A 144,179-nucleotide genomic window follows, 5' to 3' on the forward strand; every position below is an offset into this window, starting at 1 on the left:
AGCAAAAATGTAATCTTCAACTATTTTATATTCTAAAAGATATTTTATTATAGTATGACTAAGTAGTATATGGTTAAAATGTAATCTATACAATATGACCTGAGGGGACTGGAAAGGTAGCTTTGCAGTTCAGAGCACTTGCTGCTCTTACAGAGGACCCAAGCTCACCTCCCAGCACCCACACTGTGGCTTCTAATCATCTGTGACTCCAGTTCCAAGAAGTTTGATGTCCTCCTCCTTGCCTCTATTGGGTCCAGGTATGCACATATATGCAGGTAAACACTCTTTTCCATACAATAAATAAACTATGTATTTTTTTTTAAAAAAATCACTGGACATGATCTGATGCCAATTTCTGAGAGTAAGTCCTCAAGATATAAGTCTGAGGCAACCAAAGGAAATGAGTTCTAAAATACTGTCCTACCGGAGATGGGCATTTACTGGGCATTTAGTGTGTGTGTGTTGTGTGTGTTGAGTGTTGTGTGTGTGTGTTGTGTCTGTGGTGTGTGTGTGTGTGTGTGTGTGTGTGTGTGTGTATGTGTGTGTGTGTGTGTGTGTGTGTGTGTGTGTTTGGTGTGCTTAGGCTCATACCCAGGGCCTTAGTCTTCATTAGAAGAGTGCTTTGCTATGAAGGGGGGAGGGGTGACCAGCTCCAGAGGCACTGGATCTCCCCAGTGATCCAGTTACTGTAGTTGTAAGCTACCCTGTGTGGGTTCTGGTCCAATCTCTGGCTTGTCCTCTCCAAGAGCAGTGCATACTCTTAAGTGCTGAGCCATCTCTCTAGCACCCTCAGTATTTTGTCTATGTTCCATTTGACACACATCTTTTCCTTAAAAAAGTAACCAAAGACAGAAAGATCTTGTTTGCATTTTCTTTGTTCAAGGTGTTTATTGCATCTCAGAGGGCAGACATGCACTGGGTTTTTAAACCAAAATACAAAGAAAAGCCATTTTGAAATTGGTTTTAGGTAATTTTCCCCCGTTACAGTGTATGTTTATCCCCACAATAAGTTCAGATACAACCACTTTAAAGGGTACCATACATCTATTAAATAATTTGAAAAATAGGCAAATGCCTTTCCAACCCAATATGCTTTTACAAAGAGCTGCCAAGCCACTAAACAACACTGATCAACAGTGACCTTGTGTACGCATCAAAATCTTCAGCCAAGCCATCGGCACAGACAGTATGACAACAAACTAAAAATCAAAGAATCCAGTATGTACATTAAAAGATACAATTCGCTGGATTGGTTGCAATCCTATCACAAGGTACAATAGAAGTCACTTTGAGTTCAGTCGAAGGAGGGAGGAACGCTAGTTTATAGAATACACAAAGAAATACTAACTGAACAGATGTACGTAAATCCACACTGAAATAAAAAATATTTGCAGTTCTCTTTAAGTTACAGATGTCTCTTGGGGCACGTTCATAGTCACAATAAACAGCACATCTCTAATTGCATTTTTCACAGACACAATAGAAACAGGCTCCACTTTTCAGTGCCTTTGATCAAGAATGAATAAATAGGTCAATTTAGATGCAAACCCTGCAAATATAATTAAAATATATATCTTAATATAGCAGTGATAAATATGGACTTCTCATACGGTTTTTCTCACTCTTGATAAGGTAGCTTCATAAGGAGAAGTTTTATTATGGACATTAAACTTCATTTTTTTTTAAAATAAAATTTCTTAACATATACAGCGCACAAAAATAAACATTTCCCACGACAAGTTGAAGTTTCTGTGATTGGAAAAATGTACTCCACACGGAAAAAGTTTCTGTATAGTTAAGGGTGTTTTCCTCACTAGCTGATAGTATCACGTTACGCTTGGAACAGAGGTACAGAAGAGAAGAGAGTTCATGGGAGGACTTGAGCGGTCGTCCAAGTTATATATACATTGAAACCTTCGAAAACACAGACACATCTTTCCAAATGGCTCACCACATGACAGCTGCGTCATCATCCGTCCACAGGCAACGTCCAGAAAAGCACTAAAGGCATTGGAACCATTCACTCATTGTTTACGTCGTACAACACACAAAGAACCCAATACGCTATGAGCTGGAGAGTAGGGTTAACAGCTAAAGTACACATTCCTAATGTTCACAGTCACAGCTGGGCTGTGCGTTTGGGAGAGGAAGTTACGAGTCAGCACTGGGTTTGGTACTGGTGGCTCACTTTGAAACTGACGTTTCCAAACTCAGCTTAGTTTTCCTATTCAGTCACAAAAATTGCAGCTGCAAAGAAAAAAAAAAGAGAGAGAATATTTGAATCAGAAAACAGAGTGCGTGTTAAAAGACAGACACTCCCTTACAATCTTCTCTTTCTAGTGCAAAACACCTGTACATACAGAGAGTTTGAGATTTAACAAACTCACATCTACGGTTTTTAAAAACTGAGATAAACCTAAAACTCACTCGGGGAAACTTAAACAAGTCTATGTGTAGTTGCATTTTAGAATAAAAAAGATCAATAACCTTTAAAACTTTGACACTTATTAGCAATCCCAGTCTGAACCAAGAGCCAGTCCGTCTGGGTGGTGGCAGGTGGAAGGGTAATGACTGCCATTACTTTACGTGTCTCTTGATGAGCCACTCACTGTTGGACAAGCGTAGACTGGAAAAGACGGTGAGTCCTGTCAGCTGTGCCTTCTCTCCCGCCTGTCTATGTCCTTCATGTGCTGTTTCTCTTGTGAAATCCTTGCTAGGGTCAGAAGGAATCTCTCCTCCATAAAATGTTTGTCTGTCTCCCCGGGGTGTGGATCCTGGGGACAGGGACTGTCTCAGAACTCCCTCCGTGTCACTTAGCGAGGCTTCTAGCATGGGATGAGAACGACGCTTCTGAATGAGAGACCTCTCTAAGTGATCCTGAAAGAAGCCGCTGAGACATGTGACGCCTTACACACCTACCTGGTCTTGATCCAAGAGGAACAGACAGAAGGAAAAAAAAATCTCTTCACTGAGGTGTCAGGGTATTAAATGGTTTCATTTAAAACAAATTCTTACTATGAGGCCCAGGCTAGCCTTGAATTCTCAATCCTCCTACCTCAGCCTCTAATGTGCTAGAGTTAAAGTCTTGGGTCATTAGGCCTGGCTACTGTTAATAATTTTATCTAAGGAAATAATTGTAAGATAGGATTTTACACACACACACACACACACACACACACACACACACACACACACACACACACAGTCAGCATCTAACAAATGTAGGCAATGGGTGTATAGTAAAAATTGCACAGTGCTATGGTCCAAAGTTCTGACATTCTTGCTATTCTTCTGGCTGGACCTTGAAAAATCATTTCATGCTCAAGGATTAAGTTCTTTCAGTTATAAAACAGCAAAAAACTGATATGGGACGATCCTGAGTAAATACATAAAGTAGTGTTGAGCCTGTCTGTAAGCGGCTACCGACCGTGGCAGGTGCCTGGACTGAGGTAATCACTCCCTGACATCCAGTTTCCTCCCTGTGTTCACTGTCAACCATTCGGTTAATTAAATTTATGAAACATAAAACTAGGTTGCCAGAAATTTAAAATTCAGCTCGAATAAATGTGAAGGTTTAAGAATTTTAACATTTACTTTAAGGTCAAAAATATAAACAGAAGGGAGTGGTTATGTAGCCTAATGTATTTTAAAATGACTTCTATATCTAGTACTGCAAATGCTGGTATCTTACACAGTCATCAGGGATACAGTGGCATCTCCCAGGCAGCTTAGTAGCCGGGGAGACTTTTGCCTCACTGGTATGGTTTCTGTGCTTTTCAAGATAAGAACAACCGAGTTTGCTCTCCTACAGTTTTAACAAATTAAGGTTTTAAAAATGCACTGATAAGGACAGGTTTTGGCTTCAAATTTAAAACTCTAAACATTCAAATTATCTGTCTCTGTCTATCATCTAGCCATCCTCTATCAAACCATCCATCCATCCATCATCCATCCATCCATCCATCCATCCATCATCCACCCATCCGTCCACCATCCATCCATCTATCATTTATCTATAACACAGAAGTAACACATTTCACACCTGAAACAGTTAAGCATTGCACAAGCTCACTATTCCGTGCTCACAGGAAAAGCTCAATATCAGATACCTTAAATTGTTTACAAGAAATCCTTGATGTTAAGATCCGCTAATGGGTCCTTGGCTGGAGGTTTCTTGGGACTCTGAGTGGCAGGTGTAGGGCTTGGAGAAAGCTAATGGGGAAGAAGCCAGCCCCAGAGAGCAGAAATAGAAAGCACAAGAGAGACAGGTAAGCATTAGGCAGAACATATACCAAAGAAAACAAGCACACAGAAGGACAGATGGCTAAAGGTTAATATGGCTGTTTCCTTCTACTTAGTCTGGGCTGCGCTTAACTGGAGCAGACAACACTGGGAACCATGTTTGCATTTCCTGAAATTCTTTGACATCAGATTCAGCTCAGGTGACTCTGGGAGAACAGTTTAAGTTAGGAAGATGTGAGAATATAGAGTAAAAATACACACACACACACACACGCACACACACACACACACACACACGAGGAGGGGAAGTGAGAGAGAAGGGTCAGGGGAAAGAAAGAATGCAGTAATTTCTCTACTCGGAAAGCATTCTTACTTTGAATCATTAATAACATCAAACTATTGAAAGAATTGTATGACTTTTTTAACAGTAAGGGTCAATTGCAGGGGAAATTGAGACATGTTTATAGACAGTATAGGAAGACATTACTTTAAATTAATAGGTACCTAGGCTAGTGGTTCACATAGATCATTTCTCAGTAAGACACAGCTTCTGGGCAGTGCGTATATCAGATGAACAAGTTGATGCCAGCCTCATACCCTGCCCATCAGGGCTCGCAGCAAAGGCTCACAGATCTTATCTCTGTGTTTAGCCAACACTAATTATCAACTGCATAAGAAACTTCTGGGAGCCTACTTTTCAGGACTGGCAGGGGAATGCCTTTAAAAGCCTGTAGTTAGCAAGTCTGGAGGGACGGTTGACATCTCCTTCTTGAAGACAGTTCATCTCAAGATGACAGCAGTTCCTGAGATCTGGAACTGTGGGGTGTGGTGTCTGTGTGTGGGGGTTGGGAAGGAGAGCTCCCGATCCTGAATCTGTTCCTATGCCCAACCTACCAACGGACTGCAGTATCCACCCATCTCGATTCTGTCAAACTGAGGTAGAGTTTCACAGAAATGTCAGGAAAAAGCAATGTTAAAGGCTGAACGTGCTCGGCAGAAACCAAAGGCTTCATCTACATGTGAGATGACAGTATTATGACACCAACTGAAGTAACAGTGAGATAGCCCAGTCACTGGTAAAGTAAAACAGCTTTCCATGAGAACGCTGTGGATGCAGGTCTGCTTACTCTGCTGGCCATTTACGCTTTCTCTTTGATAGAGGAAAATATTAGGCAGGCACAGGGGTGCACACCTTTAATCTGAGCCCCAGGGTGCAAAGGCAGATGGATCTGTGTAGGCCAACCTGATCTATTCAGTTAAGTTCCTGGCCAGCCAGGGCCATACAGTGAGAAATCGACTAAGAAAAAAATGCTTAAATAAATAGATATTGCAGATATTTCACACTATCCCATGATTTACTATAACATTAACTATTGACTAGAACAACCTAAATAGCCATTTGGCTATTTAAAATGTCACAAGAGGGAAGCCGTTTACTAACGTCATTACAGTCAACTGTGTTTAGTTTAGTTTAGTTTGCTCAGCAAGTTGCTACTCAAGTTATAATTTTGGGTTCTCACTCTGTCCGGGCCAGTTGCTTAGGGAGAGATGTTCACTGGTTCTATGTGTGCTTCTTTATTTTACTGGACAACATAAAAGAGGAATCAAGAGGTGTAGGGGTGTGTGTGTGTGTGTGTGTGTGTGTGTGTGTGTGTGTGTGTGTGTGTAAGAGGTAGGGGGAGGGTCTCCTGCATGGCCAGTTGTAGCAGCAAATGCTTAAATGGCATGATGGCTTTTGCGTTTCTCTAAAAGCAGGTTTTCCCTTCATTCTGGATCCTGCTAGACAATCTCTAAACCCCAGCAATGTCCTGAGGGACAGGCATGACTCTGCTATTATTCATGGTTGCTTCATAAGCCACGTATACAGTTTAGTTTTTCCCCCCAACTTGACACAAGTTGGAGTGATTTGCTATCCGATTGGTGGACAAGGCTGTGGGGCATCTTCTTGATTGATTATTGATATGGGAGGGCTTAGGTCATTGTGGGTGGTGCCTTCTTGAGACAGGCAACCTTGGATTGTGTAAGAATGCAGACTGAACAAGCCAGGCATAGCAAGCCTGTAAGTGGCATCCCACCATGGTCTTTATCCTGTCTCTAGGCTCCTGCCTTGAGCTGACCTAATCCTTCATGATAGACTGTGAACTGTAAGCTGAAATAAACCCTTTCCCCCAAGCTATCCTTGGTTATGGTGCAATAGAAAGCAAACTAGGACAGCCCCGGTAGCTTACACTAACAAGGCGACTCACAGGGCCCCTTCCATGGAGTGTGGTAGACTGACTCAGAGCAGACGGAGACTGTCCGTATGGGTTATTATGTTGTTGAGTCTGTAGGCCACATAATAGCAAGCATGGCCTCCAGGATGGGGAGGGACTGGAGACTGAGTTCAACACATAGGTAGTAATCCAATCAATCATCACCGTGCAATGATAAAGGCTCACTAACGCCATACTGACACCTATGTGATCGTCTGCAGTTGGCCACACTGTCTCACACCACGAGTTTCATGCTTGGGCTTCTCCCAGATGTGCCTATCATCTCTGCTCCCCTAGCTGTATCTAATTTATATCCTTTCATAGCAATAAAGCTTCAATCATAAATTTTGTAGGTTCCTGAGTTCCGCGAGCACGTAAGCAGGAGGTCATAGGGAACCTCAGTTCTGTATACAGCTGGTCTGACGTGAGGACTCCCAAACCTGTGGCTGGAGTTTGGAAACTCTGTGCTGCTGCTTGTTAGAAGTTCTAGGTAGATCCTACAGCCTGGAGAACTGTACTTGGCTGAGCATGGTGGTGAACATTTGTAATTCCAGCAATTGGGAAGTGGATGGAGGCTAAAGGTAAGGCTAGTCTTGGCTACATAGTGAATCTGAGATTAGCCTGGGCTGTATGAAACAATCTTAAAAAACAAAACAAAACAAAAAACCAAAAACCAACCAAACAAAAAATCCCAAAAAACAAACAAAAAAAACCCCCAACTCAACCCCTAAACCTACTCCTATCACTGGGACACATGTCTCTGGAACCCCAAATGAACCGTTATAAATCAAGCAGGGGGGGAAAAAGAAAGAACTGAAGCTCATTAGTTCTCTGTCACGGTTCCCATACCACACACTGCTTCCACATCCCTTTACTCCTGAAGCAAAAGCTATGAGAGGGCCACTGGACAAGAACACCTTTTAAACAGCCACACCGAGGCAGGATAAACAGTCAGGGAAAATTACAGGATCACAAGGTAGGAAAGGAATCCTTCACCCTGGAAGTCTGATTGAAGCAAGAATTCCAGCCCAACAAACATTTGCTGTGAAGGCTAACACAGAAGTAATATTCCTTTCACATAGAGGTATTTTATGTTAAGTAGCAGCGAACCATGCTTGAGGCCTAAAGCTTGGATAGGGTTTTCCAAGAGGTATCCTGGGTAGTCTCAAACAAAACTGTTAAAACTCTGTACAATACAGATACCCCCGCCTTCTGGCATCCGTGTGATCTAGACTCTGATCTTATCAACTATAAACCTGTCAGATGCCGCCCAGAGCTACCCAGTGATCTCTCTTAATGCTCCAGAATTCCTCCAAGTTAGCGGCTACAAATCCACCCAGACAATACCCCTGGCAGTGAAACGTGACACTCTCTTAGAGAAGTCTACACCTATGCTCTGAGTGGTGTCCTTCTGAGTAGTATTTTTTTAACCCTTCTGTTAAATCTTTATTATCCACCAATTCTGCCTTATACCAGCTAGTCCAGAAATACTTTTTCAAGCTGGAAATCCCAGTCTGGCCTAAAATCCTAAAAGACTAGAACTCCTCAGGCTGCTGAGGGTAGAAGCAGGGGACTGTGGCTCTTGCCTCTGCACCTCAGACTGCCGACAGCATGTTTAGACGTAAATGCCTGATGCTGCGAACTCTGGCAACTGACCTGTGTGCCGGGCACAGCTGCAGCTCCAAAGGGTGGCCTCATCATGGGCTGTGCAAACATGACTGGCTGCTGAGGCATCATGGTCATGCCTGTCCCCGCAGGAGGCTGCAAAGGAAGGAAGCCTTAGAACAGGTCTGAGACCCATGAAGTGCAAGCCCTAACACGTATATCTTGTACACGCTCTGGACACTTTCTGAGAACCCCACGCAGGTAGAAACTGCAATTTATTAATTTTGCACTCAGGATATTGAGGCTGTCAGATGGGGGGAAAGTCTCTGAACTGTGTACAAGTCTGGCTGGCCATGTGACATCCTCATCCAATCAGGAGCTGTGTGCTCATCTTCAGTTAGAGTAATCCTTTAGGAGACAGAAGCGAATGTCCTCAAGCAGGAGGGCCCCAAAACAGGCTAAGATAGAAGCTTGGGGTGAAAAGGCCAGTCCAGAGAGGGCTGATTTTGAAAACTGAGCTAAAATACACAGTAAATATCATTCTTGAAATGATACAACGATGTACTGTAATTTGATGACAATATATTTATATACATTGTACCTGTTTCCACACTTCCTGCCTACGCTGGCTGAGGCCCAAAGCAGATGACTTCAATTGAGGTTTGCTCTACTGGATTTACCGTAGGAATGGCCGCTCGTGTGAGAATGTATAAAGATGTCAGGAATGCCAACTATGGTTTTTCGGCCCAGGTCGTCACTCACCATTCCATATCCTGCTCCAGGTTGCCCAACAGACGGGGCGCCGGCACCCGGAGGGACTGAGCTGGTTGGAGGAACAGTGCCTTGCTGTTCACATGTGTCCACAGAACCGCACGGGGCAAATTAAAAACAGAGACAACATAACATGGTTTTACAATGATAGGCTGGAGTTAAAAAAAAAGTGTGCATTTCAAGTTTGTGTATGTGGATTTACAAGGCATTCTCAAGCGTCACTCCAAAGTTTCAAAGGGCGGCAAGTGCCATAGCCCTGATCTGCGGTTCCCTTCGTGATGCTCTTCAGACTCGTGAGCTTGTGGTGTCTCAACCTCCTCCCTCTGCCCACACCACTCTCACTGGGAAAGAACTGGATGCCACTGAGCTGCCTCCTCCCATCATTCTAGCCTCTGACACAGAGCAGAGTGCTATACATTGGAGCAACAGATATTGACAGGCAGGGGTGTCCCCAAGGACTGAAAACTCCAAGTGCCTTGGGAAAAGTGGCTTACCTAAGTTTTGTTAAAAAATGGAAGACGTGGGAGTTTAAAATATAGAAATAAATATCCTTTAAACCTTATGGAAAGGGTCTAGTTTCAAGTTTGAAATTGTTGGGCTGAAAAAAAATATGGTCTTTAAAAGTTTATACAATAGAAATGATCTGTCCTAGTTAAGATTCCTATTGCTGTGGCCAACACCGTGACAAAAAGCAACTTGGGAGGAAAGTTTGCAGCCCACAGTCCACCCTGAAATGAAGTCAGGGCAGCAACTCAAGGCAGAACCCAGAGGCAGCAACTGATGAGGAGGCAATGGAGGGGCGCTGCTCACTGGCTTGTTCCTCAGGGCTTGCTCAGCCTGCTTTCTCATACCGTTCATTCAGGACCACATAGCTCAAAACGGGCACTGCTCACAGTGAGCTAGACCTTCCCATAGGAATCAGCAATCAAGAAAATTCGCCACCTTCTGGTCTGGTGAGGTTATCTCATCAACTGAAATTCTCTCTTTTACAAAAGACCACAGTTTATGTGAAGTTGGCATAAAACTAAGCACGTTACCTATCCTTTCTGATAAGAAAAAAAAGACCATCAGGAGATCAGGGCAAGAAATATGATAAAATGATATTACAATTTGCAATAGGGGATACACTGGAAAACCATTTCTGAAATTTTACAAATAAGTCAGAAACATAAATACAACTGTTAAGTAAGTATTTATGGAACCAGCAGGTATTTAAACATAGGCTGCAATCACTACTTCATGCAAAGTTAGTAGGTTTCATTGCACTTTGTATCCTGCTCATGTCGCCTCAGGGTGAACAGAGGTGCACGATGTTAATAGTCAAGCTCAGTGGAGACCTGGTTAACTGCCCGGAGACCTGGTTAACTGCCCGTACCACCCGGGGCCTCGCCGTTACGTACCGGTGGAACGCCTGCTGACCATGTGGCCGGAGTGACTTTTGGTTGCCAGTTGGCTCCACCGGTCAACTTCTTCTCCCCAGCATTCCACTGGAGATCTCCCCTAAAGGGCAAGTATGAAAAAGAAATAAAACACAAAATTCAGAGGGGAAAAAAAAAGGCACGTGGCTTTCTGAATGCTTTACTTGGGTTTAGAAGTCGTCTGTTCAAACCTGGTAGCGATAAAGAGTAGAGATTAAAACTTACAGAGGAGTTACTGTACTGTATCTAAGACATCACAAAAGCACTTGGAAGAAAACAAATGAGGCTTTTGAATTCAGTGGCAGTAGGAATTTCATGTTACAACAGAGAAATATGGCAGAAAAATCAACCAAATTCTTTATTCATAAAAAAAAACAACTCCAAATAATAGAACAACCTGGACACATAACTTATTGAATTATTTTTTGTCATTTTAATTATGTGCGTGTATATATTTCTGTGTGTGGGTATGTACATATGTGTGCAGGTGCCCAGGAGGCCAAGACGTGCCCAGGAGACCAGAGTCGTTGGAGTGTTACAGGGAATTCTGAGCTACATGACATGTGTGCTGGGATCAGAACTCAGGTCCTCTCCTAGAGCAGTCTATGCTCTTAATTGCAGAGCCATCTTTCCAGCCCCGTTTCTTTTTTGAATTTAAAATGTACAGTGATAGCTTTTTGTTGTTGTTCTTAAAGGGTCCAAGGGAGGGTTTCACTGCATCAAACCTACAGTGTGACTTATAATCAGTGTATGGCTGTAATAGTCATCCTAGTTTCCATAACAAAACAGACATCTGATAAAATGATATGTATACTGTTTATCATTCTTGTTTATCATTGACCCAGGAAAGGCATTTTAGAGTCAACTTTAGCTAAAAACACTGTGCTGAATCTCAAACTTAAAGCTATTAAAATACTCAAAACTACACAGAAGAAACCCTGTCTCAAAAAACCAGCTAACTAATCAACCAACCAAACGCTCAAACTCCATCCTAAGATATTTCCAGCTGTACCAGTGGCAACCCTAGCCTGAACTAGATTATTCTTTTTCAAAGCAGAGCAAGAATTCGAAGATTTCAATAGACTAACAACAAAAATATAAAATTAAATTAAAAAAACAACTTAACTCGTCTAGCTTAAGAATGGGAAATAACATATTCTAGGGATGTTTGATAGTCTTTCTTTAATTATTTTTTTTAGATTTATTTATTTCATGTATGTAAGTACACTGTCGCTGTCTTCAGACACACCAGAAGAGAGCACTAGATCCCCATTACAGGTGGTTGTGAGCCACCATGTGGTTGCTGGGAATTGAACTCACGACCTCTGGAAGAGCAGTCAATGCCCTTAACCATTGAGCCATCTCTCCAGCCCATTTGATAGTCTTGAATCAACACATGAACATACTGTTAAAAAAAAAGCGGATTAATTCAAAAACACTTACTTTTTTGATGTGGTACCAGAAATCCCAAGATCTACAAATGGATAAAAGAAAAAGAATTTAAATCTTTAAATTCAGCTTATATATTACAGTACTTAAGAAATCCAGGAGGCTTAGAAGAAATCCAGAGGCTTATTGTGGCCCAGCAATGACTGTATCCAGTTAGATTAAAAAAAAAAAAAAAGACCCTACTAGGAAACAGAGCTAGGATTTCTAACTTTCTTTTACTTCATGTCAGACTTCAGGATCATAGTTAATGTGGTCTGCCTCAGAAGGTTTGAGATTTCTATCTGAAAGAGCCCTGGAAACGGTTATTTCCAAACTGTCTCTAATGACAGCCAACAATGACTAATGACTAACTGGCTCTCTGTGCCTAGAGTGTTTACATGAGCACTGTTGATTATGCTAAACACCTGCTTTCTGTAATCTGAAACTTGGTCAGGTGTCAGGAGGTGTGTGCCCATATGATCAGTGGTTAGTGAAATCCCTGAGTGCTGACACCCTAAGGGGCTTCCCCGGGCTGAAACATCTCAGGCAGCCGTGCACCCTTCTCTCGCTGCTGTGGTGGTGCTCGGATCTGTGAGCTGAATTGTGTGCTGGGTTCCAGGAGCCCTGCTAGTGGACTGTGAATATAGGTGTGATCTGGGGAATGCCTGGCTTAACCATCTACCTTCACAGCACTCTGTGTATCAATTTGGCGAAGATGTATTGACTCTTATCTGAATCAGGCATCATCCTAAGCACATCAGTAAAGAGAGCCATCGAAGACCCCGACCCTGAAGCAGCCTGCACTCTTAATGGTGTGATACAAATGAGAATGGATGGTGTAAATGGTGCAGGCTGCAAGAAGTGGGGGAGGAGGCACACAATGGAAGGCCTCTGGAGAACGGGAAGCTTTCCAAAGGCTGTGCTCTCTGGGCCGAGGGAGCAGTCGGCATGAAGCCCTTGCAAAGTGTGTAGCTGGTTTGTCACATGATGAATTTAATATGTATTTCTTGCATTTTGTTTCTTAGCATTACAAAACAAGCGCTCTCTCTCTCTCTCTCTTTACATGTTTATATATATACTATATATATAAACCAAATAAGAAATCATTATAGATAATTTTGATCATTTTTTAAAGACAGTATTTCGCTGTGTTACTAGGGTTAGTCTCTTACACTGCAGGTTCAAGAAATCCTCTTGCTTCAGTCTTGCAAGTTGTTGAACCCATAGCCAGCTATCACTCCTGGCCAATCATAATTTGCCTTCAAAAGACAAAGAAGTCTCACGTCTAAAATTTTTATTTTCAATCAAATTACACAATTTAATCTCTACAGTAAACAGTTACAAGGCCAACGAAATATTTATGCTGATCACGTGAAGAGGCAAAATTGGGCAGGTGCTCCATACACACACACACACACACACACACACGCACACACATGCACACGCACACACACACACACGCACACGCATGCACATGCACACACACACACGCACGCACGAATCCCTCTGGGGCAGATGGGTACGCGATGTGAAGGCGTGGGCTGGTTGCAATGTGTAATGTGTGTGTGTGCACACACCACTTCATTACTAAGGAGCCCCATGACTGTTTCCACCGTGAGGCTTTGATCAATGGTGGTTCTAAGAGCATCTGTGTATGCTTTTGTGAGTATACCCATTCTCACTCACCCCACACACCCCGAGCAGAGCTGCCGAGGGGTGTGGTTCACTGTTACCATGCTAAGGGCCTGCCATGCTTCTTTCCACAGTAGCGTACTGTGTGCACCATGTTACACGCCCGTCAGTGGTGTTTGAAGTTAATGTCCCATACTGAAACCAATCTGCTTTCTTCATAGCCGTCCTTTCGGCTATGAATTGTTCAGTCACTGTGGCTCTAATTTGCACATACCTTGACATCTGCCAATGTTCAAGATCTTTCCACACATTTAATAGCAATCCTGAGATAATAGCTTTGTCCTGTGAAATCTCCACTCAAGTCCTTTGACAGTTTCTAAGCCGCATTATTCCTACTTGTGTTTTGGGTTTGCAGAAGTTATTTGCACAGTCTGGATAGAAGTTCTTTCTAAGGTCTGTGACTAGAAATTCACATTAGAAAGTTGTCTTTTTACTTAGATACGTTTTTTTAGACTTTTACATTTTACATGTAGTAGTGTTCTGCTTACATGTTTGTATGTGTACCACATGTGTGCCTGGTACCTGCAGAGGTCCTAAAGGAAAACGGAGCCTCTGGAACTGGAGCTATGGACGGTTTTGAGTTACCATATGCATGCTGGGAATTCTGCTCCACTGTAAGAACAGCAAGTGCTCTAAGCCATTACACCATCTATCTCTCCAGGGCCCTTTGTTGCTTATGTTTCAGGAACTGTATGTAAAGGATATTGCCTAGTTCAAGCTCACCAAGATTCACTATGAAGTTATTTTCAGAGAGTTTGATAGTTTTAGATAATATTTATTCATTTTGAGGGTTTTTTGATGCTATAATGAAGTCTAACTTTATTCCTTTTTCTGAGTCTCTCACATTATTCGAGTATAAGGTTTTGAAGGTGTTAGATCCCCTGGAGCTGAAGTTACAGTGGTTGCAAGGCACCTGATGTAGGTTCTGGTAACAAGACTAGGAAGCACCCTTAACTACTGAACCAGAACACATTTGAAGACTTTCCCTTATCGAATGCTCTTGCCCCATTGTCAACAACAGATATGAAGGCTTGGTTCCAGGATCTCACTTCTATTCTGTTGCCTGCAGTGCAGTACACGGCCATGTCAGTAACACTTCGCTCAGTTTCTGTGGGTTTAGAGAACTTTTGAAATCGGAAAACCAACTAGGCCTTCAGATTCATAGATACTTTTCAAGATTTATCAGTTATTCCTGCAGTGCATAGGTGTTGGTCACAAGTGATTGACAAAAAAGAAGGTTGTGTGCTGGAGGGACTGTCAGGACATGGGGATAGGTACAGTACACATTCGCCCAAAGCCGTCTCACAGTGACATAGTTTTTGAGAAGAAGGAGATAATTTAACAGTCTCCAGGGTGTCACAAAGGCATTTTTTTTTTAATGGATGCTCAGATCACAACGAATGCGAAATAAATGTACATGGGAAGATACAGAAAGAAGTATGAACAGATGACCTGCTAAGCTTTGATATTGCCTAATTTGCAAGACATCCACAAAGGTTAAACCCATGTGCCTTGGCAGAAAATAAAATTCAGAGTTAATTCAAGGCCAGCGTCCATAATAACTCTCCATCTCCTCAGCTCCAGCTTTAATCTCTGTACGTCCTTTGGATTCGTTAGGCAATCTCTCCCCGAGTCTGCGCTGAATGTTTCCTCTGCCTAGAAACATTCTTCCAACAGCTATGGAGCTCACTCCTTCCCTTGGGGAGGCTTCCTCCCACTTGGCGTTCATGATGTAACATAAAGCAGAATTTATTATGTTAAGTGTTTCACTGTTCCATCTCTGCCCTTTGCGAGGGTCATGAGAATAGAATTTTTATCTGTTCTATCCACTGAATTGTCTCTAGTGCTTGGAAGAATACCTCCTGATCAATAAGTACTTGTTTAAAATATGACATTCGACACTATAAATATGTTACACTTAGGATAATTCTACTTTCAGCTGGCTATGCGCTTACACAGAATGCCTTTGTAGGTTACCTATGCATGCAGTGTGTGTGCTCCTTGGGTTTTTTGTAATTTAGATTAAAAGAGACATGGGTATTCTTCAAAGACAATGACAAGTGATGACTTTCTAAAGAAAGGCCATTCTTTAATACACTTACCCGTAAGCAAAACCAGAGAGACAAATATGAAAAGGTACAAAGCAAAAATAATCCAGTTCATATATGCTTCAAGAAAATAAAACCAGACTACTTACTGCCTACTAAGCTGGCCAGAGACGAGTCAAGGTCACTTCCAAGGCCTTTGCTGGCTGACATTGCAGGACTGGGTGGGACCATTGAGACAGGGGCAGGCTGCCCGGACGGTGCCATGGTTGGCATCAGAAGATCGCCTAAACCATCAAACACTGAAAATCAAACAGATCAGGTTCAGAAGTTTTGAAACAAAGAGAGACAGAGAGAGAGAGCCACTATGCAAAGGACAGTCTTGAATGAAACCATGGAAACACATGAAAGTACATTCTTGTAAAAGAAACAACGCAACTGATATAATTTGTGACTGTGAGCACCAAAAAGGAAGTCTACTTATGTCGACTCAAAATACACGGGAATGTTAATGAGCGTGGAGAAAGATGGGGAGGAAGGCTGCATAGCTAGTGTACTAGACAGAGCACAGAGCCAGGCGCTAACCCAGCCACACCCCTTACTAGCTCTGTGCATTGGGAATCTGACACTTCCATTTTCTCAGATGTAAATGGGGACAATACCAACAATATGTGCCTTTATTATGAGGACCAAACAAAGGAATATTTTTCCATATCTTTAGTACAATGCATCCTCTGTATAGGCGCTAAATAAGTGGTAGCCATTGTGAGTCTAATTAAAAACAACCACCGAATACTTTTTATTGTAAAGGTAGTGATGTGAAGTAAACTGTAAAATCTAAGATGCTTACTCTCAATACAATTTGTAATTGACAAAAGATGTAACTCCTGAGTGTCCAATGAAATGTAAAAATAGCGTAAAAATAGTGATCTAGGAATATGTATCTGAAAGACAGTTGGTCGTATTTTAGAGGTAGTTAATTTTGATTTTTCCCTTCTTTTCATGGCAATGTTTGGGTTTGGGTCATACTTTATGGACATACTTAAATTAAAGAGGATTTTAAGGATAGGATTCAAGAGCTACCACGGGTGTGTCCCTCATCCCCAGATGACAAGTACCACTTGTTCAGTTCCTAGAATACAGACTCTTCAAAGTACAGGCTTAGAATTTCCATAAGATATCACTAATATCTTATTGGCACAGGAACTTGGAGCTTGTTACATTCTTGTAAGAGACTATGCATTATCTACCATAACCACCACTACACAGTCATTCTAAGGTGGGAGAGACAGCATTCCAGTCAGCACTGGCAACAGAAGCAACCAGATTCTCAGGCAGGGGTTCTATTTAGGGTGTTTCTGAAACACAGTTAATTGCCAAAAACTCACCAATTGAAAATTTGTAGGAAGGAGCCAGCATGAGAGGAGGAGAATGGGAGAGAAGAGAAACAGAATGACAGCCATGATGAGAGGTTAGAAGCAGAGGTAGTATTTGTGTCTCAACTTCATTAAACGGAGGGCCATGCAAGCTTCGGAGGGTGTGAGCAACAGCAGGAGCGGGGAGTGTCGGGGTGTCCACACACTCAGAGACTGGTCAAAGGCTCGCTACAGAGTGTTTGTCCTCCCTTTACATGGCTAAGTCATGTGCATGTGAGCTTGTGCAAAGTAGTGGGTGGTGTGGTGAGCTTTCTTGCTAAAATTCAAAAACAGAAAGAGAAAGGACAGGCGGTTATTCTTAGAGCTACCAAACTTGTCCTGGAAAATTTAACGAGAGCCACCAACCAGGTTTAACAATGTCTGCCTGAGAGCTTCCTACAGTCACGTTGACCTTGGGAGGTTGATGCCATTATCGGAAAGTTAAGAGCGTTTGAACAGCCAGCGCCCTCACCTGATGGGTCGAAGGAGCTGCTGCTTGAAGTCGAAGGCGTTGTTCCAAAAGCTGCCTCAAAATTGGGTTGCAGCAGGTTATTCTGAGCTGGAGTCACAGGTGTTGTAGAAGGGGCCATGAAAGAACCCCCAAATCCTGATTTAAAAGAAGGTCCCAGAAAAAAAAAATGTCAGCTGAAGGTAGGGAAAGGGCCTAAAAACAGTCAGAAAAAGCTACAGGAACTGAAGTGGGAAGGCTGCTCGAGGAGCAATCAGTGAAACCAGGAGGCGTGTTTTGCAAGCCACTTCTCAAGTGTGTTCATCCACCATGAATGAATGACAGATCCAACTTAGCCAGAATCAAGACAGCACTGATGCTCTTAAGTATGATGTATGTACACACGTTAGTGAACCTTATTATAACCTGTGGTATCGGAATCTGGAATGAGGAAATACAGAGAGCAAAGAAGGGTTAGAATTGAGATCAGTCGCTGGGCAGTGGTGAACTCCTTTAATCCCTGCAACTGGGAGGCAGAGGTAGGTAGATCTCTGTAAGTTCAAGGCCAGCCTGATCTACAGAGTGAGTTCCGGGAAGCTAAGGTTACTTGGAGGTAAGGCTACCTTCTTGAATCCCTCCCCCCAAGAAGAATTCAGATCAGTCTTCATCACACTGACACTTTGCAAGGGCAGTAATAGGTAATTACATGTTTAGCTGCACACAGGGGCTCCTAATGAAATGCAAATGGCCATCAAATCTTTAGTTTGCACGTTTTAGCCCTGTGGCACCACAAAGGGTAAGTAGGCTCTCATCCCTGTTTCCCGGTAACAGGCACCAAGGGGATATCCAGTCTGTAGTGGGTATCCCTTCCGGTCTTCTCTTTGCAGCACAGACAGGGTGGTCGATTCGAGTAGACAATGCTGAGAGTTGTCTGTGAAAGCTTTCACCAATCCCCATCATTTTTAGATTCCTTTGTAGAGCAGCCAGCGCTGTCTGGCTCTGATCTGGATGCTCCTCATCCCGGCAACAGGACCTAGCCAAGCCGACAGCTCCTAATACCACTGGTCTCTGGAAGGAATTCCACGACCCAGTGCTGCTGGCTACACTCCGTCCTCCTTGTACAGCCCTGTCCTCAGCATGTGGGGCATAGCTGTATCCTGCTCCCACCATGCCTTCATCCCGGCATACCCCACACCTAACCCCAGACACGGCTTGCTAGGTTCCGCAGCTGTGTGCCTTTTCCCCTGCCTTTTCTACTGATCCTTAACACAGTGTCTGAAACAGCAAGCTAATGTTTCCCGAGTGATGATTACTGGAAACCAATCAGATATCAAATTAAATATTTATTCTCTGAATTCTGGGGGCAGATCATGTCTCTCAAGCAATAGAAGCGGAAGTCTACGTGTTGCTTCTGTATAAAAATATACAATCTGCAAGGTGATTGGTGATCACTTAGTAAGATACTAGGTAATTTTCTATTATAAAAGGCTTTATTATTATTATTTCTTACCAGATGTTTCTTTCTTTCCTTCCTTCCTTCCTTCCTTCCTTCCTTCCTTCCTTCCTTCCTTTTTTTTGAGACAGTCTCTCATTATATAGCCCTGGATAAGCCTGGAACTCACTCTGAAGACAGGACCGACCCACTCACAGAGGTTTGCTCGCCTCTGTTTCTCGTGCTGGATTAAAGGTATGCACCACTATGCCTAGAAGTCTTCCTTATAATCAATTTGTTGCATATGCTGTTTTTCAAATTTAGCCACATCGTCAGTTCACAAAGAGCTTATAAAACGGCAGACAAACGTTAACGCTACAATTCAAAAAACCAATTTATCTTTTTTTTAAAGAAATTTCATCAAACTTTGGTCATCTTTCTAGCAGCAAGCAATAATGTTGTTCCTATAAAGCATAAGTGACAAATTTAAGACCTCATGGGTTTAGACTTTCCTTGAATATGTATACAAAATTGTATTTGCTGGAAAATGTTAGTTATTTAAAGTTATTACTCGAAGTCAGATAGGTCATGCTAGGCGATTTTAATATTTAAATAACACTGAATTAACTTTAAAACATATTTGCCACAGAAAGCATATTCTTCCCGTCAGTGACAACTAATCATGTTCTGAAGCAAATGGAATTATCATTACGTCTGGGATACAATGGCTTTGGCTTTAGGGACTGTGTGGGCTGAATTAGTGATGAGTTTTGAAACATTACACCTCAGGTTGGGAGTTTAGGCAACTGCCATCTGGCCTACTCCCTAGTTACAGGTGAGATTGGAGGTGATGGCCTTGACTTAGCTTCTTAAAACCTCACCCAGGAAGCAACAGTAAACTCCAGAATAATGATAATAGTGGTTCCAAAGTACCAGGAGTCACCTATATCACCTCTCTCATTCCATGGTAGGAAGTGACTTTGAAGAGTCACATTGTCTGGTAGATTCCACAGGAAGGGGTGTTTGTGCAGGTTCATACAGGGCTTATGGGCTGGGCACTAACGAACTTCACTGGAAGCTAAGATCACATTCAGAGGTGGATAAAGCGATCCCATTTATTAATTAGTGTTTGCACTACAAAAGTGAGTTGTGGCAGCCCCACCGGGATGGGGCACCTGAGCATGAGGCACTGTTCTAACCTCTGACCCATTTGCGTCACATGCATTTGGTCACTTTAGATCTTGTAAAACCAGCAATGTCTATCATAGGCTTACCCAAGAAATGGGGGAAAATAACTTTAAGATTTTGGGCTTTGCTATATTCAGTCATGTGTGGCCCAGGGCCATGTCTGATAGATACCACATAAACCATACATGGATTTATTCTATCTTCAGAGAAGCCCCATGAGGTTCAACAAATGAGAAAGCTTGAGGTCAGAGCCATTATCCTGGCTCCAGACTTTTCTTTAGTTTCACTAAACTAGATGCACCCCAAGCAATTAAGACTTTTGCTTAAATCAGTGCTTCTCAACCTTGGGTATGACCCTTTGGCAAACTTTTATCTCCGAAAATATTTACCTTATGATAACAGTAGCAAAATTGTGGTAATGAAATAGCAATGAAAATAACTTTATGATTGGGTCATTGCAACACGAGGAACTGTATTAAAGGGTTGCAGCACTAGGAAGGTTGAGAACCACTGGACATGGTAGAAGATGAAGATTAATGTGTGTGTCATCAACAATTTGGTGTTGCCGTTGATTATGATTTGACAAGTCTGGATCTGAATCTGAGTCAAACATAACTGGCTTCTGTACCGCAATTTAAAAGGAATTACCCGTTTCATTTAGTCTTTAGTTTTCTGCTTTTAGAATACACATGAATTTCCAGTAACATTTCCTTTTTGTTTTTAAAGTTCCTCTTAACAGTTGGCTTAGGATATTTAAAAATAATTTCAGCATTTCATGTTACCATCTACTTATTGCCTTTCACTCCATGTAAACGTGCTTTTTCAAAGAGATGGTACAGTGCCTGCCTACCCGCTAGCAAGAAAGAAGCTGTGAGTTTGGTCCCCAAGACCACACAAAAAGGAAGGCAAAGAAGAAATCTTAGTTGTATGAGGCAAGTCACCTCACTTCAATGACCAAGATTTCCTCTGGGTGGTCTGATCTGACTGTAATGTTATCCGTGTATTATCTTGTTTTAATCCTTTATAAAATAGTTTTATCATAATCACAACTAGAAAATTCTTCACAAAAGGCAACTTTTCTGTGGTTCCGAGTCTAATTTTAACCTGAGCACCATTGTGGGTGTGTATCTTTTACTAGACTTATGTGTATGTTTAAGACACTTCTTGACTACGTAGCCCTGGATGCCCTTAAGGAAAATAGGCTGGCCTCAAACTAGTTGGCGACCTCTGTGTTTCTGCTTCCTGAACACTGAAATTGCTGGTACACTCATTTATTTATTTTTTAAAGGGTCTTTATTTATTTATATAGGTGGTGGGCTTCATAGCTATGTCTCTATGCAAACAATAACACAAGTCAAAGTGAAGTGCTAAGCTCTGAAAATAGCCATAACGCCACGTCCCAATATTTGTTCTGTTTCATATGCATTAAGCAAAGATAACTGGGCAACATAAACTCAGATACCATTGTTAGCTGAATTGTAGATATGACGTTGACTTGTGGAGAGGACTGGAAACAATCACAAGATGCAATTATGTCGATATTCCATAACATTTTCAAAACTAGAAATGTGATTTCCCAGCACTGTCATAGTTAAGCAATCCTAAGAAATGCTTTCCTGCAATTAAAACAGGAAAAGGCTGGCCTCTCAAATTAAATTTTAGAAACGTTTAAAATGTGATTTAAATGTTCATATTTCAGGATATCAGGTGAAAAGTGTTGTCCGTGCTAAGAAAATCAGGTCTCCTATGACCAAATTAACTTACAGGGAATGTTTTTGATGCCAAGAAGACCGTAATATCCGTGTAAACTTGTCTGCATTGAGCATTAAGTTATTTAAGTAGGAGTTCAAGAGAAACACAAAAGTTTACACGTAATTTTTCCTACCAGAGTCACAAGAAAAGGCAGGCGAAGGAAGGGAAGAGTGGAGTCAACAACACGTGTTTAAAAATGCACAGACATTAGAACCTTTGTCCCTAGTCTCTTTTCTAGCTCACTTTAGTAAGACTTTAGACTGCACAGGCCAACTGTGTGCTTTTTTCTGTGTGTGAGACATGTCCCCAAAGTGAGCCTTTTGGGAACTTTGCAGGTGAGATCCTTCATTCTCCAGGGGTGGCATAGATCCTGCGGCATCCCTAGGACCAAACCCCTTGGCTCTGTCACGAGCTGCTGACTTTGAAGGCTTTCTTTTCCCAAGATCCCTGGCTTCTGCTCCAGGTCCTAATGTTCTAGGCTCTTTTAGGTTCTTCTCTCAGGTTCTGGCCCTGGAGGGCTCAGGGAGGCACAGTGGACTAAGAACACTAGAACAGACAGTGTGGCCTTGTGCCAGCCTCTGCTTAGCAGATTTAAACAGTGCTGTGACCGGTATGGTCTATGGCAGGCCAGCAGATATCTAAGAAAGATTTCTTAGGATGCTTCAGATGGCCCATATAATTAATTTTAACTATAACTCCAGAGCTAATGATTTATAATCAATCATCTCATTTAAAAGCCAGCGGGATCATTTTCACCAAGGAACCTGAAACTATGCTATTTCTGTGGCCTGTAAAAACCTTTCGGCAGGCTTTAAAATCTGAATTGAATGTATCGCTTTAACAAGAGATTGAGGATGTCTAGCCAAGCTGAAGCTCCTTTGGAACGTGTCTAGGCTGAGGGGAAAGCCCGGCAGTCTGGCAGGCCTTGTCTCACGTCAGCAGTGGGGGGTTGCGTGAGGTACGCACCTCATGCTACATTTTAGCTTCCAGAAGACAAAGCAACATCAAAGTGACAAGAGATGGCAAACAGGAGTACCCGACTGGATCAAGGAGCCACAGAGTGCATAAAAGAGCCCTGTGAAAGAGCTACCCCCGTTGGAGAAACTGAAGCCACCAGACAAAATCACTGATAGAAAGAAGGTAGGGGTGCCTCTACTCCCTCTTGTTCCAGGATGAAAAGATATGACCACGGGGGACTTTTCTACAGCATTAGTGGTGGGGGTTGCAGAGGGGGCACGTAGACCCCATCTTTATCTATCACAAGTCTGAGAACGCTGGCAGGCTCCCCAGCCTGCTTTAAACTGCTTTTAGGTTGTAAACGATGGCCACACTTGGTGGAAACCAGTTACTCTTTAAGGGCACATGGCTGTTGGGGTATTTAAACTGAGGGAGCCTAGATTGGGGGCTTCCAGGTGCTCAGGAGGCTCACATTAATTAACTCCACCCCAAGGAACAAAATCTATCCCCTCTAGTGACTGGGGGTACACTGGAAGCTGTTCCCGAGTTAGGCTGGGTCTAAGCCTTTGCTGGAGTCTTCCAGGTGGCCACTTTCTAAGTCTGATGCTGTCTTGACCTCATGCTTGGTTTTAACTGGGTCCTCAAGCAGTTCTTTTAAGCAGTCCCTACTGTCTCAGTAATGAGCATCGATCCTGGCCATCTGACCACCTAGTTCCTAGAAAGCGGAGAATGTCCTGTGCGTGTTTTCAGACAGAAAGAAAAGCAGCTTGTCAAAAAGTCCATGATGTATGTCACAACATTTCAATTCAATGGGAAAAATCTATAATGGTCTCTTCTACAGTGACACACATATTATAAAACCAATCACCAAATATTACAGCATAGTTTACTACAGATTCCTTCCAAAATTCATAAGCCTTCATTATATGACAGAATTGCTACACAAAGCATATTACCTTTTTGACAAATAAAAACAAACATGCTAACTGAAAGTAAGATGGGGCGTATCAACAGGGGCGGCTTAGACACATACCAGTTAAGACTAGTTTAATAAAATCTAGGACGTAATAAACCTCCTGTTACTTAATGCTGTATCCTTCAATTTTATGCCTTGAAAGGAAAATTTAAAAAGATCTTGCAATTTATGCAGCATCTATTACATATAAAACTACATCCAAACTTAGCTTTTACGAAATGCCATTTTAATGGGATCAATTACCAGCCAGTAGATCTGCCGATGCTGATGAACTAGAAACAGCCTGTGGTGCTGGCTGGGTTTCAGAAGCACTACTTCCAAACGCATCTATCCATTATCCATCGTGCAGCAAGAAAGTAAGAGGGTCAAACAGTGAGTGACCAAGCAAGCCAAGTGTGACACACACACACAGAGACATGCACATAGGTGGCATTCTGTATGGAGAGCCCGCCTCCTGGGAATGTGAAATGACTAGGTGCCCTAACTCAGGCTCTAAGCAGCTTGTCCTATCTTATAGTCTAACTCAGATATATAAATATATATAATATATAGTTTCTGTTTGCACTGGGAGCCTCCCCAAGAGCAGGGATTACAGGTGTGCGACACAGTGCTCTGCTCTAGAGTTTAGCCTCTCAAGAGAGCTCTAGAATGTTTAATGTGCCTCCCTAAATGATTAAGACATAGACTTTTTAAATGAATAAATATTTCAAACTAGAACCCATCATTCATTAAAAACAGGATTGAGATTTTTTTAAGCGAAGGTGAAACAGAATTTGTCGCTTCCCATTCAAGCTTCTACACATCTCATGTGCTCAGTGCAGCCACACTCCCTGTACCTATGCGTCTGACTTCAGTGTCTGAGCACTTTCAGGAGGTCGGCCAGCATCTGTGACTTCTTTGTACCCTCATATGTGAGGCACGGTGTGTACCAGGATGCGTCAGTGACAGTAGATGATCCATGAGGGTACAATATGCAGAGATGATGCTCTAGCCCAAAGACACTCACATTTATGGATACTCAGGACTCAGTTCAGACCTGTCTTTCCTGCAAGCTTACTGCTAACAAGGAACTTCAGCCCGCAGATAGGCATACAGATAACCAATCGATATAAATAATGTACCTTTCTCTTTTCAAGTAAAAGGAAGAGAAAGAATACACTTAAGAAAATCTCCAAGTGCTCTGTAAAGATTTAAAAAACACCAAGTCCAATGGACATAAATCCACGGCACTATGTAGGCTGGCATCTAACTGGCTTGTTTTCAATTCTGAATTACCTAGTTAATGTTTATGTTGTTTTGAAGGGCTTGAGAGTGTTAATGTAACCAGTAGGTCAGGATCTTAGAGTAGGCAGTGGAGAGGGACTCTAAACAGGTGATTAAAACCTAGGATGAACGAAAGGCTGAAAACAAGAAGACGTCACATGGAGAATGCTTTGGCTTTGTTAGACCATGCACTGAAAGCTGTGAGGAGCTGGGAGGATGGCCGTGATGGCGGCACAGAGATGGGAAAGGTTGGCACAACACAAGTTCACATGTGAGAAACAAAAGCAACTGAATGGTCAAAAGAAGCAAAATGAATTAGAATGAAAGAAGAGGGTCCACTCAGAACAACAAAAAAAAAGACTCCAGTGACGTAAGTGCTGAGAGAGGAGTGATACGCACCCCCAAAAAGGTCTATGACACCCGAGGACTCCGCCTTTGCAGGAGAGGCAGTGGATGCAGGCGACGGCGCTGCAAACGCGTCCACTGCAGTGAAGAACAGGGGAACATGACGGTCATCCTCAGCACAGTGAAACCCAGACCCTGACAATGGCCTCAAGAGTTCAGTTACAGAAAGAGAGAGGAAAAATCTAAACAGTTAAGGGAAGCAAATGAAAAACTGGCCCTTCAATGGTAGACCATTTAGTGGGAAACACAACCTTACATTTGACACATCAACCTTTACCAGTTGCTGATGGGCTAGAGAATGAGGTTCTTCGTTTAGTCTTGGAGCACATAAGGCAAACCTATAAGATATTACATCACCTTTCCCTACCTGAGCTCCCCGCACCCACGACCCTCCAGAGACGCTCTGAAGGCTTGACCTGGGAGAAGCACTCACCGGATAAGAGGTCAGCAGTGAGAGAACTCTCAGGCACCGGAGAGGCCCCTCGTGGTGGGGAGGAGAAAGCGTCTTCCGAAAGTGAAAGAAACCAAAACCAAGCAGAAGTAAGTAGAGGAAGGCTGAAATCAGAGCCACACGTCTAACCAAAGCATTAATTGCAGCAACCAGAAAGGGTGTCACCAAGGACACATTCTACATAAAGAGAGTTGAAGAAAACCGTTGCTTTGCTTTACCTGTGCCAAACAGGTCTATGCTAGGAGCCACGTCCGGCTTAGATGCCGCAGCAACTTCAGGAGCAGAATCAAACAAATCTAAGACCAAGAACACACAGGCCTTCGCTCAGTCCGAAAGTCAAGCCTGTGACAGCGTCACTTGCCCGTTTTCTGACAGCATTCACAAGAACGCCAGGTTAAGTAGCAAATGGACTCTAGAGACCCATCCAACTATAGTTTTCATGCATGTGGGTCACGTATGCATTACAGGGCCAGGGTCAAGCCACCGGGTAAGAGGGATTTAGTGACAGTGACAAATTACCACCAAAGATATCTAGAGCAGGAGGAGCAGCAGCGGTGGCAGCAGCAGCAGCAGAGGTGGTGGCAGTGGTCGTAGCTGCAGCGGCGGCGGTGGTGGTGGTGGTGGCGGCAGCAGTGGCTGCCACAGCCGTGGGAGCAGGAGAAGGAGCAGTTGCGGGAACTGGAGGGGCTGTGCTAGCTGTAGGGGTAACTACAGGAGCGCTGGTCTCAGGTGGCTTCATTGCAAAGAGGTCGAGCTCAGGTGCAGCCTCTGCGCTACCTTCAGATGGGGCAAAAGGGTCTTTTGGAAAGGAAAGTGGAGACACACACACAGCATCAGTCAGGAAGGAGCAAGAGAAAGAACTATCACTACAGGCAAGAAGACACGTCACACACATTTACACACTAGCTAGGCCTCAAGGTTACATGGGTTTCACTACTGTCTTATTAGCAATTGGGGTGTTTTTCTAAAGAAAAAGAAGAAAATACAGTTGGTATTGCAAGTTTAATCTGAACTATTCTGTAGGGTGCTGTGAGATTAAACTATACTTTTGGTCTAGGGGTCGTTAGTGTTCGTGCCCTTACCTAATCTAGGCAATTTGGTAGCTCTGAAAGTTCATTAAAACATGTCAATATATTTGAACTCAGTATCAGAAAGAATGCGTTAGAGGGGGGAAAACATTAAGAGGGCATACTTGCACCGAGAAAAATTGTCAATCTTGAGGAATTGCCAATTTTGATAAGTATGCACTTCACTGTCTTAATGTTTTCAGTGTCAGCGTTATTTATTCGGTTATGAGGAATGAGTTTACACTAATACGAAAGCAAAATTAGAAAAACATATGGCCACATCTAACTATGCAGACTTCACATCAGGACAGAAAAACAACAGACTGGCTCATGTGTAAACCCACCATTTCCTGAGCATGCATCAAGAGCTGCAGCCACCGGGGCCGGGGTAGCTGGTGCCGTGGCCCCTTCGGATGCTGCAGGGGCCTCCCCAGGAGAAGCTGCAAAGGCATCTTGGGTGCAGTTTTAAAAATAACAGAAATCAAAGGAATAAAAAGAGAAGAAAATATAGTAAAAGAACCGAGTTAAGTTGTGAAGAAAGCTCCCTTATACAACACGAATGTTTCATGCATTGTTGGCGATCACAAAATAATCGAGTTTTGTGCATCTCCCTGTTGGTTAACATGTGAATGGTGGTATGTGGATACCACCAGAGGCCAGCGTGATCCAACAAGATTCTCATTGTATAAGGGTTCTAAAAAGCATGTTTTAGGTTTCATTAGAAATTAATGGATGCAAAAAATTAAAACACAAAATAACTTTACTATGTAATTTAAGACATTAAACTTTCATGTCCAGATAGTGTTTCTTCGCTGCATTTTGCCTTATACCTCTGACTGGTGGCTTCCAGAAAAATCCAATGTCTTCTCTGTATGCAAATAATATTAAATAGATAATGACTATATAAATAAATACTTTAATTTTAAAATTAGTCTAGTGCCGACGACAACATCGTAATGTTAACATGAAAGGTTTGGTAAATATTCAGGAAAGTCTTCGCTAACCTTGGGAAGGTCAGATACACAGGGCATGATGCTTAATGCCTTTATTTCTACTTATATTGATTGCTTTCAAATATTATTATATTTTCTAGTTATTTGGAAAGTGATCTGTTTCCAACAGGATAAAAATATAATTTCATGTTTTAAGACTACGAGTGCATTGTTTACAGAGGGAACCCATCAACATACTAGTAGGCCCAGCCCATAAAAACATGTTGTATTTTCTTTTTCCAATGCTAGGGGTGGGACCCAGAGCCTTCCACACTACGTTCTAGCCCTAAACAGACATCGATGGCAGAGGGATGCAAACCCTTCCCAGTGCATGCCCAGAGCAAACCATGCTCATTACAGAGCTTATCAAGAGTCTTTAGTTGCAAGAATGAAGACAAAGCCTTCGGGGAATGGGGTCAACCCATGTGTACCTGCCATTCCTTATTTATAATAGATTTTACTGGTGTGTCCTAGAGGACTGACCCCCACTCACTAAGAGGCATTGGTCAAACATGACTGGGAAACGTCACACAGTACAGCGTATAGCTGCTTTCTCAGAGAGCCATTCAATGCATTAAGCCTGGGGAAGTCCTGTGGTCAAGGTCCTTGTTTCCTAGTTGAATGCAGCAAGTAACAAACTTGTCTAGGTAGAAGGAAGCTAGGGAACATCTTTAGTCTTTACGTTTTGTGGAATAAAGAAAAATAATAACATTACGAGAGGCTCATTTGAGTTAAAGTTTTTTTAAAAACACCATCAGAGCACATATTAATTTAATCTGATTGCTTCTCCCAGCTGTCCTGAGGGAATGTATGTTGTGCTGATGGGGGCTGGGAAACCTGTGAATAAACTGGAGAAATAAAACCACTCCAGGGGCAGTACAGACCCAGATGACACCAGAGGGCTGTGGGCAGCCATGAGAACCCAAGGTAGATGTGTGGTGGCAGGGGCCAGAGGGATGCCAGCAGAGGGTAGGTTAGAAGTCCTCGCAATATTCTGCCATGGTCAGGGATCTTTCTATGGCTCTATACTAAGAACTGAGACCAGTGGCTCTGGGGGGAAAAAGACAAATTTTTGAAAATTATCAAAATTTAACTTGTGTAATTATTTTAAATGGTGCCTTTTATTACCTCCACTCTGTAAGAAGAGAACCAGAGTTCAGAGATTCTCAAGTATTCTACCCACACAAAACCATGCGAATCAGCACAGAACTTCGTCTAGCCATTCCACGACATGTGCCTACCTTACAGCATCTTGTTGCACACGAGAATATAGGAAACATGTTTTTCAGTTAAAAACAATAACTCGAGTAACTTGATCAAGGCCATGCAGCCCATAAATGGCTGAGTTGGGATTTAGTCAGCTAAGGCTTGCTGGAGCTCTGTGTGTTCAGACACCAGACTCAACCAGACTCAACGGTCACAAGCCACGCCCCACAGCTCACTGCTCCTAGGAGGAATGTAACAGGCCCCAGCAGATGCTTTCAGGCGAGGCTCCTCAGGCTGGTTATAACCTACGCACAAGTGAAACCTATACTACCAGCTACACTGCAGGGGAGGTCTCCTTCTACCCTGTCAGCCGCACGTCTCTTTTCAATGCTGCTCGTGTTAGTTATGACTAAACATTAGGAATCTAACTATTGACTCCCATCAAAACAATATAGCAACTTAAATGGGCCGCTCACAGAGGACAATAAAACATTTTGCAGGGATAAATCTGAAAATTTCCTCAAATTCTCATTTTAATGTACTAAAATACATTCGTGCACATGCTGTTTGTTTTAAACTGCAACATTTAAAATTTTACATTCATGAAGTTTCATAGCTGTATTTTTCTGAAATTAAAACTCACTATGCTTATTTCTAGAGAAATCTATATTGCTATAAACATTACGTAGAATAAAAATATGTTTTGTTTCTTTGGAATGGAGTCTTGCTCTGTAGCTCAGGCTGGCCCAGAACTTACTGCATAGCTCTGGCTGGCCTCAAATTTGCTATTCTCTTCCAGGAGCCTCCTGGGTATGACTAGCATATCTGACATAAAAATATATTTTTTAAGTTATTCAAATAAGTGTGGCTGATACCTTTACTCAAGTTCAATTTGTATCCATCTTAGAGATCTAAAAATATTTTTTTTTGGTTCTTTTTTTTTCGGAGCTGGGGACCGAACCCAGGGCCTTGCGCTTCCTAGGTAAGCGCTCTACCACTGAGCTAAATCCCCAGCCCCTAAAAATATTTTAATGTGGTCCCAGAGAGCTAAAATATTTAAAAAAATATTTGAAAGTGGCCCAACAGATTTAAGCTTAGTATTTATTTAAGACAGTTCTAAATGACTTGTTTTAAACAAGACAAAAAGAACATGAAACAAATTAGTGGGAAATTCCTGAAGATTACAAAAAGGCAGCAGGGCTCATAGACACCCATGGTGGGCAGAGCTTCTCCAGCTGTCTGAGGCTGGGAGGCAGTTCACAGAGCTAAGCAGAGAAATGAAGTCCATGGTGAGCCTCACAGAGGGGCTCTGCCTCACTCAGGTCCTTGCCAGAGGACAGAGGGACATGATGAAAATACAGGGCAGCTGGGACTCTGCAGTGACCCTTCTTACGATTTATATTTAAAGGTAACAATAATGTCACCGTGATGGCCTTGACAGAAGCGCAGGGTTTTCTACTTGACAGGCACCAATCACGAAAAGCATCACGGTTCAAGCAGTGTTTTAAAGAAACACCTGGGGCTTTGTTATTCTGGAAAGTTAAGGGGAAAGCGAGGCAGACCTGCCTGATGTCTGACCTGCCTGATGTCTGAGATGTAACCAAGCTCCTGTGACGTGGACTGAAAAAAACAGCAGTGATTACAGAAGCGCTTCAGTGCTACACTGTGGTCTGGCCTGTTCACATTCTCCATCGGCCTCGCACAAGAAACCGTCAGACTCAATGCCAGTGGCAGGGCACAGAGAGGAAGCTGAAGGAGCTAATTTTAAAAATTAAGCTCTAACTTTCTTTTTTAACCTTGAAAGAAAGCACAACACTGACAAGGGGCATTCTGCTTTTGAGAAGGTCCTGCTAGGGAAACGCTGTAAGGTCTGTAGTCCTCTCTTCTCTGCTTTTTAAGGAGACTTCTTTCTGTCAGAGTGAAGATACAGCAAGGGGACAGACAATTTCTGTGGTGAGATTGCAGCAGAAATACTATGTCTAGCTAACACGACTTGTCTTGGATGACTTCAGAGCCCGGGGCACTGCACACAGAAGAAAGGTATGTAACTGTGGAAGTGTTCATCGCTAGGGGAATGCACGGATTCCACCACCGCCTGCCAAACCTCTCCTGGCCTCACTGCCACTTGCTTCTTTTAACTTCTTTACAATATTTTCAAAATGTCCTGGGAAATGTGCTATAAAGTAATGAAGAAACATGAAACGGTCATGAGTCTAACACCCCTAGATGTGTGCCAGTGCACAGCGGCTCCACACGGATGCGACATGTAGATGAACTGGCTTCTGATGCTCCTTGTGTCTGAGAGAACTGTGGGGCGCTCTGCTGGGTCAGAAATGGCACCTACACAGAAAGCATATTTCTGAACAATCCTTTCTAAAACTGACCTGCACCTGTTTTTAATCAGCCAGGTCAAGGGCTGCTCAGACAGCCTCTCAAAGTTCCAAAGTCAAGACGACCCTACATTTTACTGAAACACAATTATCAAAAGTAGGTATAGTGGTCAACTCTCTGTCCAGTCATCTAAATTTTAATTCCTCTTGTCTATATTTCTCTATATAAATATATCTATGATATATTTACCAATATCTATATCTATCATCTATCTATCTATCTATCTATCTATCTATCTATCTATCAATCATCTACCTACCTACTTATCTATCCAGATATAGGTATAGATATATTGGTCTGAGTGTTAAGGAATCATTTAAGCTAGGATTGTTTTTTTTCATGGTATTTAAGTTTGAATCTAGTCCCAAAGCCACACCTAAATGTGTCAGAAGCCCTAGATGTGTGCATGTGCAGAGGCCCTGCAGGAAGACCATGTGTGGGCCAGAGTCTGGCAGCAGCTTAGATCCTGATGTAAAATCCATTGGGCTCACAGGGCCACAGTGTCTGCTCCAGTAGTGCCAAAACTGCAGGGAGAGGAGCTCTCGAGTTTAGCACTGTCAAGCAGATATGAACCAGCACTGGAAAAATACTTACACTCCGCCATGCTGTTAACATAGTATAAGGTAATTCAGAAGCCTTTGGTCTCAGCCATCTTGAAAGGAATGAAGTAGTGGCGTGGCACACTAACCTCCAAAGAGATCCACTTCTGTAGTGGCAGCTGTCACAGCTGTGGTGGCTGAGGCAGAAGCTGAAGCAGGTTCAGTGGTTGTAGTAGGAGGGGAAGGTTCTGGTGCAAATGGGTCAGAAATCGGTGCTTCAGAGGGAACAGAGGAAAGTGCAGCCAAGGAATCTGTATTTCATCAGAGACAGAGCAAAAGAGAGAGGAGGAAAGGACAGGAGATAGACCAGACTCCTAAAGGCCACAGGAAGACGCTTCGGACATCTCTCACAGGAGGAGTTCAAAAACAAGGCTTACTCACCCTCTCCCAAAAGGTCTACCGATGTCCAGGGGGTGGCAGCGTATGAAGAAATAAAGAATTCCAGCTGAAACATCTGACTGTGCCAGTGTGCAAGCAGGGAGAGGCTCGGGCCCACCCGAACTTTCTGCACTTCCCGGGCCATTCGTAATCAGAGCACAAATGCATAACCAACTCTCATCATGGAACTTCCAAGCAGGAAGAGACCCTAGGCAATCTCTAGACTAAGCTATTCATGTTACAGATGGAAAAAGATAGGGGGCGAGGAAGGTTAAGAGTCTTAAATAACTCTGAAAAACCCACTCTATATCCAAAAAGATAGAGCTTTTCACCTCCATTATCCCTGCATACCCCTTCACCTGCTGTGACTGATGCCATCCATCGGTAATTAGCAGAATTTTGTTGCCTGTTCTTTATTTCTTTCCTATCTCCCACTCTCCGTCTTTGAGGCTAGGCACCCTGTGTAGCCCAGGTTACATTGTTACATAACTCAGAACCACCGGTTTAGGGGTGACTCTGACCACAGAGACCCTCCCACATCAATCATTAATCAAGACGGTACCCTCCAGACAGGCAGACGGTGTCAGCCAGACAGGCGATACCTTAATTGAGGTTTGTGTCAAGGTGACAGAACTAACCATCACCGCAGATCTTTCTTAATAGCAGGGTCCGTGATTAGTCTTGAAACCGTGATTTGTGAAGGATTAAACCACAGAAGACACAAATTAAAGTAGGAGGATTCAATTCATTTATAAGAGACACATAATTAAAGGCCTTTTTTTGCATTATAAAAACGGCTAGAAAATATTCACTGTAACAAAACGACGTTATTCTCGTAACAAAGGAGCTAACATTCTTTAGTGACCTACGACTGGATTGTTTCAAGCAACTATGGCGATTAAGTGTGCTCATTTAGTTAAAGGGCTTAGCTATCCCTGGAACACATCAAATGTTCCATAAGGAAAGCAAGGACCAGGAACTTCAAAGCGCCTGTAATCTGTCCAGTGTCAGGGTGTGCAGCACAGCCTACAGACTCCACACCCCAGATTTTCTTAACATGGTAGGAAGAAGATCATAAAGCCACTAGCACTACAACTAACAATGCATGTGGAAAGTATTAGTTACACTAACTCATAATATTATTTTCAAAAGTATATTGGTTATTAATTTCAATTTTAATAAAACCCTAGCAACAATCTTCTATTTCTCAAAAAGCAGGAATTTCATGTCAAATATTTAGAAGAAGAAATTGTGTGATTTTCCAGGCCTTAGATACAGACTCAAAGCCGCTCATTTACTTGTGCCTCTAAAACACAGATTTATTGCGAGTAAATGAAAATATTCTTTCTTTTATGAAGGCAAAGGTAGGATTCATAACAGCTCTGTTTTTTTTTTTTTTTTGACAATGGGCTTGTTACCAGTCTGATTAAAAACTAAATTCATAAGTAATTTAAGCTAGATTTATTAAAAACAAATTTGCTGAAATTTCACTGTTTTATACTAATATAAAAATATTATCATCACAACGTGTCTCCTGAAAGAGAAACGGCTGTAACCTCAGGAAGAATTCACCGACTTCACCTTGGCATCCTGAAATCCTTTCAGTAAAGCTCAGATGAGAGACACTCCAACACGCTTTCAGAGTTCGTTTCACTGTCTAGTTATATAAAATTTAAATTCTACGATATTCAAAATCAGATGTGGCTCGATGCTAAGACACAAGACTGGTAAACTGGTTTTACGCTTCACTTAGTCAAACGAGGCAAAGGCATCTACGAGGAAGCCTGGCCTCGCTCCAGCACACTTTACAGGAGAAACCCAGGAGAGTGAGGACTGCTTCCCATTTCACTTGAGAGGCTCTCAAGCTTTAGTTTTCTTAGAAACAGAGATTTAATGATCATCGCCCCCACCTCCCCCAGCTCCCTACTATTAAATGCTTTAGTTCTGGGTGTTTGAGAAGTTGTCTAACCAGGCAGGCAGCCTACCACAAGGCTTGCCCAGCCTGCCATCCCCTTTGCAATGACTGTGAGATGTGCGCCATCTAGTGGGGAAGGCTAGAATTAAAAATAAATTGCCTCAAGGGCAGTGGTACAAGTCACCAAACACTTCTAACACTAAAAAGCATGAACGCCATATTGAGATCTGGTAGAAACGAGGAAACTAGAAAGAGGCCATTGGGGATACAATATAATGCAGGCAACAGAAGAGCAGAGACGAATACGGGGATGGGAAGCTATAGGGGTGAGGTTGGCGGGAAGGGGAGCTGAGAGGACAGATAGAGGGAGTGTTAACCTAAAAAACAAGGGTTATGAAAAAGCCACAAAAAATCTATCATCTTGCAACCAAATTCTTAAAAAATGTAATTTACTTTTTTTAAAAAAAAGGAGTTTTAAGAAAAATACCCTGCATGGCTGGAGAAATCTGCTACCCCCCAGTGCTGGGGTGGGATGTCCCCCTGACACGTTATTAGTCAGGGAGACCACAGAGGTCTCCAGGCAAGACAGACTTGGTTTCCTACCAGTCTTCGGTAATAAGGTCCCATTGCTGAAGACACTGTATACCTTGGTTGTATGATCTAGAGAAATTGAGCTGGAATTGAGCTGTAAAGTCCCTCACTGATGGCTAGATTTCATAGTCCTGGAGGGCGCTATATCAGCTGCTGGAGGAGAAAAACCAACAACAGACTTACCCAGACCATGTGCCAGGCAAGATGTACCCACCTGTGCAATGGTGGCACTACAGTTATGCGGGCAACCAACTGCTCTGATTGGACTCAAGGACTAATCTACGGAAGGTATCTAAGCCTGCCACTGTAAATTTCATCAAAAAACACACACCAGAGAACATGTGCCTTGGGGTGGGGGAAACTGAATACTGTTGTTTAGCTGAATTTTATCTTATAAAATATTTATGTTTCTGCCCATAGACAAATGCTACTCTCAGTCTTAATGAGAGAAGCCTCTCTTTCCAGTGAACGGCAGTCAATGCACAGACTCATGGATATAACAAGGTTCTGGGAATAAGTTAACAGATAGTTCTCAGCCCTTAACACAGTACTTACTCTGTCCCCTTTAAGATTTCGGGAACACTGTGGGAAAGGAGGTGAAAAGAACGTAGAAGCTAGCAGATGGAGAGAAGGGTTTGGAAATGCTGTCATCAGGCCACCACATCCACGAGCTCTGTAGCTTTGTGAATGCTGGGTCTGCTTAGGAATAAATCTCTCAACAGTGAGGCACTGGAGGATGGGCCCAGTCTCTCTACTCCTCAGTGCTGAACTATTTGTTACTGATAGAAATGGGAGATGGGAAGTCACTGGCTTGTGACCTCACCGGACTCCAATCAATAGTAACAATCTAAAACTCATGCAGATGGTGCCGATTAAACTACATGAGTCACTAAGCAAAACCAAGGTTATGAATCTGGCGAAGGGCCGGTTGGGATACAGAGTTGCCAACAAGAACGCTGTGCTGGTTAGTGCTATCCTCGCCTTGACACAAACTAGGGCTGTCCTGGAAATGGGAACCTCACTTGAGGAAGTGCCTCCATCAGATGGGCCCACAGGCAAGCACCTGGACATTTCTTGATTAATGACTGATGTGGGAGGGTGAGTAGTCCTGACCGACCTAAGAAAGCAAGCAGATCCAGCTAGTAAGCAGTGTTCTTCCATGGTTTCCTGCTTCCAGGTCCCTGCCTTGAGTTACTGACTTGACTTTCCACCTCAAGTCGCTTTTGGTTTGCAATAAAAAGCAAACTAAGACATATGGGGAGGAGGTAAGAATGAGTTTGGGGGTGTGGTATAATACATATTATCAGAATATATTATATACATGTATAAAATAGTCAAAGAACAGAATAAATTAAAGTGTGAACACATAGTGACAAACACATGACAGAATTAAAAATAACACATTCATGTAATATTCAAGTTGTTTTTATACAATCCAATGAATTTATAACTAACATTAAAATTTTAATTATAAAAATTTTATTATTAAAGTTGTTATGAATTTCGTGGCTGAGAAAGTTTGACGTGAGGGTATGGATCTGAAAAGTTATCAAACAGGAAAACACAATATGTTATGTGGATGCAAAGAATCATTAACAAAGCAGAACTGAGTATTTAAAAGATTTTAAAATATTTAAAGATGAACGTCCTTCTGCAGGCTTTCCAGCAACAGTTTTCTTTCTCAATTGAAAGGCAACGACAAAGTTAAAGTTTAGGGAGCCGATTTCCGAAACTATTTAATGACTGCCACCCTAACAGTTGACTCTGGAGAATGGCTACCTGTTTACAATGTCTGCACTTCTAGCTGTCAACTTTAGTTTTGAGCTGCTATCTTTCTGTTACTCTTGTTACCAAGCACCTGAGTAATGAAATGAAAAGATTACAAAGACTCAGGACGGGCAGACTCAGGAAGGACAAGTGCCAGTAACGGAACCAGGGGCCCTTCCTGCCTCAATGTCTGAGTTCTGCCCCCGCTGTCCTCCCCATGCTGTCCCTGCTCAGACAGAATCCTCCACTGGGACTCTCCACTGTGCAGTCAGGATGGTTAGGACTTCTGGTCATGGGTGTTGCAGTAACACAGCTAATGTACTGCAGCCCCCACATTTCCTAAGAGAAAGTTCCCAGCCAGGATGCACTTCTTCCTTTAGACTACCAAGCTTTTAATAAGTTCACCCGGAGACTAATTATCTAGGGCAACGCACCTTCATTTGACTGTGTTCCTTCCTGTTAATTAAGGACACTGATTCTGAAATGTTCTATTAAATTACAGATCTAGTCTCACAGTAGTAGAAATATTTTCTGCCTGGAAGAAAAAGCAACCTAAAGGGTAGGAGGTTTTTGCCTAAATGGATACCAACGGCTTTCTATGGAGCCTAGTGGTCTTAGCCTAACGTGTCTGTGCAAATTCCTGTCAATTCTGGTTCCTCAAATACCCCAGGCCAGCTTTATCATCTAACAGCTTTTCTCTTTTGAATTACCAAGTTTTCTACCATGTTGCCTTCCCAGTCATGTCATCATACCTTGAACTTTGAATTTTAATGGGTAGTCTGCTGTTGTAGAACACAGAAATGACGCTGCACACTTTTGAGAATCATGAAGTCACTTTAATTTTACTCTGTCTTAGATGTTTTTAATCAAACATTTATGAGGAGGCCTGTGAAACAATTGGAACTGCAATGCCTAGCTGTGTTTTCTTGCAGCCGGTTAGTGTAGGAGAACCCTTTTCTGATACAAACTAGAGTGTAAAATCGATTTCAGTCTCATGAAGTCAGATACAACGTGAACAACATTACAACCTAGGCACTGTATTTGACTAAACCAAATTGTTAATGCTTCTTAGAGTAACCTGGAAAATACCTGGAAGGGACTAACCTAAGGTAATCGTTTTTAGAAAATAATTACTAAAAATAAGATTTTAGAATCACAAAAAAAAAATTGCTTCTTTTGTTTCAACTGTAGATCATATATACTATTTGAACTTTTGAACTGTAGTATGTGGAGTTCCTGTGCCTTTCACAGTATATACTTTGATCAGTGGTACCATCCTGAGAAATTTTCCCACCAAGTTTCTAATAGCATTGTTGATGACTGGAATGCACAGACGATAATTATAGCCCAAATTAAAACGGCCACAGAGAATGCCCCGCAATCCCCGTGCTCGTCAGGCTCACTCACCTCCCCACGCAGTGGCTCCCCCAGTAGGTGGTGGTACAGGCGCTGCTGCCCCCGCAGCTGCTCCGGAGAAGTCTGGCTGAAGATCAAGGAGATCGCTTGATGGCTTAGCAGAGCTGGAAGGAAAGCAGGCTTCATAATCAGACTCTGAAATATCATAATGCCAAGTGTTTTACAACATAGACACGTGCAGAAAATATCACAAAGGCTTGGAATCACTGTCAAAGAATAGATGTGTGGGCTTTGAGGGGCAGGTGGTCTCTGTTACTCCTCAACTCTGCCGTTACAGCAGAGGAAAGCCACGAACGATACAGAAGATAGAAACAAATCATCACACTCTGTCTCAATAAAACTTTATTTACAAAAAGAGGTGATGATCTGGGTAAAATCCCACAGGACATCAAATATATACATATGTAACACCACGTGGGTTTTTTTTCTAATACAGAAAAAAACTATCCTAAGAACCCACAAACCAAATAATATTAAAATGAATAAAAGTTAATTAATTAATTTTTTTCCCAATCTAGATGATAATACGTCGTTTGCCTCTCAGCAGGCTCACCTTCCAAAGAAGCCTAAGTTTTAGTACTCGGAGCATGGGCTCAAACTGCTGAGTGTCCTGGAATCTTACTCATTGTGCAACCTTAAAGGCTTATCCCATGTTACGTCTTCAGAATCTTGATTTTAACGAGCTCTCCTATGATCCCCAGCTACACTCAGATATGAGGAGCACAACTGCCATCCCTCTAGCCCTCAGAGGAGGCTCAGGTTCCCCATCTGCCTTCAAAACCAGCAGCTTCGCCATTGTCCTTCGACAGACCGTAGATGGCTAAGCGATCTTCTACTGAAGAAAGGAGCCTGCTGCTTCCGAGACCCTGAGGCTTTGCGTCAGTGACAGGTATAAACACAACTAGACTAATTAACAGAAAAGGGAGATGTATTTATTACTGAGAGCTCAATTGGGGACATATGAGGGTTCAGGGTTTGACCCTAGCAGCACACAAATAAAAACATTATAAATAATAAGAGCTTAGTCAAATTTTTCATAAGAAACAATTTATTCTGGTGTGTCAGCAGAAAGCACTGCCAACAGATAAGCAGCAGAAGCAAGCGGGTGCAGCACAGAGTAAACAGGGGAGCGATATGTATATTCATAACTGTTTAAAATAGAAACCTGTGAGAAGCATGCAGCCTCTGGATAGACTGCACTCCTAAAAGAGTCCCAGACACTCTCAAACAAGGCTAGAATCTCTCATGGTGAAAGAAAGATCTGACTCAAAAAATATTATTTGTAGAAGCCTTTCTGGGCTGGTGACTCATTTTAGGGAGTATTGAGATGGTCTCTTCCTATCACCTTAGTAGAGTTCATTCTATGGCCCAACTAATCAGCCTGTAACTGTGAGGTTTACTCAACTGACAGGGTTTTATCACATAGCCCAGTCTGGCCCCTAACTTGTTATACAGTCCAGACTGGCTCTGAACTCTGAGATTCTCAGATTTCTATGCTGCGACCACAGGCTTCTGCCACCTGTTCACGGGTTTGAAGCACTCTGAAACACCTTCTAAGCTCATCACAGGAAGAACTGATTTTACTAGAGACTTTGCATACCATCTAGCCCTAGAAGGACCTGCAGTATATAAGTCTTTCTTTTTCAGATTGTTTCCCTAAATTTACAAGTCACATCACAGGTTGCCTCAAGAATTTAAGAGGTACAAGTTTAATTAAGAGTCCCAAAGAGGGGCTGGGGATTTAGCTCAGTGGTAGAGTGCTTACCTAGGAAGCACAAGGCCCTGGGTTCGGTCCCCAGCTCTAAAAAAAAGAACCAAAAAAAAAAAAAAAAAAAAAAAGAGTCCCAAAGAACTCACTTTATACTGGAAAAATAGCCTCAAGTCACATAGTATCAGGACTGTACATAAAAACGCAAAAAAAAAAAAAGCGATTCAAAATACTAATAACAAGTTGGCTACAAACTCGTTAACTGACCTGACTGGGGCAGCCGCGGATGCTGTTGCAAAGATGTCGACTGGTGGGGACGTGTCGATAGTTTTAGCTGGTGTAGAATTAGGAGATGTAACAGTTGTGGCTGGAGAAGACTGAAAATGAAGATCATAGCACAGGCACATCAAAAGCGCATCTAGATTTCACCGAGCAGCAGGGCTTTGGCCTGCTGACCCATGACCTTCCAAACATTTATTCTGCAACTCCTCACAGGAGGAAAAGCTCAAGAGAAACTGAAATCAAGAACTATAATAATCACTTTGGCCCAAAGGCACCTCGAGCTTGAAACAGTTAAGTGTAACTTAAGTAAAATTTGCTAAAATACGTGCTCTAACATTAGAGTGACTAAACTCAGGTGATAACAAATGCTGGCGAGGATGGGGAGAAAGAGGAACACTCCTCCATTGTTAGTGGGATTGCAGACTGGTAAAACCATTCTGGAAATCAGTCTGGAGGTTCCTCAGAAAATTGGACATTGAACTACCTGAGGATCCAGCTATACCTCTCTTGGGCATATACCCACAAGATGCCCCAACATATAAAAAAGACACGTGCTCCACTATGTTCATAGCAGCCTTATTTATAATAGCCATAAGCTGGAAAGAACCCAGATGCCCTTCAACAGAGGAATGGATACAGAAAATGTGGTACATCTACACAATGGAATATTACTCAGCTATCAAAAACAACGGCTTTATGAAATTCGTAGGCAAATGGTTGGAACTGGAAAATATCATCCTGAGTGAGTTAACCCAAACACAGAAAGACATACATGGTATGCACTCACTGATAAGTGGCTATTAGCCCAAATGCTTGAATTACCCTAGATGCCTAGAACAAATGAAACTCGAGACGGATGATCAAAATGTGAATGCTTCAAAAAAAAAAAAAAGAATAAATATTAGAATACAGTTAGGAATTATGCTGGTTGAATAAAGTTCTGGTAATAGGGTTTTCTCTAATATGTATGGCTTCACTAGATAGAGTTAGCTCATGCTATGCTTTTTATATGGGTTCTGGGGATTCAAACTCGGGTCCTTATGATGGCACAGCAGCACTTTTACCACTGAGCCATCTCTGTAGCACCAGATGTTCAAATCGCTTTTGTTGTTGTAGAGAGTTCAAACACATCCCTCCTAATGAAGTCCTCTGATATAGGTGATGGGGCTTATACCATGGAATTAATTTTTATACTTCATTATTTTTAAAATTTTAATTCAACAAGAAGATAGAGAAGTTTTCAGTTCAAGTAAAATTTGTAATATTTTCAAAGCCTTTAATTTCTTTCAAATTAGAACCTTTCCTTCAGTCAGATATCCATGAACCACTCATACCCATTCCAGCATACTTGGAATTCATGAGTAAAAGAAAAAATTTCCCAATTATCTTCATTTAACCTTAAGATTATGTGATTTTTTTTCTTAATAAGGGACTTCTTATGTTCTTGTATACTTTGGATTTTATACTTGAATAAAGCATGTACCTGGTGGAATAAAAAAAAAAAAGGGGGGGAACAAGAATACCCTTGGCAGGGAATAGAGAGGCAAAGATTAAAACAGACACAGAAGGAACACCCATTCAGAGCCTGCCCCACATGTGGCCCATACATATACAGCCATCCAATTCGACAAGATGGATGAAGCAAAGAAGTGCAGGCTGACAGGAGCCGGATGTAGATCGCTCCTGAAAGACACAGCCAGAATACAGCAAATACAGAGGCGAATGCCAGCAGCAAACCACTGAATTGAGAACGGGACCCCCGTTGAAGGAATCAGAGAAAGAACTGGAAGAGCTTGAAGGGGCTCGAGACTCCATATGAACAACAATGCCAAGCAACCAGAGCTTCCAGGGACTAAGCCACTACCCAAAGACTATACATGGACTGACCCTGGACTCTGACCTCATAGGTAGCAATGAATGGCCTAGTAAGAGCACCAGTGGAAGGGGAAGCCCTTGGTCCTGCTAAGACTGAACCCCCAGTGAATGTGATTGTTGGGGGGACGGTGGCAATGGGGGGAGGACAGGGAGGGGAACACCCATAAAGAAGGGGAGGGGGAGGGATTAGGGGGATGATTGCCTGGAAACCGGGAAAGGTAATAACACTTGAAATATAAATAAGAAACACTCAAGTTAATAAAAAAAAAAGGAAAAAAAATCAAGCTAAACATATTTCCTAAACTTAAAATTGTTAGGTCACAAGGTATCAAAAAGGATCAACAGTGACAACTGCTATAAAACCAGTATTTTTTTTTTTTTGCCTCTCAATCTAAATATACTTCTTATCTTCTCAGACAACTTTAACATCTGGACATTTAACTTAAATACTTCATAGCTGGCAGGGAATAATTCAAAAATAATATTTAAGTCACTGCAATCTGAAGATATGACTATATTTCATTACAGTATAAAATAAAAACTTTAAAGTGAAATAAAATCTTAACCTTTGGGCTGGGAAGATGGTTCCATTGGTAAAGTGCTTGCTATGTAAACCCAGGGACCTGAGTTCTGTCCTCCAACATCTATATACAAGTGCTATAGGATGTGTGTGTAACCCCAGCACTGGGGGCAGGGGGCAGAGATAGGTGGGGCCCTGAACACCACTGACCAGCTGGTTTAACCACATCAGTGATGTCTGAGAGATTTTGTCTCAGAAGGGTAAAGTAGACCTAGAATGAAAAGGTCACCTGATATCAACCCTAGCTTTCAAATACATGTGCGCACATGGGCGCACACGCACGCACGCACGCACGCACGCACGCACACACAAATACCTTGTTTCCTCTAATTTTTAAAGAGGTACTAATAGTTTATGTATTAGGATATTAAAATTCTGTGGTCACTATCACTATTCTCTTCTACTTGGTCCAGTGTATTTAACTTTCCAGGAAATAAAATGCATGAAGCTCGGGAGCAAGCAGAGGCTCTGCCACGAGATTCAAGTTCAACAGATTTGAAAAGTCCCAACGGTCACTTTAAAACAAAGGACTGATAAGAAAGCTATGGGAAATCCTGCCACTGTAAGAATGTCCAGGACTTACTCATGCTACAAAATATCCAATGGTATCACAGTTCCATAGCTACGTAGCTCCCAAGCCTTGAGAGCCATGAAGAGATAAACACAGGGCAGTGTAGCTACTGTTGCTGGGAAAACCACAAACGAATTCTCTCTCGGGGACAAAAAGGTTAAGGCTTCCCAGTGGAGCACAATAAGGAATATGGCAAACGCCTTGTACCAAGAACCTCTAATGTAACAGGAGAACTCACAAAATGCAACAGTGACAAACTGAGACTGTCCTAAAGGAAGCCCTGACCCAGCCACACTGAAGAGTCATAACCTGGACATTTTCACACCAGCAGCATGGTTTCAACGGTATGTCTTCTTATCAGTAAAATTGAAAAGATTTCTGCTTAATTTTTTTCTTCAGGCCCTGTGAGAACTTAAACAGCCGGCCAGGCACAGGCAAAGCACATGCCGTTTGGAAATCACTGGCACAGTCTGTAATGGCAGCAATTACATAATGGAAATCCATCAAGGAAAAAGCACATCTCTCACACCTCTGCCTACAAAATGCAATGGCAGATGTGAAGTGCAGACCATGCGAGCACATGCTCTTCTCAGGGAAAGCCCTCATCCTGCCCTTTCATTGGCTCAGAAGGAGAGATGGCTGAGGGAATTATTACTAAGAGGACGTTAGCGGGCGTGCTTGGGGCAAAGGCACCTAATAACATTCCCCCTGTACCATTAAAACACACACAGCACCCTGTGCCGACCTAGATCACGGATTCACAATATGTGAAAAGAATTTTTAATTATCATACGTTGTACAGATATGTATGTTTTCAGCTGTCACATAAGTACAAGAAAAATCTCATCCGTTTAAAAACTGGGGTTCTGGGGTTGGGGATTTAGCTCAGCGGTAGAGCACTTGCCTAGCAAGCGCAAGGCCCTGGGTTCGGTCCCCAGCTCCGAAAAAAAGAAAAATAAAAAATAAAAACTGGGGTTCTAAGAGAAAGCCAAATCACATATAAAAATAACTTAATCTTTTTTCAAAAATGTAAATCAAGTGACCCATCTGTTCTACTCCTAGATGCATACCCTAAGCAAATTGAAGCTGGAGTCTCAAGCAGATACTCCTTTTTTACACATATTTTAAAAAATGTATTTAGTTTTATTTGTATGTGTGTGTTCCTAACTGTCTAAAAGAACCATGTGCATGCAGTGCCTACAGAGGCCAGAAGAGGGCATCAGATTCCCTTTCAACTGGAATTACAGGAGGATGTGAGCCACTCAGTGTGGGTGTTGGGAACTGAACCTAGGTCCCTCTGCAAAAGCTGTGATTGCCCTTAACCACTGAGCTATCTCTCCAGTCCTCAGTCAGACATTTCACACTATAGTTATATCAGTACTGTTTGTCATACTGACAATCTGGAAGTCACTTAAATACTCATTGGAGGAAAAATGAACAAATGGTAGTGTGTGCATGCATATGTGTAGAAGACTGCTTTTCAACCTCAAAAAGGAAATCCTGGCTTCTGAAGCTAAGACTGATTCCCAAAGACATTAAGACATTAAATAAAACCAATAACTTATGAAAGGACAGACTGGACCTACTCAGATGAGGTATTCAATTTATAGATGTGGAAAGAATGGTGGTTTCCAGGGACTGAGGTCAGGAGACGTGGGCATTACTGTTTCATGACTCTGGACTTTCATTTCTGGAAGATGGGAAAAATCCCGAGAGTGTGTTACGGCATGACTGCTGTATCACAGTATAAATACGCTCAGTGCTTTGAGCTCTACCGTGAACAATATGTAAAAAGAGAAGACTCGAGAAACAACCAACTTACCTTACTTAATGGAGAGGGAGCACCAGATCTAAAGGAAATACAAGAAAATAAAACATGACTGCACCTGACTTCATCCGGCGTCAGATTATTTTCACAGAGCTCTTTATAACAACAGAGGAGCTTAGAACACTTGACTTCAGCTCAGTGATATCCTTTTCCCAATATTTCCACTGACTTACAATCCCTTAGCGGACATTCTTAATTTCAAAACCATCTTCTCTTTAGTCATGTATTAATGCTTATGCCTATCAAAAACACAGTTCAATTCTCAATTTCTAAAACTTACCCAAGGTTTCTGAATATGTACACTATGTAAGCTGATACCTGTTTATTATTTCAAAAAGTTAGGAAGCTCAAAAACAGAATCATACATTGCAGTTCATTTAATTTCAACTGACGGAACCCTAGAGGAAAAAGGACAAGATCCTGTGAGCTGTGTGAATGAACCAGACCCACCGTGCACAGCCACACTCCTGCTTGTGTATTAGATTTTCATGCCTATAATGGAAACACTTTAGAAAAAAATGTTCCCGTGTTTTTTGTCATAATCAGTGGGAGTCTGGGGAAGAGCAGTGTCCGTGCTTAGTTCTGATTAAGGAGAAAACAGTCTTACGGTTAGCACTGGTTCTAGCACATGTCACAGACAGACACATGTCTGAAACGTCTGCCTACGCGGCTCACACTTTCCCAACCTGGGTGGGGGGAGCATAAAATGAGTAAGACCAAAATGAAGCGAGCACACTCCAATGCTAGCTGTGGTCAGGTCAGCTCTGAGGATGGCTGTCACCCAGCTCAGAGCAGAGGTTAGTAAGTGGGAGTCTGTTCAACACCGTGCAGTCCCACCTATTCACAGACACGGTATGCTAGCTTTCCTACCGCATGCAAGCCCGTAACTTCCCACTTAAACGGCTCTGCTAAAGTGAAGTGATTCCGTTTTTTGCGTTTACAGAAAGAGATTTAGGAACCAAAGAATCTAGAACACCATAAGGTTGAAATCTCATGAACTTTTGGATATTTTCCCACTCACATCATTTCCTTCATACTTATGGAAAGGGAGGGAAACTAAATATATCAAATGAAGAAAAAATTAAACAAAAAGGAGAAAAATAAAAACCCAAGAAAACAACAACATCAACAACATTTACTTGGCAAAAACAAAGAAACCACAAACACCCTTGACATGGTCACTTTCGGAGAACAAATCTCTTTTCTCTCAGTCAGGTTTCGTGAGCCAATTCTTTAAAGTACTTGGGGGTGGGGGGGCGGGGAGAGGGGCGGGGAGAACTGAAATATTTACCAGTCAACGCACAGATACTGGTAATAGCTTCATACCTCACAGCAAGTACAACTAAAACTGACAGAATACTGCCCTCTGCTGTTAAAGAACTCAATTTCAAGCTGTGTGAGAAAGAATTGTAACTGGTACCGTCATCTGCATTTAAACCCCACAAGGCACCCTTACCAGCGATACCTGTAGCTACCCCACGGATTAAACAGACAAGTAGGGAATGGGTTGTCTCTCCTGAGCTGACAGGACACCCGCTACATTACACTCCTCTGTCTCTCCTTACCCAACTTCATCACCGGGTGCAAAGTTCTGGTGCTAAGTTCTTTGAGGGGAAAGAACACGTCCTGCTGTTTCATTACCTGAGCGTGTTATATGGCATCTGGCATTGGGGGTGGTATTTAAAAGTTTAAGAATGTATTTATGTGCTTATTCTATGGTTACCAATGAACCAAAAGTCTTGAGAAATTGTCTTTGGCTTAATGAAATAGTTCAGTGGATTAAGCATGCTTCCTGCTAGGCCCAATGGCATGCGTCTGATTTCCGAGACCCATGTGGGATGGAGAGAGGCAACTCTTACAGCTGGTCCCCGCCCCTGCCCCATACATACAAATAAATGATATGTAATAAATGATATGTATCTTACATGGAACTAAGCTGGCAACATGGGTGACCTGCCCACTTACTCTATCTGGTCTTTACCTGACATTTGGTCACTGGTATTTCTATGGGGCCATTGATCACTGATTAAAACCTGCTCCAAACCTGTCCGATAACCAGAGCTTGTCTCTGGTCCACATTCAACCCTTCTCTGACAAAGCACACGTGGGATGGCACATCGGTCCTTTTCCTGCAGGTCATAAATGGCTGCTTCTTGCTTGATATTCTATTCTACACATTTGGTACTGACACTTTATGAGAAAATGCTACTATATCTTGCGTATATACAACAACAATTATTGCAGACCAATACTCATTTATAATTTCATGTACAATCCTGGTTGGATTTTTGTCAACTTGACACAAGATGGAATTATCTTAGAAGAGGAGCTCAGTTGTGAAAACGCCTCCATCAGTGTCTATAGGGCATTCTTTTTTGATGGCTGATGTGGGAGGACCAGGTCTACTATTGGGCGGGGCCATCCCTGGGCAGGTAGTCCTCAAAAATAGAAGAAAGCAGGCTGAGCCGGTAAGCAGTGCTCTTCCTTCTCCTTGGCTTCAGTTCCTGCCTCCTGGTTCCTGCCCTGATTGATTTCTTGCCTTGACTTCCCTCATGGGTTGACTGTAAGCTGTGAGGTGAAATACACCTTTTCCTCCCTAGGTTGTATCAAATGTGCTAGTTATCACTGCAATAGAAACATAACCAGGCCTTACAGAAATCTATAGCATAGCGGACCAAGTTGGGAAAACTAACACAGTACTGACAATTTGAAACAAGAACGAATGCTACCTATATTGTAACCTAAGCAAAAACTCCAAAACGCTAAACACACGCCTACTGGTTTATTTCTATGAACATGGCAGACGCCAATGTTTCTTTCAAAGATGGAAAAAGGAAGCTACAAAAGAGGAAATTATGTTACTTAATGACGCCTCCCAACAATAATTCCTATGCAGCACAAATGCTATCCAGAAAAATACGTAGATGTAAAAGCCTATAAATACTTACAATTTTAATTACAGAAGACACCTGCAGCTTCCTACATGCTCAGCTCAGCACTTAGTATCATTAATTAATTAGTATCATTAATCTCACTCCTTTGAGCGGTGAAGGAGGAGAGAGAATCTACAAGGGTGTGTCTCACAGCACTGCGCTCACTCACTGCGCCTCAGTGGACGAGAGGTGCTGAAAGCAAACGGCATTCTATCTCCCAGAGCAGCTTTTCTTGTTTTGTGCTGTGTTTTAAGTCAGGCTTTCTGTGCAGTCCAGGAACTTGTTCTGTAGACCATGCTGGATTTGAACTCAGAGATCTGCCTGCCTCTGCCTCTAGAGTTCTGGGACTAAAGGTATGCATCACCTGTGCCTGGTTTAGGAGTACTACAGCAGACATTCACAAATGCATATACACTGTCACAGTGTAAGAATGGTTTTGTATTGCTACAGGATGGCAGAGAATATATCTTCAAACCATTTATGCTCCTTGTAAAACTGCCCTGGCCTCCTGTAGTGCACCAGGAGAAAATCTTTCACTTATCAAATAAAAATACTATTTCTAAAAGTTAAGAGGGTTTTTTTTTTTTTTGTTCTTTTTTTCGGAGCTGGGGACCGAACCCAGGGCCTTGCGCTTCCTAGGCAAGCGCTCTACCACTGAGCTAAATCCCCAACCCGTTAAGAGGGTTTTTTATACACTTAGGAGATACCGTTAATTACAATCCAACAAGACCCAAAGGAAGCAAAGCCATCCTTGCCAGTCACTTTAGGAGATAAAAGAATATATTAAGATAAACACTAATGGATACTAATCAATTTTCCAAACTCCAAATACCAAATATGGAATACCAGGTGCTTTTTGTTTGCATCTTTAGTAATTACCCAATGCAAAAATGGTAACAGTGTGGTACTCACCCTTCACTTAAGTTCCCATGTAAGCAAAAACATACAGAGAAGAAACGAGTTAACTATTAAAGCCTGTTTTTTCTTAAAACCAGAATAAGCAGAAGACAACAAAATATGGTTTGAGCCAATTACTGAAAAGAATCTGACAAGGATAAAGTGATTTAAAAGGCGCTAGAGAAAGTTACTCTAAGTTGAATGATTTTGACTACGGAGTTTTAGTCCCTGTTTCTAAAAATGCCTAGTGGCCATTTTCCTCAGGTAGCCCTCAGGGGCCACAGAGGCAAGCTCAGAGCCAAAGGTCGGTTAAGGAGCCTGAAGATGGGGAGGAAGGCACTGGGGAAGGATGCACTGGAAGCTTTAAGGAAGGTGGGGAGCTTGGCAGTGCTCAGCCTGAGAAGCACGCACACACACACACACACACACACACACACACACACAGCTCTCAATAAGGAGACCGTGCATATGCAAAGCCCTTCAGCTACTGCAGCCGGGTTCTCAGCTTCCAACTAAGGATGGCCCCAGCTATACACAGGAGTAGGTGTTTTAAACTGTTTTGTGTTAATCTCACATCACAAGCCATGCAACCACAGCTACACAGGAGAACAGTCTGGCCTTCAAACAACCCAGAGAGGCCATGTCATCTACAACTCAGGCTGCGCAGCCAAAAGTGCCTGAAAAACTCCGCTACTGAAAATGTAAAACCACACAAATACACTATACACAAAACTATACTAAACTAACTTGGTGGGGGGGACGACAAAGGAAACAAAAACATAGCTGATGAAATAACTACAAAAATGTGGCATCAAGACATAAAGCTAGGGTTGGAGAGATGGCTCAGTGGTTAAGAGCAATAACTGTTCTTCCAGAGGCCCTGAGTTCAATTCCCAGCAACCACATGGTGGCTCACGACCAACACCCTCTTCTGATATATCTGAAGATAGCAACAGTGTACTCATATAAATAAAATAAATAAATCTTTTTTAAAATGACATAAACTAGGTTCTTCAAGAATGCTGTGTGTGTGTGTCTGTATGTGAAAGAGAGAGAAAGAGAGACAGAGAGAGAGAGAGACAGACAGAGAGAGACAGAGAGAGTGCTCGTAAGAGAATTAAATTTTCACAGCCCTGCCATTCACAAAAACCAAACCAACCAACCAATCAAACCCAAATCTGTGTCCAGCCTGTAGCCCTGCAACAATCCATTCTTGCACTATCTGATGAGTTAAGTGAACTCCAGCTCGCTGGGAGCACCAATGGCAAACTGCAGGCTGACTATGTAGCGGGCCCTGCACTAAAGTTTTCAGATAGCAGGGTTTATACAGTCCCTACACTTACAATCAGAAACTCTCATGGAATTACACATGTGGATGAACAGCACGGCACAAGCAAGCTCACAACTAAGGAAGGAGGGCATCATAAGAAGGTGGTGTTGTAAAGGGTCCTTCCAGGAGGCATAGGATCTACTTAACTGGGAGGAGGGTAGCTCCAAGGCTGAGGGAATAAGACGGATACAAGGAATAAATGCCGGGAAGCATATGATGTCTGTTACAGAGGTGGGGTGGGGAGAGGAACCTGGGCATTGTTTTGTACACAGTGAAGGAAACAGTTGAAGATTTAAGCACCCAAGCACAAAGGCAGCAGAACAAGCGAAAACTGCGAGTCACCGATTGCTACTCTACAGAATGATTCTGGGGTAATGTCAGTAGCGTGGTGTCCCTAAGGTTTATGGGGAGGTGTGTCACTGGAAACTACACTCGAAAGCCTTCCTTTTCTCACACTGCAGTTGGGAAGTCTCAGTACTCAAGGGTGCTTGGAAACTCTTGCTTGCTTGGTTACAACCAATCGCAATAGCTTTAGCTTTTAAAGAGTAACTTATTTTTTTAAATTTATTTATTCACTTTATATCCCAATCATTGTTCCTCCTTCTGGTCGTCCCCTCTCACAGTCCCTACCCTCATTCCTTGAGAGAATGGAGGAGCCCCTGGGATAACCCCCGCTGCAGGGCCAGGCACTTCTCCCACTGAGGCCAGACAAGACAGCCAAGTTAGGGGAATGGGTTCTACAGATGGGCAACAGCTTTAGGGACAGCTCCCTCTCCCATTGTTGGGCCCTACATGAAGACCAAGTTGCACATCTGTTACACATGTGCAGTGGGCCTAGGCCCAGCCTATGTATGTTCTTTGGTTGGTGGATCAGTCTCTGAGAGCTCCCAAGGGTCCAGGTCAGTTGACTCTGTTGGCTTTCTTGTGAAGCTCCTGGAACCCTTTTGGGGCCCTCAATTCTTCCCCCAACTTAAAGAGTAACTTCTAAAGACATCTGTAAACCAGCAGGTCCAGTCAACCTGCTGCAAACCATGGATTCTTCTGTGACATTTCCTGTAGGCAGGCAGCCTATATAGGAAAGATAAGGGTTTCTGTGGGAACCCAGGAGACTGGCGGCTAAACACAGGCTGAATCTGCACCAGAGTAAGTAGTTATCCTGAGAACTCCCATTCTCATCAAGAACCACTTGGTATCTTTCGTCTTATTTACGGTATACAGACAATGCGTACTTGTTTCCAGGTTTCTTTCCTTCTAAGGTATTTAGATGTTGTTCAAGGGTCTCCATAAGACTGCTGGGAGCCTACAATAAGAAATAAAAACAAATGTCTGTGTTGTTCTCTCTCAAGCCAAGCACACTTTAAAATCACTGTCACACTATGTGGCGGAAGTTCGTGTGAGCATCCTGCCTGAGATGACGCCATTCTACGACCTCTGGCATTTCAGACTTTAAATTCTGTGGCGTCTCAGATAGGCCCATCTTAAACAGACTTACCTCCACTGCGCACCCAGTGACATTACAACACGGTTTTGGTGAAGAGTGTTCCCTGAATCAGACAGGTGTCTACTCGGGACTAAGATCAAGTTTACTACTACTTCACACAGAACCACAGCGAGAAAGAAATAGTCACTTATTTACATCCTAATCCAAAACTATGTATCCAACACAAACTTATAGAAACTTGAAAATACAGTAAAAATTCAGTTATGCATGCCTTGTTAAATATTAGGAATTATCATCACCATAATTTAAAAAAGCATTGAGTGGCATTAAGAATGTGACCTTAATACAGAGTGGCAATTAAGATTTTCCAATATTACTAACCAATATAATATAATAAAATTTTGTATTTTCAAATAGATTTGATATATTTCAGTCCTTAAAAATTCAATGTTTCTGTAAAATTTCAGGCAATGACAATGCTATTCTATTGTACATTCAAAGGGGACATAAGGTTCTCTACAAACATTTGTCCAATCTACTCCTCAAGCATTAGAAATGAAACTTGCTTTTTCTCTTAATGTCAACTAAACCTCCACAGGACAGAGGTTCAGAGAAAAGCAATGGCTGCCGAAATGTCCGCATACATTTATAGGCTCAATATGGTGTCTGCTTTTTAATGGGAAATTAAATTCGAAAGATTTCACACTAACTATGCTAACTGTCAAAGTACAAAAATATTACAAGGAATTATGTAATTCTACTTTTCATTTGTGCTTAGCAACATTAAATCAGATGCTTATTTAAGTTTTAAAATTTTTGGTCATTTAAGTATTTAACATTAATTTTTGCTTTTATGATAGACTCAAACTTTCAACATTTATGCAATTACTATAATTACATGAGTATAAATGCAAATTAAGTATAAAATTGTAACTATATGTAAAAAATCACAAAGTGTATAAACATAATTGACTTGATTCAAATCATCAATGTAGGATGGCAACAGCGATCTCTCTTAGCTCTGCCTAAGAAACTTCAGGGTGAAAAAGTCGTCAAGATGCCTGGTACGTTTGGAAAATGACTCGAAATAGAATGTCAAATACAGCTCAGGTGAAGACAGCAAACTCTGGCTGAAAATAAACTTACTAAGTTTCGAAAATGAATTTTTAAGGTAGTTCACTGACATTTTGTTCTGCACATTAGATTCTCAAAGAAACAATCGCTAGGTAAACATGCACTGTGACTTTAAACAGAAAAGAAAATGTAACTGGCTTAAACCTCCATAAATCTTCATCTGATAACCTCACAGTCGTTCTCACGTCTCGCTATAAATGTGTGTGTTACTGAGGACAGTAAAGGTGGCCAAAGAGGCAAGAGAAGAGATTTACACTTTTTTTTCATACAAATTATGGTGGGAAACATGTATCAAGTCATGGAATCTCTCTTTAGTCATAAGACTCGGTTCTCTACATGTGAAATGCACTATAAGTAAAATATGACTTTTTTTTCTTTTTGCTGAGCTCATACAAAAGCTTAGGAGCAAACACAATTTATAATAAAAATCTAGAGGAAAACATGGGATAGCAAATGCTCACAGGACACGCAGTCTAGGATCTTACTGGCCTCAAATTCACAGAGATCCTCCTGCCTCTGCCTCTCAGGCACTGGGACTAGAGGGGTGTGCCACCTTGGTGGGTGATGTTTTAACAACTGAAAAACACACTGAAAATGAGATCACAACATACGAAAAGGGAACCTGTCAAGAGGGTGACCTGCCCCAGGGTAGTTACTGAGCAACACACTCTACGTGTAACTCGGTTGAGCCCTTTATCCTAGAGGACTTATAAACAATGCCTTAACATTTATAGTTTTTATAGGGACATGCGGAGTTCCGAGAGAGACGTCCTTTGATGGGAATGTCCAGGAACACACGATGCATGGTCTCTTCACTGTTGGTGGGACAGTGACACCTGACACAGTAGGCAGTGGGTTACAGTGGCCTCCTGGACTTTGAAGCAGACATTTTCAGAAGGCCTCTGCTGGAGCGAGAGAAACTTAAGGGAGCACCGGGAGGCATAGCATCTTTATCTTCTTATTTCAGAAAGATGGCCACGTGGTAAGGTCAACCAGATGGATGCACCCCACCGGCCAAAAGAACGGGTGACAGGCAATAACAAACGTGCCACATGCCCCAGAGTCGTCAATGACATGATCTGTAAGAGGAGCAGCTTTTAGGTCAGCCGAAACTCCAGCCAGCAAAACCCAAAAGCTTTTCAGAAATGGAGTTTAAACATTGGAAACCATGCACTCTAAACAGGAAATGCTAGTATGAGGATTACTTTTTTTTTTTTTTTTCGGAGCTGGGGACCAAACCCAGGGCTTGCACTTCCTAGGCAAGCGCTCTACCACTGAGCTAAATCCCCAACCCCGAGGATTACTTTTTTGAAATACATTCATAGCCTATTGTGGTATCCAGAGTAAAGAAAAAAAATGCATCCACCTATCATTTATATGCTACAGGTCATAAAATCAAGTTTTTAAAAAATACAATGATAATTCAGATTTTTGGATTAAATCTCAGAAACCACTCCTGGTGCTGAGAAGTAGTATTTTAGCTGGAGAGCATGTTCTCTTACGCCTCGAAACGGTACTTTAAATACCATCTGAAAACATCATCGACCTTCACAAGTCGTTTGTGGTGACTACATGCACAGGTGTTTATGGTCCACACTCTCAGGTGGAGATGTGTTTCTCCTATGCTCACTTTTTTTTTCTCTAAGAGAAAATTTAATCTTTGGAAAATTTTATTTCAATAGGAGTTCCTTCTGGCCACCATTGTATCTTTAAATTTATTTATTTATTTATTTAGTTAGTTAGTTAGTTAGCAAGGGGGAAATTGTTTTTTCTTCAATGGAGTCTCACTGTTATATTAACTACACACCCAGCAGCAGATGGCTGACACAAAATAAACAAGAAGGTACTTCTGTAGATTTTTTTTTTAATCTTATGTTTTGGCATTTTTTTTTTAAATTTTACCAGTCTTTTGTTTGTATATTATGGTCTCTGATTTTATGCTTCTATGGAGTTTTTTTTTTTTTTTGAGGTGTTTGTTTTGTATGCTTTTTTTAAATTCTGGTTTTGTTTGTTTTCTAAAGACAAGAGAGAAAGAAGGTGTGGGATTTAGGTGGCTGGGGAGGTAGGGTGGGTCCAGCAGGAGTTAGGGAAGGACAAATGATGATCAGACTACATCGCATGAAAAAAAAATATTTTCAAGAAAAAAGAAAAGTGTTTGAGTTTGCTCATGAGTTCGGTACCCACAGAGGCCAGGATCACAGGGCTGGAGTTACAGGCCCTTGTGAGCCGCTTGTTTTGGTGTTGAGAAAAAAAACCTAGGTCCTCTGCAAGAGCAGCCCTGAACCATAGCTCCAGCCCCTATTTAATTCTTTTCAGACAGACATTTTGGGTCACTTCTGTGGTAGATGGAGTACCACAGAAGCTATGTTGAAGCTGACAGAGAGCAGACATTCATCGATGCCACAGGAGTGAATGGGTCCATATAACCTTGTATTGCAGACTCACCTCTAGATTACTCCTGATTTAATCCTCTCTGAAGGATCAGACTTCAGAAGTCTCACATTCCTGCTTAAGCCTGACTGTACTGTGATAGGACTAGGGGTTCCTGAACCCCCGGCTCAGTGAGACTCCCCTCAGCCTGGAGAGAGGGGCTGTGATAGAGGAGAGTTTATGGAGCTGGTGCATGTGACTCACAGTCACAGAGAACACATGATCAAGCGACTAATTAAGACATTCCAGAAGCACGCCATAGTCTCATACTGGAATTTAAATGCACACTGAATTTAGTTAGTGGAGCTTTTATGGGGTGGTAATTTAAAAATAAATACTAATATTGAATTTTATGCTGCTCTTTAGCTCACAAGAAAAACAGGATAGAATGTTCTGGATTTTAATAGAACAACTTTCTCCTAGGCTTCCTGAGGCCTGGCATGTACAGTGCACATCATTAAATATGCTATAGAGTTCTCGAGCCATGACATCAGCTACAGTGAGTATTCTGGTATCATTAAAAATGAAACCCAAGTATGTGCCCCATCCCTTAATGATCTGCTATCATTTTCAAAACTGAAAACCAACGAGGTATTTATACGGTCCCTTGACTCTCTCATAGCGTCTAGACTGCCCAGAGGGAGACCTGTGAAGGCCTGTTCTTGCCTGCCAGGCTCCCTTGAACTAAATAGCTGGTTTGCATTTATCCACAGCAAGGGTTGTCTATGGTATAAAAGAAAATTGGCTATTTCTAAAAACTACTCACAGAGCTAAATACGCAATATCCTTTTTAAAACATGTATAATATATTTGGAATATATAGAAAAAAATGTAGTGTGGTGTTTTGCTATAGATGAAAAAAAAATGAAAGCATCCTGATGTTACAAAGATAAACTTAACTCAACAAAGAGGTTTTTGAAATAACATTTCTTGCATACTTAATAGTTACCCATGCTAAAATATATCAACACCTTATTCAGGTATATACTTCAGTGGACCACACTAAAAGGAATAGAAATACTGTAACTAATATTTTATCTATGAGTAGGGGGCTGTCTCCCCATAAAGAATATACTGCCATCCTGCTCTGAATTGCTCAATGAATTTTACTTGTATGAAATTTTGGTGTTTTATACCTTAGTACTATAAAAAGAGAAAGCCCTTACCATCAACTTTCCTAATTTTTAATAATATTTACATATTGTTTCAAGTATGAAAATATCTCAAAAGCTTATAAAGCTGGCAAGTCAATCAGATACAATGTGACATTATTTGAAAGTGTAAGAGAACAGCCCTGCATCCTCTGGCCACACCCTTCATCACACTCTTCATGCTGCTTCTAGTAAAAGGACATGTGGGAGACTGACGTTTGCCATCACGGGGTGTTCAAAACCCACCAGCTCCCGTCAATCATACTGAAGACCATTTATAACCCTGTCCTCCTCCTTAGGAGTTGTGCACCTGACATGGCTGATGAGTGATCTCAGCTCTCACTGTCATTTAAACACGGGGCCCAGAAAAATCACTCCTCAATCTCCTCGACGTAAACACGTCTATACAGAAATTACCCCTCTCCAAGGGAGTAGGGAGGATGCAGAACCTTGTCACCAGGGTTTCTCCCTTCTGTGGGTGTCCTTCAGACCAGGCACATGCAGAGAACAAGGAGAGTGGACGGAATGCTCATGCGCTCTGATTCTGACCCCAAGCTCTGTCACACCATGTTCACAGCTCTCACTGGTTCAAGCTCAATAACGAAGCGATGAACCCAGTTAGAATATTCAGTTGCCATTAAAGAAGTCACTGCTAGGGGGCTGGGGATTTAGCTCAGTGGTAGAGCGCTTGCCTAGCAAGCGCAAGGCCCTGGGTTCGGTCCCCAGTTCCGGAAAAAAAAAAGAAAAAAAAAAGACTGCACCTGCAATATAAAGAAGTCAGTGCTTAAGGGTAGTGAAATCTTCTTTTATCCACACACATAGTCAATAATTAGAAATTAAAAACCAGTTTTTAGAAAACTGGTTGGCTTAAACTCGAGATCTATGAAATATCTACAAAGTATGCCTACTTTTTCAACTCTGTTAATTATCAATGTCTTGTCTACTGACGGCCCTTGAGACGCTTACCTGTGTGAGGTCGGGAATGTCACCTTTATCAATACCAACTTGCTGTGGATAAAAAAAACAAACAAAAAACAAAACAAAATTACTACTGGGTTTTTATGACTTCTTCAGCATTTAATATAGGATCACTCATAGGCTTTGTTAAAACCACAGCGTACTCATGGTATAAAGCAATTATTACTCTATGTATCCACCTTACTTTAAGCACATGCTCTTTAAATAACTTCCCATTCAACATAATAAGGTAACAATTTCATTATTATAGTTAGTTATAACAAGTATACAGATTTTTTTACTAGAATCCAAAAATAAGTGAAAACATTCTAGAGAATACATTTTAAATGTATCATTTATACTCAATAGAAGCTAAGCAATTATGAAACTATTCAAACAAAATTTAAGTGATTCTGCCCGAGTCCTTGGGGAACGGTTATTAATCTTTTGTTCAGGACGTAACATCTCTTTCCTCCTTACAGGCAGAGCCACTTTGTCAGTTTCTTACCTATTCTTCTAGAGCAGGGGTCTCAACCTGTGGGTCACAACCCCTTTGGGATCACATATCAGATATTCTGCATATCAGGCATTTACATCATTTATAACAGTAGCAAAATTACAGTTAGGAAGTAGCAATGAAGTAATTTTACAGTTCGGGGACACCACATGAGGACTCGTATTAAAGGGTTGCCTCATTAGGAAGGTTGAGACCCACTGTTCTAGAGTTTATATAAAACAAGGCAATTTGAAATATAAGTATTTAGTTTTCTCCCACCAGTAACAGCAATATCTAGACTTAAATTTTCTTTTCTTTTTAAACATAAAGACATTTTATCCAAATTAATTCCCAAATAAAAACATCGAACAGCTGGTTTTAGGAAGCTACTCTAACCCTTGCTGGATCCCAGTCTAAACATCTCAGGTAACCTGTACACAGTCGGAACGACCATTCCAAAGTAGAGGAGCAAGCTTACAGCTTTACACTTACACCATCAATCTGTATTCACGGACCCACCACACACGCATACCCTCCACAGTAAGGACTGGTTTTATATCCTTTGTCATGACTCGTGGGTCCTCTGCCTGCATCCTGTCTCGGGGGTCTCCCTTCCAAGTGTTACGTTATACCCACACTCCCATACTCCCAACTGTTTACGTATCACACATGTATATATAGTGTAGGCTGGAGTCACACAGGAAAGGGACCTGTGCCTCTTTTCTTTTTTACTTTGTGACACCTCCCTCGACACTGTATTCACCAAGTCTGCCCGCTTTCCTGCAATCTCATGATTGAATTTTTCTGTATATTTTCATATTTTGTATTGGACTTAGTTTTTCACTCAACAGGATAGCTTAGGGGTACATCTGTGTTAGCATGGAGAATGGTCTACCTTTTAAAAGCACTGCGTAGAACTTCCTTGTCTTATAATTTATTCAATGCGGCATTTATTAACTAATATTAAAGTTGCTCTAGTAGAACTATATAATTTTTCATCTATAATTTACATGGTAATTCATTTATTAATGAAATTGAGGCTCAAAGAAAGTAGATTAAAGAGCCTAAGACATACTTCAAGCAGTTCCGACAGGAAGTCTAGGGACTTCCACAGAAACCCTCTGACCACTCCGTATGCTGGACAGCTCCCTACTGCTTTATAAAAAGATAAGTACAAAATCTTAGCTTATGGCTTAGCTTCCGTGGTATCAAAACTCTAACAGAAAGCCTCAAGCAAATCACACTGTGCTCTATCACTGAGATAGACTCTTAGCCACAGTCCCACATTTAAAATGACTTTCTGAAAGCCTTCCCTGGACTCTTTGGGAAAATGATTCTAATGGAGATTAACCATTAAGTAGGAGCCCATAGGATGCATGAATCCATCTATGGCACAACCAAGCTCTGAACATTTACTACAGATTTTTCTGTATTGATTGATCATAACCAAACTGTTATTTTATACCACCTTTGGTGTGTTCAAATGATAAAAATTACATAAATATGAAAGAACTATATAAATACGATTAAAGTTATGCCACTGAACATTAGAAGCTTACTCTAGTAAAACGGTTTCATAAAATTAGTGTCCATACCATAAACAGTGTTATAAATGTTCACAAAACACTCCTATTATTCAGTAATTTAAAGACAGACTCTTAGAATGACACCTTCTCGGTCTATCTCTTTTCAAATTGAGAACTAATTTGTGCCAACACGAGGCATGAAGAGACACAAAAACAAACTTACGTAAAACAAAACAAAACAAACAAACAAAAAAACCCAAGCCTCTGTGTCAGCAATCCTTTCTCCTAAAGCTGTTGGGGCCAGCTTTGTTTGCTGTTTGGAGAAGTGTGTGTTCCCTGTACACTGCCCAGTTCCTGCCCCCTCTAGAACACCGAGTGGGGAACTGGCACCCAGGGGGTAATGGGGTAAGGAAGCAACCTTCTGCTCAGAGTGCCTGCACATAACTAATCAAAGATCAAGCAAGTATATCCTTGTAGGAGTAAAGAAGCACAGACATCTCACCAACGTGCTCTGTCTACAGCATCATCAGCTTCGCTATCAACTCCGGAGCCTCCCACTGTGCTCCAGCTCTAGCACTTAGACCACATGTGAGGTAAGAACCCGCTGGCCATCCCACCAGAGGTACAGTAACGTCATCACTTCTTGTACCTGCGTGAGTCAAGTACTCGATTTCATAAGAGAAAAAAGCTCCAATGTATAGATAATCTCAAGAACACCAACCATGTTTTGCAGTTGTTACAATTAAGTGTAATAAACACCCTTAAGAAACAATGTGTAATCCTTATAAAATAATTGGTACTTTGGCCTTTTAATTATATTTAAGTCATTGACAGGGTGAGGGAGATGAGTATTCATGATTTATACTTTATAAACAACGAGTAGATTTTTCTAAAGGCAAATGCAGGGTTCAAAATACAAAACTTTCTTACAATAGAACGACAACAGAACAGTGGGATGGGGCACTGGACCAATGTGGAGAATAGCAGTATAACCCATGAGCATTTTATTTGAGTGCGTCTGATGGGGAGGCAGGAGTGTGGAGCACTGCTCTGATAGGTTGGGAGAAGTGACTGTGAGGTTTCCTCTCATGCTAACACATCCTGGACATGTGCTAGATGTCCTGCCAGACCAGACACACTAGCTCTGGTTACCTTAGCCGAGAAGCTTGGACCACTTACCTCCGCGACCTTGAGGAATTCGGAGACTCGAGTCATTCTAGTTAGAAATCGTTTGTAAATTTCTAGTGCGTCTTTGCATTGACCTTTCTTCATCTCAAAAAATTTTTCTAGAAGAGATAAGGGATGAGCAGATTGAAGAGTTCTGTTTTAACCCAGGCTTTTGTTAGCCACTCCTTCAAGCTTAGGACATGAATTAAAGCATAGGCAGGAAAATGCTGACGTGGCTTCTCAACACAGGACTCTGTGTAGCTAAAGAAAGGTGCCTGGTTCATCTGTCTCACTTGAAGCAATTTCAGCATAAAGGAACTGAGCCAGAAGCATACGGGAGCCACTGTAACATGTTCAAGTCATGACCCCTATGACTGCAGCGTTCTCCAGCTTCCTCATTCTTTTGTTTCTTTCCTCTCTCTCAGCCTTACCTTTTTCTCTTGGATGGGAGACTGAAGCCATGCTGGGTGGGAACTCTACGCTGGGTTATATCCCAACCCTAGGATCATTATTTTCTTACTAGGTCATATTAAGCAGTAATCAACACATTATAAGCCAACCATGTATAAATCTTCCAGAACTGAAGAATTCTTTTTAACTTCTACTCATATAAGTTGATGCTTACATTGGTCATAAATTACCTATCAAGTATTACAGCATACTTTTGAGAGATAAAGTGGGGGTCATTTGTCTCACCAAACACCTCATGGCTTTCTGCCCTGTGAGCCTAGTCTTCTTGTCAACATTACTGAGAGACAGCATGACCTTGCTGTTCTCTTGTTATTCTTCCCAAGAATTCAGTCCTTAAGGTACTCTGTTTTAATTACAGTATGATAATGTGTTTTTTCATGTTTTTTTTTTTAAACCAATGTTTTCTCAGAGGTTTTGACAGCCATTTGTAAATTCATTCTGTCAGTAATTTCCAGCTGACTCTGCAAATGGCATCACGGTAGAGAACTGTCTGCAGAAGAGGCAGAAACCAACAGCTCAGATTCTGCTCTATAACTGTGTCTCTTTAAATTTGCATATGGTTAAAGCCAAGCTCCGTCTATACTCTCTCACACGAGAATTCTTTGTGTCACTCAACTTATAACTTTATTATCTTACATGTTATTTTTAATTTTCTTAAGAAAAGTTTGAAAATATATAATTAGGAAAAGAACTAATTACCCAGGGCGACTACTCATTACCTTCTGTTGACAGCCTGTGGTGATTTAACTTTTTACACAGACCTCCCCTGTAGGGCATTTAAGTCAAGAGAAGAGATCAAGAAAACAAACACATGCTGTTTTCTTCCTGCCAAGATTTAGCAAGATGGGTACTCTTCCTCACATTAGTTTAAAAGGTCACTGGCAAGCTGACCATGCTCAGGTAAGTGGTCCCTCCCATGCTCACGGTCATGTAAGCAAGCCTACCTCAGTGGGTCATAAAAAAGAGATATGAAAGTAGGAGACAAAGTGTCGTGAAGCAGACCTCTATGGGGGGGAGAGCATAAAGTAAAAATTCATTATATGCAAGTATGAAATTGCCAAAGAATACATTAAAAATGTTTTCAACTCTGAAGAGCCTTTCTTATGTACCCTAGCCTGTTTTCTAATGCTTCTGATAGCATCCTGCTGTTACAATGGATCACGACCTATTGTAGTGTAAGAAAATGGACAATTAGGATTTATTCTGAAAAATTTATACCTCTTCCTGTCTTCCCTTTACTCTTTAAACCATTTTGTCCAAATTTCTTATATTACTTTTCTTCCAACATCATCTAAGTTATTTCTTTTACAGATCTTCAGAAGCAACATGAGAAAACAAATCAAACTGAGAAGTATCAGTTTTCCCTTTGAACTAATACACCAACAGTCGAGCAATTTCTATTGTCTCTTCTGTATTTTTCTTTTTTTCCCTGGTAAACTGGGGTTTGATAACAGAAGGCCTTCAATCACTCTCTCTCTAGGCTATAATCTCATAGCTGTTTCTGATAGTGAAATAACAGCGGCACAGAAGGCAACACGCAGTGTCTTACTGAGGCAGGAAATTACAAGGCTCCTTCATCCCCTGGAGTCAAAGGAAGGGTTAAGAATAAGTCCTATTCCTATGGACCTATTTTCCTCCTTACTAAAGACAGCATGTTGCTTTTGAGTGCCTGAAATGATCAAATTTGACATCTGCAAAAGTGTGATTCAATGTTTTAGCACTGACTTTCAAATCCTGAGAGAGATTTCCAAGTGGACTCTAACTAGGTCCTTAGTAAGCAAGATATCTCACTTGGATGTCAGATTTTCACTGTAACAATCAAACAATTCCAAGTTTTGTAGCATTTGACCTGGTTAGATGATTTTGATAATGATTACTACTACTACTACTACTACTACTACTACTACTACTACTACTATACTACTACTCTACAACTACTACACTACTACTATTGCTGCTGCTGCTGCTACTACTACTACTACACTACTACTACTTTACTACACTACTATTACTACTATTACTACTACTACTACTCTACTACACTACTACTACTACCACCATTATTATTACTATCTCACTTTGACACAAGCCACAGTCATCGGAAAGAAGGAAACCTTATTAAGAAAATGACCCCATAAGGGTCATAAGGGGTATAAGATGGGACTGTAGGCAAACCTATGGGATATTTTCTTAATTGGTGATTGGTGGGGAAGGGCTCAGTACATTGTGGGTGGTACCACCTCTGGGCTGGGGGTCTTGGGGTCTGTCAGTAAGCAGGCTGACAAGCCAGAAGTATCAAGCCGGTAAGCAGCACCCCTCCCTGGCATCTGCATCCATCGGCTCCTGGCCTGTTTGAGTTCTTGCCCCAACTGTCTTTGAGAATAAACTGTGATACTGAAGGACTTGCTTTTGGTCATGGTGTCTCAGCACAGCAATAGAAACCTGGACTAAGACAGCACCCAAATTGTTTCTAAATGTGTTTATACACAAAGTTACTTGGTCAGCAATTCCTTGATTTCAACTAACCCACCTTTCCACAAGGCTCACTCCTATCAGCAAAACACGTACTTGCCTCAGAACAATCAGGACCCCCATCTTGTGTGCCTACCTTCTAGCTAGACAATGTTAATGAAAGCCTCACTGGAAAACTAAGGGGAGAAGAAATATGCTTGAACCCATTCCAAAGTCCTTAATACAAAAAAGATTCAACGGTCCTATAGCGTTTCCCCTTCTAATTCAGCCAGCAAGCTAACATTTTCAAATTAAAAATTAAGATGGCTGAAAGAGCTATTATTTTCATCTAAACAGAAACTACCCTCTTGATACCAACTATGTATGAAATCAACCTAACGCAGAGTAAAGTAGACTATCAGCTCAGGACAGTGGTGGGAAGAATTACATGGCTGAACTTGCCTGATTGATTACTAAGTGAACGGTGGGCACCAAATCCATGGCTCTTGATGGTGAGGTGGGAATAAAGCTAAGTGAGAGAGGATGAGAAAGAAGCAAGACAAGATGTCACTGCTGACAGGCTGCAGAGCCCAGGAGGAGGAGCTACAAAGGGGGCTGTGTGTTGAAAAGACCAAAGGCATAAGGAGAAAAGAGATTCGGGGCAACAAGCTGAAGACTTCAGAGACTGTGTGGGTCAGGAAAGAACACAGTACCTGGGGTTTGCACAGCTACAAACAGTAAGAATCGCAATGCTAACATTCAGAACAGTCAGAACGGAAAGAATCCATTTGTGGCTTGTCTCACAGAGACAGTGGCCTGAAGTAAGCCTTAGGAAAAAGCTCGAGGAAGAGTAAGGGTGACCTGTAGAAAAGTAATAGGAAAATCTGTATGCCTGCTTTAATAACATCTCTCACCTGAAATGAAAATTCATTTCATTTTCAACTTCATATTTAGGGCAGGAATCTGCCAGAGAAGGCAAGCATCTCCCCACTCCCCCAGAGCAATATGCTTAATGTGAATGATTGGCCCCACCAACCAGCCTCAGTTCTGCACAGCAAATAGAGCTACAAGGTAACCCCGAGGCAGGGGCTGTCTTCCCTGGCCTTTCTGCTACTGCTCAGTCTATTGCTTCTGACAGGCAGGAGCCAAAGCATCGGAGATTACTGGCCTGCAGCATCCTGCTATCCACTGCCCAGCTTCCTGGATTTAGAGGAGCAATGATTAAAGTAACAGCCACGTGATCCTTAATCCTGGATTATAGCTTCAAGTGTCCACTTCCCAGCTTTCCTGGTGCTGCCAAGAAGCTGGGCCTCCAAGGCAGCTTCTTATTTGTAAAGTAACCTTAACTGGCAGCCTGAAGAAGCAGGTCCTGCTAACAAAGGAGCTTAGTACCAGGAGGGGACAGAGCCCAGAGCCAGTTTCTAGAGGCTTCAGGCACCTATAGAAGCACCCAACTTCCTATGCTAGAGTCCCTTCTAGTTAGAAAGCGTGAAAGAGTTTCTCTTTTCCTTTCCTTTCTTTCTGTTTATTTTTCTTCCCCTCTGTTCTGAAGACACACTTTTTGGTACTTGAAGAGACTCCAAGAAGTAGACTCTTAAACTGTCACACAGCGAATCTGGGTTCAGGTATATAACCTGGTAGCCATCTCTGCCCACAGAAAGCTGGGATCCTCATACACTGAGCTAAGCTTCCTCTGATTTTCTAGAATGAAGCTTATCAAACCATGGGCAAGTCCACCATAGTAGGAACAAGGAAAATAAAAGAACAGAGTAAGTGGCTGCTCAGGCATCCACCGAGGAACTTAAGGAAAAAAAGGAAAACAATGTTTCACATCTGGCTTGAGGCAAAGTTAAACTGTGGCACTCTAACACTGTTTCGTGTCAGCCCATGCTTCCTGGGGAATTAAGATTTTCCACACACAGTGCCTCAGTTTCTACTACCCACACTCCCTGCTAGTGGCTTCATGACCCAAAGTGAGACTTAGAATCCAGTAACTCTAATGTATCAAGGGTAAGATACCAACATCCGAGGAAAGCAGGACCAGCCTGCTCAGACAGGAAGAACATCTCCAGCTAGGGGCCCTTATTTTGCTTGAGCCCCTCGAGTTCCCTCTTTCTAGCTGTCTTCCTGCAGAAATGCTACGACGTCACAGAGAATACAGTAAGGCTGTATGTAGAAGTTCCTCACCTATGCTGCAGTTAAGCGACTTACAAGATTAGTCAGGCTGATTTCCAGCTCTGGCACCCTGTGCCTAAGATCAGTTTTTGGGATAAAGCTTTTTGAGAGACAGACACGAACAGAGTCTGACTCAGGAGTAAGACTGTGCATGCCTAAAGAAGGTCAAGATCTCACAAATTTTAGTGGACAAGACATCTGACAGATACAGAAACAAGACACCAGATTTAGTTATGGATACACAAAAATACATTTTATCAGAAATATTTTATGACTTATTAATTCTAAAAATGTATCCATGTTTTATGCTAGAGAGATGACTCAGTGTTTAAGAGCCTTTGTTGCTCTTCCAGAGGACCCAGGTTCAATTCCCAGCACCTACATGGTGGCTCACAACTCTCTGTATCTCCAGTTCTAGGGAATCAATGCCCTCTTCTGACCTTGTGGGCATTGCACATGGTACACTGACATACATGCATGCAAAACACATAAACCAAAACTTGCACACAAAACATCCATACACATAAAATAAAACCTTAGGAATTGTGTTGGTCTGAAATATAAATCTAACTGGGTGCCCTGTTACCTCATCCCATTCTCCTACCCCCGTGCCATGAACCATCAACCCTAACTGACAACAATTGGAAAATTGTAATGGAATCTAAAGCTGCTAGCAGGAAAGAAAGAACAGTAAATTAGATCTGCAATATGATCGACAATTTATCAACTTGGGAAAACACGCCAAAGGCTGGGGATTTAAGTGTGAGCATCCGGGTACGGCTCTCATACAGAGGTTATCAAAACGAACTATCTGGCTAGCAGGAGTGCTCTCTAGAGAGCCTACTGAGCCTGCAGCTTCTCAGGCCCCACCTCAGACCTATGGAATCAAGAACTCTTGTTCTAATGAGGACTCCATACACATTGAGCAAAGCCCTTAAACTCTACTAAAGGTACTTTATCCTAGTTGTCAGTACAGTGACCACTACAGAATAAATAGGACAGCTGGGAAGGGGCATGGCTAGACAGTAAAACACATACATGTGTACTTAACACAAACAAAAATAAAGAACTAGTTTTTAGAGCATTTTGGCAAAAATGAATGTATAATGTAGAGACAGTCCTCATTCTTCCTGCCACCAGGCCTAAATGCTCCATACTCAGCTTCTGCGTGAACATTGTGTTAGTTACAGTTCACCAACCTACGATGTCACATCATCCAATGTACACAGTTGGATGTGTGATTCTGATGTTCATGAACTCACTGTTCAGGTGTCACACAACTGGTACACCGCCCTCAATCCCCAGTGCTCTGCCTTTTCATTCCACTCCCAGCTCATCAGCAGTGACCTCTTGACTGAGTTCTTAGTTTAATTCTTTACAATGACATACAATTGGAATCAGAGACAGTGTATTGTTTTCAGACTGGCTTGTTGTTTTGATTTTTATCATCTGATGGAGGTCACAATAGGTGGCTGTTTTCATGTGTATACATGTGAAGACATTTGCATGCCTTTACTTGCTCAATTTTTAAAATCCTTGGCTCAATTTTTTGACTGATGCCATGTAGCACTTTCCTTTAAGATAAAACTGACTTGGAATGAAGTTCCTTAAGATGCAGGATGCGGCCGCTGCAGAGAGCCCGTGGGCAGCACCCCACGAGCGAACTTGAGCCTCGGGACCACAGGTAAGACCAACTTTTCTGCTGCAAGAAAGCTGCCTGGTGAACTCAAGACACAGGCCCACAGGAACAGCTGAAGACCTGTAGAGAGGAAAAACCACACGCCCGAAAGCAGAACACTCTGTCCCCATAACTGACTGAAAGAGAGGAAAACAGGTCTACAGCACTCCTGACACACAGGCTTATAGGACAGTCTAACCACTGTCAGAAACAGCAGAACAAAGTAACACTAGAGATAATCTGATGGCGAGAGGCAAGCGCAGGAACCCAAGCAACAGAAACCAAGACTACATGCCATCATCGGAGCCCAATTCTCCCACCAAAACAAACATGGAATATCCAAACACACCAGAAAAGCAAGATCTAGTTTCAAAATCATATTTGATCATGATGCTGGAGGACTTCAAGAAAGACATGAACACACTTAGGGAAGCACAGGAAAACATTAATAAACAAGTAAAAGCCTACAGAGAGGAATCGCAAAAATCCCTGAAAGAATTCGAGGAAAACACAATCAAACAGTTGAAGGAATTAAAAATGGAAATAGAAGCAATCAAGAAAGAACACATGGAAACAACCCTGGATATAGAAAACCAAAAGAAGAGACAAGGAGCTGTAGATACAAGCTTCACCAACAGAATACAAGAGATGGAAGAGAGAATCTCAGGAGCAGAAGATTCCATAGAAATCATTGACTCAACTGTCAAAGATAATGTAAAGCGGAAAAAGCTACTGGTCCAAAACATACAGGAAATCCAGGACTCAATGAGAAGATCAAACCTAAGGATAATAGGTATAGAAGAGAGTGAAGACTCCCAGCTCAAAGGACCAGTAAATATCTTCAACAAAATCATAGAAGAAAACTTCCCTAACCTAAAAAAAGAGATACCCATAGACATACAAGAAGCCTACAGAACTCCAAATAGATTGGACCAGAAAAGAAACACCTCCCGTCACATAATTGTCAAAACACCAAACGCACAAAATAAAGAAAGAATATTAAAAGCAGTAAGGGAAAAAGGTCAAGTAACATATAAAGGGAGACCTATCAGAATCACACCAGACTTCTCGCCAGAAACTATGAAGGCCAGAAGATCCTGGACTGATGTCATACAGACACTAAGAGAACACAAATGCCAGCCCAGGTTACTGTATCCAGCAAAACTCTCAATTAACATTGATGGAGAAACCAAGATATTCCATGACAAAACCAAATTTACACAATATCTTTCTACAAATCCAGCACTACAAAGGATAATAAATGGTAAAGCCCAACATAAGGAGGCAAGCTATACCCTAGAAGAAGCAAGAAACTAATCGTCTTGGCAACAAAACAAAGAGAATGAAAGCACACAAACATAACCTCACATCCAAATATGAATATAACGGGAAGCAATAATCACTATTCCTTAATATCTCTCAATATCAATGGCCTCAACTCCCCAATAAAAAGACATAGAGTAACAAACTGGATACGCAACGAGGACCCTGCATTCTGCTGCCTACAGGAAACACACCTCAGAGACAAAGACAGACACTACCTCAGAGTGAAAGGCTGGAAAACAACTTTCCAAGCAAATGGTCAGAAGAAGCAAGCTGGAGTAGCCATTCTAATATCAAATAAAATCAATTTCCAACTAAAAGTCATCAAAAAAGATAAGGAAGGACACTTCATATTCATCAAAGGAAAAATCAACCAAGATGAACTCTCAATCCTAAATATCTATGCCCCAAATACAAGGGCACCTACATACGTAAAAGAAACCTTACTAAAGCTCAAAACACACATTGCACCTCACACAATAATAGTGGGAGATTTCAACACCCCACTCTCATCAATGGACAGATCATGGAAACAGAAATTAAACAGTGATGTAGACAGACTAAGAGAAGTCATGAGCCAAATGGACTTAACGGATATTTATAGAACATTCTATCCTAAAGCAAAAGGATATACCTTCTTCTCAGCTCCTCATGGTACTTTCTCCAAAATTGACCATATAATTGGTCAAAAAACGGGCCTCAACAGGTACAGAAAGATAGAAATAATCCCATGCGTGCTATCGGACCACCACGGCCTAAAACTGGTCTTCAATAACAATAAGGGAAGAATGCCCACATATACGTGGAAATTGAACAATGCTCTACTCAATGATAACCTGGTCAAGGAAGAAATAAAGAAAGAAATTAAAAACTTTTTAGAATTTAATGAAAATGAAGATACAACATACTCAAACTTATGGGACACAATGAAAGCTGTGCTAAGAGGAAAACTCATAGCGCTGAGTGCCTGCAGAAAGAAACAGGAAAGAGCATATGTCAGCAGCTTGACAGCACACCTAAAAGCTCTAGAACAAAAAGAAGCAAATACACCCAGGAGGAGTAGAAGGCAGGAAATAATCAAACTCAGAGCTGAAATCAACCAAGTAGAAACAAAAAGGACCATAGAAAGAATCAACAGAACCAAAAGTTGGTTCTTTGAGAAAATCAACAAGATAGATAAACCCTTAGCCAGACTAACGAGAGGACACAGAGAGTGTGTCCAAATTAACAAAATCAGAAATGAAAAGGGAGACATAACTACAGATTCGGAGGAAATTCAAAAAATCATCAGATCTTACTATAAAAACCTATATTCAACAAAATTTGAAAATCTTCAGGAAATGGACAATTTCCTAGACAGATACCAGGTATCGAAGTTAAATCAGGAACAGATAAACCAGTTAAACAACCCCATAACTCCTAAGGAAATAGAAGCAGTCATTAAAGGTCTCCCAACCAAAAAGAGCCCAGGTCCAGACGGGTTTAGTGCAGAATTCTATCAAACCTTCATAGAAGACCTCACACCAATATTATCCAAACTATTCCACAAAATTGAAACAGATGGAGCCCTACCGAATTCCTTCTACGAAGCCACAATTACTCTTATCCCTAAACCACACAAAGACACAACAAAGAAAGAGAACTTCAGACCAATTTCCCTTATGAATATCGACGCAAAAATACTCAATAAAATTCTGGCAAACCGAATTCAAGAGCACATCAAAACAATCATCCATCATGATCAAGTAGGCTTCATCCCAGGCATGCAGGGATGGTTTAATATACGGAAAACCATCAACGTGATCCATTATATAAACAAACTGAAAGAACAGAACCACATGATCATTTCATTAGATGCTGAGAAAGCATTTGACAAAATTCAACACCCCTTCATGATAAAAGTCCTGGAAAGAATAGGAATTCAAGGCCCATACCTAAACATAGTAAAAGCCATATACAGCAAACCAGTTGCTAACATTAAACTAAATGGAGAGAAACTTGAAGCAATCCCACTAAAATCAGGGACTAGACAAGGCTGCCCACTCTCTCCCTACTTATTCAATATAGTTCTTGAAGTTCTAGCCAGAGCAATCAGACAACTAAAGGAGATCAAAGGGATACAGATCGGAAAAGAAGAAGTCAAAATATCACTATTTGCAGATGACATGATAGTATATTTAAGTGATCCCAAAAGTTCCACCAGAGGACTACTAAAGCTGATAAACAACTTCAGCAAAGTGGCTGGGTATAAAATTAACTCAAATAAATCAGTTGCCTTCCTCTACACAAAAGAGAAACAAGCCGAGAAAGAAATTAGGGAAACGACACCCTTCATAATAGACCCAAATAATATAAAGTACCTCGGTGTGACTTTAACCAAGCAAGTAAAAGATCTGTACAATAAGAACTTCAAGACACTGAGGAAAGAAATTGAAGAAGACCTCAGAAGATGGAAAGATCTCCCATGCTCATGGATTGGCAGGATTAATATAGTAAAAATGGCCATTTTACCAAAAGCAATCTACAGATTCAATGCAATCCCCATCAAAATACCAATCCAATTCTTCAAAGAGTTAGACAGAACAATTTGCAAATTCATCTGGAATAACAAAAAACCCAGGATAGCTAAAGCTATCCTCAACAATAAAAGGACTTCAGGGGGAATCACTATCCCTGAACTCAAGCAGTATTACAGAGCAATAGTGATAAAAACTGCATGGTATTGGTACAGAGACAGACAGATAGACCAATGGAATAGAATTGAAGACCCAGAAATGAACCCACACACCTATGGTCACTTGATTTTTGACAAAGGAGCCAAAACCATCAAATGGAAAAAAGATAGCATTTTCAGCAAATGGTGCTGGTTCAACTGGAGGGCAACATGTAGAAGAATGCAGATCGATCCATGCTTATCACCCTGTACAAAGCTTAAGTCCAAGTGGATCAAGGACCTCCACATCAAACCAGACACACTCAAACTAATAGAAGAAAAACTAGGGAAGCATCTGGAACACATGGGCACTGGAAAAAATTTCCTGAACAAAACACCAATGGCTTATGCTCTAAGATCAAGAATCGACAAATGGGATCTCATAAAACTGCAAAGCTTCTGTAAGGCAAAGGACACTGTGGTTAGGACAAAACGGCAACCAACAGATTGGGAAAAGATCTTTACCAATCCTACAACAGATAGAGGCCTTATATCCAAAATATACAAAGAACTCAAGAAGTTAGACCGCAGGGAAACAAATAACCCTATTAAAAAATGGGGTTCAGAGCTAAACAAAGAATTCACAGCTGAGGAATGCCGAATGGCTGAGAAACACCTAAAGAAATGTTCAACATCTCTAGTCATAAGGGAAATGCAAATCAAAACAACCCTGAGATTTCACCTCACACCAGTGCGATTGGCTAAGATCAAAAACTCAGGTGACAGCAGATGCTGGCGAGGATGTGGAGAAAGAGGAACACTCCTCCATTGTTGGTGGGATTGCAGACTGGTAAAACCATTCTGGAAATCAGTCTGGAGGTTCCTCAGAAAATTGGACATTGAACTGCCTGAGGATCCAGCTATACCTCTCTTGGGCATATACCCAAAAGATGCCTCAACATATAAAAGAGACACGTGCTCCACTATGTTCATCGCAGCCTTATTTATAATAGCCAGAAAATGGAAAGATCCCAGATGCCCTTCAACAGAGGAATGGATACAGAAAATGTGGTACATCTACACAATGGAATATTACTCAGCTATCAAAAACAACGAGTTTATGAAATTCGTAGGCAAATGGTTGGAACTGGAAAATATCATCCTGAGTGAGCTAACCCAATCACAGAAAGACATTCATGGTATGCACTCATTGATAAGTGGCTATTAGCCCAAATGCTTGAATTACCCTAGATCCCTAGAACAAAGGAAACTCAAGACGGATGATCAAAATGTGAATGCTTCACTCCTTCTTTAAATGAGGAAAAAGAATACCCTTGGCAGGGAAGGGAGAGGCAAAGATTAAAACAGAGACTGAACGAACACCCATTCAGAGCCTGCCCCACATGTGGCACATACATATACAGCCACCCAATTAGACAAGATGGATGAAGCAAAGAAGTGCAGACCGACAGGAGCCGGATGTAGATCGCTCCTGAGAGACACAGCCAGAATACAGCAAATACAGAGGCGAATGCCAGCAGCAAACCACTGAACTGAGAATAGGTCCCCTATTGAAGGAATCAGAGAAAGAACTGGAAGAGCTTGAAGGGACTCGAGACCCCAAAAGTACAACAATGCCAAGCAACCAGAGCTTCCAGGGACTAAGCCACTACCTAAAGACTATACATGGACTGACCCTGGACTCTGACCCCATAGGTAGCAATGAATATCCTAGTAAGAGCACCAGTGGAAGGGGAAGCCCTGGGTCCTGCTAAGACTGAACCCCCAGTGAACTAGTCTATGGGGGGAGGGCGGCAATGGGGGGAGGGTTGGGAGGGGAACACCCATAAGGAAGGGGAGGGGGGAGGGGGATGTTTGCCCGGAAACCGGGAAAGGGAATAACACTCGAAATGTATATAAGAAATACTCAAGTTAATAAAAAAAAAATAAATAAATAAAAAAAAAAAAAAAAAAAAAAAGAGCCAAAAAAAAAAAAAAAAAAAAAAAAAAAAAGATGCAGGATGCTTGAACAGATGGGAGAATACTCCAGTCCACTGGAAACACATTAAGCTGGGGAAGTAAGCAACTAAAGGATCAGGAAGTCCCCGAAACTGAACAGATTCACTACCTGCAGCATATATAAGCAGTAAGAACTGCTGAGAGACACTCAAACAACCTGACCTGCCTGGAAGGAATAGAGACCAACTAAGTTACACTCTTCATTCTGTTGAGCTACCTGCAGGCTGCAGAGTGTTTTCAAGGTTTACAGATTTCATAACTGTTGGTCACACTGGGGTAGCATTGGCGATGCTGCTATTTTTAAGTCATTTTTGCTCTGATACGTTTTCCCCAATAAAACTCATTAGCTTACCCAGTTGGACTTTGGCAGTATCTGTATTTTGGTCTGTTCCCTATCTGAGGTATTTTTAATTTTTATTTGCATTTGTGTGTATTTATGTCCACAGAGGCCAGAAGTGGGTGTTAGATTCCCTGAAGCTGGAGTTATAGTTGGTTTTGAGCTGTCTGATGTGCTGGGAACAAACCCAGCCTTCTGTAGCAATAGCAAATACTCTTAACTTGAGGCACTTATTTTACCAGTTCCATGAAGGATAATTTCCGTGAATTCAAGATTCTAGGGCTTTGCAAACTTCACTCTTGTTCCTTCTTGTCTGCTTGGCTTCTGAGAATATCTTGCATGTATGTCTTATTTTTGCTTCTTTACAGGTACAATAGTTTCCCCTCTCTTTATCATTTCAAGACACCCCCCCCCCCAGGTTTTTCAGTTTCTAGAGTTCAAAAATTATAGGCCTGTATAAAAAAAATAGGCCCTGTAGTTTGGGGGACATTCATCATAGGTGATGTCTCTGAGCTTCTGGAATACATGTTTTGGCACTAGACACCAATTTGGTAAAGTATGTTTCTTCACTAGTTTAAATGTGTAGTCTAATTTTATTAGATTTAACTGATGAGGATGAAAGCTAACCATAAACTGAGGGGCTTCTCCCCATTCCAGAGCACACAGGGAAACAATTTGAGTTTCTAAAAGCAAAGTGAAAGTGTTGCCTGGTTACAACACTCATGCTTGTCTGCAGTCTGCCTCCAGCAATGTGACAGTCAGGTCTTCTCACCTCCGCCCCAGTTCCCACAGGAGTCTTCACTTTTGAGTGATTACCAGGTTAGCCAGGATTTACAGTGTCTCCAATTGCAGGGGCAGAGTTTGTCCTGTCTAACCTCTCTTGTGACTCCCAAGAGAGTTAGTTTTCCAGCCTGCTCAGTTCTTTACATGTTAGGACAATGGCGACTTCTAAACTCTTTACACATGGGGATTGGAAAGTGGAAGTTGGCTTATCCACCCAGACTTTTAAGGAACTCTGACTCTAAGATGCTGTTGCCCCTTGGGACTGATATCAATGTTTCACCATTTTGGATAGAAGCTTTATGACCAGGAATTAGATCTAGTGAATGTACAGAATGACCTGTGGGTACTTTCCTTGATTCTTAAAAAGGAATGTACTTTGACACTATCAAAGTCGCAACAATCTGATGATCCCCTGTGCAGTCACAGGGATAACAATTCTACTTCATCTCCCAGTAACCTGAATACTTTGTTCATGCAAAAAAATGTTTTAGAGGTGAACAGTAGTTATTGTAAACTTAATCAAGCAATAAAGGCTACTCACAGAGACCCAAATGTGTCCTCTTCCACCAGAGGAGAATTAGCACAGTTCTTGGCATCTGGGATGTGGCTATGTGATACAAGATACATTTATCTCTACCCCAATGAGCAGAGACCATCAGAAGGAGTCCACTGTCAGCAGAGATGGCATTTATGGCCATTGTCTCATTTTAAGAACATCAGCCTGTGTGGTACCACCATCCCATAGGACATTATCGCTCTGATAACATCAGGCACGTCTTGGTAAGTGATATGACTGGCAAAGGGTAAGGCAGGATCCATAAAAGTTCCTGGACATGCCACCTTAATAAGGTTTCAGTTTCCAAAGGTTTAAAGAATGCTTTAGGTCAAAGGTATATTTTACAGTTGCAGCTCCTTGTAACTAAAACATAGTTCAGAGTCTGCCAAGCTGCCTGGTTCCAGAAGGTACTTAAGGAGTGTGCAATTGATTTAAATGTTGTGCAATCCCTCTATTACGCTCCAGCATGGGCTCCTAGTGATAACAGAGACTTGTCCTCAGGTAACAGCGATGTCTTTTAAAGGAGTTGTTGGCTTACTTCTAGAGACCAAGATCTTGACCAAAGAGAATGAAGTGATCCTCAGACACAGAGTGGGCACTATGTAATCAATCAAGCTGTGAAGTTGAGCAAACATAAGGATATCCTAGGGTGGATACATATATGTATATATATGTATGTGTATATATATGTATATATGTATATGTAATATATATATATATGTATATATATGTACACACACACACACACATACACACACATCAGTCAAGCAAGGCACGAATAAGCAGACCAGTATGAACACAGAGTCATTTCCAGAGTATCTCTCATGCACAGCCATGCCTCTCATTTATTTTTTAAATCATATCTGTGACCTTCGGGAAATTCCTCATGACCTAACAGAAGCAGAAAATTGCAGCTTGGTACTAGCTGGACCAACGGAGTGAATAATAACTCCGCAAAGGGGTGACCTGAATACAAAACATGGAACTTTCATAGTAGGCCAAGCCTTCTGTAGTGTACTATCCACCTTGTCTCCTGTAGTGAGACTTAGGGAAGACCAAATCATGGGTAGCAACTGGGTTGGATGATCGGGACTTAGCAAAATGAAGCTGACATACTGATTACAAAAGAGGTCAAGATAGATCTGTGTGAAGGAAGTGGGTGGACCTTTCAAAACAGATAAATGTCACGAGTCAATTTTTCCCATATGTGAATCCAGAGGCATACACTACCAACAAGTTTCTAGTTATGAGGACGAGAAAATGCTATAGGGGTGACAAGGAAGTCAGAGTGGAGACTGAACAGTACAGGATTCCTACTTCAGCTGGTGCCTGCCATCACTTCTAGTCTTCTGTGGGGCAGGTCCTTTAGGAGGGAGGAGATAGATCATGCTGCCTACCTTGTACTAGACATCTACCCTAGATATGCATTCATCCTCATAGCCACATTGCTGAGTCAGCACCACCATCAGGAGTCCCTCAGTGTCATACATGTCAATCAACCCTGACTCTGCTGAGATACTCACTTTAGTGCTCAAGAAGCTAGGCAATAGACTCATCCCACAGATGATGAATTTGTCAGCCTTATCACAACCCAGTCAGCCCGAATGGGTCACAACAGTGTCACTTACCAAGTAAGTTAATGACGCCGTCATTGTAGCAAGCAAACAGTTTGATAAGATCTTTGAAAAGAAGCATAAATGCAGCATTTATGACACCATTTGTTAGCTCATTTGGATGCACCTAGAAAAACAAGCATTTAACTTTAGCTGCACATCTCAAGTTAGTTTTCTTCCTCAAGTCATAATAAAACGTCTCAAACAACTGCTAAGAAATTCGCTCGTATTCTAACAATGTTGGGTAACTTTTATCAAGCCTAGCAATGCCCAAGGACTTGTTTCAAATGCTTTGATTACCTAAGCTAGAACCCTTAGTGAGGAAGAGGAAGGCTAAATACAACAGATAAATAAAGAGAAAGAAAAACATTAAGATTAGATGTCCGAGAAAGCTCTTACTGTAAAATCTGTCAAAACCAGTGTGATGGTTTGCAATTTCTACTTAAAATTTCACAAGAGTTGGTTGTTACGAGCAGGGCTCAATTATAGTCTAAGCCATAGACTCTTAACAAAGACTTTAAGCTAGGAGTATTTGAAGAAAGTGTTTTAGACAACTATCAAATTACAGAGCAGCTGACAATGAGAGCCCAGAACTTTCCTACACGTCCAAATACTTCTTTTTCATGAGTCAGGTCCTCTTAACTGTTATTTTTGAGTCAATTATGCATTTACAAGCAGTTGTAAGAAGTAAAAGGAGGGAGACTCCATATGGCATTAACCTAATTTCTCCAAATGTAATGAAAGAGCTCACAGAGCTCTAGGGAATCATGTCACGGGCAGGATATTGTATGACACAGTCAGTGGGCTGTATTCTGAGTTCCCTAGGTTTACTTGTATACACGTTGGTTGTATGTAGTTCTATACAACTTCATCACACATGTGCACTGACTGATCTATCACCACAACCAATTCAGGTTATGTTTCCTTTCATTATTTTTTACTTCATGTGTATGACTATTTTGCCTTCATGCCTGTCTGTCTGTGCACCCCTTGTGGGCCTGGTGCTTATGGAGACCAGGCTAGGGCATCTGACCCCTAGGAACTGGAGCTGGTTGGGAACTGCCATGTGGGTGTGGTGAACTGAACTCCGTTCTCTACGAGAGCAGCTACTTTCTTAAGCACTGAGCTATCTCTCCAGACCCTCAGGTAAGCTTTTAAACAAGCAAATAACACCTACTGAGTGTGACAGAAAACACTTGTTATCTGTGATAATACAAAATCACTCTCTGGTGGCCAGTGTCACTCGGGCAGTCCATGTCAGATGGGCTCTGACCAGAAAGCATGGTTATTTAGCTGCCTGAGGAACATCTTGTGCATACTTCATCTTACAAGTGCACCAAGACATCATTTTACTCAGAATAGAAGGCTCGAGAAAGCTGTGTTCGCCTTCCTCTGACCTTAGGAAACGGTTTGTAGACTTTGGAACATTCTGGAAGCCTCGGAGACTGAGTGAATGTTCCTGTAATCCATCTACACGAAGGCCTTCTAGAGAGGATCCTTAGGGCAACCTCTAACTGACCTGCCGCCCTTTCAAAGGAAAGACAAGGAGCAACTATGGGGGAAACGTTTTCCATGAGGCCCGTGAGGCACGTACATCGAACTCCAGCAGCGCGTCGATCTGCCCCTGCAGGATTGGCATGCTCTTCAGCAACTTTTCAGGAACCATTGTCCTCATTACACCGTCGGCCCTGCAACACCGCAAACAAACAGAAGCACGTATCCTTGTGAGCGCTGGGAATGCAGGGCCGTCTCTTATACCAGTGGTTCTCAACCTGTGGGTCTAAAGGCCCTTTCCTACAGACTGCGTGTCAGACACCCTGTAATCAGACATTTACATGATGATTCTTTTAAATGTATGTCTATTCATTTTTATTTATGGTTTTCTTTTATTCTATATGCACTGGTGCTTTGTTTGCACATCTAACTTTATTAGGGTGTGGTTTCCCCTGGAACTGGAGTTACAGACAGTTGTGCTATGTAAATGCTGGGAATTGAACCTGGGCCTCTGGAAGAGCAGCCAATGGGTGCTCTTAACTGCTGAGCCATCTCTCCAGCCCCTCTGTAGATTCTTAAAATAAAATAATAAACCTTCACCACACTTTACCATTACCTTCAGATATAAACAGACAAAAGATCTGCATGTGTTTCTGGCTGATTAAATTTGGCCCAGATTAAACCATTGATGTAGAGGCAAATAAATGACACCTGTGTATTAAAATTCATTTTTTTTTTTTTTGCTTCACGGAGACTTTCTTAAACAGTAAGTAATGTCGATAATTAAATTATGGTATGCATATTTCCTAGGAAATTATTACCTCTCAAAACTAAATCACCACATATACAGTTTTCACCTCAATTAAGATTCATATAAATAAATAATTTCATTTAACACCACCACACACTGCAATTAATCCTGTCAGTTCTTCCCATATTTAAAGGCATTTCTACTAAGGATGCTGAGTCAGTTTTAACAAATAAAACTTTGCACCACTTCATTTCTGAGCAGCCAATCAGACTGTTCTGCATGGACACACGAAGCACTGTACACTTCAGGGAACCTCCTATCATACTGACTTCCGAAGCCGTTTCTTCAGGTGAATGTGGACTGGGCCTTCCAGGATCAACGCCAGCTGGCATGTAAGCTGAGTTAAATAAACCTTGCATGCCTACAGGACTTACTGTGCTTAAGTAAATAAGAAAAGGAGCGAGAGCCATACCCTTTCTTCACTCTGGCAAAGTCGAATGCCATCTGTCTGTAGGAGAAAGCCTTCTCATTCAAGTATCTACTATAACGTCGTATGAACGTGGACATATCATAACCTGGGGAGAGGGAGAGGAGACGAGTCATGAGCACAGCGCTTTCGACTGGACTTTTCATACGAGTTTCTACGGCTCTTCTTTTTTCTTTTCTCTTATTGGATGTTTTCTTTATTTACATTTCAAATGTAAATGTTATCCCCATTCCCCATTTCCCCTCCACAAACCCTTTATCCTGACTCCCCTCCCCCTGCTTCGATGAGGGTGCTCCCCTACCCACCCACCCACTCCCACCTCACCACCCTGACATTCCGCTACACTGGGGCACTGAGCCTTCCCAAGACCAAGGGTTCCATCCTCTGCACATATGCAGCTGGAGCCATGAGCACCTCCTGTGTACTCTTTGGTGGGTTCAGTCCCTGGGAGCTCTGGTTGGTCGGTACTGTTGTTCTTATGGGGTAGCAACCCCCTTCAGCTCCTCTAACTCCTCCACTGGGGACCCTGTTCTCTTCAAAACAGACAGGGATTGTCACGGTTGCCTCTGAGATGGAGCTCGCCAGGTTGCAGCAAGCCGCGTTTATCAGCTACTCACAAGCCAAGATTCCTCCACATGGGCCGCTCTGGCCATTCAGTGTGGCAAGTAGACCGTCCAGCATGGGATGTCTATTTTGGTTTTTCCCCTTGCATTTGTATTTACTGTTGCACACAGCAGCCTGTTTCATGTGTAACACATGCAGCCATCCGCTACGGGGCTATCTAGCTTTACATGTATGTGACAGTAAGCAAATACAACGAGTGAGCCAGAGGTCATGGCTCAAGCCGCATCAACCTACAAAAACATTCCTTTAAGAGGGGGACTTTCTTTAATTTGGTTGATGACTTCTACTCCCGCATCTCCCGGATCTTTATAAACAAACTGTAAGACAGATTAACCCAAGGTTCACTTTCCAAAGTGAACACTCCGAGTGACAAAATAAAATTGGTATATATTTTATATGATTCACTGTGTACAATTTAATGGCTAATTTAACAGTTACTTTCACATTACTTTCTCAAATAGCCAATGGGACGCACAGTGACAGTGACTCTGGATTAATGTCCCCCCCAGCTTTGCTCGTTCTCACCGTGGGATCCACTCTTATCTAGAAAGTTGCTCAGGTTGAACAGCGTATTTCTAGAGGCCAAATACTGAATAAATCTCTGAAAAATAAAAGTGAGAGTTGAACACCCATATTTGTGCCTCCAAAGAATCTATGATGCTAAAGCGGTATTTCATTCATTTAGTTTTACAATTTCTATTGTGTTCACTCCATTACTTATGCAGCACCCTATGCCGCTGACTTTCTCTAAGGGAGAAATTGTTTTGAAAACGCCAAAGAATCATTCCGTGAGTCACAATTCAATTTTGTGAACTTTTACTTCTGCATGTGCTAGAAACCCTGAAAATTTAATAGGCTTCACTAGGAATTCCGTGTACAAAAGAAATAATTAAATTTTAATCAATATTTTCCAAAAGTAAATATTCCATTAAAGCAATCTTCATTAACAAATAAGTTACTTCCTGTGGAAAAAACAGATCTCCTGATTCTTTCTCTTAACATTTTCATCCACAAATACGTTCACACAGAATATATATGTAAGTGTGGCTATATCACTGAGACAAGGTCTAAATCAAAATACATTTAAAGATAGTTAAATCTAAGGCTGAAATTATACTCAAGATGACTATGAGACACATATTTTTTTCCATCCTCATTAGTGAAGATTCAAGGGTCTTACATTACCATCATATTCTCCTACCCCAGGCTCTACAAAGAAACAGTTGTATATTTGGTTACCTCATTTCCGTGCACCATGAGGTGGTGTGTGGTCACTAAAGCTTTAAATACCACCACCCAGCTGCTGTTTGTCGCCCGCTCAAAGAGGGTATCCGCCATCTGAGGAATATTGACATTGGTCTCGTTGGTAGCCTGGATCAAATCTATGCAAATAGAAGATATTGAGTAATTATTACATATAAAATCCACCTCAATCTTTAAACATTTAAGCTCATTACTAAAGCATGACTAAAGAGTCAACTGAAAAACATTATAGTGTAGCATTCTTACATATGAACACATTAAATATGAGTATTTTAACCAATACATTATTTTTTCTAGAACTTTTTCTTTTTCAATTGAATTCTCTTCTGTATTTGTGCTGGTTAATTTTTGTCAACTTGACACAAACTCAGGTCATCTGGGATAAGAAAACCTCAGTTGAGAAAATGTTTCCATGGGACTGGAGACTGGCCTGTAGCAAAGTCTTAAAGAGCATTTTCTTGGTTAATGACTGATGTGGGAGGACCCAGCCCACTGTGGGCAGCACAATCATTCATACACACACACACACACACACACACACACACACACACACACACGAACAGGGATGTACAGTGCTCAGAAAAATAAAGTATCTGGGGCAGCCAAAGATCATTGTCTATCTCTGATACGTCTCCAGAACACTGGTCTATCAGCAGATGAATAGAATTTGTGACTGACATCTAGTTTCAGGTATAAGATAGCAATGATATATCTCAAATATAGCACAGTGATTCCTTTTGTTCTTTTTCTTTTATTTTCAAAGAGCTATTGATATATGTGGGTGAAGTATATTTCATTATTCATTTTATTTAACAGGCACTTGCTCAAGTGTGCAGTGCTTGGGGAAGCACCATGCAGGAAACAGACCATTTCTACTCTTCAGTAGCTCCTGGTGGTTTTCTATCTAATCTAAACAGCCCAACAGGAACAGAGAGCCTCCAGTTTTAATAGAGTGAAGCCTTACGAGCTACACCTAGAAAGGACCAGAAAAGTGTTCTTGAAGAATGAGAATTACAATAAAGACATATTGGGGGAAAATATGTTAACAGGATAGGGATGATAGCTAGAACTTCAAAAGGGTGTGAACTAAGAAATAATTATACTTTAGACTATTCATAAGTCAGAACCATTGCTAATATCCCCAAGTTTAGGTGCTGAGAGCTTTTTGTGGAGGGGGTTTGACTAGTTTAAAAAGTCTTATTATAAATAAATCTTACTGATAGGCAAGTGTGGATTTTGAGTGAAGAGCAGGATAGGTTTTTCTCAGTATTTGCATCATGGAGTTTCCTGGAAACTAAGATACCACTAGATTGTCTGCAGGGTGTGTGTGTGTGTGTGTGTGTGTGTGTGTGTGTGTGTGTGTGTGTGTGTGTGTGTATTTCATTCATTAATCCAGAGGGCTCTGGATGGTGGCTGGGAGCACCACCTGCTGGGAGCACAGAGCAGTTAGCTAAATTAACTGCAACAGGGAGGGGGGGAAACAGTTCTAGCAGGCAAATACCAAGACAATTTGACTTTTACAATCCACATTATTCTGTGACTACCAAGTACTATGTCCATGATGCACACAGGCACAGGATTAGGAGAACTCACCCCTGCATGTGAGGAAAAGGAGAAAGCCACAAAGCCCAGCCAGGATCAAGTATGGGAGAACTCAAATAATGAGGATGCAGAAAAGGTTGGAGGAGAGACAAGGAGCAGAAAGAAGTCAACAGGCAAAACTGACTGGACTTGTAGGTAGAGGAATGGATGTTAAAGGGAGACAGAAAAAAACTTCTCAGGCAATTTCACATCTTATTCTGGGGACCAGTAAACACTATTTACTTAATATATGTGTGTGTGTGTGTGTGTGTGTGTGTGTGTGTGTGGTATATGTGTGTATATATACATATATACAATAGTGACTATATATTCATTATTTACTGACTATATAAATAATATATACAATATGTAATATATATGATAACTTTAAAGAGCTGTTGGTCATCTATGTTGAAGTGCATGATGGGAACCCGGGAACTGACTCTATCTTAAGCTTAGAAGGAACATTTGACCTAGATACAAAATGAGAGTCACTGGCAATAAGAGCTGAAACCAATAGAAACTATAACTCACAGAACATGAAAACAAAAAAAGAAAAAGTACATGAGTAAAATAATCAAATTTACAAAATCTTAGAGTTTTATTTAATATCTTCAGAAAGTTCCAGAAGCGGTTAGGGGTTGTCAGAGTGAAATACTACACAGAGAGCCATACTACAGCTCAGCCACCCACAGCAGAGCTGACAGACGAGCTGCTGTGCTTAGCAATGGAACTGTTAAAGTCAGCCTCACTAGAGGGAAAATGGAAAGGAGGAAACCTTTTATTTCTGAAAAACAAAACAAAACAAATGGGAAATAACAGGCTGGGGCAAAGTAGGAAAATCCAGAAAGAGATCACATTTATAATACAGAGTACACATAACCAAGAGACTGAAACCATAAGCAAAACCAAATCTATCCTATCGTAGGTGGTTTCCACATTTCCTGTGTCACAGTGACATGAGAGTAATTAATGCTACTCTGTGTGTGTGTGTGCGTGTGTGTGTTTTTGTGTGTTTCTGTGTGTGTATGTGGTGTGTTGTGTGTGTGTCTGTGTGTGTGTGTTGCATGTGTGTGTGTCTGTGTGTCTATGTGTGTGTGTGCGCGCGTTTCTGTGTGTGTATGTGATGTGGTATGTGTTGTGTGTGTGTGTCTATGTGTGTGTGTTTCTGTGTGTTTCTGTGTGTGTATGTGGTGTGGTATGTGTTGTGTATGTGTGTGTGTGTGTGTGTGTGTGTGTGTGTGTGTGCGTGTGTGGTATCTATGTGTGGGCTGTATTGCTATGATGCACAGGCTGTCCTCTAACCTGTGGACTCAGAACTACAGGTGTGCACCACATCACCTGCCTATTATTTTCCACTTTCTGTGTCAGGCTGTCAAACTACTGCATCCTGGGAAAATCTGATCTGTCCCTTGTTTTTGTGAATCTTTGTTGAAACATAGCTATGTTTACCTATATGTCATCCAAGTCTGCTTTTACTCTACAATAACAGAGGTGAATATCTGTAATGCTCAACTCAATTCAGTGGCCCCCAAAGCCTAATGGATCTACTCTCTGACCCTGTGTAGGAAACATTTGGTGTCATATGTCTTTATGTGGGAAGTATAACTAAAGTGGGGCCTTGAGAAAAAGCAACTGTATGATTGAAGTACTTCTCTCTGAACCACTAATTTAAAGGAAGTTTAAGAGACTTCAAACTAAAACCATCAGACTCCCTACTCAGTAGTAGTTACTGTCACAAAAGTAAGTGGGACCAGCAAGAGTCCTCAGCGGTTTCATAAAGACACTTGCTACCAAGCCTGACAACTGAGTCTGATCCTTGGATACCACGAGTCCTGCAAATTGTCCTCTGCACATGTACACACACACACACACACACACACACACACACACACACACACACACACATCAAGGAGTGTGTGTGCAGAAAATAGCTGTTCTTGGTATTTATTTAATTTGGAAAATAATAACTTTCCCTAAAACAAAGATTATTTTGTAACTTTTCCAAGTTTAATTTTTTTTGCTTTCCTTTTTGCTTTTTTTCTTTCGGAAAAGGACGTCACTGTGTAACTATGGCTGAACTAAAACTTGCTGTGTAGACCAGGTTAGTCTCAACTCACAGGGATTTGCAGGCCTCTGCTTCCCAAGAGCTGGGATTAAAGATCTGTATCACAACATCCATTTTTAATGTTAAAAACCCCTATATCAAGTATATTGAGTTCATCAATAATTTAAGAGTTTGCACAATCCTGAAGTCAGGGTGTGATGTTTTGTTTCTAGAACTACTTGGCTGCCACACTTTATTTTAAAATGCCTTTAAGAGGTGGTCATGTCAATCTCTGTTCTCTTTAGTAGATGGTGTACGGTTCTGCTCTATTTCCTCATTAAGGAAATTGTTTCCATTTAAATAATTTCAAAAACATTTTTAAAAAGGTTTAGCAATAAACGTGAAGAAAAAAGTTATGGAAGTCTAAGCATGTTATATGTTATGTTTGAAGTTTCCAGAATTCAATTTTAATTAAAACTGAACTTTGAAAAAACTGGAATTCTAAAATCTAAAATTTATTATAAAATTCTCCTTTTTCCTCTCTCTTCTCCCTCCATTGCTGTCTCTCAGCAACTTCAGCCTGCTTTCAGGCAATAGAAATGCATCTGCATTCTATAGATTTTATATAAAGAGAGTCAAGCCATTTCCTCAGGGATGGTCTGGAGTCTTTTCATCCAATTAATTACACTGAGGTTCATCTACGTTGCTACAGCCTGAATGGCCTCTGCCACTGTACTGCTGTGTGGCCTGTTATATGTAGGCACACCAAAGCGCCTGTACCCATTTACCTTTTCTCAATTGTCAACTTCTAACATTACACTCAAAGCTGATAGGAGCCTCTCTGTATAATTGTGCATATGTGTAAGTGGGTATAGAGTATTATTGCCCTTGCAAAATCACTTGGGAGTAAATGAATTGGGTCATTTTCTGATACTTAACTTTAGAAAATTACTTCAAAAATGATCAGAGCTGAATTCCCACTGGAGGTGAAGAAATGAGTGTTCTGTGCCAGGATGTTAAAGCCACGGCTTGAGATGCTCTCTTTATGCAGCTCCTCCACCATCTAACAACCATGCTATAATTAATTCATGGTGGATTTTGTTGTATTTCCATAATAACTAAATTCCACTTAGGATATCTTCAAGTTTTTCAATTGCTTCAGGCAGGAGAGTAAATACAAACCCTTCTCACTATTCTATCCTGCTACAGAATAGAAGCCTCTTATTCCACAATTGAAAATTTGCCATAGGAAATCTCTTTGAGGTCAGTTAATCCATCATTAAGAAAGAAATACAAGGGGTTGGGGATTTAGCTCAGCGGTAGAGCACTTGCCTAGCAAGCGCAAGGCCCTGGGTTCGGTCCCCAGCTCTGAAAAAAAGAAAAAAAAGAAAGAAAGAAAGAAAGAAAGAAATACAAACAAACAAGTAAGAAAACAACCAGAACATCTTAGAGTTGTAAACAATTCTTTTTGAAATAATAAATAGCAAAAGCCTGACTTGTTTTCAGATTCAAGGTTACTTCTTTTCCAAGGTCTCTGTGACACTGACAGACACTTGAACCATATGCAGGGTGGGTCATGACAGGCCCCCTGTGACCCCTTGTTTAGATTGTCTTATAACCTCTTTTGTTGGATCACCTCCAGCATGAGTAGATGTATTTGTGGGAAAGCAACTGCTCATGGCTTTTCTCTAATCGCAGCCTCCCTGGAGCCTCCCGCTGTCCACTGAATGAGCCTCAAACATTTCAAGCACAAATCTCATACCTTATACTTACACCCCCAGGCCTTCACTTACAGTTGCACCGTAAGTATAAGGTTTGTAACTTATACTTTACCGTGAGAACACAGCCTTTCATTAGAAGGCTCGGCTACCTTACTAATCTTTTCTATGCCAAAAATTGTGTTCTACCAAAATTATTCTAAAACTGTTTCAAGCTGTTCTTATTGCCGAGGCTGTCCCTGTCATCACTGTACCGAGTGTTGATCTAGGATCAGTCTCAAACGGGCTACCCCCCATGATGCTCTGACACAGCCCTCAAGGGAAAGGGAGGCTTTGATCTCACCTTCCATTCAGTGAAAGGGGGTGGGCATCAGGCTTGGGGCCATATATCTAGTTTGCAGACTAACTTTGCTACTTATGGACAAGCTAACATGGTGCCTGTGTGGGTCTGGTTTTGCACCTAGCCATGGGGATAATATTAACTACCTTACAGAACAGACACTGTCATTTATGCTAATCACCACCTCCACACATCTCCCCTGTGGTCCTCATTGCACAGAATTGTAATTCTTGCTTCACATTATGTGTCTCTTCCATTGAGCTCCACAGCCTACAGGAAGGAATGAAAACCTATGGGAATCCCTCAATACTGAACACCGGCCTTCAAACAGAAAAGACAGTTATCTGAGATAGCTATACCTAGCTTATTATCTGTCCCAATCCGAAACAATTTTAGGCAGGCATCGTGTATATGTGTGACCATAGCAGTCAGGATCTAAGGAAGGAAGATGGCCTGTTCATTATGAGACTGAGTTACAGGGAAAGACTTTATCTCAAATGCTACTACTTCTACTAGAAATGACTATTCTTAGATAAAAATTACTGTCAGGTATTAGAGGTGGGTTTCTTTCATTAGCTCTTACTGGATGAAACAGAATCAAATAGACAGGATGTGTTCCTTTCTATTTCATTGTTATGTATATGTCAATCAGCCTAAAGTTAGAAAGATGTCTTCTACTCCTTTTAGAAAATCTCGAGGGGCTGGTGGGATGGCTCAGTGAGTAAGGATACTTGCCACCGAGCCTAAGTGTCTGAGTTCCACCCTTGGAGCCACATGACAGGAGAGAACTGACTCCTTCAGGGTGTCCTGTGATCTCCCCGAATGCCATCTTGGCATACATGCTGCCCTGCCCTAAGGCAGATAGACAGACAAGCACAGACAGACATACGCATACAAAATGGATAGACAGAGGAATAAAAGTAAATATATTCTTTACGTTTGTTTGATTTTTGTCAAACCCACGAGCTAGAAATTTCCTTTCACTGAGTGCTTGAATGAAGAACACCACCATCTTCTGACTGAAACTCTCATGTAAATGAGAAGCTATATTTACACCAAAGCCCAACGGCAGATGAATTATCAAACTTTAAACATTCCAGCACCTAGAACAGCTCAGATTATTTGCTGTGAGGTGTAACTAATATACCTTTAAATACTTTAGTTCTTTTAAAGTTACTCACTCCCCCTTTCCCTTCTTTCTCTACTGTCAATTAATTACATATTCATGTCCCCCTCAAAATTCGCAGGTGGAAACCCTAATCCCCACTGTAATCACCTTTGGAGGTGTGGCCTTTGTAAGATGATTTGGTCATAAGGATGAAGCCCTGAAGAAATGAATTGATGCCCTTGTGAAAGACATCCAATAGAACACCTTCTTGGTGGACATAATGCAAAGTTATGCAGTCTGACATTGGCTGTGATAACCTTCTACCAGCCACATTCATGTTCTGGCTACAGAATGAGAAATACACTTCTATTGTTTATAGCCCAACCAGTATACAATGGCGCCCTCCCTCCCTGCATGCCCTATTAGTATATGGTACTAATACTAGGGAGTAGTACCAGCAGCTCAGGCAGGTTAACACGGGTAAGCAGAACTAAACGTTTGCGATTTGGAGAATAACAAATAAATGGAGGTGATTCCAAAGTTTTTCTTCTTGGGTCCAACACAAAGGACAGACATTAATGTACCCTCAACAATGCCCTATTCTTCCCTCTGAACTAGAAGAAGCCCATCCCTGCCATGTCTGTCAGGAAAGTCAAACTGGCAGGTTAGTGCCATGTTGGTTTCCTGTGTAGTTAGATCTGTAGGTAGCTGTCTGCACCATAGCACTTTCTATCCTACTTACAAGCTCTCTCTGAGGTTGGTTATCTGTCTCTGTTACTTCTGTGCATGTACTTATAAAACCATGCGTAGGTCACACCATCTCGGGATAAGATGGACTGCTAACAACACAGAGGTAGCAGAGATGACACAACAAACAACGGACCTGTGTACTGCCTTCCACTCAATCTCTACAATGTTCCTCCTCCAATAATGGCACTGGTAGTTTCATTAATTTGAACATTCTGCTATATACATATAAGTGCATGTTAACTGATTCAAACTAAAACAAAGTACAGCAACGCAAGAGGAACGAGACCAGCAAGCCCCGAAGTACCTTCCAGCTGTATTATCTTTGGCCCTAGAGTAGCTGTGTCTTTACAGCCTGACAGCCTGACAGCCTGGCACTGCCTACCTCTGGAATAAGAGCCTTTGACTAGAAGTTTACCATCAGGTGAGCCCTGACAGGATTTGAGACAGAGGGCACAACTGAAAAGGTTGTTTTGGAAGGGAAAGTGATTATCTTATAAGAAAGATGACCCAAGAATGCATAAACACATTATAAACATGAAATTTAAACATAGGAGCTCTGCTGTTGCAGATCCGATAGAGAAATGCCTGGTAGAAAATACCTAGAGAAGGTTGCTGGACCTACTGCCCCCTTCTCCAGAGAAGACAGAGGGAAGAACAGGCATTAGAACAATGGGGTTGCCTGTGAGGGCTCCAGTGTGCTGGGGCAAGCCTGAAGCAGGAAGGGCATCAGAGGAGGGGAGGGCATCAGAGGAGGGGAGAGGAGGGCAGGAGAGGCATGGAGGGCAGCGGAGGAAGGGACACAAGAACAAGAGTAGCTGAAGCTACAGGACAGGGACCAACAGGGCAAGAAACAGGAGAGGGGCACCTTTTAACTATAGAGATTGGAGAATGTTCCTGAATGTGACCACAGAATGCCTTCTCAGCAGAGCTCAAAGCAGACAGACCTCTGTGATTCTTTCCTTTAAGCCGAAAGAAACATCTCGATTACCTGATTTAATGTATGCTTGCGTGTATTTTTCTATTGCTACATGTAACTTTTAATATGCCCCACTATCTAAAACTTTAGCTTTCTTTCATCTTATAGAAAAAGATATGTACTTTCACCTTTTGTAAAAAAAAATGTCCACTACAGAAATTTCCCTTTCTTCTACCTGTTCTCCACTGGGATGCTGGCTGAGTCATGAGTGGGAGATAGAACAGGCACAGATGGGGGAGGGGGGAGATTTGGAGCAGCCTAACTCCTTTCTGTTAGTTAGAAACCATGACACTAAGCACAGTTACACTTCCTTATTATAACAACGGGGCCAATCACAGCACCCAGCTGGCAGTTGCTTCATTAAAACAGAAAACTGAGAGTCATGCCTAGCACAGGGCCTGATAAACTATAGAGAACACATGTCTGCATGTCTCTCAGAGTCTATCTGTCTGTCTGTCTGGTGTACAATTACAATTTGGTTCACCCTTTAGCTACCTATGTAAGCACTTGGCAAACTGTAAGTTAATTAAATTAATTCAATTTCTTAATTGCTTAACCAGTGTTTTTGGAAGGCATACTATGCTTTAGGCATTGGTTTATTAGCCAGCTAGATGAAGAACTGTGAGAAAAGAAGCCAGTGTCTGGCTGCCAAGAGCTTGCATCCAAATGGAGAGCACAGGTGAACCAGATACACAGCAGGCAGACATAAGCAGTGTGACAGGAAAGAAGGGGTGTGTAGGTAGGTAGACTTAAGACAGATGGTACTGTCCAAAGGCAGGATTAGGAAAGGCCTCTCTAGCAGAATGACATTCAAAAGGACCTAGATGCAGTAAAGAAACCAGCCATTTGGTGATCTCGGGAAGGAATGTTCCAGGCAAAGGAAACAGCAGATGCAAAGGCCCTGTGGATCCAGATGAGCTGGCAGGCTCAAGATGAAACGAGCTAGCTTCTGTGGGTGGAGAACAGTGAGGAGAGGAGAGAGGGACAGTGGGAACTGACCATGCTCGAGCACACAGGGAAGACCTGGAACTTTATGCTGAGCATTCGGGGAAGGTTAGAGAGGGGTTGACAGGGGCAGTGACGTGTTCCAGTCTACGGTTGGAAGAATCAAGTCTACAATGCACAGACTGAGGGAAGGAGATGCACCTATAGAGACAGGCATACTTCAGGTGAGAGGGGAGGGCAGGTTTGCGTGAGTGTGGAATGAGACAGGATCAGGAAGCACAAGGAAGGATTGCAGACAGTTTACAGGGTGAGTCAAGAGGACCGGCTGGTGGATGTGACTGGGGAAGAAGCACAAGTTCCACCAAGGAATGGAGAAAGACAAGGACACAGCCCCTGAGTAGCAAGATCAACTGTGTCCAGTGTACTCTCTGGGGAAAGGGGCAGAGAAGCAGTGTGGGTGCTGACACTTAGCCTTGCCTCTCCTTCTGTCTACTTCACTGACTGTACAACCTTCCCTTTGACCTCACTCCTGACCTCAGGTGGGGGGCCCATGCCCTGTGCGGTGCTGTGGTAGCAACCAAAGACTCATGCACCACAGAACACACAGGAAAGTTCTCAGTAGAGTAGCCCCATTCAAAGAACCAGCAATAAATGTCCCCTAAAGTCAGGACAGGCCAGTCTGAGGTAGGCATTAGGAGCGTCTCAAAGTTAACAAGATGAATTACCAACCAAGTGCGACAGGGGACGTGCTGGTTATGATGCCTCCTGCATGCAGCCCTCGGCTGTGAGACTGCAGAAAGACAACATGAGTGCTCAACTACCTGCATGACTCAAACCAGGGCTACACACCAGGGTTACCTCAGAGAGGAAGTTGGGGGTTGGAGAGGGGAACTGCCTGGGTGTCAAATACCATCGATCCATAGTGGTCCAGAAAGTTTTATTTTAAAAACAAAATTGCTAGTTTGATTTTCTGCTATTTAGGATTTGAACACAGCTATTTGTGTCACTAAGCACTCCATGAGGCTTCTTTATCCCTAGTCATCATCCATGAGGTGAAAACGACTGTTACATGGGTCCACCTGCCACAAAATTATATTTCTCTGATAGCTTACCCTCTTCTAGATTTTTAAGAATTCTGGTTTGAGGTAACACTTGGTAGGTCCATAATTTCTAAGGACAAGCCAAAAAAGTAGGCAGTGCTAGAAAGGGAGCAGGTGGCCATGCCAGCAGAACACCTGTGTTCAGGACATTCTAGACTCATGGGCCAGTCTCTAGATGACAAGAGTGCTGGAAAGACTGCTTCGCTAATGTGGTTGCTAGGGAGATTCTAGAAAATACTGAAGCTTTGGTTTCTGATCCCCTGCAACTGCCACATAACGATCACCTATGAGTGTCTAGTCAACAAGTTTGTCAAGTAGATTAATGCAAGTCCTATTTATATAGCACCATGGTGGTTTTTATGCCATGAAAATGTGAGAGAAATAAGTTTTATAACCACCACCACCACCACCACCACCACCACCACCACCACCACCACCACCACCACCACCACCATCATCATCTACCTATAAATTATCACCCCAACAGTATCTTAAGGGACTTCAGAGAATAACTTGTCATAATGACAAGTTTATCATATTCTAGCACCGAGCAGCCTGTGTGTCCCTCATGTTCTAGTCATAGACCATCACTTCCTACACCATTCTCAGAGAAGAGCCGACTCCTTAGCGCTTTCTGTTCAGTCCTTCCTCACACAGCCCTTGGGGCCATAAGGAGAAACAATGTTGCATACATCGGACATCCAGCAAGGGTTCTCAGTTCCAGTCAGGATTCCCACCCACATGTGTGAAACTTATGCTTCCTAAAATTAAACAGTAGTTAGAAACAGCAACTATAGCCACAGCCTCTGGGACTCTCTCTACATCTTCTCAGATCAAGATGGCTCCTGAATACCTTGTCATTTTTCACAAGGGTATTACCTACCACCCTCCACTTCTGCTTCTCCCCTAGGCAAAAGCTCTCAAAGCCTCTCCTGCAGGACCTCTGGGTTTGTCATGACCCCACTGATTCTATACCACAGAGCCTCTTTTTTCTTTCTAGAAAAGCACATCCAAAAAAGGACTCAAATCTTTTTCCTTTCTGGAATATCATGGAACATAACCTTAGTTCTTAATACATCTTTATTGCCTACAGAAAGATTTCAGTTAAGAGAGAAACAGATTAGGTAAGTGGACAAAAACTATGTATCTTTTCTATGAATTCCATTATTTCCTGAGGAAAAAGAAAAAAAAAACATGGAAGGGAGATCTAGAGAAGGATTTTCTAGTCCTTTAGAAACTCTAAAGTGGGTTACTCAGTCATGGTAGCATAAGCCTATAGCTTCAGCCACAGAGGAAGCTGAGGCCAAAGGATCACAAGTTCAAGGCCAGCCCAACTGTTTCAAAAATTCAAAGTTATAAAAGGGCCAGGGAAACAGCTTAGATTACACAACTTGTCTAAAATACACAAGGCCTTAGGTTCAAGCCCAAGGTTTGGAAAGAAAGGAGGGAAAAGAGGAAATGCTTTTGGGAAGTTAAGATTATTAGTGGATGAGTAATGTGGGGGAATAAATAGTGGTCAGAAACGCAGAGATCATACACAGTATCAGCAGGAAGATAGCCTTCCCCTAATGTTCCCTTACCAGTGAGAGCGCCTACCAGTCAAACTTCTCTTCTATCCAACAGTTAGAAACACAAGTTCCTACTTTCATTACAGCTTGGGAGACTAGAGAGGGCCTTTCTGATGCTTCCCAACAGAATGCTGAATCGGTGACCTCAAGGCACTGCAGCAATCGATGATCAGTTTCTTCAGACTTCCACATTCTTTGAGTACAATTATGATTAATGTAGATTAAGATAACTAGATGTGCTGGCTATTTTGTCAACTTGACACAAATTAAAGTCACCCAGGAAGGAAAGAACTGCCTCTGTAAGACTGGCCCATGGCATGTGGAGAGCATTTTCTTGATTAAGAATTGCCTCCTTGATGGACTGTAACCTGTAAGATAGACCAACCCTTTTCTATCCAAGTTGTTTTGTGTCAAGATTTTTTAAGATCGTATCGATGACTCTAGATATTTTCTTTTGACATCCAGAAGTCAGAGGTATTCCAGTAGATCACTGTAATTTAGGGCCACAGATTTTGAGGCAGTCCTTCTATCTCACAGGTAGCAACCTGCCCTAAAAGCATTAGGTGATAGTCATTGACCAGCACTTCAGGATGCTTCTGTTTCTGACCTAACTCGCGCCTCTGTGAAAGTTCACTGCAGGAGAAAAGAATGCTGTTCTAAAGGGAAGTGATTTCTGAATTTAAAAGACCCCAAATGTTCATAACTGGCCACATTGTGTGTGTGTGTGTGTGTGTGTGTGTGTGTGTGTGTGTGTGTGTGTGTGTGTGTATACACATATAATCTCAACAAGTTAAACTATATCAGGTATAACCACGCTTCCCACACAGTCCCCACATTAAGCACAGACGATGGTTAATGTACCCTGTCATTAACAGCTCTTGATAAAGACATCTCATCGACATTTCTTTATTGCTCTTAAGCATTTGAAAGTGATTCAATTCAATATATTTATAAAACCTTCTGGGTCACACAGCTCATCTGCGTCAAAGAGAAAGCTTAGTCTCACAAGGTTGGTTTTCACAGTAATGTCTAAGCATATTTATGACTAATCTCACCACAGCTCCCTGTTCCAATTCATATTATCTGTGCTTAAAACTTTATCCTTATTAGCAATAATACAGACCAGTCAAAAATACAACTCAGAAGGAGCAAGCAACGTTTAAAAGTTTCAAACTTTCTGACTGAAAACTTTTTCTCTGATTAGATCTTTTCATCTTTATTTCCTTGATTCACATATTAGGCAGGACAAATGGTATTGATGTTCCACCAAGAACACTAGTGATCTAATTCCTGTACCCACAGGCCAAGGTTAAGAGCCCTGTGCTGGCTAACTTTATGTCAACTTGACACAGGCTGGTCACTCCTTAATTGAGAAAATGCCTCTATAAGACTGGGCTGTATGTAGGCAGGCCTGTAGGGTATTTTCTTAATTAGTGACTGGTTCAAGGAGACCTGGCTCATTGTGGGTGGTGTCACCCTATAGAGGGTGGTCTGATGCTTTGATTGGGAATCTGTGTGTGAACATTAAAGGTCTTTTTCTCCAACTGATTATTGATTGATCAATAAAGATGCCCATGGCCAATGGCTGGGAGGAAGAGGCAGGACTTCCAGATTCCCACAGGCAAGCTAGGAGATAGATGCAGGAAGAGGAAGGAGATTCACCATGCTTCGGAGGAAGATAGGGCCAACAGCCATTTGAGATCTTGGGTAGAGTGGCCATCAGCCAATTCCTGATTGGGCTTGAGGTAGCAGGCAGGAGATTAGCTAAGCTAAGGCAGATTCAGAGGTGTTGAGCAAGGAGTAGAGAAGGGAACACTAGCTAAGGGAGGCTTACGAGAGAGAGAGAGAGAGAGAGAGAGAGAGAGAGAGAGAGAGAGAGAGAGAGAGAGAGAATGTGTGTGTGTGTGTGTGTGTGTGTGTGTGTGTGTGTGTGTGTGTGTGTGTGTTTCATCCTCAGATTCAAGGAAACCTGGGTGAGAGCTTGTAGCACACGATACAATACCCCTGGGCTGGTGGTCCTAAGTTCTGTAAGAAAACAGACAGAACAAGCAAGGGAAGCAAGCCAGTAAGCAGCACCGTTCCATGACCAGCATCAGCATCAGCTCCTAACTTGTTCAAGTTCCTGTCCTGACTTACCTCCATGATGGATTATGATATGAAGTGTAAGCCAAATAAATCCTTTCCTTCCCAAGGTGTTTGTTGTCACAGTGCTCTCATCAGAGAATAGTAACCCTACACGAGGGCATGCATGCCCCTACCACATTTAGCAGACTGTCTCACAAACAGGATGCTGCAGGATGTGCATCACTGGGCTACATTGTCTCCACACATGATTCTCCTCCTCTGTGCTCGCTGTAAGTTATACACAACGTTGAAGGTACTCTGTTAAATTCTCTAACACTAAGACATGAACAGTTTTCTCACCACTGGTGCAACTGGGTATCCCACTTGGGTGGGTGATAGGACCTGTGGGCATCTGGGTAAGAAAGCAGGCTGGGTAAGCCTGTAGCCTGTAGCAGCATTTCTCCATAGTCTTTACATCAGCTCTTGATCTGTGTGCCTCATACTAAAGATGGGAGCTCTTCCTGATCAGCAAAATCTCCGGAGAACGAGGGAATGTGGCTAAATAACCTTTTGACAGGATCATAACAAATGCCCCATTTTTCTCCTGGGTACCTAAGATAGTTATTCCACCTTTTGGAGCTTGAGTTATTATTCCTTAAAGTGCAGAGGCAGCTTAGTCGCACATTAGCACTAATTACAGTCATGAGGAAGCCAAGCTCCACTACCCTACCCAGTGAGAGGGAAAATCACAACAATTATTTTGAAACTCTGTGCCTCCTTCTCACAAAACCACCAACGTGTGGCAACAAGGGTGGCTGCGCATCGTTGGCAGAGGGCTTCAGTTCTCTTTAACGTTCCACACTCCTTTGCTGTTTTAAGCCCTGTGCAGGAAAAAAAAAGAAAGAAAGGAAGGAAGGAAGGAAGGAAGGAAGGAAGGAAGGAAGGAAGAAAAGAAAAGCCTTGGTGTTTAAACAAGACAAGAGCTATGGCTGCCCGTCACAGGGCCAACACTCATACTTCAAGGGAAGTGATCATATGGACCAGAACAGATTTTAGGCCAACAGCTATGTGGCTCTGCCCTCAGAACATGACTGCTGGCCATGGAAAACCCCTTCCATTCTACCCACACGTACGGAGACCCAACATTAGACCATGGGTACAGACACCTTTCTACTACAGTGATATTCTGCATAGAGTTGAGAGTACTGGGCACAATACCTACTGTGTGCTCCATGGTGCAAGGAGAGAGGATTTGATTTCCCTGTCAGAAAGCATCTGCTGCTTCACTGCTACTAGAAAGCAACAGTCCCTCACAAAGAGGACCACGCCTAATTTGAGTACATTTAGGACTGCTGTATACTGTGTAAACTCTTCTCCATCCCGAGGAGCAGAACCAAACTGTGGGGTCCGTTCCTTCTTTTCATCCGTGACAATGCCACATTTGTGAACGTCTTCCTGTCTTCGACTCCAGTCATACGGTCCTATTTCCCCACAGACTCCCAAACCTCAGGCACCTGCTCTTGGCTGCTGAGAAAGCCCCACCACATGGATCCCTGCCCCCTCAGTCCTCTCTTCATGTGACAAGATGGAGGTCCTCAAGCCAGTTCTTGTAACTAACTATGCTAATCTTCCCTCAAAGTGTCAATGTATCAGTACCTCCAAGGAAATGCCTGCCATCGTCACCAGTCCAGCTTACTCCTAAGGAATCCAGTGTCTGTGCTTCCTTCTCATCTTTTCTTTAGCTCTTTCTGCTGCCAATGGATTGCTGAATTTACTCACTACACTACTGCACGCCAACCCTCCCTCTGCTGACTACAATAAGCCTGACATTCCTTATACATTTCACTCACTGACAAAATCCAAGAGTAGGTATTTGTGGGTGTTTATTGTGAATCCAGAATGCCTTCAGGTGCCTAAACCCATGTAGAAAGGGGCCTGTACCCTTGGTCTAGTGTTGAGCCTCTGTATTTGTGGAAAGGGTTTTCCATGGCCAGCGGTCATGTTCTGAGGGCACATCCACACAGCTGTTGGCATGAAATCTGTTCTGGTCCATATGATCACTTCCCTTGAAGTATGAGTGTTAGCCCTGTGATGGGCAGCCATAGCTCTTGTCTTGTTTAAACACCAAGGGACAGGCTTTTTGTTGTTGCTGTTGTTGTTGCTGTTGTTGTTTTTCTTTCAATGTTAAGGAAGAAACCTCTCGGGCAAAAGAGACAGCTAAGCAGGTAAAAGTGCTGGCTAGCCTTTCCCAGGGGATCAGGGTCTGATTCCCAGCACCCACACGGCTGTTCACAACTGCCTGTAATTCCAGTTCCAGGGAATCCAATGCCCTCTTCCGGCCTCCATGAGCCCCAGGCCCAGAAATGATGCACAGATATACATGGAGGTATTACACCCATACACATAAAAATAAAATAAACCCAATTCTTCTTAAAAAAAGAAAAAAGAGAATTTTGTTTAAAGTTCTCATACAGTTTTCTGCTTTAAATGGAGGCTGATCAATCTTTGATGACTAATTAATGAAAAAATTATCTGAATTTAAGGTCCAAGTTGGTCCATGTATTTTTTTTTCAGGGATTTGGTCACCTGTTGTTTGTTTGTTTGTTTTAAATTGATGCTGTTTAAAGAGGGTCAGGTGATCTCAGGCAAAGTACACACCAGCTTAGCCATCTCTCAGGCCAGTGGTGCTCCTCTGGAGTCATGGACTATTTCTGTAGAGACATCAAGTTCACCAATCCCTCTCTTAATGTGTGGAATACAACCAAACTTTTCTTTACTGTCATTTTCCATGGGGATACCAGTGAGAATGAAATGGACAGCAACTTCTCAAGAGTTCACCCAACAGTAAGTAATAAACACACTCATTCTAAGCAAAGTGTATGTTGATTAACAGGGACATGTGGCTGTTGTTGTTGACAGGCATGAGTGTCTCCTTGGCCACACTAAATATCTTCCTTCCCTTCACGAGTTACTCCTATTATGGTATGGCCTTTTGGGGAAATTTTCATTTGGAACTGTAACTCCTCAGTATGAGACGTTTTAAAAAATCGATTTAAAGGACAGACGCAATGCGAGTCTTAACACAGCTGATTAAACTCGGTGAGCCAGGCATTCTGTACCCCTTACCCTTGCCGTGAACTCTGTGGGTTGTTGAGCTGGTCCTGGGTTTTGGTGACTGTTGTTAATGTGGGAGATTGAGGGAATTAGGGAAATTGTGGTAAAATAGCACTCATTTCAGATGAAAAGACACTCACCAAGTGAGTTTAGTTACTCTTGCGTAAGAGCAAATTGTTTCAAGAAAAAGTATGCAGCAAATCCTTAAGCCTCTTTCAGGGAATAGTGAGAAGGTCCTACGTGAATGTATGTGCTCCAAAGGTGCCTGAAATTTGCCTGAGGCGGTAACTCCCAAACCTCACTGTCGTCACTCTGCGTGCATGATCTCTGTGGTTAAGAGGGTCATTTTCTTTCTATGTGTTTGCTTTTTTCTTTTTCTTTTTCCTTTTCTCTTTCTCCCTCTTCATCATAAGCTCATCTCAGGAGCAGGCTGCACTACTTACCCATTCCCATCTTTGGGGAAAGGATGTTTGTTGGAAGTCAAAGAAACAGTAACTGTCAAGCTAGAGGCATGTCTGACTGTCTGAGACAATAAGTGGTCAGTGTGTGTGGAAACCAGACTAGCTGGAGAAGCAATCACCAGACCCTATGCATCCTTGAAGGCCAGGATAAGGCCCCTACAGTTTTGGCTGAAGGACTGGAAGAAAGCAAGCACTTAGCTGCCATTTTGAGAACACATGGGTGAGCACAGTGGGCACAGAGACAGGGCAAAAGCAGAATTGGCAACTGTTCCAGAAAATCTTAAAGAGACAGAGGTGGCCAGGCCTATGACAGGCAGACCCAACAAGTCACTAAACCACCATCCCAAAAGTACACATGGAGGGACCTATGGTTCCAGCTGCATATGTAGCAGAGGATGGCCTTGTTGGGCATCAGTGAGGCTCTTGGTCTTGTCAAGTCTCAATGCCCCAGTGTAGGGGAATGTCAGGGTGGGGAGTGGGTGGGTGGGGGAGGAGTACCACTAATAGAAGCAGGGGGAGATAGCGGATTTCTGGAGAAGAAACCAGGAAAGGGAATAACATTTGAAATGTAAATTAAAAATATCCAAGAAAAAAAAACATAAAATGGGAGACAGAGCAAAGAGTCCTCAAAGACTTCAGCATTTACTCCTGTGCAAGAGGATGGACTAACATTGCTCCTGACTGAGCTGGGGATGGTAGTGGGGGATGGAATGTTCATGGTTTGAGGCAGGAAAGATGAAGAGTTCTGTGGTTTCTATGTTTTCATTGTGAAATGTTGACAAATGTTTCGCCAATAATTCTGACCACGTTGAGAGTTGATCTTGAAAGCGTTAAGGAACTGGCCTGTCCTTTTTACTTTCTCTGTGGCCAACCAGGTACAGAATCAGAACAATGTCCTTCCAAACCCAGCTTCTCCACTCTGTCAGTAGGTAGTGGCCTTGCTGGGACCCATCAGTGCTTGGCCTCCTCTCCTATAAAGTGCGATGTCTTCAGAACTGCTCCTATTCTATACATTTTACAATGGAAAGCTTCAGATTAAGCCTCTGGCTTCTTGCTGCTTTATAAAATAACGGGATTGGCCTCTGTGACAACTTTATCACAGCGTCAATTGCTTCCCATTCTTTTCACCATAGATTAACCATGCCAGAGGCATGCTTCCTTGTCCTCCAAACTTGTATTCACCTCTTAATACCCAATCAAGCATTCCACTGGGAAGCTTGTGTTGACTGTCATCAGACAAAACTATCCATTCTCGCCTGAGAATCCACCAGTCCCAACTTCACTGCTTTGTGAGGAATAACTGATTCGTCAATAAACCCAGGGTGAATAAACTGAAACTGAGTGGTCAATAAACCCGTTCTATTTTTCTCTCAATGGACACTACTGGGGCTTGTTTTCCGGCAACATATCCTCAAGTGTTGGCCCAGAACCTCCTCTGATGACTGCCTTGTTGAGGATGTTGACCAGAGGCAGTTCAGGGTGATCCTTCCCCACTGAGAACCAACAGTGAAGCTTACCCCACTCCTCACCCATCCTAAAAGAAGAGACAAGAACCACCCACGTGAAGGGCAGTACTCCTTCTATTGGAGTACTGAGTTCTACATCAAGAGACTGTAAGTATATCTCTCCATGTCCCAACAAATGCCTTAGACATTTTCATGTATTTAGTATGGCAACAAAACTGCTCATCATAGGGGTTGGGGATTTAGCTCAGTGGTAGAGCGCTTGCCTAGGAAGCGCAAGGCCCTGGGTTCGGTCCCCAGCTCCGAAAAAAAGAACCAAAAAAAAAAAAAAAAAACTGCTCATCATAAAGCAAGCCTTAAAAATGGACCATGCAGGGGTTGGGGATTTAGCTCAGTGGTAGAACGCTTGCCTAGCAAGTGCAAGGCCCTGGGTTCAGTCCTCAGCTCCGGAAAAAAAAATGGACCATTCAAAATAACTTAGAGATGAGTATTTTTGATAACTCAGGGAACACTCTCCAGGCGGGATAGGTTTCCCTATGCTCTGAAGACCTCTGGACAGATAGCAGAGAAGGGAGAAGAGAATGACACCAGACAGTGAAAGTTCAAATACTGAGCAATCCTCGACATCACTCTACAAACACTAATGGTGGTTGGGTGTGGCAGCATACTTCTGTAATTCCAACCCCCGGGAAGGGAGAGGCAGGGGAAGGGTTCAAGGCCAGCCTAATCTATGTAGCAAGCAAGTTCCAGGACTCAAGGCTATACAGTGAGATCCAATCTCAAAAGAAAAAGAAAAACAAAACAAAGCAATAACAAGAAGAAACAAATCAAATAAACAAAAACCAAGAAAACCAAAATCAACAAGGGACGTGCTGATCACACTACTATTCCCCCATCAGTCCATGCGACATCTTCCACATCCTCATCTCCAGGCCTCCCATTCCCTTCTTCCCGAGTGCCTCAGGCCCTTTCCTTACTGTCTTGCTCTAATTTCACACTGAGTATACTACCTTTAGGGGAATGGTAGAAAGCTTTATCTAGGTTTTTTTCCCCTACTGACTTCATATTTTCTTCCCTTCAATTCCTCATTTTATATTTTAAACAATTTCAACTGATCTTCCTGATTTCTTCCTATGCTACCCTGCATCTGAACTATCAGTTAAAATCATCTTTGTAATTATTTTCATTATAAAATGCTCTCAAGTGAATTCCCTGAGACAGGAGGATAAAGGGGAAATATATAAATTGAGGGTTTCCTTACTGATTATGGCCATGAAAGCAATACGTTTGAGCATCTGACCTATTCTCCCAGGGACTTCCTGATTACCAGTGTGATGAACCAGACTCCCCTGAGGGATGAAGTTGCTGGGGTTCATAGGGGTGCTTTTCCGAAGCAGCTCTCCCTTGGTACAAGTCTTAGAGCCTTGGACTCTTAGGCTGTCTAGCTCAAGTGAGGAGACCTGAGGTGTTTGAGACTCAGCGTTAGTTTGGAAGCGCTTGTTTGTAGGTCTAAGAGAACTCAGTGTGGCTCAGTTGCACATTAATAATGAAGCGCCTGGTTCTACTCAGGCAATGGATCCACCAAACAGGGGTTCTGTTTAGTTGGTCGCAAACGCACAATACCTCTCAGGAAAGAGACGGCTGCCCACACTAAATCCCCAAGCATTGTCATAGGAGCACATTTCAAAACAGGAAGGGCAGAGGGTGAGGCTTACTCTTTCTTTTTTTTTTTTAAAGATTTATTTTATATATATGAGTACACTGTAGCTGTCTTCAGACACACCAGAAGAGGGCATCAGATCCCATTACAGACGGTTGTGAGCCACCAGGTGGTTGCTGGGATTTGAACTCAGGACCTCTGGAAGAGCAGCCAGTGCTCTTGACCGCTGAGCCATCTCTCCAGTCCAGACTTACTCTTTCCAGTGGGCGATTTCTTTATGTCTAGCCCGTGCCTTTCATCCTTACCTCTTCCACTATGTGTAGAAAAGAAAAGCAAGGCTCTCAGGGCTAGTTTGGCTCCCAGATAAGTAGGAATAAGTATTAATTACTATGAGAAATGTACTAATATTTCTTTGAACCTTCATAGCAACATAAAACTTAGTATGCTATAATATTATGGCATTTAAAGACAAACAAAATATTGTATGTGTGTAAATACAATGAGTCAGACCAAGATGGAAAGATTGCTAATGTTCAATTTGTTCATGTATTTTCAGCTCTAACAATTTACTACAAATTAAGATTATATGTTTAACTAAAAACTAATGGTCAAGTCAAAGAAGATGCTTGCCACATTTTACACATTTAAACAGAGGCTAGCTAAGTGTAACAATTTTAAGTAACTACTTACAAAACACCCAAATGGGTGCTGGAAGGCGGCTCAGGGCTTAGGAGGACCACTTACTGCTTTGACAGAAGACTGAGTTTGGATTCCCAGCAGCATGTTGTGAAGTTCACAATCATCTATAACTCAGTTGGAGACCCAATCACCCCTTCTGGCCTGCACGGGCACCTGCACAAAGTGCACACACCCACACAGAGGCACAAAAGTACACATAATTAAAAATAAAACTCTTTTAAAAAAATCACAAAAATATTTTAAAAATAATTTTTTTACACAATTAAGATACGCTTATAACCATGACCTCCCAAAAGTTATAATGCCTTCTGTCAATTAGTGTAGCATGTTATTAATTTTTAACCATCGCCACACTTACTGGCTGACTGTAACAATTAAGTTCTTAAATGTTAATTTTTAAATGATCCCACCAAGAGTTTTCCGGAATGCCTCCCACGCAGGTGAGCATCAGTGCCCACTATTTCTCTTTCATGCTGCTGTACAGGTTCTATTTAGTTTTGATTGCCTCTGTCAAGGTTATTCAGGTATATTTCCATATTAATACACCCAGCGTAAATATGGACTCAGTGTAACTGTTGATTACTTTAGAAACTATTTCTCACTATTAGGTTAGCTCATTTTTTTTTCAAATGTTGGTCATGTGCTTCTCAAAAGCAGTGTATGAGCGCTCAACTGAAAAAAAGTGCATTTGATGTCCCTCCATTTCATTTTTGTCTTTATAACTGGGCAGCTGTGTAAAATAAGAACTCTGTACAATCAGTCCTGATGATAAGGCTACTCGATGGCTTCATCTTATTCTTTTCCATGGGTCTTAAACCCTTCAGTGGTCAATTGCCACTGTATTTCTTAAGTAACCAGTCAGTCTTTCGTTAAAAACCCACTGGAGACATTTGAAATAATATCTAAAAAAAGGCAACTCTAAAACCACACCCGCACCTTAGTAATCGGCACTAATAAAGCAAGCCATAATGTACACTCCAGGCTTTTGTATTTGATTTTAGGAGATGATTTAAATGGAGCGTGTTACACTTATATCCTAACAATTAGTGCTAGCTTATGTCTCTGGACCCAAACCTTATGAAACTACAGTGGAGGATTCACTACCTCATACTCCCTTCACACCATCGACCAAAAACCCTACCATTTCTCTAGAAGATGCCATGGAAAGGCTCGAGCAGAAGCCAGCACTTTCCTTAACAAAGTCACTGCCACTGCTTCATGGCAGCCTTTTCCTCTAAGGAGAATGTGGGTTGGTTTGTTGTCACTGGTTTTAGCAAACAGACTCCTTTCACTGTTACTGCAACCCCATGAACCCTAGAAAAAAAGGGAGACCAAGGCCAGCAAAAATCCAATTTATCTGACCAAGATCAGAACCAGAAGGCAACAGATGTAGAGTTAGCCTGGGTTATCTGACGCCAGACCCTGCTTCACACCAAACGTTGCGAGATAAGAGCCCGCTGGAACAGTTGCCTTCCTACAAACCTACAAATGACCTACAGATGAGGAGTGAATGGGCTCGGGGCAGTTATCCGATTCCACACCCTTTACATGTTCCCTCCAGTTACTCAAGGACAGGCGTCGTAGGAGTTTCTCCCTGTAATGGAGTAGCTACTGAACTGTCTTGAGATGGCACCATTTTTGCCCCTTAAAACAATCACATGGTATCTTATCTGGTTTTGTTTCGTATTATTACTTCTTACGACACACCGGACAGGTACGCAAGAGATGTCACACAAAGGCGGAAAAAGAAACATGAGTCTGGCAACAGGACTCGAGAAGAAATCCTGAGTTCTTCCCTTCCCCAGCCTCAGAGGAGCTCTGTAAGTTCCTCGGACCCTGGCCCCTCTGTAAGCTTGGGATAAGAACACTAATCTCACAGGGGCTTTCTAAGGAAGACCTCGGCTATGCTTCTATTGGCTACACCCACCCTGCCTCGCATTAGCCTCACCTCACCTCTAGGAAGCCTCTTTTTTTTCTTACTTAAGTTTTCTGGAGAAAGAAAGAGTGCCAATGTATTCACATCAAAAGGTGAATTAAGATGAACCTTGAATTTAGAAGGAAATTATATCTATGTAGGTGTCCAAGAAGCAGTTCGAAGAAAACATAAACATCTTGCACTATTCACATTTAAGTTAAAAAATATATATACTTGGGCTTGATTTCCCCACAGAGAAAGGTTAAGTTTTAAAGCAAAACTAAAAATATTTTTTCTATCACTGATATACTTGTTGATAGTCTAGCTCATTACTAGTTTAAAAATCACAAGGCCCCTAGCAGACCAATTCTGGGCTCTGAACTGTCCATGCTGACTGCAAATGCTAGGCATCTATGCAAATTCTGTAAATGGCTTGTCTTGGTAGGTCGCCTAGACTAGGGATGTTGCTAAAAGGGTGCCACATTGGCTTCAGTTTGCATATCAACCATGACTGAGAAATCCAAGTCACTGTATAGACAGAAGTTTGAAGCCAAACCAAGTTATACAGTGAGGGGCACTAGCATCTTTCAGAGATGTGTGCCGGGACAGGGAACCAGCGTCCAGCCACAAGTCATCCACTTTCTGCAAAGTACTCTTATCAGCCAGGTCACTGTACATCTGGAGAGCTATCATGCTGGGGCCATTGAGAACTCTGGAGATTCCCACAGGCGTAAGTATTTCCACGTCCTCTCTATGGATGCGGTAGGGTCAACGTCCTGTGTTCACAATCCACAGAAAGAACTCTAGCTGAGTTCTTGCCAATGAAACACATAGGAACAGTATCTAGGTCTAGTCCCATCTCAGACTCTTTCCTTTTCCGTTTTCCTCACTAGCAAGGCTTTACTGGAGGACACGAACACCCTAGGAAAGAGGTTGAAAAGTGCCCTCCAAAGCAGACTGCAACAGGAGCAAGAAGGAAAATTAGCATCTGGCCCCTAGGTCTTGGGACTGATCTCAAGGAGGTAGCTCTGGTTGAGCTGTGTTGGTTAGACTCTTGTCAACCTGATTCAAAAAGAGGGACCCTCAATAGAAAAAAAAAACTCTTTAAGACTGGCCGGTAGGCAAGTCTTGATTAGTGACTGGTATGGGAGGACCCAGCTACTGTGGGTGGTGCCACACTTAGACAGGTAGTCTTGGGTTGTATAAAAAGGCAAGTTGAGCGGGTCATGAGAAGCCAGGAAGCGGCAATACCTCCATGGCTTTTGCGTCCTGGTTCCAGCCTTGAGCTTGTGCCCTGACTTTTCTCCATGATGGACTGTAAGCAGTAGGAGGAAACAAACCCTTTCATTTCCAAGTTGCTTTGGCTCGTGGTATTTATCACAGCAACAGAAAGAACACTACACACATGGTGTCACGCCATGGGCAGGGAGCAACGGAAATAGGAGATCAATTGTTCTCTATGATTTTTGTCAAACTCCAACCCCAGGAGAAAAGCTAGTTTCTCTCAAAGAGGTTGTAATGACAGCAAGCTCCACTTCCACAATCATGGAGAAAGTTGGTGTGCAAGAAGGAAGATTGATCCCCTGATTCTAAGTGGAAAAGGAACAGAAACAGGAGGAGGGAGGAGAGTCCTGGAAAAGCATCAAAGGGGCCTGCTCCACCCATCCTTTTCCTCAGGCTGGTTATGAGGGACAAAATGGCCCTCCTTTTGACCAAACTATATTCCTAGAACAGAAGCAAAACAGTCAGCACTGACAGAGGTACAAAGTAGAAAACACAAGTCCTTCCATCCACAAGCAACATGTTGGTGTTCCAGAAATACATACCATGTGGCAATGCACACATTGAAAACTGAATCACACCTTCATGCTTTAATTTACATGACAAATATACTTTAACTTTTAACATTTCTCTGGGGTTTTCCAGTATCTCTTAGAAGAGATCATTCATTTCAATAAAGTCCTAAGGAATACATACAGCCACAAACATCCATGAACACTTCCCTTACTCTAATTTTTTGTAAGATAAAACCCCATAGAAGCTAAATTACTAGGTCAAAGGGTTTCAACTGATTCACAACATACTTCCACTCATTGAGCACTCAGCTCAAGACTCTTTCCGTCTGAGCAGTCAAGACCGAGCTGAAGTGAAGAGACACTTCTCTCAATTCCCAACATCAGGTAAAATTATGAGTACGACTTACAAATCAAGTCATAGTTAAATGAGATATGTGTGCGGGGTAGAGAGAAACAGAGACAGAGATCTCCTTGGCATGGCAAAATGCCATGACACAGAAATACACAGATATACTATATACTAGGAAATCACAAAATCCTATGAAAAAGACAGATAAAAATTAGAAGCCTTATTTGGGAAATGGCGATTACTGTTACTAGGAAGAACATACTCAGAGCAGTGTGGTGACGTAAGGGTTAAACAGTTGGCTCAGCCTACTCACTACTGAAGCCTCAAAGAAGGCTGCTGTATACCCTTCCACAGGCCCACTGGGGATCATACAAGGGTTGAAGAAAAAAACATTGCATGTCAGCATTTTTATGGAAGAGGTCATAAACTCATGCACACGGTACAGCCTTGATAGGATAAGAGAAACAGAACACAGCATAACTATTTTAGGCCACAGTCTATTGAGTTACCTAGCTAGAAGCTAGAACACCTGCGGGCTGCATCCTCTGACACTAACCAGGATAGCATGAGTTACCTCTGAGGTTCTCCAGCTTCAAACTAACCATCTGAATGACGATAACAAGGCAGTGGCAAGCTGGGGCAATTGCCCAAGACAGTCAGCAGGAATTACCAGCACCAATGCACAGAGAGTGTGAGTTTTGCCCCCCGGGGACTCAACTTCCTTAACTCTAAAAACTGGGAGTCTGGAGATGGCTAAGATTCTCTCCACCGCTGAGGCCCTCCAGGAGGGGGTGTATCAGTTCAGAGGTTGTGGCTTACACACTCTGACCTCTTATACTATCAGCCTTCTAGCAGCTGTCAGCTTCTTTAAGTTCCTAAGGCCTGCCTTCTCCATGTGAGCTGCTCTCAGGTGAGAGCAGGCAGCCCTTGTCTACACATCACCCACGTGAATTCCTTTGATCCTTCAAGTCTGGCCTTAAACACCATTTTTGTGATATACCTCCACTGTGGTCTTTCTTTTCCCACAGAACCTTAATGCTTTTTGAATCACTAGTAATTAGTTCTTTCATTTTCTGTCTCCCCTACTAAGCTGCCAGCTCTCTGGATGCCAAGGGCTATATCTTATTCTCTATGGTATATCCCTGCCTCCTGGAACAATTCCTGGCATTTGGTAAATATTTATTAAATAAATAAATAATGATATTATGCTAAATAAGTACTCAAAGCCTCAAGCCTGAAAGTAACTTCTAATTTCTCCCACTAGGCCATTGTAAACCAAATAAACACGCTGACATTTATAGTTCTCTTTTCGAAGGTAAAAAGAATACTATTATAGTTAAACTTGTCTCTTATTCCTCATTGCTTTTCTAAAACCCCTCAAGTCACTCACACCTTTTTTTTCCTTTTACACTGCTGGTGAGCAAACCCAGCAACTGAGGCGTGCCAGTCACAGACGGTACAGCCGGGGGTGTGCTGTACCACTGAGCTTCACTTCCGTCCCCAACTCCCCATCTTCCAAACTGTGAATGGGAAAATAGCTCCCATGGACAGTCATGATTTCAAATAAAAGCGCTTACCAAAGGTGGATCATCAAGTGATCAGATCGAAAGGCACAACCACACAGACCAGGTGAAGAATTCGCCTGTCTCCCCAGGGTTGCTGGAATAGTTCCTTGCACAACCTTTTACAACACGCATCCATGTTAGCCATGTATAACAAAGAAACCTTATTAGGTAAGGAGGCGGTGTCTTTTGCATACTTAGGACAAATGGAAAGCTAGGAAGGAAGGACCTAAACAAAGACTGAGCTTCGGGGTGCACTTTCAGAGTTCACTCCTTACAGGTCAGGGTGTAGTGGACACCAGGGTGGCACAGTTCCCGAGTGACTGCCCACATTGCTTACATTCCTCAGAGAAAACAAGAGTAAAGAGTGTTTAGGCAAAGAAAAAGGAACTTACAGGAGAAAAGAGACAAGAGTAAATATTTTAATGGCAAAAAGTGTGGCTTTCCAAATGACTTAAACAAGCTGTGATTATATTCGAAATCTGTCCAAATGTGCTGGCTCAGGAGCTGAGTCACCAATACACAACTCTGCAGTGACCCGGATGGTGGCCTTCAAGGAATAGGGTCCTGTGTCACTGCTGGCCTTCCTTGCTAAGTTACGGAAACCGAGATAAGCCCTGAAGAACATCCTAGCCTAACTGGGGTCTACTTGGAAGGAGGAAGTGAGATTTTAAAGGGGCTTCGTGGAAAGCTAGATATAAAGACAAAATCACAGAGAAGAATTTATCAGTCATTAAGTGAATGTTAAAACTGAGGTAGCAATGTACTAAAATTCCAGATTTTATTATGAAGAGTGGCATGTTAATACTGCAATTAGGATATCAATATATCTTAATTAAATATCAATATATCTCCTTAGTTTTCTATATTCTTCCATGTCTGAATCACTAGAAAAGCACGCATGAATCAGTGTTTTAAAGACTGGGAATACAGCTCTATGGTTCAACATATCCTTAGCATGTATGAGACTCTGGGTCCAGCCTCCAGAACCAACAATAAGAGTTTTAAAATTAATTAGAAAGAAAAGAAAAACCCTACTGTTACACTCAGCCTGATTCACTCCACTTCTAAAAAGTTCACTCCTTCCCATTACTTAAGGCTTTTAAATGTTTTACAACTAGCCTTATTTTAAAGCTTTTGAATCAAAAGTATTACACACTGAAACTAACCAGACCCAGAGTCTATATGTCTCTTTGAACTATAGCTAAGGTTTTTTTCTTCTCCTCCAGCAGTCACTCAACCTCACTTCATCTCTTCTCCCCTCCTGGAATTGCAAGAACAGCAGTGGCCTCCTTTAGGACTTGTGATACAAATGGTAGTCAGATTAAAGGACTGTTCAGATATGTATTTTTCCTCATCTCTTCTCAAGCATTCAAAAAGTGATGTATTCTGTTTTTTTTTTTTTGTTTTGTTTTGTTTTGTTTTCTAGTTTTTGGAGCTGGGGACCGAACCCAGGGCCTTGCGCTTGCTAGGCAAGCACTCTACCACTGAGCTAAATCCCCAACCCCGATGTACTCTGTTTTAAAACATCCTCAAAACTGGACTAAGTCTTCTGATGAAATCTAGAAAACAGAATACGCCCAGATATAGGAAATACTAGAGTGTGCCCAGACAATAGCAAATAGTTAAGTCAAAACAACTAGTCGAAGGTAACTACCCTAGTAAGTCAGTGTACTCACACTGAAAGTTAGACAATGTACTCAATATCTTTCACACTGATCCTACCTAATCTTATTCAATTATCTTCATGTCTTTCAGTATGTAAAACAATACATTTGGTAGATATAGTATCCATTGTAATAGTACAGTTACATTGTAATAGTACAGGTTACATTTCTTTTTCTTCTCTTCTTTTAGTCTTTTGAGAAGGGATGTGATGTGACCGGTCTGGCCTTGCTATGTGGTCTGAAATGACCTTGGACTGTTCCTCCTTCTCTGACCTCCTAACTGCTAGAAATACAGACATGCGCCACTGCACCTGACTCTAATTGCACTTCTATAAATCAAAACATATTTGACATATATTAAGCATGCAAATACATATGAACATACATAAAATCACTATTTTGGGGGTTTGAGGGGAAAAGATAAGGATCAATAAAAATCTAGTATCTTTCAAACAGATCTGAGACTTGAATCACTTGCTTTTTATGTAGGCTGAACTGATTATCAAAAATCTTCAAGAATACTAATGAAAAAACGAGATTTGCTGTAGGCAAATGGATTTTCCATTAGCTTTGGCTTGGTGTTATTGGTATATATTTGGTTTGAATTGTGATTATTTTAGTTCAGTTACTTTGAATGGCACATATATCAATCATCCATCAGCACTAACCACTGGAAGGATTCTCACGCCAGGGACACATGCATTCAGAATTCCCCTGCAGATGCTACTTTGTACCAACTTTGTAGTTTTGTTAAACCTAGGCATAGTACTTGGCTAAATACTTGGTGCCCACTGTTTTTTTTTTTTTTACTTGATTATTTAACTTGGGTTAACTTTTAGGCTAATTACAAAATGGGGGTGGGGTGGACAAAAGAGGAGGAAAACTCGGTGTCATGTAAAACAGTGGTAAGCAAACTGATAAATGTCTGTTAAGTCCTGGACATTTTATAGGCTACCAAATATATATAAGAACTTAAAAGGATCTAAGGTTGCACACGCCAGCCCAGAAAACTAGTATTGATTAAGTCTTGAATCTAAATATGCAGATGGGGCAACATTATTATTGGATGGTAGGGTATAGAATGAAATGTTTTAGAAAATCTAAAATATACAATAAAATATAATCTTTATTTAGATTACTAAAATTTACCATATTTTTAACATTTAATACATAGCTACTAACTATATGGATAGTTTTGTGAATCTATTTCTCCCTTCAAGAAATATAGTTATGGAAAAAAAGAAAGCTGGGCTAGGACTGTAACTTAGTGGTAAAATGCTTGCCCAGCAGACACAAGAATTAATGCCATATGTGAATAAACAAACAAACAAAAAACCTGAGAATATTAACTTTACCTACCAGCACATTTTTCTCATGTGAGAGCTGCCCCCAAAAGTGAATGACTCATCCCTTCAAACACACAAATTATATGCTATTAAGCAACACTATGTAATAACCATAATTATCAATAATAATTTTTGATATTTTAATCCAAAACTAATATCCATTTTGATATTAGTTTTTAATCTAGTATTCTAATATTGAATCTACATGATGATTCTGAGGGTCATAGAACCAATATTTTAGACAATCACATAATCCTAAGCTCTATTCATTATTTCCCAACTGAAAATCCAAATTAAAAATGTGCAAATCAAATTAAACTCAAAATGCACTTTTGCTTCAAACTACCAAATTGTTTTCTTCCCTTCCTCCTAATTAACACCGAATGCTTTCAAAACTAAAACGACTACTATTTGGACAGTTCAGTATCTCCAGACAAACTTTGGTAATGTATTCACATGTCTTTTCCCCTCCCTCTCTTCACATGTCTTAATAACAAGATTGATGCACTTTTACAAATGATATGTTACTTTACCTCCACCTCTTTTTAAAGATTTTTTTATTTATTATGTATACAGTATTCTGCTTATGGGTATGTATGCTGATCTCATTACAGATGGTTATGAGCTACCATGTGGTTGCTGGGAATTGAACTCAGGACCTCTGGAAGAGCAATCAGTGCTCTTAACCTCTGAACCACCTCTCCAGCCCAACTTCCATCTCTTAACTACTGAGAGAAAGAAACTTGACAAAAAATTCTGAGTATAACACAATTTAAACAGTCAATTTTCCAGTCCTATTAGATAGAGTCAGACATAGCAGCAGTGTGATACCTGTCTTTCCAAATTCCACCCAAAGTCTCAGTTCCATTCATGTTTGAATGGAAAGATAAAAGAATAAAAAGAATAGCCACTAAACATACTCCTCAGAACTTGGATCTTGTTTAGTTTTTAAAGTGACAGAATTAAGAATTTTTCATGGGGAGAGACTAAAATGAGTGTATGAGTTGTGAAGTCCATTCAAGCAAGGCAGGTGTTTTGCAGACAAGAAGGGTTAGTCTACGTGTTCTTCCTGCTTTCACAGTAGAGCATGTTTCTAGCTAGAGATGGCAGTTAAATGCCATGGTTAAAGGCAATCACGGCTTGTCACCCCAGCTGAAAAGCTCAGTAGCCAGCACAAGGAAGTATAACATTTAATTATTCAAATAATTCAAAATCAGTTCCGATTTCACCTTATTTCTGTTAACGTGTAATTTTCTACCATGATCCTTATCTTCTGAAGTACTCTACTCATTAACATATGCTGGGGTATTGGAAATAACCTATTTTCAAACACTTTAAAGAGATATTTCCAGACCTATGAGGATAGAGATAACTAATCAGATTTGGGGAACCCAGTCTTTATCTGAATGATGTTGACCTGAAGTGATCAAACCCAAGAATGCTCTCTGACGTGCATCAATACACTGATCTATCACAAAAAGCAAATCTATAACCTAAACAACTTTTGTCATGAGCTTTTTCTAGGTTGACATAACCCCCGAATTGTGAGTCAGCCTTCCAGAGCTGGGGAAACTGATGGAAAGATGGCTAAATGATTCAGCATGCTGCAGCAAAATGAGCTGGTCATGAATTTATAATTTCTACTCCTGTTAGGTGTCTTGGCCCTGGTAGCCTCTCTTACCTGGTACTCAACGTGTAACACACGATACGGTAATCAATAAATTTTCTTAAACATTCCCTTAGGGAAGAAGAATTAATGTCTTCCCCTCAGCTAAACTTCTAGACAGAAAAGTCTTCAATGCTATGAGGCAAACTCTGTCAATGCCCAGTTGCAAGCTTCCTCAAGCTCTACTCATGGCAAAGGTTAGTGCTGGAGCTGACCGTAAGGGTGAGGATGCCATTTTCCCCAGTCACACAAGAGAAAGAAGGGCTGAAGAAAATAAAATAAAATAAGAATAAGAATAAAACAAAAAACAATAAACAAACAAAACGAGGTCAAGAGCATGAGGTGGAAATGTGAGCATGAGCAAATAGGTTTCCGAGCCAACGATGCCATTTAACGACAAGCACCATCAAAGGGCAGAGGATTCTAAGCAGGTCAAACAGAGACGGTCAATACTATTTGGGGTAGCCAGAGAGGATACTCACTGCCTAAAGCAGGTTAAAGTCTTTCCAAGCATCACTTCCCCCTCCAGCAGCAAAAGATTTACTCTAACTGCTTGAAAAACTTCAGAAATATATAGACCCCCAAATCTGAATAAAGCTTTCTCCATCCAATGACCACGTGAAAATATCATGTATTAAACATCTTCATCTAAAACTGTACCACCTTTAATAAGGAGAGGACATCCATTTTGTGACCCTACCCAGCATTTTCTGAGAACAGGACAAAGGAAGTGTGCCAAGACGTTCAGAATGAAATCGCCATTATCTGTGAAGAGGGATCTGCTCATTCAATAGCTTGGATTTATTTCAGTTCAGCTCAGTGTAGTGACATATGACACACACACACTCCCCCACACTCACACAAATCCTGAGTAGCAGCAGAGGAAAAAAAGCAGGATTTTACAATTACCCAAAATGCTCTTAAGAAATTAGTGACAAGCGTGGCCATCCATCCATCCATCAAGCAGTCTGTCTCCCCATTGTGACCCTGCAACCCCTCATTTCCCTTAATCTAACAGACGGTGTAGAAAAACACGATTAAAAGGATGTAGCCCAATTGTATACTTTTATGCAACCGTGTGTGTGTGTGTGTGTGTGTGTGTGTGTGTGTGTGTTTCCTCGTCTAAGCACTTGGAGGTCATCAGAAGGAAAAAATGGCTCGATAGACAAGGTTTCAGGGCCTACCCAAGGGGACACGTCCAAGGCCAGAGACAGGCGCTCAGCATCGAACCGATGGGGAGCCAGTTCCCAAGGCTTCAGGCAGCAGTAGTATTACAGAATGCCAAGGCCATGCCGCTGGCCTCTGAGGCCCCTATGCCATGCGCATGTCCCGCTTATATAAATGGATGCTTACAGTCCAGGTGCTTCTTCTTGGGGCCCATCACCTCATGAGTGGTGGCTTTGCAGACGGCTCTTGCTACAGCAGAGCCAGTCACGCTGTACTGAGCGGCAGCGATCCGATCCGTGAGCGTTTGGCCCGACATCTTCACCGGTCGCGTCTACCGCCTCCTCTTCTGCAGGAAATAAGAGGAGATGGTCCCGCTTTCACCCGCACCGCCTTAGTTGGAGCGCCCGGCCTTGCCTGCTCCCTCCGCTCCGCAGCTCTCTCCTCCGCCGACCCCGCCCTGGCACCGCCTCTAGGGACCAGCGACGCGCCAAGCCCAGTTGGTCTATCGCGGTCCAGGGCTGTCAGCCGGCCGCAGGATAGTCCTTGCATCGTGCCACGGTCCCACTTCCCCACACCCAGAAGCGGTCACCACATCCCAGCTTCGTCCCCTGTCAAGCAGCACTGTCCGCGCAACCCTACCCGGTGGTGCGAGACCCGGTGCGCGTCAGGGTTACTCCGGACGCCGCGCCCAGAAGCGCACACCTTTCGCTGTCCAGAGCTGCAGCGTGTCTCCCACGGCTGCCCGCAGGGCCGCGGCCACCTCCTTTCTGTCCTGGGGCTGCGGTGGCAGCAGCGACTCGTCCTCCCTCGCCCTCCATCCCCATAGCAGGGCCGCCCAGAGCCGCGGTGTACCTCACCCTTCTCGGCTAGGATTTGAGAGGGCGGACAGCTCAGGCCCCACCCGGCCGCTAGCGTGCCACGGAGCTGTCACCCGGCCGCCTCTGCCCTTCTCCGCGCCCTGGGATTATCCCTCGAATCCCCGGGCCCCGGAGCAGGGGAGGGGACCCATACGGCCCAGCGTACTCACCCCGCCCCAGGAGCACCGCAGCCCGGACGCCGCGCGGGGTAGCTGGGTGAAGGCGCGCGCCGCCCTGGAGTCCCCGGGCCGCGATGCCTACAGCTCCGGCCCGGCCCCTGTCTCAGCTCCGCGGTCCCCGCGGTCCCCGCCCGCCGCCGCCTCCGCCAGCGCCGCCGCGTCTCTCTAGCGCTCGGCGCTGCGTCCCCATCCCCGCCCCCACCTCAGCTGGAGCGCCTGCGACGAGTCAGGTGACGGCAGCCGACGAACCCGGGCCAGCCCTCTGCAGAACGCCAGCGGCCCCCTCCCCGTCGCTCCTGCTCGCCGCACCCCCCTCGGAGCCGTGGCTTTAAACGCGAGGAGGGCTGCACGCGAGCATCCCCGCGGGCGACGGCGGAGGAGGGGGTGGGACCGGAGGGGCGCCGCCGCTCTACAGCTCGCCTTCTTGCGCGCGCCCTGAGTCCCGGCGCGCACACGCTGCGTCCCCGAGCGGACCCGGTGCGCGCGCGCCGCGCACACCTGCCCGGCAGCTGCAGGCTGCGCCGGGATCGCCGCGGGCGTGGGTCTGGGTAGAGGGAGGGCTGTGAAGGCCAAGGCAAGGGCGGCGGCCTGCGCTGCCAACAGAACCCAGCCCCTTCTCCTTAGAAGCACGTCTGTGACCAGCTGGCCTGTCATGGGCCTAGATGGGCAGGGCGATTTGAAATGTCAGATTCTGAGCGACCGTTACCTGTGCGCCCTCAGCTCCTCGAGGCTGCCCAACTTGTCTCAGTTACAACAGAGAGCCGAGTGGGCAGGTAATTCTAGCCGCTTTAGTCTTTAAAAAGATACCGAGGTATGCAGTGGAGACAAGTAGTAGGGCAATTAGCTGAATGCCAGATTACACTCGACTTGTAATCATTTGCACCCTTAAAATGTAATTTCTGCCATTTAAATATGTTGGAACGTCTTATATTATTTGAATGTCGAGTGTTATTTGCATGGGATTGGAGTCGGTTAATAATTTCATGAGTTGACATTTGCAAAGGTCATTGTCTTAACTATTCTTTTAAATTCCCAGGGTTAAGATCAGAAGTTCCCTTAGGTATTCCCCCTGACATATTTCCTGGCTTTACCCAGGTGACCTCTGTTCAGCCCCCAAGGTCATATATACCTACTTATACACATGAAGGTTCTGCCTTGTAGTGCTTTTTCTCTTGGTCAGGTGTTCAATACCCAATCATGACTTCCTGACAGCTGGGGCTGATCCCAGCAGCAATTAGAACGGTGCTCACTAAAGAAAGCCCAAACCACCACCGAGAAGTTACATATACTAGTATTGCTATATGACCCCATAATCCTGCACAATATTTACCCAACAGAAATAAAAAAAAAATCTCATTGTTCTCTTCAAACTTTCATTCAAAATTGGTAGCAGCTTTATATAACGGCCCCAAACCAGAGGAAACCAGTCTATCAATAAATAGCTAGAGAAAACTTGGTACATCCATACAACAGAATACTAGTTAGCAATACCAGGGCAGAAATGAACAGCATGGATAAATCTCAAAGCATATACTATGCTTCAGGAAGGAGGTCAAGTCACCAGAACATCATTTACTATTTCGATCCCTTTATGTAACAGAGTAAGAAAGACATAATTGCAAGACAGAAAATACACCAGATGCCAAGGTTAGGGACAGGGGATGGATTTCAAAAGAGAAACTATTTAAAATGATAGAAAAGTTTTACATCATGACCTAGTTGTTTACATTGTTACAAATAGTATGAATTTGAATGCATTGAACTGGCGAGTTTTATCATGTGGAAATGAGAACTCAGCATATCTGATAAAGAGCTGGAGTAGCCATGTGGGCATTAGCTAAGGTAGACTTTATAGTAGGGATGTTAATGGAAAGAAAGAGGCACATTGCATAACAACAAAACCCATCCACAGTTCCATATGTTTAGCCATCTAGGAACAGAGCTCCAAACAGGATGGTACAAAATTAGTACTGATAAAAGGAGCAATGGTAACTCCACAATTACAGTTGAGTTCAGTATCGTCTCATTTATAATTGATAGGGTAAATAGACGGCAAACTATTGAGGCTACATATCATTCAACATAGCCCTAACTTACTCTGTCATATAATATAAAACACTTTATCCAGCAACAGTGGAATGCATTGTAAAATATTCTCCAGAAGAGACAATATTCTTCATTATCAAGCTAGGTTTAATATATTCAGAAGAATTACAGTCATACAAATTATGTTTTTTCTCTCTACAGTAGAGTCAAACTCATTAGCAGATAGAAATCTTTTTTTTAAATATCAGTATATTAAGTAGCACTCACAGAGAACCCATAGATCTAATTTTTCCACACAGAAACATTTAAAATTACTTTCAACAAAATGGCAATAAAAATAAATGTTACATATCAAAATATATCGTCCGTAGAAAAAGCACTGACTATAAGAAAATGTATAGTATTAAAATGCTTATATTAGTAATGAAGCCAGATACAGTGTGGGGTAAAATTTCCACAGGGTGTAGGGTAAAATGTCTGAGCTCACTTCCAGGTTTCCATCTAAACCCTCCAATTCCTGGGCTCTCGCTTCAAGCTCAGGACTTGAAATCCCACCAATCCCCACCCTGAAAACTGCCCCCAAGAAACCCTACATAAACCCTACATAACCCTACACAAACCCTACATAAAGCTCAGTTCCCTCCTGCTTCTAGCCCTAGAGGAAGCAGCCATCCTCTTGTGCCTTTTCCCATAAATTTCTTGTGTGAGGTCTGTTGTCCAGTGTAACTATGAGCTATTCCTTGGCTCCCAACTGCCAGGATATCTCCCCACTCAGAGCTGCAACAGTTCCACTAGATAAGCCTTTCCCTTCAGAACTGTAACATATATGGTAGCATATGCCTGTAAACTCAGTGATTGAAACAGGAGGACTTGAACAAATTTGAAGCCAGTCTTGGCTACATTGTAAACAGCAGGCCAGCCAGACCTATGTAGCAAGACCCTTTCTAAAATAAGAAAAAAAAAACCAGGTAACAGAAAAGAGGAATAAAAGAATAACTATTAAGCATCAATCTTAAGAAAAAAATAATCTTATGTGGCAAAACTTTCCCTGGAAGAGACAAAACACACTTACCTATTCACCCCAGATATGAAACCTACAGTACCCCAAAGTATGGATACCACCAAAGTCCAGCTTAGTGAACCTATGGGTTTTATTGGGGTTACTGTGGTAGCTTGCATACAAATGACCCTCATAGGCTCATATACTCATATAATCATCGGGGAATGGCACTAATCTAAAATTATTAGATGTGGTCTTGTTGGAGGAAGTGTGTATCATTGGGGTTGGCTTTAAAGCTCACTCCAGGCCCAGTGTCTTTCTCTGTCTCTTTTCTCACTGGCTTCTATGTCTAAGACAGGATGTAGTTCTCAGCTACGGCTCCAGAATCTGCCTGCAACTGTCAGGCTTCCTGCCATGATGATAATGAACTAAACCTCTGAAACTGTAAGCCAGCGCCCCCAATAAAACAGTTGCCTTGGCCAGGACGTCTCTTTACATCATGTGGCTAAGACTTATGGGAATATGGGTGAGGCACTACTTACAGGGGCAGAAATGACTCAAATAGAACTCCCACCCACCAAGACCCATTCCAACATGGGTGACAGCTCTCGAAACCTGAGATACCTGGAGCACACTGAACAGCCTACAGACAGCTCGACAAGTTGGAGAGGGTCTTTCCAGGTACCTCAGTTGGTCTAAACCTCTTCCAGGCAGCTCAACTGGTTTGTTTCTTTGAGACAGGAAGTCTGGTCTAAGAGACTTCTTTGCAGCTTGACTTTATTTCCTCTGAGAGAAGAGACTCTCAGCTCTTACTGTTTACTCTGGCAGATGGGGCCTAGTGAATCTGGTCAGTTTCTGGGAGTTCTTAATGCTACTTTTTAGTTGTTTACATCCTTGCTTAAGTAGCTGCCCCCCACCCCCCCAGGATGGATGTTACACAACAGTTCAACATAGCAGAAAGAAGTAAATAATAGTCAAAAATCAAGCTGTGTTTGAAAAAAAATCAATGAGGGAGAGAAGTGCTGGAAGAAGAGAAGAAAGGGGGATGGGGTGGTCTAGCTAGCTTCCGCTGTTAGGAATTGTAATTCCCTCCTAGAGGAGGTGGTAGACTTTTTAAGACTTGAGAAATAAGGGAAAGTTCTAAGTTTCAGGAAGTGAGCAATCTCACAAGGCTTAGGAAGTTCCTGAAATTTAGATTCCCCTCCCCAAGTTTATCAACATAGGAACAATTGTTGGCAGAGTTCTGAATAAGTGGTACAAGGAGATTCAATGATGAGTGGTGATCCATGCTGGCTGGGATGGACTTTTCAGTGAACTGCTCTGAGTCACCCACAGTACTATAAGTAGCTATCATCAATATTACTGTAAGTAATCTCCACAAACTCACCGGTTCAATAAGCTGACTTCAGGGGAATAATTTTTTTGGTCTGTCATTAGTGCATTATCGGGGGTGAATACATGTTCATTTAAGTCTCCCTGGGAAATGTCAAACACTAGAAACGAAAGGGAGAAAGGAGCTATGAAAAGTATAAGGATAATAGGATCCTATAAGAAGTATTATTGTAAATAGTTAGGGAACTGATGTAAAATACTGGTTCTCAAACAGTGTAATGGTGATGTGGAATCATAGGTGACATCCAGAGCAAGTAACGTGTTTCCAATAAAGATTGAGATCATATAATATGCGATTCACTTTTTAAAAATATATTAGCGTGGTCTCAAGGTCAACCTTGTAAGTGTTTCAGCTCAGGGGCAGGGAAGGGCGGAGCTTCCACAGTGGAGGTGTTACAGCTCTGAGCGGGAAGATGGATCGCCTCAATGCAAGTGTTTCAGCTCTAAGAAAGGCTCCCGCAGTGGAAGATTGCCTCAATGTACAGTTCTGAAGGAATAAATATCCTGGCAGTCCAGAGCCCTCCCCACCCCTACTTCACCCCCCAAAAAACCAAAGTGTCAGAGTGCACAACAAACTTCAACAAGAGATTTATTGGGAGAGAAACAAGAGGTTGGGTGCCACTGCTAGGGAAGAGAAGCAGCAGAGCACTGAGTAGGAAGCGGGGTTATAACTGGTTTCTTGGGGAGTCTTTCAGAGGTGGAGATTTCCAGGGTGGGGATGAGTGGGATTTCAAACCAGACAGCGCAGGGATTGGTGGATTTTTGAGCTCAGGGATTGGTGAGTTTTGGTAGATTTTCAAACCAAGAAGTGGGCTCAGATCTTTTACCCTAGGAAAGGTAAAGTATCAGCTCAGGACCCCCAAGACTAAAACTTTAGCACAAAGGAGATTTGCCCCAGAGCGACAGAGGGCAGAGAATAAGAGACAAAGACAGGAGGTAGAGGATGAAGGAGAAGAAGGGAACAAGGGAGAGGGAGGAGGGGTATTTGTCTCAGAGTGGAACAAAGGACTACCTCTGGATGGGAAGGAAAACAGCAGTTTATAAAGGTAAAGAGGGAAATCCCGTGTTAGGATGAGTCTTTAACTTTAATGGGGCGTGTTAATTAGGTGAGCCAAGGTGGGGTTTTGATTGCTGGACTTCAATACATTGATAGTTGGACCTGGGTACTCAGCCTCAGGAGGAGGAAGTGGCTAAATAAGGGAATAGGGTTTGTGGAGGCTCAGAGACCCGGAAGGGTGATAACATTTGAAATATAAACAAATAAAATGGTTTAAAAAGGGGGTGGGGGTGGGAATAGACCTTGGGGGCTAGCTTTAGGAATGTAATCTAATGGCTTTTAGCCCAGCAGAGGAAATGGAGGAGAAGGGCCAAGCCTGCCAGAGCCATACTCACCAGGCTGGAGCTGGCCAGAGTCCCTTCACCCAACAAACCTTATACCACTGTAAAACTACATACAGTGCACAAGGAAGCATGTGAAGGGGCTCTAGCGGGCCCTGGGCATGATGTTATATGGTTCTGGCAGGCCTGGCCTTCCCCCATTCCCTCTTCCTTGCTAAAGGCCTCCATGGACTATTCCCCTACTTGGCCACTTTCTCCCCCATGAGAATGACCACTATCGTTCAGCTATCAAAGTAGTAAAATCCAGTAATCAAAATCCTCCTTTTGACTACTCTCATTAACATGCCTAAGTTAAGCACCTCATCCTAACACAGGTTTTCCCCCTTTATAGACCTCTTCTCTATCCAGAGACAGTCCTTTGTCTTTTGGAAGCAAATACCCCTTCCCTCTCTCCCTCTTGTTCTTTTCCCCTTCTCCCTCATCCTCTATCTCCTGGCTTCTCTTTTATTCCCTGCCCCTTGTCCCTCTGGGGCAAATAAATCTCCTTTGTCCTAAAACTTTGGTTTTGGGGTATCTTGTGCCAACATCCAAGGTCCTTTCAGTAAGATTAGTCATAGGCTATCTTCAGGTGCAAAGCAAGGTCTCGCACCTACGAATCAGCAGTCAGCTGTAAGTGTCAACAGAAAAGGTCCGAAACTCCATCAGCTATAGAAGTATTGTGTACAAATTAAAAACTTGTTTAAAGGGTGGAATATTTGAAATACCAGGTTTGGGTAGTCTTGGACAGCTTTGAAAACAGCATTCTATCTCAAATAAAGAATATTAAGAAATGTCAGAATCTTACATTGAGAAATCCGGTCATAAATGTTCTATACTAAAGAATAAAGAAAATTCACTAAAATAAAGAAATGAGGGGCTGGGGATTTAGCTCAGTGGTAGAGCGCTTACCTAGGAAGCGCAAGGCCCTGGGTTCGGTCCCCAGCTCCGGAAAAAAAAAAAAAAAGAAATGAATTGAAAGAAAAACAATTTCTTGTCGACATGTTTTTGTAAAGGCATATACTAAAAACATTCAATAAATCTTAAACAAGAATGGGAATATATTTGAAATTTTTATAAATTAAAAATCTTTGAGTCTTTCTTGGTAGTTATAAGGGAGGATAAATGAATAGACACCCTAATTTCAATGTGTGTGTGTGTATGTGTGTGTGTGTGTTGAGATGCTATACAATCCATAAAATGTATACCACTATTTTCCTGTATCTGACTTAATGCAAGTTCTCTTTTGAGTACCAGGTTAAATGTAGGAAAAGTAAATCAATAATAATTGTGAGTGAAGGATGGGGCATAACTCAATTGGTAGACTGTTTGTCTGGCATGCATTAAGCTCTGAGTTCAACTACAGAACCACACAGAACAGGACATCTTGCTACAATCCTGTAATCCCGGCACTTGGGATTATAGTCTATGTTGATACAGGAAGGGACAGTCCTCAGACCTTTTGTTTATTTTTATGATGCAACACATATATAAGAAATAAAGAGCAATGGAGGTGAAGGCAATCTGATTGTCTCAGGCACAACCTGAGCTGACGTTGGAATATTCATATCTTTCCCCAAGAAGCATCTCATTTTAATGTAGCTCTATAGGGTGATTTTACTCCAGGGATGCTTTTCTGTCAAAGGAGAATAAAGCATGAGGTGCAAAATAACCATATTGATGCATGGCCACTCCCACACACAAACGTGACTTTCAAAGGAAATTGGCAACAAAACACGCATTCTGATGTCCACTTATGCAAGAGAAGAAATTATTGCTTCCCTTCTAAGATGACAAAGAAAAGAGACCATAAAGCACGGGCATTCTAGTGTGGCAAGAAAAATGGTAGGTTGTATAGAATATCAGTAAGGTCGAGATTAAAAAAGCTAAATTGTCCTACAGAAGCGAAACAGTTAATCCGCGAAGCCATTCAGTTAGTTAAGAATGAAAGGTAAAGAAATGCTATGCTTTGGGCTGGAGAGATGGCTCAGTGGTTAAGAGCACTGGCTGCTCTTCCAGAGGACCGGATTTCAAATCCCAGCAACCACATGGTGGCTCACAACCATCTGCATTGAGATCCGATACTTTCTTCTGGTGTGTCTGAGACAGCCACAGTGTACTCACATACAGAAAAATAAATAATTCTTTAGTCCTCGGTCCTGCCAAGGCTGGACACCCCATCCCCCCAGTGCAGGGGAATGTGGAGAGGGGAATGGTGTGTGGTTGGGGAGGAGGAACACCCTTATAGAAGAAGGGGAGGAGGATGGGATACATTTGAAATGTAAATAAAAAATATCCAACAACAACAAAAACAGAAATGCTATGCTCCAAGTCGGGACAAATATGTTTATTGTTTGCTCAAAATGCAAGCTAGAAATGGACTCCCCTGAGAAGTATACATTTATTTTACAGGCACATAGCATGCAAACAATATTTTCATTTTGCTTCCCTGTTTTAAGTCTGACTATCCTGTACCTGTTGTAACAAACTTTAAGGGTTAAAACAACAGTATTTTAATTCTGTCTCACAGGTCTGAGAGTTAAAAAGGTTCTGTTGATTCTCCAAAACTCTTTTGTGTCATTAGTGTCCGGTGATAGTTGGAGACACACTCCTCAGAATTCTCTATTGCGTGTGTCCTTGATGGATCACTAATTCTCATGTCTTGGAAGGCTGTTACCTGAGAACTCAGCTAGGCATACACAGACAGGAGACTTTCTTGTGGACTAACCACCTAGCCTTCATATGATGTTTATTAATCAAAAGCAAGGTAGAGTGGCTGGGGAGATGTATTTGCCATTCAAGCATGAGGATCTGAGTTCGAGTCCCCAGTACCACATAATGACCCAGATCCTACAGTATCTATGTCCCCAGCACTGGAGAGGATGGGGTGAGGTAATAGTGTGGAAGGGATTTCTAGAGACAGATGGATCTGGGTAGTTTAGCCTGTTTATCTAGATTTTTTTGTGAGGCGTTCTGTCTCAAAAAATAAGGTAGAGAATGACAGAGGAAGACACCTGATGTCAACCCTTAGCAATACACACACACACACACACACACACACACACACACACACACACACACATGCACAATCAGGGGAGGGAAAAGAGAGATAGACAGAGACAGAAGGAAACATACAGAAATAAAGAGAGAACAAGGTAGAGACAGCCCAGATCCAAGGAACAGGAGTGAAGGAAGATTGCTGGGTGACCAAGTACCATGGTGACACACAAAAATAGACTTTTGTGAGCCTGCAGAAAGACACCAATACTCTCAGTGATATGAGGGTTAGTGAGTTACATAAGATTCATTGAGAATCACCCCAAAATTATCAATAACACATCGAATTGTGCCTATCAGTTAGAGTATTGCTTTTCACACCCCAGGTGAACGGTTACCAGGTTTCACATTTAGTTGTCCACAACCCTCAAATCTTTCTCAAATCTGTATTAGTCCTATCTTCTCAGACAGGAGGGAATTTAAGACTGACTTCCCATCTTATGTGGTGAGACCATGACAGAGCCATCCCAGAACTCCAACTGTTCAATTGAATCCACCATCCATTCCACAACATCATCGCAGCTAGAAAGAGGACAGGCTTCCATGTCCTAATACAATTGAGTATTCAGTCAGGAAAATCCGTTTTTAGAAATTATGAGTGGATGTGGCTGATATCTTAGGCTGCAAATCACCAATCCACACCAGCGGCACTGGACCTTAGGAGCTATGCAATTTCAGGCAAGTTCTGGGGCCTTTTCTATGAAATGGGGATGACAGTAATACTTGCCTCAAAGGCTATAGTTATTGTCAAATTATAAGATGTCTACAAGGCTGGAGAAATGGCCCAGTGGTTGAGTACCGGCTCTTCCTTGGAAGCTGTGACTCAATTCCCAGCATCCACATGACATTATACAGTGCTCTATAATTCCCGTTCCAGGGGACCTGACAACTTCCTCTGGCATCAGGGCACCAGGCATGCACACGGTACACAGACATACATGCAGGTGATTTCCCATATACATAAGATATATAAATAAAGCATTTGAAGAAGAAAATGCCTACTCTGTCAATAATCATTGATGAGCTAACTTGTTTTATTTTCTTGGTACACGATTTTATTTTATTTTGACTTCTAAGTTCATACAGTTCCATGATTGGTATCCTCCTACAAGGATCATTTCTAAGGCGAGATACAAACCAAGAATTTTCATAGTATCTGAGCTGTGAAATAAGGTTTACTTCAGTATTATTGTGAAGAGGACTGAGCTCTTCCAGTATTCTCAGGAACCTAGAGGAAAACACATAATTTATGGAAGTTCCCATGCACAACAATGCCGTTGTGAACTTTCTTTTCCGAATTTGAAGAGATGGCCGGAAGAACATGCTTTCGATAAAGAGACTTTTCTGACTCCAGGAAAATCTGCTGGTAGAGAATTTCTAGGCAAGAACCTGTGAGAACCCAAGCGGATGCCTCACCTTCAGCTGGGTATCTCGGGAAGAGTTCCTTTGACTCCTTCATTTTCCTTTGCTTTTTTGTTGCTCATGTGGCTACAATGTAATCCACACCCTGCACTGATTGAATAGCTGTTGTTGGACAAGGCACATGCATTTGTTCTTGTACATCTCTAGAATACAATGAGGAGATGTGAAAAGGGCCCCCCTCCTCAAATTGTGTCACTAGAACACACATGTTACTGGGAAGCTCAAGAAGCTCTCATGCAAGAAAATGTGTGTGTGTGTGTGTGTGTGTGTGTGTGTGTGTGTGTGTGTATGTGTGGTGTGTATGTGTATGTGTGTGTGTGTATAAATTCACAAGTACTTCTCCCCCCCCCCCCCGCCATCTTTATTAACTTGGGTATTTCTTATTTACATTTCGATTGTTATTCCCTTTCCCGGTTTCCAGGCCAACATCCCCCAACCCCTCCCCATCCTCCTCCTATTACCGCCCTCCCCCTAACAATCACGTTCACTGGGGGTTCAGTCTTGGCAGGACCAAGGGCTTCCCCTTCCACTGGTGCTCTTACTAGGATATTCACTGCTACCTATGAGGTCAGAGTCCAGGGTCAGTCCATGTATAGTATTTAGGTAGTGGCTTAGTCCCTGGAAGCTCTGGTTGCTTGGCATTGTTGTACTTTTGGGGTCTCGAGCCCCTTCAAGCTCTTCCAGTCCTTTCTCTGATTCCTTCAACGGGGGTCCCGTTCTCAGTTCGGTGGTTTGCTGATGGCATTCGCCTCTGTATTTGCTGTATTCTGGCTGTGTCTCTCAGGAGAGATCTACATCTCATACGTACTTCTTGTCATTTATTCTGTTCTTGAAATTCTTCCCTAGCAAAGACATAAACAACGTCTACCCCTCCTCCTCCTAAGGTCCACACAACTAGCGTATTATCCCCCTGGAGTTCACTGTAGGGAAGCAAGAGTTCATTAGGCCTACTTACAGAGCCGTGAGAGTGTGAGGTATTATGAGCAGGAGCTTAAGTGACCTTCGAGCGACTGCACCGGAAGAAGTGCACCCAGTATGCTTAATGACTATCATGGCTGCGCAGACGGAGCAGCCTCTTCTAGTCCTTCACACCTATGTGCTCTAGCCTCTCCCCAAGGCTGCAGGAGACTGAGAAGAATACATACCACTGGTTCAGAAGGGTGACTAGATATTCAGGTAGGTCTTGCAACCCTCCTTGCTCCTTCTTTTATGGGGGATAGTCAGCAGTCAACAAGCACAGCGGTGGTGATACCTCGCAAGTGAATACAGCTGGCCGGACAGACACGGTATCAGTTTGGTTGGGAAAATAGTCCTGTTCTCTCTGTCTCTGTCTTTTCCCTCTCTGCTTCCCTTCCTCCCTGCCTCTCCCATGTGTGAATCAATCTCTCTCTCTCTCTCTCTCTCTCTCTCTCTCTCTCTCTCTCTCTCTCTCTCTTCCCCTCGTTTACAACCAGCTATTTCCTTTTGTCTAATGAAGAGAAAATTAGAGAGAAATGGAAAGTTTAAGTTGTTTGATGTTCAGAACAACAACATGAACTTCAAATACAGCATTGCTGCTTAAACTAATTTCGTCTGGAGTAAGCGCGGCCCTAGCTCTTTCCAGAGCATAATGCATCTGACGATATTGGATTTCTCTTTTATTTGCCTTGACTATTTTCTTTTGTCCAAAAACTTAAGCTCCAGACATTCGGGAGACGTGTTAGGGACAGAGCATTGTTGTGGGAGCTTCAGAAAATTAGCAGACTCTGTGCTTATGATTTATTCAAATGCCTATTCCAGCCGCATATTAGAAAGTCCCCAAGTTAACCCCTCCCAAGGCACAGTGAAACAAAATATGAATTTTCTTGCTTTTAAAACGTTGGTTTGGGGAGCTAACCTTTCAGCCAAGGACCACATTGACATTTTTAAGTAGGAAAACAGATTAAACAGTAGGCCAGTGATCTCCCCTAGAGAAACAAAAGAGCAAGTGGGTTGCTGAACTTTCGAGAATTTCTACCATTTGTTGACTTGCCCAGTGAATATATGTCTTTAAAACCTAAAACTACATTGATTCTATTTTCATTGTGAAAGACTCAAAATTTAATATAACTTAGGACATTCCCTGGCCTCCTCTCTGGTGCCTCTGTTTTAGATGCTTCTGGTTAGATAGTTCTTATTAGAGATGTGCATCCAGCGTAAGGGCTTTGTGCTCTTAGTGACTCCTATCTTGCAGCTGGTATGTGCAGAGATCGTCAATTCATTTCCATTATCATTGACTTTATCCTATGGCCCCTGCCAGATGGGTTATTCACTCTGGTTCAGCTGATAAGACAGATCAAATATGACATTACAAGAAAATCTTAGCTTATGATCCATGGGAAAAAGTAATGAAGTGTAGTTCAAACAAGTAAATCAGTAAGTATTAGTATTAGCATTTTTAAAGTTGTTTCCTTTACCTTTTATTTTTCTGTGTGTGCATATGGGCCTGAGTCTATGCATGTGCACTCTGTGCGTGCAGTGTATATAGGGGCCAGAAGAGGGTGCTAGATCCCCTGGAAACTGGAGTTACAGGCAGTTTTGAGCCACCTTGTGGGCGCTAGGAACTGAACCTGGGTCCTTTGCAACATCAGTGTGCTTAACCGCTCAGCCACCTCTCCAGTTCTGATAAATACAGTGTTGATGCGTGAAGTTTCCTAGAGATGTCAAAGGATCTTGCATGGCTAGTTCACAAAGTTCTGGATATATTCAGGTACTGCAACTAGAAATACTGTTGTTTGTACTTCTGATTGTTTTGGGGGTGGGGGATGGAGCTTCAGTCCTTAGCCTGACACTAGGTGGTAAGAAACATTACTTGGTATCTGCTTGATTTATTGCTGGTCCCTGTCCTTTGCACTTGGATTTATGGTTGATTACCATCATCTCAATCCCTGGTGAGGAGCTGTAGCCCATTCTGAACTATGTTTATATATATTCTTAGACCGGTTCCTAGTGGTAATTGGTTTGTGTGGCTGATTCTGTTTGAGATCTGCCTCAGATGCAGTCTCTTGCCTGTAAGCTTTTAATGATGATTACACCTGCTGAAGGCCATCATCTTTCGGGGCTGTAATCTTCCCAGAAGCCTTGCCACTTACTAGGTATCAGCAACTCCCGACACTAGCTTTTGTGCTTTTCTCTGGTTGCGGTTGTCTGAACTTCAGCTGGCCACCATGGAGGTTTCACGGCGCTCATCCTCAGTCGCTGTATCTTAGCTGCTGCACGCCAGGCAGCTGTGTTTACGGGAAACCATTGTACTGAAAGGGGCTGGCCAGTTAAGCAACTGACTGCTGGACAGCCTCAAAGGCAGGGACTGAGGGACGCCTGTGAGTTTCCTGTTCTCACTCTGGAAAGTTGGCCACCGTCCTCTGAAGCTTGATACCTCACCGAGTCCGGACTTTGCCGGCTTCTGTGAAGCCTCTTCTATGCAGGCAACCACAATGTCTTTCAGAAGACAGCAATCAGCAGAATTGTTTGAGAGATTGATCTGAGTTCCCTTCGTGATGCTAGAGAGGTCTTGGGTTAACGCAACTTCTTGCGTGTGTGGAAGCGTACTCTAGCAAGTCAGTGTTTTCATGGTGAGCAAGTTCATGTAGAATAGACTACGTGTAAACCATTTCTAAAGGTATATGTACTGGGACACTTAGGTTCATTTAGAAAGGTGGGGGAAGAAGTGCCAGGGGGTGGGGTGGTGGGTGAGGGACGCAGACCACATCCTACCTCCAGGGATCAAGGTGCAGGCGTCTGAGCCTGACTTGCACATGAAGATAACGGTCAGTGAACTGGAAAATGCTTGGTGCTCACTGTTGCGGCAAACAGAGACTTACACAGGCAGCACCGGGTCAGGCAAGTCTGCCCAGGGGAAGCAGAGCCTAGACAGCAAGAAGGGGGTCAGAGTTAGGATTCCAACGTTGGTAGGAGTGCTGGTAAGAGAAAATCTAGAGCCAGGATTAAAAGTCATTCTTAATTAAATATTACCTGTTTAGTACAGGCTTCATACTGACTTGCAGGAGAACTCTGTTTTGCAAATGTGAATACGGTCCCCTTTTTCTAATGCAGAGGAAAGGAATCATGGTCAGAAGGAACGTGGCTCTATTTTAATCTTATTATGCTGCACTGTAGTTTCATGTATAAGCTGTCTCCAGGCATTCCAGAAAGACGATTAATAGATATAGAAGTGTATGTCTTTATAATGCTAAGACTATAATGGAAAGGGTGAAATCTGCTTTGGGTATTTATATCTGACACAACATATCCATGCATGTTCAATATACAGAGGGCTTGCTGTCACTGATTCTTTGGCTTTTAACCTCACAGAGAAAGCACATTGTAGCGGTTTTGTGAATTGGATGCTTCTTTTTCCCAGTCATTCAAATGTCTTTCCTTAAGCCTTTTTAAGAGTTTGCAAATAACTTAATTTCCTGACCATGCAACTATCCATTTTGTATCTCTTACCCTATTGCCTCTCTTAAGTAGACAAAAAAAGTGTTTGTCAAATGAATAAATGGGTATGCATATGGAAAATATAACACCCGATACATGTATCTAACTGGGAATCCTGGGAAAGAATATTAGCAATAAGGGTTTATTTTTCTAGAAAATGTAATTTCTGAAATAAGCCAGAAACTATTGATAGAGGTTATAAGCACAGAGAAATTAAAGGGAAACTGTCTGGCACTTTTTACCAATCAAATTGCCTTTCTCCAAAGAATTCTAGCTATTGTCACAAGTTGTGACTTGCCAGTTGCCTATTAGTTGTTTTTTTTTTTTTTTTTTTTTTTTTTTGGTTCTTTTTTTTCGGAGCTGGGGACCGAACCCAGGGCCTTGCGGTTGCTAGGCAAGCGCTCTACCACTGAGCTAAATCCCCAACCCCGCCTATTAGTTCTTAAAATACTTCTAAGGCTACAAAAATTGTCTCCAATTACATTCAAAGGATTAATGGCTGCTGTGTTGTCCAAATACTGTAATTCTGTTAGCACAGCAGGACATTCTAATGGGTATTTATGACAAAACTGTAAAATAGCTAAGCTCTTTTGAAACTCACAACCCTGACCACGTTTCATAATCTTCCCTGCCTAAAGTTTGTTCAAAGCTTAGTAGTTCACCAACTAAAACCTTCCCCCAGAAGCTTTGAATGAGCTAATGATGAGTTCCTACTCAGAAGCAGCTTTCAGGTTTAGGTATTGAAGTCTGTCTAGGGACATGCTTTTGTCTAGGGACCACTGACAGTTGGGAAGCAGCTGATCTTGAACTTGGTATATTAAATCTCAATCTCTAAAAAAATAAAAAAAAAGAAAAAAAAAAGAAAAGGAAAAAAAAATCTCAATCTCTGATTGACAAACCACTTTACAACGGAGCTTGAAATAACGATGTGACATTTTAGTTCAGCAGGTAATTTGTCAAGCACCCACACGTTATCAACTTTTGAGGAAAAACAAAAGTATTCCATGCTCAATATAGCCTATCGAGAGAAGACAGACAATAAACTGCTGAATACCTAGGATGTTAGAAATGCCGTGAGAAGGGTGAAGTGTCCACAGGTGGTGTGCGAGGGAGAACGCTGTTTCACAGTGGGCTAGGGTGTGATCTGAGAAGTTTTACAGCAAGTGAAAGATTGAGCCACTTTAGTGTACAAGGCATTTATGACTATCATTTTAAGATTCCTTTAGAGCCTCCCACACATGCCTACCTGATGATGTCATTGCCCTCGTTAAAATTCTCCACTTCTGTGGCTTTAGTGGAGCATGTGAACACCTTAATTTGTTCTGTGGTGATGGCCATAATCTCACCCTCAAGGGCTACGTCTCCGGGCACTCTTGATTACTCTGCTTCAGCCACACTGGACTCAGTTCAATTCCCATGCGCGGACTGATTGCGTATCTCCTTTCTCGGTGTGTTGAGAGTATCTTTCTTTGCCTTCATTCTCCAGACTTCCCACACCAACTTCTCAACTCGCTAGTTCTTCCACCACAGGACATTCTGCTGCTCAACCTGGCACAGTTACGTGCCTTGATTTTTTGTTTTACAGTCATAATCACCGGTCTATAAATGATTTGCTTAATTTCTCCTTTTTTCCTGGTAGAATCTAAGCTCCCTGATAATGGAGATTTTATCTAACAGCATCCTTGTTCATCTCTACATGCCCAGTACTTGATACCTCCTGCATGCACAATAGCTACCAGGGTTGTGTTTCTCAACCTGTGGGTCATGACCCCTTGAGGGGGAGGTCAAACAACCCTTTCACCGGGGTCACCCAGGACCATCTGTATATCAGATAGTTACATTACCATTCACAAAAGTAGCAAGATTACAGTTACAAAGGAACAACGCAAAGAATTTTGTGGTTGGGCGTCACCACACCATGAAGAGCTGTATTAAGGGATAAGGGGATTGGGAAGGTTGAGAACCACTGTGCTCAATGAATGAAGTCAACTTCAAGTGGGGTGGGATGCATGCTATAGAGCAAATGTTTTAGATTAGGGTGGTAAAATGAAAAATGTAAAGTGTTCTTTCTTTGTAGACTTGATATTCCATCAAGTTAAGTTGCCACAGCTTAAAGATCTGAAATGTCATTAGACTATTTAGTGTTTTCTGGTAATGGAGGGAGATAAAGTGGCAGGCCTCCTAAAGTAAGGATTGTAGGCTGGGCAAGCCAGATATGAGGGTTCTTCCCTTCCAGGCGTGTGGTGGGAATGTCCCTTCCTGCCTTTTGGAAGCCGGGTGTGGTCAAGTGACTGCGATCTGTGAATGGAGTAGGGTGTGTTCTTTGGGGAAGACTCTGAAAACCTTAGACGATTAGCACCTTTCTCTTTCTCCAGGATCTGCAAGTACTTTGAGGGACAGCTGATCTGTTAATGGGTTAGTACGTGAGGACACTATAGAAGCCCTAGCTTCCCATGAATGATAGACCATCCAGATGAGGACTTAGCCTTCGTTTAGGCCACTGAAACGTTGTGTGTTTTGATTTTACAGAGTAATGTGACCCATCCTGATTGTCACAGATATAGAAGGTTTTGAGGCACAAGGGCACAAAGGGACTTTCAAGTAAGTAATAATGAAACAGAAGGCTGACGTCATCTCGCCTCCAAGCTGTATCTCCACAAGGCCAGGGACCCAGAAGACAACAGGCTGTCCAGGGGAGGGATGTCCTCTGTCTTGGTTCTTACCTGTCCTTTCCCCCACAGCAATCTGTCCCCTCCCTGCTGCCTTCAGGACATTTCACCTGCCACTGTCTTATCTCCTATTCTCCAGCTTTTCCAAGAGCTCTCCTCCACAGCCTCTTAATGACCCCTCTGTCCACCTGCACTCACATACTGCTGCTGACGGATACTGAAGTGAACTTCCTAAGGAACTCTGCTCACACACCAATTTAGAAATCTCCAGGGATTCTCGTTAATGTCAAGATTAAATGCATGTCCTCAACAGAATGCAGTCGCGTAGGACATCTTGAACCCTGAGACCCTGCCCTCCTGCCTTTTCAATGTTGGTACCCAGCAGTCCTCCACAGCCACATGTTTTACTCAGATGTGGACATCACTGCTTTGCACGGTATATCACAGCAGTCCCTCGTCAGTTCTATGGCAACACACCAGGCCATGGGGCAACTGCCGGACCCCGAAGTCTTTACTCACAGCTGACCTAGTAAGAGTCAGGATACCACAGTTGCTATGGAAACTGCTAAGTATGTGTTTCTGCTCTCAAATGCATCTTTTCTTGCCCTCCTTAACCCTAACAGTATAAAATATCTGTATGTTCTATTTGTTTGAAGCACCTTTCCATCTTGAAACCATATCTGCTATGCTTAAGAACATACATTTCTTAGATTTTTTGACCATTATATATATTGTCTTCCTTATAGGATTTATTTCTATTGATTCTGAAAAAAAATAAAAATGTAAGATAAACCATCCGTTCAATATATCCACACCTTCAAGTCCTATTCGGTTTATAATACTTTAAATAGATTCATTTATTTTTAAATATTTATTTTTACTTTGTGTTTTGAGTATTCCTTGTATGTGAGCACATGTGTATGCAATCCCCACGGAAGCCAGAAGAGGGTGGCAGAGCTCCCTGGAACTGGAGTTACAGGCAGTTGTAAGACCCCCAGTGAGGAGCTGGGAATCAAACCTGGGTCCTCTGCAAGAGCAGCAAGCATTCTTAGCTGCTGAGCAAGTTCTCCATCCCATATAGTGCTTTTGTTAAAAAAAAAGAGAAAATCAACCAGCATCAGCCAATATTATCATATAAGTTCTGCATGCTAATCAATTTCACCATGATTGAACACTACAAAACTTTCAGAGGCTGACGGCCTCAGACTGTGCCCAGAGAGCTCAAACCTTATGGCTTCTCACGGGGTAGACATAAAGGATGTCTATGCACCTTAAAGACAGAGGATAGTGAAAGGAGCTTGTCTAAGTGAAGCTTGGGTGTTGCCTGTGCCCTGGTCTACTCACCGCCTGCCCCTACCTGCCCTTGGTGGTGCAGAGTCATCGACATAGACTCCAGGAGCAGGTGAGAAAAGCCACAGCAAGCTCATCTGAGCACTGCTGCAGGCTCCTTAACACCCTCTACTCATGCCCCTTGGTCCCAAGAAAGCATGTCTTCTAAACAGGAGTTCTCAGTTGCTGGCATTGTCTGCACCAGCAATCTTTAGTCTTTCAGGCAGTCCTCAATTAGGTCCTCCTGTAGAAATGCTTTTGCAGCAGCACACCCCCCACCCCCCACGTTTACATAGAGGTGGCTGCCACTGTTCCTTCTACACTAGCCTGGTTATTTCTAAGATTGTGGGCAACTTGAAGGCTCCTGGGAAGTCCTCCTGGCAAATGTTGTTAAAATTCCTCCCATGTATGTTATGGTCCCAATGATAAACTGAGGTATAATTCCACCACAGTCCACTCTGGGGAACCCATGAGTTTATTAGGTTTACATACAGAGCCACGAGTACAGGGTTATGGGTAGACTTAAAGCAGCCCCCAGGGAATGGTCTGCACTCAGAATGGATGATGATGATTCCCCCAGACTGCCTGGAGAGAGGCCCCTCCCCTAAGTTTGCCCCACCTGTATTCTCCAGCACTTCTCCTCGATAGCTTTTTAGTGACCACCATTCTGGTTGGGGTGAGATGGCATCCCAATGTAATTTTGGTTTGCATTTCCCTAATACACACACACACACACACACACACACACACACAGAGAGAGAGAGAGAGAGAGAGAGACAGAGACAGAGACAGAGACAGAGACAGAGAGAGAGAGAGACACTAAAGGGTTACTTGGGAAGTGGACTAGCAGGGGGATGGAGATTAGATAGGAAAGGATGTTTATGTAGTCAGAGCACACGTTGTATTTAAACAAGAACATCATTAAACCCATTACTTAGTCCAATTATATGATAATAAAAACTATGAAAATGAGGGGCTAGGGACACGTCTCAGTTGGTAAAGTGCTAGCTTTACAAGCATGAGGATATGAGTGCAGATACCCAGTGTCCATATAAAAGCCAACAGGATGCCATGTGCCTGTAATCCTTAGAACTAGGGAGGCAGAGATGGGAACAGGTGCCATAGTCTAGTAGGGAAACTTCAGATTGGATGAGAGACCCTGTTTTAAAAAATAAGGCAAAGAATACATAAACATGGGTGTATTCACACATGCACACATACACATACATGCACACACACAGGCGCACACATACATACACACACGCACACACGCATGTGCATACATACATACATGCACAAGCACATACATGCACACACATGCACACATACATACACACATATACATACACACATGCATGCACGTGCGCACACACACATACATGCACAAGCACATACCTGCATACACACATACACACATACATGCACAAGCACATACATGCACACACATACACATACTGTAAAAATGAAATCTAAGAATGGGAAAAAGAGTACAATGGAAAGAAATGGAACCATCAGGAGCCAAATAAAACATGGTGAATCAGATAAGCTGAAAAGCTGAGGACCTTTGCCCTTTTGTATGGATGAGGGCTTCACTGTTATTCAATTTTGTCATTATTTCACTTTGTTAGTTCACTGATCATCATCTGCTAATCACTGATTTATTATCAAGCACTGCTCTGGATACCGGGGATGAAATGCCTGCCTTGGAAGAAGTCAGAGTTGACACAGGACTTCCCGCACCTTGGGGCTCATTAAGCTCACCCAGTGGTTTTGCTGGGAATGGAGATTCCTGAGTGCCATTCCTAGACATCGGGCTCCAGGAAGCATGGACTTGCTAGACAAGGTAGGTCGTGCTGTGATCCTCTGAGGCGAAAGTTGGTTTGTTCTTTGGCACTAGGTGGCTGGTACTCTGAATTCACATCAGTCTCCTTCAGTGTATTAGAGATAAAGTAAGCCAGAAGGAGGTAAAGGTTTGAGGGATGACAGTGAGGATACCACAAGGGGAGGGTAGTGTTAGAGTGACACACGGCATGAGGCTCTGTCCATCTGGAAGAACCCTCCCCTCAGAGGAAGTTGAGTTCTACACTTCACAGATGAGGAAGCAATTGTAGTCTCCAACCGCTCCACCAGTGAGCTCTTTACTAATGTAAGAGTGGAACATGTTTTTAGAAGGCTTGCTTCTGTGGCATCACCATTGTGTTCAGTGGGAAGAGAGCTAGCTTCCTGCAGTGTTATGACTTTGGGGCTCAGAAAGCCCCATGGAGTCTCAGACTCGGAACTACCACCCATTGGAATAATGTCACCAGCACTCAAGCTTCTGTGAAGGTTGCTGGTGATACGACCCAACCTGAGAGGACAGTGCCATACTCATGCCCACAGCATTCGGCCCGGAGGAGCTGTTCTCATCCCTTGGTGTTCTCTGACCTCTCACTAACTCCTCCCTTTTTGCTGTCCAGCCTGCTCAGCAAGGTCCCCAGCTTCCAGTCCCTCAGTTTAGAGTCTTGAGTCTGTCAAAAGCTCACTGCCCCCGTGTCACTAGCATGGCTGGAGATTTCTACCGATAATTGCAGTCTGTTCGCAGCCCCACCTCAAGTCAGGGAATGTCTTGTCTTGAGGGAAGCCATAGTCTCTGCTGAAAAAAAGGAAGGAACAAACTAGACGCCCCCCTGCCTCATGCATGAAGTCCTGGGGTGAAAGTAACTTTGTTGTACGTCGCTGTCCTCTCAAACACAAAACAGCAGCAATCTTAGAACTCCCAGAGATCTCCTTTGAAGAGAAGGAAGGGCAGAACAAATGGTGTCTGTACCCATCCCTATACGTCTTGTGATTGATGACTCCTAATTGCTTGAACTGTTTAAACAGAAAATATCCTTTTCTTTGGGAGTCCCTGGAGAATACACACACACACACCACTCCTCATAATGGCCAACTCATTCTGGAACCGAGTCCCACTGGTCATTTACAGTGAAACATGACACTGCTCACACTGGGCTGGTTTGTTTGAGTAACGGATACACCTTCCCCATGAGCCCCTCCACATCTCAGCACGTGAAGGATAACCATGCTCTTTGAACTGTTGGGAGATGGAAAGTCCTGTCACCTCCGTGATTTACATCAGGCAAAGCCAGGGTTGGGGCTGCCTTGCTCACTTTTCTGATGCTGCACTAGAACACCACGACTGAGGCAAGTTTTGAGAGTTTATTTTGACTTATGGCCACAGGGGCCATAGTTTTCAAATAAGATCTCACTATGTATCCTTGGCTGGCATAGGATTTGCACATAGCCCAAGTTGGTCTGGAACTCACAGAGGTCCAACTTGGGCTATGTGCAAATCCTATGCCAGACAAGGAAAAACAAAACAAAAAGAACAAAAAAAAATGGGAAAGGTATAAATTGATATGCCACCTAGAGATAATCAAATATTATTTTGCTATTTTTCCTTGTGATCTATTTTTCAAACATGGCTGCAGTCATATACTGTCCTCTTCCCATGCTTTTAGAACTAAAGCATTTTTCTGTCTCATTTAAAACAAATTTATAAATGTCATTTTGATGAGCAAGATAGTACGATGATCTCTTTAGTTTCTGAGGTAGAAACAGGCCATGTTTGTGCAGGTAGGGGGGTTTAAATACTTTTTATCAGGCCCGGAAGTGCTGTTAAAACTCAATCTGACTTACCGCATCTGTGCGCATAGAGAAGATCCTTCTGTGACTGGAAAAAGCAGAGTAAAGGGTTGCCTTTAATAGCTTGTCTGTAATCTGAGGTCAGACACTTAAATTCTGCATTCTACAGGCCAGTGAAGATCCTTGGGCTCTGAAACAGCCTCTATGCAGAGCGGTCCAACTGGTCAGGCCATCTAGTCCTCGAGGAGCTATTAACTCATACCACTCTTGATAGCCAGCTCTCCCCAGTCTCGGTCCTAGATGTTGACAAACATCTGGACTAATCTGGTCCTGCAGACGCTCACTGCCATGAACTCGCTAACCAGAAGTTACCTGGAACTTTTGTGCAGTGTTAAGTGGCTGGCTGAGTCGTACCCGTCCTTAACCATGCGGCTTGGCGTGGTACAAGCTTGTCAAGGGGTGATCTGATTCTTTGAAATGAATCAAATGAGAACAGGTCCATTTTGTTGTTTGGTGTCTGTCATTTCCCTAACATTGAAAAAAAAAAAGGGTGCTGTTTGTAAATGGACTAGGAAACATAAAAGTGGGCACTTATCCTACCTAGGAGTGGATGACGGATCCCAGGAGTGAATAAGTAACTTGTCAAAAGCATGTAGCGTGAGGGGAGCCATTTGTCGAGCTTTTAACAGAAGATGGTTAGGCAAAGAATTCCACACCCCAAGTGGTCAAACTATGGGGATCCTTTTTTATAAAAGCACCATTATCTCACGGTGGACATTCCTTCTGTCTTAAAAGAATTTATGGCATAGATTTCATAGCAGCACAAGCTAACCAAGCACATTAGTTATTCTAACCCGAGGAACAGGGCGATAGAAGGCCTTGCCCTTGAGTTAGAGGTAAAGTCAGGGTCTTGACACACAAAACTCACAGAGAAGGGGAGGTCAAAGGGAGAGGCCAGATGCCCTGTTCTGGATGTATATTTATACCCAGCACCTGCTGCCGGGCAGTGGGCAACCTCATTCCATGCATGCTGTGCTAAAAGCAGCCATTTTATCACAAGTGCACGAACATTGCTGCTGCATGAGATAATGCTCCTTTGGGCTCATTCTTTCCAGACGGTAGGACTCTGAAGATGGTGAAATGTCGCTAATTACGGTCTAAGAACATGCGAGACTTCTGTTAGTGTGCAGCCAAGGGCATTGTCACAGAGCAAAATTCCCTCGTTGCTGCAATTTGGGGATTTAATATTTTCCAGTATTCTCACTCCAGTGTTATATACATGACAGTTTTTCAGTGCTGAAAATCAAATCCAGGACTTCATGCTTGCTAGACCAACATTCTTTACAGTGTCATATCCTTAACATATGCGTGCATGTACACACACACACACACACACACACACACACACCATAGTCTTTCACCTCTCTCTCTCTCTCTCTCTCTCTCTCTCACACACACACACACACACACACACACACACACACACACACACACACACAACCAACCCTATCTAAAATGGCCACACATGTATTATTCACTCTGTGGTTTCAAAACTTTGCTTGATGCTTACATTAAAATAAATTACCGGGGTTGGGGATTTAGCTCAGTGGTAGAGCGCTTGCCTAGGAAGCGCAAGGCCCTGGGTTCGGTCCCCAGCTCCGAAAAAAAGAACCAAAAAAAAAAAAAATAAATTACCATGTAATATGGGTGGTTAATATCACAGTGAAACTGGCTCTTTAAATGCATGAGGGCGTTAATCGCTCACTTACGAGCATTACTGTTTGATTGCAGAACTAGCTATATATTTTGCAGGCTTATTTCTATGATTAGATTTTAAACAAAAGTGGCCCAGACTTCAAATGCTGCACAAACGAGATAGAAGTTGATAACTAACCAGAGAGCATAGGCAACACATGTGCTGTTTGCTGACATGTTAAAGCGCAGGGGTAGCAGTCACACTGGGGAAAAGTTGTCAGCTTGGTCCTGCTAATAGATTGTGAAAAATTTTTAAAAAGACGCTGCGTTAAGGAACCAGACACAACACTAACTTTCTCCTGTCACAGTTTCGTGTATTCAGGGTTGGGGGTTTCATTCAATTTTCTAGTAACGAAGTACTTATTCTTTTCAGTTTTGCTTTCAAGAACAAGAGGTTACTAACTATCAATAAAGCGAGCTTTGCCGTAAAGGCACGGGATCTTACTTAAAAATGGAGCTGTGCATTAGATTTTGTCTTCTGAATGTGGGCAGTGTGTGTGTGTGTGTGTGTGTGTGTGTGTGTGTGTGTGTGTGTTTAGATTAAGAATTTGGCCACAGAGCCCTAGAGGAAAATACCCTGACAGCTTGCTGATTTCATGTTGTGTGGATACACTCAGCTAAGAAATGCCCACAACACTAGGGAAAATGCCAGGAATTTCAAAGGGGAGGTGAAAGGGCCTTGTCCGTCTGCTCTCCCTGTGGCTAGGGTTGACACGGGGTAGGATGGATTACTCATATGACACGCAATCATTCCAGGTTCCTATCCCATTTCATTCCAATCCTGAAGACCACGAAACCATTTTGGATCTGAAGCACTGACAATTTTCCCTCTGATCGGACGCAATGATGCCAGAGGAAGAAGTTGAATTCTGTGAGCGACGAGACACCAGGTTCTTAGTTAAATGCACCTGAAATGTGTTTCCAGTTTCACCCTAAATTGGTTTTAAACAGGTCAGTGAAGATGATAAGCATTACCGAGCCAGAGGGAAGTAACAGAAGTTTTATGAAGGCAGAAAAACCCTAGGAGAAGTAGAAAGAGATTCGTCTTTATAAACAACCGAAATAGACGGTGTCATTATTATGAAAAAAAGCTCACTGTATCCTTGAGATAATTTCAAATATACCTTCATGACTATAAAAAAAAATCTACCTACTTACTTACCAGAAAGCTATTTTAATTCAAAGTGTAATGACTGACAAACATCCGACGAGTCAAATAAAGTAACAGTCGATTCTACTTCCCGGACTATTTATAGTTCTGAGGAAATTTATCAAGACTAAGCAATGTTAAGAAACTATTGTGTGAGAGTGGGTGAGCTTTACTCCTAAATGAGAGTGGATGGCCCTGCCACTGAATACTGTACGACCGCTTGGGTGGAATCAACCTCAAGGTCCGTGGGACAGGCGAGTCCCATTATAACGTCTAAATAGGTGGAAAATAATTCATATGACATAAGACCCCCAGGGATCGCTTTTCCTCTCTTAATACAGAAAATGTACTAGGATTCTTGTCGTAGCATAGGTCCCCAGTCTCTCCACCAATGGTTGCAGACGGATTGTTCACCCGTGTCTTTTCCTGGACTATGCAGTTAGGCACAGAGATTTGTGAGGACTCCTAGAACCAGTTCCCTGGGAATAACGAAGGGATTATAATCACACATTGGGCAGGTTTTTCAATCTCATTGATAATTGATAGAACCCATCTTAAATAATAACAAGGTGCCGTTGCCATTGCAGGACCACCATAGACAGGCACCAACGCGTGCTTTCCATGTCTTTATACCACCCAGTCTCTCATGCGTGGCACACTTGTAGGTATCAATGACGGAAAAATGAGGAACCCCATATTTCCCCTGACAACCTCAAAGTCTAGGTGACAGACAAGCACGTAGACAATTATCACAAATCAAGGTAGCGAATGGTCTGTGTCCTTCATGCTCTCCTACTCATATGCATGTACGAGGCAATGAACACAGGAGAAGCTATTTACCGTGCCTGGAAGAAGAAGGAGAAGGAATTTGAGGAAATTACCTGGGAATAGTAATTTAAGGAAGTTACAGCAGATGTGTGCATGGCATTACCAGGTACGTGGCATGAAATAGAGAAAGAGCATGGCTACTCTTCACCTTTGAACACTAAGAAGTTAAACCCTGCACTTGTGATGCCAATTCCTTGATCTGAGGGAGACAGGTGTTCCTAAATCCTGAGAGGATAGCCCATGGCGCATCAGCATCCCTTAAGAACTAGGTAAAACCTAGCGTGCTTGGTTTCCTACCATCTTGAAGATACATTGGCAATAGTACTATAAATTTCTGTTTTTAAATTTTTATTTATTTATTTTTTTACAGTCGAGATTTTATCCCCCTCCTGGTCCATCCTCTGACTATTCCACATCCCTTATCTCCTCCCCCTGTCTCCTCAAGGATGTCCCCCCCTCCAATCCCCACCCCACAAGACCTCTCCACTCCCTGGGGCCTCAAGTCTCTTGAGGGTTAGGTGTATCTTCTCTGACTGAGTCAATATCCCACAGTTCTCTGCTATCTATGTGTTAGGGACCTCATCTCAGCTGGTGTAAGCTGCCTGGTTGGTGACTCAGTGTCTGGGAGATCTCAGGGGTCCAGGTCAGTTGAGACTGCTGGTCCTTCTACAGGGTCACCCTCTTCCTAAGCTTCTTTCAGTTTTTCCCTAATGAGATCATTTATGCCTGTATTCCTAAGAAATTATTTCAAGAAAAAGATAATTCAGTCTGAAAACTAAAATGCATGAAGTATTATTACATGGGAAATTTTTGCAGATTTTAAGCAAGTTGAAACTTTGGAATCTGTGGAATTTGAAATCACACTGAAGACACAATGGGCGGTGTCTATGCTCTGACCTCTAATGGGGAGGAAAAACTTCAACATTTTTTTCTGATTCCATTTTTCAATAATTACTACTGAAAAAAGCAAAGAAAAACTTTGATATAGGTCCCAAAAAGATTAATATTAAGATTGAGGAAACTAACTTGACAACAAAAAGCTAAGGGGGCCTGATCAACCGTGAACTTCAGAATGGTGAACTTCAGACATCACCACTGTACGGGAAAACTCCGTGCCAAGGAACAGAAGCACAAGAATAAGCTTTACACTGGAGAAATGGCAGACCATCTCAGTTATAGGGTCAGAGGCTCGCACATTTGTTCAGGGAGCCACATTTTAAAGGAGATGTCAGCAAGTTGGAACACTTATTTGAACGAGCGATGGAACCAAGTTAAAGATTGAGTTTAACTGGGACAGAAAAAGCAACCTGAGGTGGCACAAGTGCCCTGGTAATCTTCAAAGATTTTGTGTGCTGTCTTGTAGAAGACCTAATAGACTTGCATAAATCCAGCTGTCCTACCCACTGGCTATCACGCAAAAGTAGAAGGAGGATTATAGAACCGAGATCATGAATAATATACTATAATACTGTGTTCTGTCAGGGAAGACCATGAAGTCTTTAGAACGGGACTGGTTTATCCAGATGAGATAGACAGCCTATTGAGGACACTGCAGAAGAGGGTCAGTTTTGAATTAATGTAGGTAGGCAATGACTCAGGTGATTCTCTCCAGAAATCCCTCCTCGGCATGCCTCCCCGGGAAAGCTGAACACTGTTACTTCTCCATTTTGTTCATGTAGGACTCGTTGAACTGTTGGGATTAACAATGACAAAGGGTGGGGAAAGACATCAGGATGGCAGCTGAAGTAAGGAATTAACGCTCAGGAATGAAAGGGACCGTGTAGAAGCTGCTAACATGGAATTCTCTAGCAGCAAACAGCTAAAAAGAGCAGAAAGCGTGCATTCTAGTAACCACCCCAACCACTCACACCTCACAACGAGGAGCAGTTTTAACAGAAGACATTTCAATAAATGTTAAGCACATCTGTATCCTCAGAAGAAATACTTGAAGACACCTTGTAAACCCCGGGGGAATAGCAATGGGCTCACGGCCTTTATAGACTCCAAGGATGGGAGAATTTCTTGACGTGCATTTTGAAGTAGAATCTTTTTTATCTGTAGAACGCTTATCTTGGAACTAAGAATTTTCCGTGGCTAGTGAAGACCTGTTTCTCTGAAGAGTTGGTTTTTCACAGAGCAATGCAACTTGATTTATGTAACAGTATAAACAGAGTCAAAGCCTCAGATTTCTATTGTAACCCCTCTGAAGTTTGGTTTCAAATGAAGGATTGATTTGTGGCAGAGAGAGAAAGAAAAAGAAAGAGACAGAGACAGAGAGACAGGCACAGAGACAAACAGAAACAGAAATAGAGAATGACAGAGACAGAGACAGAGACAGAGACAGAGACAGACAGACAGACAGACAGACAGACAGACAGACATAATTCTGGCAAAAGAATGCACCCAAAGTCTTTGGTTTTTCTTCTCATGATTCTAGAAAGGTCACTCAGAGTAACGGCTGAAAACTGACTACCATGTCAGAAGTACCTGCTTTCGATAACTCCCTTTAATATGTTGGATCTCAGGAGTTTTGTTTGAGTGTGGAACTTAATAACCACTGGCATCTATTTTTCAAGTTCTTAAGTATCTATAAATACCCCGTTTAGTTCTTTGGGGACAGTAATGGGGTGCTGTAATATACTAGTTTAATTAAAAGTGCTTCATTGACGATGTTTTATCTTGTAGCACATTGATTTTTGTGGCTTCCAAGGAGATAATTACACATCCAATTTCAGGACAATTTAGCTATTATGTCCTTCTTGCCTGGTGGGATTTTCTGATGTTTGTTTTTGCATGGGTCATTATTAGCATCAAGAATTTTATTATTACCCGTGAAATTTTGATTCATCTTAATCTTTATGAAAACAAGCACTTGTAGGTTTACCCATACACACACACACACACACACACACACACACATATACATATATACAC

At 42.3% G+C, this 144,179-nt stretch overlaps 1 protein-coding gene across 14 annotated transcripts; it reads right to left on the reverse strand.

Moving 5' to 3' along the window:
* Window positions 1-857: 857 nt before the first annotated feature.
* Window positions 858-115,582, reverse strand: Snap91 (synaptosome associated protein 91). 14 transcript variants are annotated; one of them, NM_031728.2, is made up of 30 exons: window positions 115,136-115,326; window positions 114,295-114,454; window positions 81,023-81,165; window positions 80,309-80,384; window positions 79,145-79,247; window positions 78,022-78,115; window positions 76,443-76,554; window positions 60,381-60,487; window positions 57,189-57,230; window positions 51,296-51,366; window positions 48,752-48,757; window positions 44,901-44,928; window positions 40,038-40,147; window positions 38,054-38,166; window positions 32,377-32,391; window positions 32,085-32,246; window positions 27,152-27,259; window positions 26,260-26,538; window positions 25,959-26,036; window positions 25,723-25,794; window positions 25,284-25,424; window positions 23,865-23,948; window positions 17,341-17,475; window positions 15,606-15,740; window positions 11,732-11,762; window positions 10,271-10,370; window positions 8,862-8,945; window positions 8,151-8,255; window positions 4,110-4,212; window positions 860-2,247 (listed from the first exon to the last, which is right to left on the reverse strand). In NM_031728.2, exons 2-29 carry the CDS (start codon window positions 114,422-114,424, stop codon window positions 4,120-4,122), a joined length of 2,757 nt encoding a protein of 918 aa, NP_113916.2. In that variant the 5' UTR covers window positions 114,425-114,454; window positions 115,136-115,326; the 3' UTR covers window positions 860-2,247; window positions 4,110-4,119. The 14 variants fall into 14 exon arrangements, with proteins under 14 accessions (XP_063122163.1, XP_063122171.1, XP_063122172.1 ...); XM_063266093.1 differs by lacking the exons at window positions 4,110-4,212; window positions 48,752-48,757 and having other exon boundaries at window positions 858-2,247; window positions 15,606-15,755; window positions 25,284-25,367; window positions 115,136-115,582; XM_063266091.1 differs by lacking the exons at window positions 860-2,247; window positions 48,752-48,757 and having other exon boundaries at window positions 4,107-4,212; window positions 25,284-25,367; window positions 115,136-115,582.
* Window positions 115,583-144,179: the final 28,597 nt, after the last annotated feature.

Source organism: Rattus norvegicus, chromosome 8, assembly GCF_036323735.1.
Source record: "Rattus norvegicus strain BN/NHsdMcwi chromosome 8, GRCr8, whole genome shotgun sequence".
NCBI lineage: Eukaryota > Metazoa > Chordata > Mammalia > Rodentia > Muridae > Rattus > Rattus norvegicus.

Excerpts from the sequence above, each read along its gene's own strand:
- Snap91 (NM_031728.2), bottom strand. The coding sequence starts at position 114,424 with ATGTCGGGCCAAACGCTCACGGATCGGATCGCTGCCGCTCAGTACAGC. Across the intron at positions 80,385-81,022 it reads TCATGGTGCACGGAAATGAG|AGATTTATTCAGTATTTGGC; the intron begins GTAACCAAATAT and ends TTTATTTTTCAG. Across the intron at positions 26,037-26,259 it reads TGCTCTAGATATCTTTGGTG|ATTTGTTTGATTCTGCTCCT; the intron begins GTAATTTGTCAC and ends TCTTGGTCTTAG.